Source organism: Perca fluviatilis, chromosome 1 (genome assembly GCF_010015445.1).
Source record: "Perca fluviatilis chromosome 1, GENO_Pfluv_1.0, whole genome shotgun sequence".
NCBI lineage: Eukaryota > Metazoa > Chordata > Actinopteri > Perciformes > Percidae > Perca > Perca fluviatilis.
The window spans coordinates 15,281,650-15,422,904 of NC_053112.1; the positions used below are offsets into that span (position 1 = coordinate 15,281,650).

The following is a 141,255-nucleotide window of genomic DNA, read 5'->3' on the forward strand; positions in this document are numbered from 1 at the left end:
TACCAACACTATTGTGTTACATGTCATGCTGGCATTCTATCTTACAGAAATTCACAATTGTGGCAGCATCATGCCGGCTTTGTTTGGTTCAGTGTAAAAAAGCAAAGCCAGTATAATGAGGGATCTTCTTAACAGCAATATTGTGGTATCTCTGTAGAAAAGGGGCTTAAGACTCGAGTCAAACTCTACAAAATAAGTGATTTATTCCTTACTTGGGCTTGAGCTCATTTGACCCAACAGGCTAATGTAGGTTATCAGTTACATATGTTAATATATATATATATATATATATATATATATATATATATATATATATATATATATATATATATATATATATACATATGTTATCTTATGTTTAGATTTTTTTGTGCCAAGTATGAAGTCAACTCATTATACGCCATAATTAGCATGGACCCTCATGAGTTCACATGTCATGCATTTATTCATACATTAATTCATGCTGAGTCTTGCACTTATTAATGCATGAATTACAGATAAGTCACGTACACTTATATTAAAGTGTTACATTACTTTATGGATCGGTTTCAACAGAGCATGAATGTCAAGGAGTTCTTTTTCAGTGAGGCCTGACTTTGAAGTCAGCTATAAATAAGGAGGTCATCACTTTAATACCACATTGGGATATTCACTTATGTATTCTAAATTCATAATTCAAGCAGCAGTGCAGCACAAAAGTCTTTGTTTAACCATTAGAAACGGACCCCGCTGAGTAATTAAAGGTGGACTCACACTAAGCACGAGTTCAGATATTGTCTTAACGCTGATCTGAAGGCTTTCCATGCAAGCATTTTATAAGTCTGACTTAGCTGAGGAGATGGCTGATAGATAATTGAGAAAACATCATTATGTGGCTGTAAAATAAATTACCATGCATCCACTTTATTCTGGTCAAAGCTGGCTACATGATTTCCTCCCAGCAAATTCCCCTGGAAACTTCCTTCAACTTCTTCCAGATGCCCCGGTGGGATTCCTGGGTTTAGGGTTGACTTAACGACAGGAGAGTGAACACAGTTTTCTCTCTCTGAGGGTAAAAGGACTGGAGGCTCATATCAGTGACCATGGCACCTCACACTTTCTGACAGGAAACCTCAGGGAAAACAGGGATAAGCCGTTTCTAAATCCACAAAACACATTTACACAGGATTATCAAATTCCCTGGTCTTCTCTGTTATCTGTGTGAGAAAAAAACTGTTGGCCCACTGCACTGTGGACAGAACAGATTTAATGTAGTTTCTCCTGAGTCTGAAGATCAAGTCTTCTTTGCAGACTTTCCTAGGGAGGCTGAAGGCTCAAATGTACTGCAGAAAAGTGCTCGGGCAGTCTGAAAGAGGTGCAAAGGTCTTTTCAGATGTTCGGACAGGAGGGTCTGCATCACCCAATTATTGTAACTTTCCAAAACTAACACCACAATCTCACAGTCATTGCTGCTTTTTGCAGTGATTATCCAGGTGTGCACACAGGTGTAAAGATAGGCAGAGCTCTAAAGTGTTTCACAAACTCACACTTCCTGTTCATGTTCACTGCACCAATTTCCTCCAAAAAAGTACTTCTTTAGTAGTGATGGAGAGGTGGGATAGGCCTACTTCCAGAAAAAGATGATGTGTCATGGAATCTTACAGATGGACAGACTTTTCCTACACATTCATTCACATTCAGTTCCCACGCTTCATGCAGGAACTGCCTTTTCAATGAGTTGGTGGTTCTCATATTGGCCGGAGAAAGATTTATCAAGGACGGTTGCTGATCTGCAAAAAATAAAAGAAGTCGTGTACAACTTAGCTTTTCCCATGTGGTGGATGATTTGACTTGTTGTACACCCTTGTTATTTTTGCCAATATTCTGTATCAGCCTTCAGCCGTGTGAAACCTCAATAGTTGGACTCCACTACCCTTTTTGAAAATTAGGACCACCATCCATGTCTGCCAGACCAAAGGAAATGTTCCCAAAATCCACTCAACATTGAGGAAACATTGTGAAACAAAGATTTTAAACACATGACTATATATATTGAAATAGTTATTGGTCACTGTTATCATCCCCTCCAGTCCATACTCGCCATTGCAACCAAGTGTGACTCTAATATTAGAAATGGGGTACAAAATCCCCAGTTCTAATTCTTTGTAAAAATGCATTGTAAACTTTAGCCATCTTGGATATCATCTACCGTATTTTCCGGACTATAAGTCGCACTTTTTTTCCTACTTTGGCTGGTACTGCGACTTATAGTCAGGTGTGACTTACATATCAAAATATATATAATTTAACATGTTTTTAAATGTTAATTCATACTGAAAACATTACCATCTACAGCCGCGAGAGGGCGCTCTAGGCTTGTGACAACTAGAACGCTCCTCCTAAAGACAACTGAGAAAGAAAAGAGATAACAAACTGCAGGTAGTAAAATATGCAGCTGAAAACGGTAATCGAGCAGCAGAAAGAAAGTTTGAAATGAGGGAGAAACTTGTGAAGGACTGGCGAAAAGGTGACTCTTACTGCAATGAAGAAAACAAAGAAAGCTAATTGGCTAATTGCGGGCTGAAAGCAAGATGGCCAGAGCTGGAGGAACGAGTCGGGAGGGGCTTGTCAACGGTGCAGTTACGTCTCCACACCTTTTAATACATCCATGCTCCACGCCCTGGTAGCTAGTTGTTCTGTGTGCTATTGTATAGTTGAATAATGGTGCGTTCTTTTTGTCCACCAAAGTCGATCTACGAGTTGTTTTCTGGAGTTACGAACCGGAAGTTGCAAAAAGAACGCCCCCGAGGTCATATATACGACTCGTCAAGTCGTCTGAACTCAGAGGACCCCGAGTTCACTTTCAAAGATGGCTACGTCGTACATCACACGTAGTAAACATTGTGGTTTTCTACAATTTTAAGCACTTTTGTCTTTGTTGTAACCAAATGAAGAAGTCGTACACATAGCACTGTATACTGCTACCTATAGGCATGTTGCTACAGTCTTATTAGGAGTTAAATACCGCCTAATTAGTTATTGCTTGTGGTTCTGTGCGCTGTAATTGTGCTTGATATATGGCGGCAATATGAGGTAAATGGACGTAAGCCGGGCAGCGTTATAGCTCTTTTTCCACTTCTTTAGCATTTTTTGACTCAAACGATTACATCGAAAAAAACGCTACAATTATTTTTATGTTTAAAATACGGACACCTACCGTATTCCGCTTGTTGTTCTGTGTGCTATTGTGTAGTTGACAGATGGAAAAAAATATAAATAAATGCGACTTATAGTCCGGTGCGACTTATATATGTTTTTTTCCTCTTCATGACGCATTTTTTGACTGATGCGACTTATAGTCCGGAAAATACGGTAAATTATTTTTTGTCCAAAATGACCACCCCTCCATAACAGCTCAGCAAGAAAGCAATGTCTTAGAAAATGCAAAGATTGAATGTTGAACAAAAAGACTGTAACTTTAATAAATCCCCATCAACTCAAACTGCCAAAGCCTTGTTTCAAAATAAGAATTTTACATGTAGATCTCTTCTCTTACATTGGAGTCACGGTCTCTTCACAGCCTCTCTTCACAACAGATTACAGCGACCAATAACTCAATATACATAAAGGCATATTGTATTAAGATAGGCTTGAACAATTCAGATCTCATCCTTTAAGCACAACAGGATGTCAGGATAAATCTCATCCTCCCCCGCACCTTCCACTTACCACAGGTGTAATTTCATGAGGTGACTTGTCATCACTAATATTTCATATAAATCATGTATTGCCCTCAATTAAGTCTATAGAGTGTCCATGGCAATCTCAACTCTCCTCAAACATATGAGAGAAAGAGAAACAGACAGAGACTCTGCAGCCGGTGGTTCATACATCATGGTTGCTGAAACAGCAGAGCAGTAAGATCATTAGAGAGAAAGTTTCACTTTGACATTTAGTTATCACAGTTAAGTAGTAGATATAACTGGATACCTATCACAGTTGATACAATGTTCTAGCTGCAGCTACTTGCAGCTGATGTCTATGATGGCGTATTAGGGCCGTGGTAGGCTAAAAAATAAATAAATTACAGGAGAGTGGACAGGGAGGGAGGGAAGTTAATATTCAGAGAAAAAAACTCAGAATTTCCAAAAATTAAAGGTGCAAATTAACAAATCTTGTAAATGTCTTTAATTGTTTTTGTATATTTCTATATTTTCTTGTATAGTTTATATATATTCACATTTATTTATTTCAGGGGACTTGTATTTCATTACTCCACATTTATTTATTTTACTCTTTTTATTTCCATTTCTTATATTCAAATGAAGGGGGCGTGGTTATCTCACCGATTCAGACGAATCAGGGTGTATTTCATAGGCATATTTATTTATGTATTTAGTTATCTATTTAATATGAAATCAAATGACATTCCATAATTGCAAAAAACGAATTTCCTCCCTGGAAATCAATCCAATAAAGGCTTATCTTTATCTTAAATGTGAATACAGCGCCCTCTATCGATGACTTTATCTCCAGGACGTTTTTCCTTACTATCTCTCTGAACTCTGCCTCACTTTGGACCCAAATTCGACCTCTTTCTCCTGAAGCAGTCCGAAGCTCACCACTCATCAGGTAGATAGATTTATACTTCTTTTTTTTACTTCTTGCTTCCCTAACTGCTCCGACTGTCATTTGGTGTGTCTATTGTAAGTGAGTTGTTGTACTCGCTGGCTTGCTAACCATTAGCTTTGGTGTGTATTTCTCTGTGTGTATCTTACATAAAAGTGCATAAGAATTAGCATCAATACATTTAAAGTAACAATAGTAAAAGTACTCATTATGCAGAATGGTCAATTTGGATTATAATCCAAAGTAACTAATAACTAATGTTGGCAAATACATATAGAAGAGTAAAAAGTACAATTTTGGATTCCAAAATGTAATGGAGTAGAAGTATACAGTAGCATTAAAGAATTTAAATCCTCAAGTAAACTACAAGTGCCTCATATTTTCATTGTACTTAAGTACTACGCCATTGGGATAACCGTAATCGAATCGTGAGACCAGTGAAAATTCACACCCTTATAATGTATATGAGTGTGAAATGGGCCATTCTGAATCATGAGTAGGCTACTTTGACTTTTTGTACTTTAACATTTTGAATGCAGGAATTTTAGTTGTAACAGTATGTTACACTTTAGTATTGCTATGTTTACTTAACTGAAAGATCTGAATACTGATTACCTGCAGTGGGTAACTATAAGTAATTCCAGCATAGAAGCTACACCTTGGTCTCAGTTAAAATGATCTTCTCTTGCTCAGTTCACTGTTCAGGTCAGTATATCACATTAAATGCCAGACATAGATTGTGCAGTATTACACACATGAATAGTATTCCATTAAGAGCATCGTGGTCTCGTCGTTGAAGAATATAATTTCAATGGCTTGAGCAGTTCCCAGTAGATGTCTCTCTTAGAGCTGAAATGGAAAATTATGCCCATTCGACTAACAAGCTCTCTAACTGGCCTCCACTGAGGAAATGGACTCAGACCTGTTTGAATCTTCAAGCATTACCTCCCAAATTAAATGTCTAGCAGATTTAGGAGTTCCTGGAAATGATCCTCCCACCTTCAGGCAGTAATCTCACTCAAGATCAGTGTGTCGCCGTACCTGCTGAGCACAGGCAGGTCAATGATCTGCCTCCTCATCCTGAGTCACTTCCTGACGCACGTTTATAAACTCCTCCTGCACTGGACCTTTTCAGCTATCACCTTGCTTTTGAATTCTCTTCATCAACAGGCTTAAAGGTGCTGTAGGTAGGATTGTGAAGATCCAGGACTTAGCCAAAGAATTTCAACATCGACAACTTCTCAGTCCCTCCCCCCCTTTCTGCTAAAGCCCAAATGGTCTCCTAAGCCCCTCCCCCCACAAGGGAGAATGAATGTGTGTGCATGAGGAGTGATTGACACGCAGTTAGACACCCCCCCTGGCCCTGATTGGTGCATCTGAAGCAAATATTACAGAAAGTTAGTTTTATAAGTCTTACCTACTGTGTCTACTACAGGGGTGGCTGTGGCTAAGTGGTAGCGAGGTCGCCTGCCAATCGGAAGGTTGGTGGTTCGATCCCTGGCCCTGCAGTTCCATGCCGAAGTACAAGACACCCTGAGTTACCCCCGATGCTGCGCCATCGGAGTGTGAATGTTTATCTGATGAGCAGGTGGCTCCTTGTACGGCCTCGGCCACAGTGTATGAATGCGTGTGAATGGTGAAACAACTATGTTAAAGCGCTTTGAGTAGTCATTAAGACTAGAAAAGCGCTATATAAAAACAGTCCATTTACATCTTTAAAAATTCTTTCTCTTTCTGTCCACCAGCAGGTTCTTGGGTTGCTGAAGTGGGTTCTTGGGTTGCTGAAGTATTAAAAAATAAATTAAAAATGACCCAACAGTGACAAATTTACACCTTATAAAGTTGTGGGGGAACCAAGTGAACAAACACAGCCATATCCTGGTATTTAAACGGTTGTCACGCCCTTCTCACGATTTTACCGACACCTTTAACTTGTAGTCATGTTTTTGGCCAGCTGATTATTTTTAATGTCCAACATTCTGTCCAATATTTCATCTAGCTCTGTATTTGTCTCCACCAACTCCTGAGGGAAATTTGGCTCTTTAGCTGCTAAATGCTCTACTGTGTTCACCAGCTAGTCCCTAATTCTGTCTGTCTGCAGGTTGGTGCTGAGCACATTGGGTTTTTAGAGCTTTTTTGCTGAAAAAAATAGCTGCATGTTTCTGCTGCTGTAAATGAGGTTGATGAGAGCAGTGCAACTGGATAAAAACACTAAAGTTGCGAGCTGTGAAACCAGGGTTCTAAAAAGCTCCATAGAGCTTAGGGGAACTGCAGAGTTGGGTGAGCATTCTTTGTAGTTTTGCCACTACGAGTGACCCCTTTTACATTGCACATAGCAGCATTAAAGATGTATTTAATGATTTTATCTATAAAATGGAAAACAGAAAAATGGCCATCACTAGTTTTCAGAGCCCAAAGCGATGTCTTCAAACAGCATGTCCTGTTAAACCAACAGTCAAAACCCCAAATCGTCTCTCTACTGTTGGCTATCCAATATAGGCCCCTGCCAACATAATTAAAAGAAGACAGCGAATCCCCACATTTGACAAGGCAAAAAAGGCAAATTGACAACACCACAGACTAAACAATAAAAACAAGGCTCAGTGGTTGTTAAATTACATTATTAAAAAACAAGCACTTACCAACAACTGGCCTCATCTACACATCCTTGACCTCTAAGAGAAGAGCACAACAATGTGATGTTTAAAACTATTGGGCCCTTTTTCAAGTTAATGGTGAAGGCCTGAATTTGAGCGATCGACCCACAGAGGTACAGTACAGGTCGGGCACTGTGGAAGGCTAATGGCACACAAAGTCGCAACAGGTAAAGCCTGCTAAAAAATTTTAAATATACCAAAATGAAATACCACTTTGAACACAGAATATTGGAAAAACTGAGCAGTGCTGAAGAGAGGGCAAGTGGGACTGTGAGTGTGTGTGTGAGGGCAAATCTGTAGGTGTGTATGAGTGATGGAACACGTAGCAGAGCTGATCCTATCAGACTCTTGTCAGGTCCTGTTGGGTTTTTCTATATAAACCTCTGAGCAAGGAGACTTGTGTTGCACTTACACTTTTTTGAAGCCCCTTTCCGGTCTATATGTCTTTAACTCATATACACACACACTGTCAGTCTCTTCCTGTTTTCCTCTGTCTTTCTACATTTCCCCTTTTCTCACATCATTAGTCTCTCCATGTCTGTACTTGCTCTCTCCCTCGAGCTCAGTGAGGATTTAGGCCTCCTCTCCTCCTAGACTCACCTACATCCTTTCATCCTGTTCCCTCCTCTCACCCTCCTCCTTTTCTTCTCCCCCCCGCTTGCTTAACCTGCTTCCTGAGCCCAAAAAATAAACCCACACACACACATACACAAACTGACACATTACACACTGTGCACACTCGCATACAGAATCAAGCCCAAACCCATCTGCAGCCAGCAGCACAACATCTAATCCTTATGCTTGGGGAGGAGGGGGACCTTGCAATCATCCCTGCTCTCTTTCTAGACCACCATTCATTTTCTTTTCTCTTCTCTTCTTCAATCATTTTCTCCATCCTTTAATGCGTGCCCAGCATCCCACTGGTGTTGCTTTTGAGGACGGCAATGGAACTGCTACCTACCTACTTTTTGGATCTGTCTTGTCTAGTCCAGTGGTTGTCACTCATGTACCGCGAAGATGCACGCAGACTGACATTAAAACCACAAAAGACAATTTCACTAATGGGCACACCTTCTAATGAAAAAGGGAAATAAGCCGCTGTACTATCTGGTTGGGATGAAAACCTGAAGCCTGTCAACTGTGTGTGACACATGACTGAATGCCACTGGTCTTAAAGTGATGAATGCTGGCGATGCTGCTGTCCTGCTGCGCTGGACGCTGCTGCCGCCCTGTGGCCACCCGCCTGAACCGCAACCCCTCTTCTATAACGACCATTAGATATTTTTTTGTTTGTTGAGGAGTTGCATCACGACCCTCCCTCACACACCATCACCACCTCTACCTCCCCTTTCCATCCACCCCCACCACCACCATCACCACCACAACCCCTCCTCTCTGGGTTGGATAAATATTGCTGGAAGATATATAACGTGTTGCTATGGTGATCAGCTCGTGGTTTTTTTTTTCATGGCATTTGTGGAAGACAGGGACATGCTGGTGCGCAGGGAGCTCTGAAGATCTCCTGTGTGTGTGTTTGTGTGTGTGTGTGTGTGTGTGTGTGTGTGTGTGCGCGCGCGCACGCGCGTGCAAGCATGTTTATGTTTGAGAGAAAAGGATAGAGGGTGAGAGAGAGGGGAGGGGGTCTCCATTTGAAGAGGAGGAACATTCACAAAAACATAGCAGACCCAAAAATAGGAGACAATCTCTCAGACCTTGTGTTTTCATGCACACCACGCACCGCTCACCTACCGTAGCCTATGTGCACAAAACTAAGAGCCCTGACTAGCAGCCGTCTCTGGGGAGGGTTTAACCTCTCTTCCTCCTCCTCTCCCCCTTCCCTGTCTCCTCCACCACCTCTCCATCTCCCACCCCTGCTCTCCGGCTGCTCTATCTCTCTGGGGACACATTCTCAGTCTGCCTGATTGGCTTCTGTTTATGTGCATGTGCTAATGTGTTTGTGTGTATGTGAGTGTATAAGCATGCTGTCCTCTATCAATTAGCGCAAGCTGGTGCAGCAATTAACATTCCCCATTGTGTTTATGCTGTGTACGGCATCACACACCCGCACATGCACACAAGGGATAACTAGTGCATCATTGATCGCCAGCTGTCTGCCATTGAAGACTCCCTAATGGTCAAGCCCACACACACAATTGCTATGATGGAACGGACGTTTATGTATGTGTGTGTTAGTAATGGTTCACAAGACACACCACCAACTCTCTTTCAGACCAGACGGCATCCTAGGAGACACCTATATGTATGTGTTTATGAGTACATGTGTGAGCTGATACCAGCGCAGCCCAGATGGCCATCTTCGAGGGGTTTTCTGGAACATTCAGACACTTGTTGCCTCTCGTCATGTCTCTTTCTCTCCCTCTCTCTCTCCCTCACACACACAAACACACATGCACAGTGCTTCTTTTGAAGTGTGAAACAGCTTGCGGTCAGCTCTGCTCCTCTTCCATGGTTCCATCAAATAGCAGCCTTTAGAGCCTTCAAACACATGATGAAACAAAAACAACCGTGCAGTGTAAGCTGAGAAAAGTAAGAACAGATATTCTCTCTGGATGTTGGGCATAGACAGCGCAGGTCTTTATCCTCCTCTGCGGTTATTGAGTGGTAGAGTCAGGAGATCAAATAGTGGCGTATACTTACCTTTAAATTCCCATTGTAATATAGGCCATCGACGAAGCTCTTCCATCCTCTCCGGTCTTGGGCCCTCTGCTCCAGATGTTGCAACATCAGCCCTGTGGGTTCCACGTCAGCGCCTGTTTAGTAATTGATTTCTTTCTTCCTTGACGTATACTTGGGCGAGCCTAAAACATTGACCCAAAAGTGCTGTTGACCTGGTAGCTTTCCTCCAGCAAATCAAAGGCTGTGTCACATCATTTGTTACTGTCTTTAGGTGTGGTGGTTCTTTGGCAGTGATTTAATGGAGATAGACAGCTGTGCTTAGTTTCCTAGAGCTGCTGTGTGTGGGCTGGGACTGAGGTCAAACTGACTGTCAGATTCAAGACAGACATGGAACCAAATACCTGCAAAGACTTCTGCTATGAAAGGGAAAACACCATTTTTGGCTTATTTAAGCAGTCCATAAGGGTTTTGCTTCCTTTTTTTAGATTGTTGAGGCCCAAAATGCCTGATTTTGGGGCAGCGTTTGTAAAAGATTGCATTAAAAGTTGCGATGTCTCTTGTATTTTTGTTGCAATGAAGTTGCGAAAGACAATAACAATTGCAAAAAAGAGAAACTTGTTTCGGGGAGAATAAAAGTACTCTGGGCTGAGTTTTCCTAGTAACCTTACCAAAAAGGCTCAGGATGCTGCAAATGTTGGTATAATATGAAAAAGGCTGGTGGATTTAAAACAAAAAATTATAATTTATTGAATGATCAAATTTGTCAGTTGTAAGCTAACATTGTAAGCTAATTTCCAATCCTGGCCTGGGCTGGGAGACACATACATATGGTTTAATAAAGGACTTATTGGACTTTAACTTATCATTGCACTTACAATAACAAGCGTAGCTGTCCTCAATTTAGGTCATCCTGTACGTCTCATCTCCGTCGCGGGGGGAACTGAGCAGTAGCTCCGCCCGCTGCAGATAGCCTACTTGATTGAAACAGCAGCAGCTTTCAGTGACTTTAGAATGAAAAATCATTACAGCATACATTGATGTTAAAATGTATACAGGTTGGCCTGAAATGTTGTCTTTCGCTGTACGTTTTGTTGGTCAATGTGTGATGTTCGAGTCAGACACGTTTCGTCTTCGCGTTATTATGGATCCCACGTAATTTCTAGGCAAGTCCCGCCCTAAAAAGCAGCCCGATTGGTTGGGGTTAGGCATTGACCTTGAGTGGTTAAGGTTAGAATAGCCAATTGGTTAGGGGATAGGACCTGAACAAATCGGGTTACGTTACCTTGCGTAAGCATGGACGCCTGGCCAGTAGTAGTGTGTGAATGCTATTGAAGGGCGGGTCTGGCCTAGAAGTTGCGTAGGTTCCATAATAACGCCTCGTCTTCACATCAGAAACAAGAAAATGAATTTGGCGGCGTATGTGTGTTACACCAACCCGTTCTCACTCCTGCTTGGTCAGTGGCTCTCAGCGTCACATACTGATGCAAAGTCTGGCACGTGGTACTGCTGTGATTGGTTGAAGTCGCAGGAAACTCCGGTTATTGATCAAATTTGTGGATGGTTTTGTTGCTAACCTTACCCAAAAGTCCCTCCTGGGCTGTGTTAGGAACTTTTTGACAGTCTATGGTTCTATTTCATCCTCTGATATTTTATGTCATTGCTTCCATATTTTATATAAAAGGTTTACAGACAATTGTTTTATTTGGAACAGTATTGATCAAAATCTTGTTTGCATGTTCAATATTTTATTATCGCGTAATTGTAGGGCCCCTGTCAATGTGTTTAGCAGAACAAGCTTTTTTTGAGAAGGAAAAGCGAAAGCAAACAAAGTAGTCTGCGTCGCCCCCATGTGTTTGCAAGGTTGAACTGCACACTAGTCTCAAAATTTGTTAATGAGAGACTAGGCGTTTGTTGACAACCTGTTTACACAAAACTGTGCTATACAGCAGTTAGGATAACTAAGATATGTTGGCCTTTCAGTGGATGTTTTATTCTTCTCCCCTCAGCAACTGATTAATTAATAACTGATGAGGAATAACTGAATATCAAGTTCTTTCAAGAAAAGAAAGGGATGATTAAGGAACTGAGAATGAACAACGCATTTGTTATCTGAGCAGGCACAGGAATAGATAATAGCTAAAACTCAGGTTTTTCCACTTAATTGCACCTTTTTATCCTTTAATTTTTTAGACTGGCCTGGGGTAATTCATAGAAATGTGGGAGTAAAGATTATCCTGCACTGAAATAAGACCTTGCCAAGCAGATGGTGTAAAGTAAAACACCAAATCCAACTTGTAGTAAACTCGGACAACTTAGACAAACGCTTGTATTTTCTTTAATGTCAGAATTGTTATTGTACATGGACATCCCAATGGATTTGCACTTCTTTTTACAATATGTACCACATATAACAGCACCTACATGGTATTTACACACATTACACAAGATTGTATCACAAAGCAGTGTGCGAAATAAGCAAAACAAGTGCCCAAAGCCTTGCTGAACCATCACACCCAACAGTCCATAAGTTGGCTAAGCAAAGTAGAATACCACAGGCAACTGCCCCCTGTAATTTTCTAGGTTTAAAGCTGAAATCACAAGTGTTATAACTCTTAAATACAAGAGCCAAAATGACAATGCACCAGTTTGTTCTCATCAAAGGGCCAAATGTAAACAAAGTAGGTACAACACAGGCTTCGACAGCTTTGTCAAATATATTTTGATGCAGACAGGAAAACGGTGTATATTTGGATTATTTGTAAACATGACAATACCTATGACAACAACAGTGTGATTTGAAACTTGCAAATAAGAATGCAGGATATGGGTACTTAAGCAACCCTTTTTTTGGAAAGCATCTTGTTTATCTTGTTACCTCACTACTCAAATTGTCAGCTACATCTGACCGTAATGATAGTCACCATTATCGTGTTGTAGTAGTATGGTAAAGTGGACTGACCTGCTTTGTGATAAAACCCTGGTTTGGGCTGCAAAGAGCAACTAAAGAAAAAAAAAAATATATAGGATGAAAGTAAAAACGGGAAATAATTCGGTCAAGTGGGTGCTGGATTTGCCATAATCCTGCATCCACAAGCACACGTACAAACACTCACACACACCCCCACAGTTGCGCAACAACCAGAGATACTGTAGCAGCTTTCTCAAAGGCAAAGACAAGTACAACACAGTAAGTGGCAGTTCTGCTGTCAGATACGCAAACACACAGAGCAGCAGCAGAATGAAATACACACGCTTACAAGAATTTTGAGTCGGGCCACACAGCGAGGTGGTGGTTCAGCCTCCCGGGGAGCCCGGGTTTCAGTCCAGTCTGGTTCGGCCAGCACTCCACAGATGAGGAGAAAGTTTGCACGAGGAATGAAGGGAACAGAACTGCAAACAGTAGGCAACAGCCCAGTTCATCTGATTATCGGATATGAAGAACAAAAGGAGCCTGGCCAAATAAACATGTCTAACTCAACAATCTGCAATTTAAGGATTTCAAGTGTGATGTGTGCTTGCTTCTCTGTCCAATCTACTGGGGGCAATCAAACAAACAGGAAAGAACATTTTCTGAAAAAACAACAACACTGCTATAGAAAGGATGTGTGAGACAACACGGGGTTGAAAGAAAAATAAAGGGAATAAATGTGTGGATTGGTAATAGTTAAGTTTATTTGTAGCATTGCAACTAAGATGAAAAGGAGGAAGATTTCAATGGTTGGCCAAGGCATCAGTCCTCATCAGCTGTCCAGTCGGCCACCAAGGAGAGGACAACGGAGGGATTAGTGGTGTAGGAAAAGTTCAGAGCATCCTGTTACGTTTATGAGTAGGTGAGTCTGTGATGACATCACTACAGGGGGCAGGGCCTCGTTTACGATTGGCTGTTGAATCCAAATGGAGCGCCATCTCCTCAGCGATGAAGGTGTTGAGGTCCACATCATGAAGACCATTCCTACGACGACTGAGGGACTGGGCAGGGTGAGTTGGTGAACCAGGTGGACCCGAACGCACAGAAATGCTTGCCATGGCACCGCTAAGGCCTGGAATGAAAAGAACAAAAAAATGAAATCACAGCAAACAGCATTAAACTCTTACATCTCATTCTTATATTGCAACAGCTTTCTCCTGAACATGGCATTTTGACCTACCATGCAGTGCTATGGCCTCTCTGAAAGGCTGCAGGTCGGTCTCCACAGAGCTACCTGTCTCTGGGGGTGATGGTCGGCTTGCAGACACCATGGCAACCCTTGGAGGGGCGCGAGCTGTCCGTGGAGGTGGAACTTTTCCACATAGGAAGCTGATAAGGTCCTCGCGCCTGATAGTTCTCCTGCGTTTCGTAACCCATGCAATCACATCCTTATTCCTGCGCTGGTGACCTAAGTGGATGCCCAGATCATAGCTCCGCTGGCGGGCCTCCATACTCTCTGATGACACACAAGGACAAATGTTTTTTAGTAAACCTGGACACCATCAACAAATACCATCTACACATCTCATTTACGCGTTCTTATGAATCCCATCACTTGTCTTGGTAAGATATGCCCTGCATAGCAGCTGAGGGGTTAGGCATTGACCTCAAGTGCTTAGGATAGCCCATTGGTCAGGGGAGAGGCACTGAACATGCGAGCATGGACGCCTGCAGAATACTAGCGCTTGAATGCTACGAGGGCGTGTCTTGCCAAGAAAAGAAGTTGGATTCATAATAATGCCTCTTTCACATACAGTACTTCCTGGACATCATATAAAATGCAACTAAAACAGACAGTAAACCACAAGATGGGTAATAGTCAAAGTTACTTGCCTTTATACAGGTTAGTGACAGCTGTGGCTGCATTCTGGAAGGGCACCCAGAGAGAGAGGCCTTGCTGCTGACACACTCTATCTGTTAATTAAATTCAAAACGTTAGTCAGATTGTCGTGATAACTTTCCAATGATGTTGTCATTGTTATAACATAAACCCCACCCTCCAAGCTTAAATTTCTTCTTTACAGAAGTTCAAGCCTAAACAGTCATAAATTGGCTCTTAAAATACAACTGCACTTGTGTAGACCCAAAGAGGAAACTGACAGGGGATGGTGTTTTTAGAGGCGAGCATTTTCAAACTCAGATTTAATCTTATGACTCCTTTAAAGGAATACACCACTGTTCGTTGAAATAGGGCTCATCACCCTCTACCCTGGCTGTAGATAGGTGGGCCAACGCATTTTTCGTCTCACTGCAAGTAATTAGGTTGTTTTTTTGTCTTTTGTTGGCTCACTTTTACTCACAACATGCTAACCGGCAACATAGGATTCCATTCACTACGCTAAGCTAACTAGCGGCGGCGCTGTCGGTGTTGCACAGGACTAAAACGATGCATGCACAAAAAATGCGTTGGCCCACCCATCTACAGCTAGGGGAGACCGTGATAAGCCCTATTTCAACAAACGGTGGCGTGTCCCTTTAACACATCCAAGGTCTCATTATACCTACCTATAACTCAAAATGAATTACAATGGTCGTATGAAGAGTATTGATACAGAACAGAGGTGTTAACAAAAAAACAGCTATACAAAGTACTGCTAACTTCAGCTAAGGATTTGGTTTACCACAAAACACACACATCCCAAAGCTCAGGGCCTATGCAGTTCTCCACTAATCATCCTTTCATAATATTGACTGCATATCCTTGAATCTAATCTGCAGGAGCTGTGCATGAGGTTTCCTCTACAAGTGACTCACTGGTGTTACATTTTATGAAGATACAGCCATGTTACAGTCTGAACATAGGCTTACATTAAGGGGAGCATGGAAGCAGAAGCATTTTGCCAAGCAGGATTTCTATGAGAGCATGTTTGGCAATTGGGGAACAAAGCCATTGAACAGTCATTTTACTCCCAGAAAAAATAACTTAAGGGTCAAATCTAACCAACCATGATGTCACCATTTTAACTATAGACGATTTAAATGGAGGCCCACGTTAATTTCCCGTTTCAGTATGAGCTAATAGCAGAAGCTGACAGGAAACGAAGTTATTTCCAAACAACACAATGTCAGCGTTATGTTTAAAACACTCAGCAGGGCAGAACGAGCCTTGAACAAGAAAACGTTTACTTTAACCCTATCGCCATTTTGTTCTGGATTGTAACAACAATGCAGTCCTCTGCAAAAGTCCACAGGATTGTGTTGGAATAAAATGTCTTTGTGTCGTTACTTATCAAAATCCAGCACACCACTGCGACAATGAACTATCGCTGCGTTTTAGATCGTCAACAAACGAGTTGTTTTCAGTCAGCAAACTCCTCCCTGTGTATCGCCATTTTGACGAGATAGGTAACTATTAACGGGTGGACAAAAAACATTTTAGTGTGCCATGTCAGGTCCAAACACGATGAATGTATGTGCAGTGATAACGCACACCGGTGATTCAGCCGGTAGTTTGAGATCAATTTATTACTGCGTCTAGCTCTGGAAGACCTGACAGCTCAGGCCACTGTGAGCCAGATTCAGCCCCGTTGTCCCACACTCTGACACGGTGACCGGCTGCTCGAGTTAGCACCGGGCTAACGTTAGCTTCCATCGGCAAACAACGAAACATGGTCACGATATCGACAAGTGAACCGCAGAACCATCTATTGTATACACAATTTAAGAGAATACACATTATGGTATCACCTAACAACCATGGAAACAAATACCGCTAGTTATGCTGTGGAGAAACAGCTGTGAGTAGCTAACACTGTTAGCCTCGCCAGTGCCCTTTGTGTCTCTCTCCGCTAGCATGATTAGCTTTCAATGGCTCTGACAGTTAACGTTAGCTGGCTTGACATGAACTTCTGTATCTTTGGTACGGACCTTTGTAGAGCTGTGCTACCGCAGTGGCCGAGTTCTGAAAGAGGTGCCACAGTTTCTGTTGGCTTTGTTCCGTCTCCTCTTCGTTTGGATCATCCCGTTCGGCCTCTGCTAAGCACTGCCGTTCCCATTTGGAGAACCAGTGTTCGGGGCCGTGCTCTTGGATCTCCGCTTCTCTCTCCTCCTTCTTCTCCTCCATAGCTAACGTTAGGCGTTAGCTAGTAGCTTATAAACTAAAGTTAGCCTTCGTGTGAAATGTAGGATTGATGGTTTCCTGGAGATACCTAACGGTCTTTCTTCTGTATACTATAGGATAAATACGTTACACAACTCTTACAATCTATAGAAAAGAAAAAAACTATTGCTATTAAAGTAGCATTGTAACGTCTTAAACTGCGCCCGTACGCCCAATGTAAAACACACCAAACTAAAGGAACACGATGACAACACCTAAGAATTTCTGGTGCTAGCCACGCCCATTTTCTCGCTGTGCTGAAAAGCGATTGGCTGCAGGGAGTTTCTAGGCCGTACTTGGTGCTAAACACGAAGCCTGATTGGACAACGCCAAAAAAAAAAAAGCGAAAAGGTCAGAGAAAAAGCCTGCCATACAGCATTCTGTACAGCAGGGGCCAGCCTGTTCATAAACATGTAGGCCATGGTCAAAACAAAGTATATAAGGACACCAAGGCAACAACAACATTACTGTTGACAGGTTTACCATCTTCGACAAAAAAAACACCTTCATCAAAAACCTAATTTATTCTAACAACAATAATGCATATTAAATATAAATGGACAGACATGATGGTAGAACATGGAACGCTGTATTCTCCCATACAAATCTGTTGCCCAACAAAATCTGAGAATTGTTATTTAAAAGCATACATAGATATTACCCAATACATTCCATTATTTGAAAATAAGCATGTATTTTTAAACACTATCAAATCATTTATTTTTTTAATAACAAATCAAATAAAACTATTAGGCTACTTCAATATTATACCTGATTAAGTAACACTGTCTCCTGTTTTGGTGCATAACATTAAATACAGTACACAAGTCAAGAGTCATAAAATAGAGACATTTACAATAGTAAAATATGAAAAGATATACGAAATACTTAAACATATATCTGTTTTTAAGGAAGAGCTGTACAGTACAGAGCTACTACAGTATCTCAAGTGGCAAAGAGTCATCAAGTTAGAAATCTGATTCAGTAATGTCCATAATGCTGCAATATTTAACAAAAGTTACCCAAAATTAGCCATCATAAGCTGCATAGCAGACCAATTGAGGAGGTAGAAGCCAAACCCCTGAACAGAGAGCACAAGCCATTGCTTATTAATTCAACGTTTAATTTGTAAGAGTAGTGTTAACTTCTTTTCAAAAGGTACATTGCTTTATGCATTCTTAATGATACAAGACATGCTTTCAACTTTGTTGCAACAGTTTATTAAAGGCCCTTTCCTGTTTCAACGTGACAAAACTAGGCCCATAAATAACTTGACTGGCCTGCAGAAAGCCTTGACCTTGACCCCACCTTCCCCCAACCCCATCATCTCACCTTTGAAATGAATTGTTATGTGAGCCAGTCCTTATCGTCAAACAATAATGCCCCTCATGCTCCCTCATGACCCTGAATACAGATAAAAAGGTATTGACAATGGATGGAAGGATAAAACTTGCACTGCGTAAGCAGCACTGCACACCGTATAAACATGGTCATCTTTTATCATCAACTATTATCACATAGCTTGGGGTGCTTCTTGGGTGCAGTTTTTGAGGGGAAAGTTCAATGCCAGAGTATCTTTTTGTGAACAGTCACAAGTCTATGGGCTAAGGATTCAGGGAGTCCAAAGACCAGATGAGTTTATAACAGAAACTTACTGATTACATGCTCTCTCACCTGTCTCTCTGTCCGACTACACAGGACTCTGTGTAAGACTACCTCTCTCTCTCTCTCTCTCTCTCTTCGAACCCAAATTTCTGACTCATTTTCCTCTCTGCTGGTAACACTGCTGTTTTTGAAGATGTCTAAGGGGGAGCAGATTGTTCCCGGTGTTGATGAGTATTTCCAGGAACGAGGGCCAACTGTCACGTTCAGCAACTTGCACTACTGTGTTCATGAGACGAGGTTCTGCCGCAAGAGAGGTCCTGAAAAAAACATCCTCAACGATGTATGGTAGGACATGATACTTTCCTGTGAGTGTGTATGTGTACACACATACCTGTGTGTACACATACACACATTCAGCATAATATGTAATTGGCTGCATTATAACTCGGTGGTGACTGTATGTTAGCGTGCCATGGTTACCTGTATGACGTGACACTCCAGGTGCTTCTTTTAAAGCTTGAATGACATTCAAAAGGCACCACATTTTACAACATTAGAGATTACAGTTTCAGTGCTACTTTTTCAATGCTACTGTATTTCGTGTTGTGCAGTTATTGTCAAAATATACTGTAACAATGAAGATATTTTTTATGAACTACACTGACATTCACTTAAGCACATTTCTGGATTACCCGATGGTAATGCTGAAGTAGAAATAATAACAAAATATTAAAAACAATAATCTCGCCATGGTTTCATGAATTAAATACTCTTAGACAGTTTTATATAATAATTTTTAATGATATTATTTTACTATTACTACTATTACATTGCATCTTATACCTCATACCATACACTGTACTATATCATACTATACTATGTTATACTGTCTAACCACATCATATACTATGTTATATTTCTATTTTGCTATATTACTACAGACAACACAAAGTATCATTACTTAATCACAGTATATATTATGTTGGTGTACACTGTTTACATTAGAGATCTTCAACAGGGGTCCTTAGAATTACTGCGGGGGGGGGGGTGTTATTTTTTTCAAAAATTAAAATATGTCTGAAAATAAACATTAACATAAATCTAACATATTATTAGCAAAGATAAATCTGCGTATTTGTGAAAAAATTCTTTTTTTCATTTACACAACATTGATAATAGGTTTAGTGGCCTACAGGTATAGGGCAGCCATTAAGGTAGCCTTCCACAGATACAGTTCAGTTTAAGGATTCACTGTGCCTACCACATGTTTAACATTAAACATGATGTATAAATATATGAATCTGTCGATAATTATTATTTTAATAGCTTAGTATTGTATGCACCTTAAAAAGGCATGTGTATACTAGGCCTTAGGCCACCCTACACGTTATTGTAGGTACTCAATTAAAAAAAAAATGTAGTAAAGGGTCCCTGCTCCATCTCTTTTTCAGCTAAGGGGTCATTGACCTAAAAAAGTTAAAGACCCCTGGTTTACATATATACTAGACTTGCTGCTATTAACTGCTAACCTTTTACAATAAAGGCTTATCTTATCTTATCTTATATGTAACCGGTGATTTCTTGACTTGTGAATGTAAATCTTTAAAACATAAACATGAGAATGTTGCCATTTAAAGGTTTATATTTGGCTTTTAACGCTGCTGTATATCATGGTAATTGGACAGAATTTATTCTAGATTTTAAAGTGTTGTCTGTAAATAAATGACTTGATTTTATGTTTGGTTGTTGTAGTGGCATCATGAGACCTGGGATGAATGCCATCATGGGCGCCACCGGAAGTGGGAAAACATCGTAAGAAACATGTTCATGTACATGCAAACACACAGGCACTGTCTCACACGCATAAACAACCCCAACCACATGAATATAAGTTTCTTTTTATTTTTTTGTCAGACTCCTGGATGTAATTGCAGGAAGAAAAGACCCAGCTGGACTGAAGCAAGGAAAAGTGTTGGTGGATGGCGAAGCCGTCACGTCTGAACTCAGGCTCAGCTCTGCCTATGTGGTCCAGGTACACAAATACAAACATACACACACATTCTTTGACATTATTATGCTTTGGATTCCTCCGAATACTTTGTGCCTAAACAATTCATGTGCTTCCAGGATGATATCCTGATGGGCACTCTCTCTGTGAGGGAGAATCTTCTGTTCAGTGCCAATCTGCGTCTCAACCCTCGGCATCACTCCTCCTCAGATAAAAAAAGCAGAGTAGATGCCATTATACAAGACCTGGGCCTGACAGACTGTGCAGACACTAAGGTACAGTGATACACACACAAGCTAATAGCTGTACATAGACTGTACACAGTCACTGTACAGCAGTGTTGGAAAGAGTGCTGCGATGTCTTACTCAATCTTAACTACTACTATTACTTAACTAACTTATCTTACTTACTCAGGTATAAGCAGAAGCACCTATTTAAAAGTCTACTTGAGCAAATGTATACAGTAGTTCATTTAAAAGTATTTTATAAAATAAAATTCATCTTTATTACTTCACTAACCTACCCATATGAGACAACCTATAAAGTAAAGTGCAGAAAAAAAAAAACGAAAACATTTTATTCCTTCCTCTATATTAGGGGTCTTCAACGTTTTTTAAGCCAAGAACCCCTTAACTGAAAGAGAGACGGAGCAGGGACCCCCTATTACATATTGTATAAAATTAAGTTGCATATTAAATTTATACATACGTTTTTTTGCATAGAATACTAAGCTATTAAAATAATAATTGTTGATTTTATAAATCATGTTTTAATGTTAAACATGCATGTGGCACAGTGAATCCTTAGGATTAACTGTATCTGTGGATAGTAAGCCTATCATCAGTGAGCTTTTTTCACAAATAGGTTGATTCATATTTGCTAATAATATGTTGGATTCATGTGAAGACATTTAAATTCTTTGAATAAAAAACAATTATCAATAATTTGGCGGCCCCCGTGCAGTAACTCTGAGGACCCCCTAGGGGTCCCAGACCCCCTGTTGAAGACCTCTGCTCTATATTGACAAACTGTGAACGGCTCTTTGGCTGTCCAATGTCACACATTTATGGGTGGCAGACATTTATTTTTACTCTGTAATGATGTACTGTATTTCAACTGTAGCAAAGTCCAAAATACTGACATTAAAATAGACTAAAAACTACATGCTCAAAAACAAGTTACTCAGTTACATTAATGGGAGTATTTAGTACTTTCACCCTTGCTGTTCAGTTTAGCACCCAAGTGTTTGTTTTGTTTTGTTTTGTGTGTGTGTGTGTGTGTGTGTGTGTGTGTGTGTGTGTGTGTGTGTGTGTGTGTGTGTGTGTGTGTGTGTGTGTGTGTGTGTGTGTGTGTGTGTGTGTGTGTGTGCAGATAGGGACAGAGTTTCTGCGTGGCGTATCTGGAGGTGAAAGGAAGAGGTGCAGCATCGGGATGGAGCTCATCACCTCTCCCTCTCTGCTGTTTCTGGATGAACCGACCACCGGGTTGGATTCTAACACTGCAAACTGTATCATCAATCTACTGCACAGGTACAACACAATTACTAATTTAATCTCACATTAGGCAACACATACTACATATATACACAAGAAACAAATGACAACTGAAGCATACAATGCTGTTGAAGATGGCGGGGTCAAACAGTTACTAACGTACTGTTAACTTTGAGCTTTTTTGCTGATGCCTCGCGTATCAGTAACATCTTTACCCTCTATTGCTGCCTTTGTGTTTTCTGTAACTATGGATGTAAACACATCTGTTATGTGTGTCCAGACTGTCCAGAAAAGGTAAGACTGTGATCTTCTCCATCCACCAGCCACGCTACTCCATCTTTAGACAGTTTGACCATCTGACTCTGATGCATAAAGGGGAGGTGGTGTACGCAGGAGCAGCAGCCCATGCACTGGAATACTTTACAAACCTTGGTATGTGTGTGTGTGTGTGTGTGTGTGTGTGTGTGTGTGTGTGTGTGTGTGTGTGTGTGTGTGTGTGTGTGTGTGTGTGTGTGTGTGTGTGTGTGGTGTAATATATTGTGATTATATTGTATTACCATATGAAGTCCTGATGCTTGACATTTAACTAATTTCTTTTATAATATTCTACTAATTTTATATAAAATGAAAAATAAACTGATTGTCTACATGGTGAGCTACTGTTCTATTCAAATTCTTTATTTACACTGTTAGGATATTCTTTCCTTTGAGGCACTTATTACAGTGTTGCATGTATATTGGATTTGTGTGTGTGTGTGTGTGTGTGTGTGTGTGTGTGTGTGTGTGTGTGTGTGTGTGTGTGTGTGTGTGTGTGTGTGTGTGTGTGTGTGTGTGTGTGTGTGTGTGTGTGGTTTTGTACAGGCTACCAAATTCAGTCCTTCGACAACCCTGCTGATTTCTTCATGGACATCACAAATGGAGAGGCAAAATCAACATTAGAATCACTTACTGCAGGTACACCTACACAAAACACACACACAGTTTAGGTATGTGGAACCATCAGAGGCTTGATGCATGGTTTTTGGTAATTTGTGGGTAAGAATACATCTAGGTGTCCAAGTCGAATTGGGGTAAAAGTGGTTGTAATGTTAAAAGTTTGAAATATAGAATGAAACACTAGATGACTAAAATAAATTGACTTGTTTTCTCTCTGACTAAATCTCATGTCTGTGGAGTTAGTAGGAAGTTAGAGTTGGAAGGCGTTTAGTTTAACTTAGCATAACACCTAGAAGGATGGTTGTAACAATTCCTTGAGGAACATCAGCTGGCCGTATTGACTTTCTGGAGTCTGCTTGTTGCCTGGCTCCTCACGGTAATGACAATACTGGCAGGAAGTAACTGTTCTCCAAGAAATAGTTACAGCATTTAAAATCTTTCTTAAAATGTCAAACTACTCCTTTAACCAGATTTAGATTTAAGCCTAGACGCCCAGGTTTTTCACTTGCAAATCACCAAACCCTGAGAAGAGTAAATGACAAATGAAAAAAGGCAGTGTTTATTATGCTGTCCTTCTCTACAACATGGCGATGTATAATGGACTCTCTGTCTTTCCACAGTAGAGTGTAAAAACTCACTGGCAACCAAGTACAGACAGTCCCAACTGTGCCTAAATGTGCTTGAGGAGTTGGGCCATGTGGACCGGCGCATTGCTGAAGGGGCCAAAGGTCATGACAAGGCAGCAGAATATGCTACCTCTTTCTTCTATCAGGTCAGCCAACTCCACAATTCAGAAACACATTAAAATGTTAGAGAAAACATGTTTCTTACATTAAAAAACAATATGAAATAATCCATTTGAGACAATCAAAACCTCATTTGTAATTCATTTTGTGAGTAACCGAAATTGAAGTGAGTTTATGATGTTACGTCGCAGAATTTAATGACTGTGCCAGGCAGCTGTGCTGGGCTGCCCGCTATTTGAACCCTGTTTATAACTGTCATCATGCTCATAAAATTTTCTGTGTGTGTGTGTGTGTGTGTGTGTTTGTGTGTGTGTGAGAGACAGATGCGTGTGGTGTGTGGCAGGACAGTACAGAACTCTTTGAGGAACCCTCAGACCTCTTATGCCCAGTTGGCTCTCAACATCTTCTTTGCAATTCTCGTGGGACTCATTTATTACCAAATGCCCTTAACACTGCCCGAGGCTTTACAGAACAGGTACTGTATGCATAACCTGCAACGTAACAGCCAGCCAAATTTAAAATAAGTGTATTTCCTCTAAATTCCCCTCTGCACACTCTTCCTGCTGTAAATGTGTTCCCTTTCCTTAGTCATCTTACAACAGATCAACTTAATTAGAAGATAATATCAAAGGTTTTTTGAAGATTTTCATTGTACATTATTGCATGTCGTAGACAGGAAAATGTGGTGATGTGGTATCTCCATTTCAGAAAAGGTTGCATAAATAATTGCTTGGGCTGTCATTGCAAGAATGACAGAAAGTCGAAAAAGAATATGTAAGCGCTAGAGTGTGTTGGCTGAATTCAATTTGAAATATAATAAATTATATAAGAAGCCATGATGTCAAGATGAGGAAACAACTTTTTTGATGCCGTTATACTTGCAAGTTTATGGCGATAAAACCAAGGTCTGGGTGACCTTTGCTGCCTATGAATTGATAATCAGATCTCTCTCTCTCTCTCTCTCTCTCTCTCTCTCTCTCTCCCTTTCTCTCTCTCTCCGGACTACAGGAGTGGAGCGTTCTTCTTCCTTATCATCAACATGGTGTTTGGGAATCTCTCTGCTGTTGAACTCTTTATCAATGAAAGGGCGATCTTCATGTGAGTGAAAGATAAAACTTTTGTGTGCTGAAGTGCACAAGGTGCATGGCTACGAATATGTTTTATGCCTAGATACATTTATGTAAATCACATTTCTCTTTTTAATGCTATTTGAAGGATAAGATATTCTATATTTTTCTTATTATAAACAAATCCAATGAAAAGACCAAAACTAACAATGTTTGTCTGTCTCAGTTTTACTTTAAAGGGTAACTACCGTTTTTTTCAACCTGGACCCTATTTTCCTATGTTTTTGTGTCTAAATGACTGATGGGAACAACAATCTTTGACATTGGTCCAGTATTAAGCGAGGTTGCTGCAGTCAGCAGCGGCGAAACAAGCTACAATGTGAGTTAATAGGGCAATTGTCCAGCTTGTATTTACCTTCACAAAAGTGCTCCTTTTGCCACTGACAGGCTCAGATTAATATTCTAAGTGTCTGACAACATTATGGAAAGCATCCCTTCAGAGATAGACCTTTAAAACCTCTTTGAGACCTTTCTGTTTAACCAGAAACAGCTCTGAAGTCGCTAGCTCTAAACCCACCAGACTCCATTTAAAAAAGCAATACTTTTAGTGTGTATAGAGCCAACATATTTTCACATGTAAATCGATAAACTATGTGTTTATTTCAACCAAAACCAGAGTTGTGATGGTTGGAAAAGTGGAACGACCCAAAATGGCTTTTCAGAATTTATTTTGTTTCTGTCGACCTAGAATGAAGTGTATTTTACGATCATAATCTTGTCTTTACATGGAGTACGGTGGGTTTAGCGAACGCAATATTGCGGATGTTTTTATGTTTAAAAAAAGGATCTTACTCTTTAACAGAAAGGTCGACCTACTTAGAAACCATTTCCATAATGTTGTCAGACACTTATATATAATAACAATATTAATCTGAGCCTGTCAGTGGCAAAACAAGCACTTTTGTGAAGGTAAATAACTGGACAATTGCCCTATTAACTTAGATTGTAGCTTGTTTCATCGCTGCAGTGATCTTGCTTAATACTTGACTAATTTCAAAGATTGTTGTTCCCATCAGTCACTTAGACACAAAAACATGATTTTAAGTGAAAGTGAATTAGCTGGGAACTTTTGTCAGCTCCGGATTAATACACATTCAGACGGTGTATGTGGGATTGAGTCAAAATAAACTACAGTGTGTGTGTTCATTGTACTGAAGGAACATGTCAGCCCATGCGACAGTGTGACTGTGTGTGTGTTTTCAACAGTTTATGGAAAACAATAATGCTCTACCTCTCCACAGAGGTACAAGATATACCAGATCTTGGCTACATAGCCAACACTTTTTAGAATGATCACTTCATTGTTGACAAGTTGAAAATATTGAATATCACAAACCTTTTACTTTAACATACAGTGTTGTATATATCTGTTTGTCAGTGAATACTGTAAATCCTTTACAATCCCATGTTTTTAACTCTGTCACTATGTGTTAGTTGAGATTCTTTGTTAATATTTGTTGCAGTCACGAGAACTCCAGTGGCTATTACCGTACTTCGGTCTACTTCTTGTCCAAGATCTTTGCTGATCTCATCCCCAACCGTATCATCCCCATCTTTGTGTTTTCAGCCATAGCCTACTATATGATGGGTAATTCTCACACATACAAGCACATACATACTAATAATACACACCATATTGTATCATGCAGATGAGGAGACTGCCCTGATGCAGGGAAGAACAGGTGCTGTTTCATTTGAGTCCTTGAGGTGACTATAGTACCTGATCAGCTGACTTTAGAACTGCATAGATCTCCAAATTCAAGAAGTGCCTTTTACATTTTCCCCAGTTGACTTAGAGCGTGAAATAAGCAAAATATATAGTGAATAAGGAGGAAACAGTCCATAATTCTTTCAGCACAGGCTTGGCTTTACCCCAAGGGGCTTCAAGTTTGGAGAAAGAAAATCTAGATGACAGAGAGCTGCCTGATTCCAGTTTTGTATGTCTTCCTGAATTTATGCTCCTACTGTTGATCTCTTTTTGTCAGGAACCTCTCATTTGACCTTACTGCCATCATCTGAACCCACCACAAAGCAAATGTCCATTCTCATACTCATTGCTGTCTTCCTGTTCGAATGTATTTATCACTCCTTCAGGATTGAAGCCTGCCTTCGAGGCCTTCATGTGTTTCGCCCTGACCATGTCTCTGGTCAGTCTGGCAGGAGTCAGTTTGGCCTTCCTCGTCTCAGCGAGTGTATCTTCCTTTGCCATGGCTAACATCCTCATTGCTCTACCCTTTGTCTTCATGATGGTGAAGACACACAAAATATGCATGATTGAGATCATAATGTGTACTATTGAAGATATATAGTTGAATTTTCTTTAACATGTGTATTATTCCCTCTTTTACTTCTTCATCCTCCCATTTTAGGTCTTTGGCGGTTTTCTTGTCAATCTCAATGCTATGCTGAGCTGGCTCTCCTGGCTGAAATGGATCAGTATCTTCAGATATGGACTGAATGTAAGATATGGAAAATAGGCAGCGCATGAGCAGAAGGGTGTGGTTGTGTGAAAGAGGTCTGTGGGGATGAATTTAATCTTGTCTTTATCTGTAGCGAGTAGGGCTGGGTACCGAATTCAATACCTTTTAGGCACCGACCGAATGGCCTCTAAATTGCCTCATCGTTCAATACCCAATTTCAATACCTAAGGTGTAAATCATCAGCATCAGTGAGCCAATAAGCACGCAGCATGCTTCTACCTATCTAATAATGCTTTTGATTGGCTGTCTAACGTTACACGTCGCAGAGGCAGGCAGGAAAAACTCTGTTAAGCACAGAGACCGGGCTCGCGTAGTAGTACAAAATTGGAATCAAAAAAGTATTGTTTAGGAACCGGTATCGTTTAAGAATCTGTATCGAAGTCACGGTATTGGTATCGGTACCAGTATTGAAGATTTTTTAACGATACCCAGCCCTAGAAGCGAGGAAGTTGTAAAGTTGTTCCACCCAATCTCTTTGTCTCTCTCAGGCTGCATTCATCAACGAGATGTCAGGACAGTTGTTCTACAGCAACACGACCATGTGAGTGCTGAGCAATAACATATCCACTCCTTAAAACACAATAATCTGCACACACACATACACACACACAAACACTGAGCCTTTATCATCTGTGCTGCAGTATCCCAGGGGAGCTGTTCCTTAAAAGCCAGGGCATTGACTACTCTGTGTGGGGCTTCTGGCAGAACCAGGTGGCTCTGCTGGGAATCATATTGATCTGCATGTTCCTGGCCTACATACAGCTGCGACGAATCAACCGCTGGAAATGATGCTCATCTCTTTATGTATCCATCAACCATGCACTGTGTCTTTATCTTGTTTATTTAACAGGCCTCAAATGAAACACATATAGAAATATTTTTGGGGGGAAAAGATCATAATACTGGAAAGTTATTGTTTTATATGTGATGAAATAAGATTTCTAATGTGATTAATTAAATTATTTCAAATTATTTGTTAAACATTACACATGGAATCTGTCTCTCTCTTTCTCTCGCTCTCTCTCTCTCTCATAAACAAACACACGTGTTGTAACACTTGACTCCCAGGTGGATAAGCTGCCACTAAGCACACTTGTGAGCACGAGGGATTGTACAGCAACCACCAAGCCAACCAAGCCACTAAGCTAAGTCCTTACAAAGCTTCTTACAGCGAGTGAGACATTAGCCACCTAAAGGAAAGATGTACAGAATGTATATATTATGGGCAATCTTTTAGTTTAAAAAAGAAAAAACTCAGATTTCTCAGTTCTCCAGGTAAAATATAATAGTCAATGCATAAAGCTATTCCCTTTGTATTAATGCCTGGCAGAAACAAGTGTAATATAAATTATTAACATAAAGTATCGATGTAAACTCATCAGATGCATGCTGTAAAACGTAACAGGGCATAGACAAAGATATATTTTTTTTAAATAAACCCTCAATTTCCCTAGCTTTAAGGTTGAAAAATTATCTTATTCCACTCTACTAAGTAAAATATTCAGTCCCAAAACTGCATGATTTTTATGGCTGCACCATTGCATTAAAAGGAAATAGTCGTCTTGTGCATCATTTCTGTGCAAATTTGAATGTCTTAAGTTTTACTTCCCCTCCAACTCTAAGAAAGGGGATGAATGAAACAAAGCAGCAGGAACAGAACATCTCATGAAAATCCATTTAATAAAAACTGTTGAAATGGATGAATATATTAGCGCGACTAGGCCCAGTAAAAGAGAAACATTATATTTTATACAATTACAAGCAGGGATCAGGGAATACAGAACACAAGCACATCTTCAAATAGCAACTAGCCAACACAAACCAAAACTGCAGTTCATTCTCAGGTTGGAAAATGACACCTCATTTAAGCAACACTTCTCATTTTATCTTTAGAAACTTTTCACACCAATTGCACTCTTAGTCAGGCTGTGTCCCACTGTTACCGGTGTGTTTTCCAACCCACGGAGCCACTCTGTACATTTCAGCACCACGCACTCATCCACACCATGGTCCTCTTCCTCATACTCCACATCATCATACTTATGTTGCTCATTCAGAAGTGAGATTTTCACAATTGAGCTTATGTCTCCCAGTTCAGCATCACTGTTTGTTTTAGCAGTGACTCTGCTGTTTGGAGTGCTGTGTCTCTGTGTTGCTGGTTGATGCCTTTTAGAGACGTTTTCCCTCCTGCTTCTGGAATCTGAGGCGCTTCCAGAAAGGCCTCCTCCACTTCCGGCATTTCTGGACGCTGAATGTCGATTTCTCTCATTGTTCCTCCGCTGCAGCAGCAGGACAGCCTCAGGTGTGAGAGTCAGTGTGAAACGGCCCTCCTTGTGATGCCTGGCCCTCGTCTTCATCTCTGGCTCAGTCTTCACAGAGCTCTGGCTCACATGTTTGTTCTGCTGCGTCTTAGACAGGGACGCACCCGTGTTGGATGCTAAGAAGCTGACTGTTTGTGATGAAGGCAGCAATCTCTCCCTTCTCTTTGCAAGCAGCTCTGTCCCTGACACTCCTTTGGCAGTTGGCAGATGACTCCTGGGTTGGCTCTTCTTCCCCAGCTGCTTGAGGTTCGAAGCCAGTCGCTCCTTCACTGAGCTACTGGCTTTGTCTTCTTTTGGGACCTTGGTCAAAGTAGTTGTAGATGAAGTGTTGTGGATAGGTCTCTCCTTCCCGGTCAGTCCTGACACAGAGCGTGAAATGGACACAGCAGATGGAATGAATGGCATTTTGGCAACACACAAGATCAAATAGGAGAGGAGTTCAGTTTTGCTGTTAAAGTGCTGAAAGAAAAAAGAAGAGGCCACTAAGGAGGAAACTGATTGACTGGGGGAGGCGAGATCCTCTGATGCATCCTCAGCCATGCAGGAATCAGCAGTCAGCGTGTTGCTGCTGGGATCCACCAGTGCTCATCTACCCTGGGGTTTGCTGCATCTCAAATGCTCATTACTCTGAGGCTCAAAGGTTTAAAAATAAACCCACACTTCTAATCCTCTGGTGTCAAGTCAGTGAGGGCACGTTTACTACACTCAGTGCAAGTACACATGCAGGCTTAATCCACACAGGATGCATTGATGACTAGAGTAGAAGTGGGAATCTGTGTACTGAGCACTGCAGTGGCGACTGTAAAATCTGTGAAAACAAAGTCCAACTTAAGCATGAAAGTATAGTATTTTGACGAATGAAAAATAATTCCAAGTCCACTTACTAGCGTTTCCCACAGCATTGACCTGCATCTCCTGGCCTTTATCAGCATATGGAAAAAGCTAAGAAGTGAATCTTAAAGTTTTCTTTCTTTTCTTCTTCTTTTTTTTTTGTTAATTTAATTTGCAAGTATTTTTTATTTGGAGAAAAAGTTTAGCATTTTCATCTGTTGTGCGCTTTCTGTTATACAGATATAGAAAACATGAAAAAAAAGACTTCCAGAGAAAACATTTATTTGATAGAATTTTGTTACAAAACATGATTAAAATAGCTACAAATCTCTAGAGTCATAACATAACAGGAACCAACATGAATTATCCTTATATTTTAAACATTTAAACTTATAAATCTATATATTTTAAGTTATCCTGAATGCCTTTCAGACAGGTATACATACATTTTACTGCAATTGAACTCCTGTTAAGATGAAAAAACTTATTAGCCATCACATTAGCCTGCTGGTAGTTAATCTTGTGCGTGTTCATTCACAGCATGTCCTCCTTTGTATATGGAGGACCCGTCGACAGCGGGGACATGTGTGATAGGCATCCTTAAAATAGTTCACAAAAAATTGAATCAGGCAGCATCCAAGCACCAACCTGTGAGACAGAAATTAAACATCGGTCTATGTCTTTTAAATGTGTGTGATTGATGTTGGGTAAAAAGATAACCAAATGTAGGTATTTTAATGAGTCCATCCTCACCCGCATAACACAAACACAAGACAAATGAGCCACGCCTGCCTCCCGACTTTGTAGGTGACCTGCGTGGTGACCCGAGTCTGACAAGAGGGGCATGTTGTCCGAGCTGGACAGCGATACAGCTCCGTTTCATAGCTTACACAATTCAGCTTTGGAGTAACTTGAGGGAGAGCAGACACTAAAGAGAAGACAAGGGGAGGGGGGACAAAAAGGAATGCTTATTTTCTAAATGTATAATTACATGTTTTCTCACAACTGAACTTAAAGACACAAGTCCTTAAAATTATCTGATCAGTGCTGTTTGAGAGGTTGGATTATCCCAAAACAAAAATGTGTAAATTACACTTGGGCCTTAAATTGTAAAAGAAAAATGTTCCTGAATAATTGTTGCATGTCATCCTATTCCATGTAAAAAACAAAATACCAGTGGAATTAAATAAGTGAATTTACACTCATGATTCACACCCTTGTCATAGTTTTGGACAATACAATTATTTATTTATCAATTAATAGACGGACAACTCTACAATCAACACTTTCCAACTTAACGGAGTCTAAAAGGGAACAACATCACTACTCATTCAAAATGGACGCAGATGTTAGGTGAGCATGTACCTGTTAGAGGCGAGTGTGTTTGGGCGGAGCCAACTCCAGGAGAAAAGGAGAATTGAAGGGGTGGTGGAGGGCTGAAAGGTGGGTAAATATGGTAGATCCTCCCATCTTGCCCAGTTTGACTTTCATCTGAACAAACAAATACACACAAGTTGTTTTTCAACCGTAAACTGATCATTTCAGGTCCTTTAAATTGAGAGGGTATTTTACCTTGTAAGAAGTATGGTGGAGGTGAAGGTAACTGCTCATCTACTTTTAATGATTCCATTTAGTAATTTGATGATGTGCCACAGAAAAAGAAAGAGAGAATCTGAATCTGCATGTGTTTTGGTGTTTGCAGCCAGCAGCAGTTAATCTGGAGGTCTACCAGGTGCGATGGAGAGGTACTAATTGATATCTCCTCTGATTGGTTCAAGAACCTTTTACCCACAAGGCAATGGCAGGATGACTTTAAAATGAATCTGAAGTGATTTGGAGGTTGTTGTTTTTTTAAAGGTTGCACAATACAGCCACCATCCTTCTGTTTGCTGCAGAAATAATAGACATTGATTGCATGTAATTTTGAGGCCTCAGAATTTTCTTCACTTCTTTGGATTGTAAAAAGTTTAGATGTCTACTGTTTTCAAGTAAATGCTATAAAATGATAGAATAAAGTTAACACTACTTGTAAAATGTTAATTCTGTAAAAAATCCTTACCACTTCCAGTATGATTATTAATGGCTGACTACACTACATAGCACCTACGAAAAACTGGCTACACTTAATGTAGTAAATAATGATCTGATTTCTGTGGGAGATGATATAACACAATTACTCTATTTCTCTTTGGACCACCATGCCATCAACTTACTTTGTGAAAAACTGATCATGATAAACTCTCAAGCAGAAATAAGTTACATTATTGTCAAGACACACTAATGTGGACATAAAAAGTGTATTGTAGAAAGAGCAGGCCGGAGCACAGGATGTGGGCCTACAGGTTAAGAACAGAATACCTTCTTAAGGGCCCTGGGGCAAAAATGAGCTTCTGGGCCCCCCTTCATTGGTGCTTTATACAGTATGTATACCTATTTCTTCACACACTTAAATGTTACATAAATCAATTTTAATTGATTTAGACTTACTGCACAAGTGATGCACTAGATGGTGGTGTTTTCTAACCGGTTAGGCCACTTTTGATGTTTCTATGTGAACCACTAGAGGAGCTCTTTCGCAATCGTCTCAGTTTGTGTGTGAGACGTCGATGTGAACCAGTTTTTTCAGTTGAATGTAACACAGCTAACGTGATGAGGCTAAGCTAGCTGTCAGCCAGGCATCCACGGGTTTTGCTGCAGAGTTAGCTAGCTACCGGATGCTCCCGGTGTCGTATCCTACTGGCCGTCTTGACATTCCCTCAACATTCCTGGACGAATTCGTGTCGACTGACCAGAGTCCGCGAATTCAGGTCCATTCCCAATCTAACCTTTCCCCGCTGGCGTAATTTAGCTGGCTTGCCGGCTAACTGAGAGTTCACACCCGGAGAACCGGATTTACGAGGTAACGTTAAGTTAGCAGGCGGACTAACCTACGGCTAATAGCGTATCTATCATCGGGAGGAAAGGCATCTCCTCCAAGGAAAAACCGGGGTCTGACATAGAAAAGGGAGGCCGTCTGTTAAACGTGTAGATACACGTTTATATATTTCTCAAAATCACCAATCTGGCTGCTAACATTAGGCCGATTTAACACCGGTGAACAGTAAGCTAACAGTTAGCAATTGTATTAACTTGCTAGTAATGTTTTGCTGTTAACGATTTACCGAGTGAGGCAACTAGCTAGCTAACGTTAACGATAGCTAGTCATAGCAATTTTAAAGTACCTAGCTAAGCAACTTCAGTTCATAAAAGTGTTAAACTTGGCATGCCATTGTCAATAAAATTGAGACTATGGTGAAAGTTAGCTGGCTACCTTTTAGCTTGGTATTATTGTTATTTTAGCTAATATTGGCCAATTGAAGTCTTTCAATGTTTTGACTGATTGGGCTTAACATTAGCTAGCTACCCAAGCTAACGAATGGAAAGTAACGTTGTAGCTAATAAAGTTAAGTTGTTCCATTTGAGAAGTCATCAAACAGACTTTATATACACGCTGTCATATGTGAGCTTTAAAGCCGGTAGAAGTGAAGTTTAGCTGTTTGCTCAGGATTTGTTTAGTGGCTAACGTTAGTTGTTAAACTAAGTTTTGCTGTGTGACTTCGCAGAGTTCCACTTAAGGACCACACCCAGACAAGATGTCACTTCATCAGTTTCTGTTGGAACCCATCACCTGCCACGCGTGGAACCGCGACAGGACACGTAAGGCTCAAATGTGTCCTCCTTTATTTCAAGAAAACCATTTCCATTGCTTAATTCGAGTGTATCACTCACATTACCAACTTGTACACTGCATACCTGTTATAAGTAATGCCTTTGAAAACAAATGATAATAGCATATTTTATTTGAACAGGAGTGCAACTCCAGGCAAACAAAATATTATTGTTCCACTGTTTGTTTTCAGGATTTGTTAACTTTTTACATTGAGTAGTTTAGCGTGGCATATGGCACATACCAGAAACTGGCTTAGCTTGTTTGTTTTCTGTAATTCCATTATGTTAACCTGCTGTTTTTCCCCTGCAGAAATAGCAATCAGTCCAAATAACCATGAAGTCCATATCTACAAGAAGAGTGGCAACCAGTGGGTTAAGACCCATGAGCTGAAGGAGCACAATGGACACATAACAGGTATTTAATCAGACTGCATTAGACTTGTATTCCTGTGAGTAACCCACAAACAAGTGTTTCTAGAACTATCATTAACATGAGCTGACACACGTCTGATTCTGAATAATATATGTATAAGAGTGTGCTGTCATAATTTACTTCACTATTTGTGGCAAAAATCAGTCTGTAATTACGTAATCTGTCTTTGTTGTGTTTTAGGTATTGACTGGGCTCCCAAAAGTGACCGTATAGTGACATGTGGAGCAGACCGTAATGCCTATGTGTGGTCCCAGAAGGAAGGGGTATGGAAGCCAACACTGGTCATCCTCAGGATCAACCGAGCTGCCACCTTCGTCAAGTGGTCTCCACTGGAGAACAAGTTTGCAGTTGGAAGTGGTGCTCGACTCATTTCTGTCTGCTACTTTGAGTCTGAGAATGATTGGTGAGACTATTTGTACAATCGTGACATTTTGCTGAAATTAAATACAACCATAGACACAAGATTATGGCCAAATTGATATTTCTTGATATTATTTTGCTTAATGTTGTGATTGGGAATATTAACCAGTTATTTTTGCACTTTAATATATAGTGTGTTGTCACTTCCAGCCACATGAACTACAAATGTATTACTTTGGGACACAGCAACAACCCTAAGGCAGATGTGGCACTGAATCTATACCTCACTGGTTTGAAACCAAACTACTGTATTTCCAAATGACTGATTTAAGATCCACTCCAAGGCTTGAAAGGTTCTCCTTTCCAGCACTGCGTCAGTCAGTTCTGATTCAGTTTTTCCAAGTGTAATAAGTCTCATCGTCAGTCTAACCAGGGCTGCCTGTTTCTTCATCTTCATTTTTAGTTTTTGTCACAAGGATGTTTGTATTAATTTGACAGTAGACAATAACAGTCAATAACAGTTTTGCTGAACTACATTCACAATTTGTTGCGGTATAACAGTTCAATTGATCATTGAACTTAGACAATAAATATTGGTTAGAAGAAGTGCTGAAGTTTTTTCACGTTCCATATTAAAGATATCCGCTTTTTCAAATTCTTCAGGTGGGTGAGCAAGCACATCAAGAAGCCAGTACGCTCCACCATCCTCAGTCTGGACTGGCATCCCAACAACATCCTGCTGGCTGCTGGATCCTGTGACTTCAAATGCAGGTGAATGTCGTAAATAGTGAAAAATCTTATGGGACAAGAGATAAAGATGAAATTATTGAAAACCTGCCATCGTCCTCACTCGCTCTTCTGCATTCTGTGTTTTTTTTGTTTTTTTTGCTTCTATTCTCCCCACCCCTCCCTCTCTGGCCTCTAGGGTGTTCTCAGCCTACATTAAGGAGGTGGAAGAGAAACCAGGCCCCACACCCTGGGGCAGCAAGATGCCATTTGGCGCTGTGCTAGCAGAATTTGGAGGAGCGGGTCTGTATCTGTTTTTATGTGATCATAAAAGTCCTCTTATGACTTGCAGTAACGCTTTGAACTAAACCAGAGCTGCTTTTTTTACCCACATTGTCAGGTGGAGGGGGTTGGGTCCACTCTGTCTCTTTCTCAGCTTCTGGTAATCGCCTGGCCTGGGTCAGCCATGATAGCACTGTCACTGTGGTGGACAGCTCCAAGACTGCCAGGTATATTAATTTCTACCCATAGAGAGATCTTGTTTATGTTTGTAACCAGCAGGTTTCTCAGATTAAACATGCCCTGTGGAGTTTTTTAGTAAACAAACAAATGTTATGTTTACATTCAGTGATACTCAACAAAACGCATTGTGTGTATCCTTGAGGCCTAGCAAATGTGTTGAGTGCATTTCCTTCCACATAAAACATTTTCAAAGTCCATTTTAAATCATGCATTGTTTACATCAATGTTTACTAGCTTGCAGTCTTCTTTCACACTGCCTATGATGGTGCATTGCTGCATTCCCCTTTTGTGCATTACCGCCACCTCTTGATCAGTGCAAAATTGTAAAACCATCTGCAGCACTGTGCTTTGTCAAGTCTACAATTAAGTAGAATTTGCCCTGTTTTTGTTAAATATTTCAGTGGGTGAAAATGCCCCTACACTCACTGTAACTGGAGTTCCAGTGAAGGAAATAATGCTGGAAATTCAGACAGTATAGTCCAAAATGATTGACATGAGTGAGGACTGAGTGAGAAGTTTCAGCTACTAATGCAAAAGCAGGTACATGATTTAGAACTGGACCTGTTACCTTTTTGTTTTGTTTTTACAACTACTAAAAACAGAAGAGCAGATCAAGTGTTCATCCTCTAAACCAAAAAGTGAGATGGGATGGAGAGATTTCTCTTTCCAAGCAACAGATGTGTATAGATGGGGAGATGTATGCAGCTAAGCAGTTTCATGATCCCCAAAAAAAATGACTAAACCCTTTCATGAAATTAAAATCTCCCACACATTCATCATGTTGAAAAAGCAATCAGTCACATAAAAAACATTTACACAATCAATGTGGTGTTATTTTTTTCACTACACACACACATATACATATATATATATATATATATATATATATATATATATATATATATATATATATATATATATATATATATATATATATACTTTTTTTAATTTTTTTATTGGCCATAGTACACATGCCATGACTTGTAATCTGATAATCTTCTCACAGTGCCAATAAGGTGAGAAATACAGTATAAACAACCACTTACATAATGACATGTCAATAAATTGCAGGTGACATGCAAAACAGTTTCAACACCCTCTGTCTGGAAACCCACACACTGCAGCCATCAAAGCCCAGTTTTTTGTTTTTGATCACAAAATCGTAATTTCTGTGACAGCATACCGAAATTGTTTTGTATAAGTACAATAAACCCATTCAACTCTCAAGATGATAATTATTTGGGTGTGTTTAGTCCCTCACAGCTGAAGACGGAGTTCCTTCCTCTCCTCAGTGTCATTTTTGTTTCAGAGAACAGTCTAGTAGCTGCGGTAAGAATAAATATACACACAACATACTGTATTTCCATGCTATGTTCCAGTATACACTAAGTAAGCAATGCCATTTTAAATCTGTTGCCTGCTCTCTTTAGGGCCACGACTGTTGCCCCATGCTGTTCCGTTGCGACGATGGTGGAGCGCTGACATTTGTGTCAAAGCTTGACCTCCCCAAGCAGAGCATCCAAAGGAACATCTCTGCCATGGAGCGCTTCAGGAACATGGACAAAAGAGCCACCACCGAGGACCGCAACACTGCCCTGGACACACTGCACCAGAACAGCATCACGTAAGTCAAGCTCACTGGGATCAATGACGGGCAGGCCGTAGAATTTATCTTAAGACACTTTCACAACGACAGTTATCATTTTTAGGTTTAGATACTCTCAGATGTTAAAAATGTTCGGTAAAAGTAATTCAAAATTAGAGGAGTTTTAGTCTTCTGAGTTTTCACAATTTAATCGATGTGTGTGTGTGTATGATTCCAATTTTCAGTTGTTGGCATAACAACAGTTTGCCCATGTGCGTTACACTTTGTTTATATATAGTAGGTGTAAATAGAAGGGATTTTAAGTGTTTATAATTTCCAGTAACAAAGAAGAAAAACTTTGAGGTCCCTTTGGAGGCTGCACTGAGAGGTGTTTTTAATAGTTTGTTCTCAGTGAGTGGCTACTACTTATTAGAAACACCTCGGTTGACACTTCTAAGAAAATTTGAGCAAAAACTGAACAATTTAACTATCACGATTGTAGGATTTATTGCAGAACTGCTATATTGGACTGCACAACTTTTAGCTTGGTGCGTCTAATAAACTGGCAACTGATGGTATTTTAACCCCTTAAATAGATGAAAAATCGGTGTAAAAACAACACGTTTCATGTTGGTTCATGCCGTTTTGTTCCGCTAATAAGGGTATTTCCTTTTCCATCAAGGATCAGAACTTGGTCCACACATCACACTCTGTCTTGGCAATACAGTGAAATACATCATTATGCTTTGCCATCTTATAACTTCTTTACCCCTTTTAAAAATTGTCTTTATGTATCTACACGTCTGGTCCTCAGCCAAGTGTCGATCTATGAAGGAGATAAAAGGGATTGTCGCAAGTTCTGCACCACAGGCATCGATGGAGCAATGACCATTTGGGACTTCAAGGTACAACACACACACACACACACACACACACACACACACACACACACACACACACATCCTTCAGAGATTCATTTTGTCATATCTCCCAGCTCTAACTCTCTCGTGTGTTTCTGTGTTTACCTCCTCAGAGTCTAGAAGCTTCTATCCAGGGTCTCCGCATCATGTGAAGAAATCTTATAAATGAATGAAGAAACGCAGCAGGCCTCACTTCTCCCCTCGACCCCCCCCTCCCCCTCTCCTCTTTCCACCTCACCCCCTCTCTGCTCCTGCGACGCAGCCAGTAACACATAACTGACCGCCTAATCGAGTGTCTGCTGAAGCACTGATCAGACCATAACGCACTCTTGTGGGTGTGTGCAAACACTCTCTCACACACACACACACGCACACGCACACTAAAGTACACTCATACACTACACGCACACACTGAGCTGACGTGTGACATCACTGTTGATTTTTTTTGTTTGTTTTTAAATGAAGGTTAACCAGGTGTCAAAGTGGGAAGCTCCTCTGACACGTATAAAAACGTGGCGTGAAATGTGTGTTTTTATGTTCTCTAACCTCCTGTACCAAAAGTTGAACACAAAAAAGGTGCGTTTTATCCAAAAGTCAGACTGTATGTCACCTCAGATCAACCTTAACATGATCTCTGAATATCAATGTTTAGTAGAACGGAGGACGTGATGCTTTACTTCCTTGGGTCTAGTAAATATTCTCCCGCAGGTGAAGTGATTGTGAGGTTATGACCCGGGTTATTGATATTCTGAGGTCATGTTGCTGGTTGGCTGTAGAGAGCTGTATAGGATCTGATGGTGGAGAGAGAAAGCAGTTGTCTGAACTCTGTGTGGAGTCACGGCTGGCCAGCACTAAGCTCTGTAGCTACTACACTAAAACCACACAAGATGGAGGATTTCTATGTAACTGATCATGAGGTAGGCATGAAATAAAGATGTACATTTACAGTACACAACTCACTCGACTGTTCTCTTCCTTTGTCTTTGTATCTCACAGACCAGATACCTGTAGTGGATCTGCAGTACTAGTTTTGTTTTCATTTTTTTATCTGCATTCCATATTTGTGCTTGTGGGCTTAAAAACTTTCTTAGGCAGAGAGTAGTTGGAGTATCAGTTTGATTGATTAACTCCTAGATTAAAAGTCAAATAATCAGGTAAGATGAAAAGGACCATATTTACTGTGCTCTACGCAGTTAAAGTAACAATCATGTGTTTCCTCATTGACCTAATTGTGCATTTATTAATGGCTTAAATGACACAAGTAGGAACCTTGAGAAGAAACCCTTGAAACTTGAGTAGTGCATCAGGTGCTTATCATTACTCTTCTAAGTAGCCATGGATTGTTTTTGTTACTGTATTTGTAATGCATTTTGAACAAGTCTTAAGTGTTTACAGACCTGCTGGTGGGAGGCTCTGTGAGGCTGTGCATCAAACTAAATGCTAAAGTCAGCATGCTTACACTTTGCAGGTAATTTGGTCCATAAACCAAAGAATTGGAGATATTTCAATTTTAACCTTATGGTAGTGCTAGATGGATTTGTGTGTCATGAATGTGACAAAAGTTCATGGTAATCCATCTGATCTTGGTTGAGATATTTCAGTTTGGACCAAATTGGTTGATCAACATTGCCATCCCTAATAAAGCCATTTCACTAGCATGGCTAGAAACACAAAAATAATTGGAGTAACAGAGCAGACTGCACCGGTACCATACAAACAAAATCCAAAAATGTACATTAATTAATACACATTGCCAGAGTCACACGGGGGGAACGTAGGGTGCACGGTGGAGCATCGCTTACTGTCGCCTCACAGCAGAAGGGTTCTGGGTCTGGCTCCATCCCTTCTGTGTGGAATTTGCATGTTGGGTTTCTCTGGGTCATCCAGCTTCCTCAAACAGTCTAAAGACTTGCAGGTGTTAGGTGAATTAGTGATTCTAATGTAATGTATCTGTAATGTATCTGTGAATGGTCTTTGGTCTCTATGTGTCAGCCCTGTGATTGGCTGGTGTCCTGTGCAGGGTGTACCCCGCCTTTCACCCAATGTCCGCTGGGATCGAGCGACCCAGCAAAGGATAAGCGGTTACAGATGATGGATGGGTGGATGAACATTTAAATAGAATTGAGGCATATTAAGGGGTGTTGAATTAAGGTCCCATTGTAGGTCCTTGTATACATAATATAATTCCACTGTGGCAAACACTATAGAATTTAGTTTTAAACGATTGTAGGTTTTTAACCCCCAAATGGAAATGATGTAATAAGTAAGGGAAATTCTACACCAGCACAGACAGGAAAAGTCGGTAACACTTTACTTGAAGGTATCTACATAAGAGGGACATGACACTGTCATGAACACAGTCATGACATATGAACCCTAACCCTAACCATAAGTTGTCAAAAACCGAATGACATTTACTAAAAGAAGCGTTCTGTCATAAACGTTGTTTATGACTTGTTTATAAACGTGTATGACACGTTCGTGACAGTGTCATGTCACTCTTATGTAGATACCTTCAAGTAAAGTGTAACCTAAAAGTCTGATCTATAAGAACATCCATGGCTGATCTTAAATTTCCAGAGTAAAAGTGAGGGGATCTTTCGGGTAAAGCTTGAAAAGTCAAACTACATGAAACAACAGGAGCAAATACTGTATATTCTATATTCTAAGTCAACAACTGTTCTTCTCCTGACGCCACCCTTTCCTCCACCCTTTTGCAGTTTACTTTTCGTCCCTCCCCTTCTCCTTGTTCCTCTTTCTTTATGCAGAATTGACCATATGTCCCTCCCTCTTTTTTTTTTTTCTTTTTTTCTTTCTGAATATACTTCTGATTCTGTGATTGCTAAAATGAAGTTTGCTCGCATTGTTGAATCTGTAAATCCTGTACGCATTCTCCCTTTCACTTCCTTCCCTCTCTTCCTCTTGACCTTTCCTTTCCCTCTGTTTACTCTTCGCGTCGTTGACTGGCCAGAGTCCGCGAGCTTGAACACCCTCATCTTTATTTGATCCACCACCTTCCTCTGCATCTCTCTTCTTTTCTCTCTCTCTCTCCATCTCTGCAGCTATTCACCCATTCAGTCCGGCCCTCAGGGTAAGTAACCTAGAAAATATTTAACAGTTGACTGAGTATGTTTAGACATGTCAGTAACGCAACACACACATCCACCCCCACACACACACGCACACTTTGTAAGTGTAATGCATTTCAGGAAAAAGCTAAAAGCATGCAACAATCTCTCCAACCTACACACACATTCACTTGACGTGGAAGTTATGTTAAATTCGTTTTCTGAAGTTGGTGCTTGTAAAATAACAGTGTGATGGAAAGGTTTGTCTTGATTTCCTGGGTGTGTGCTCTCGCTGTGAAGTGTAATGTGTGTTTGGGGATGTGTTACCCTTGACCTGCATCATTCCTCTCATGCGTCAGAGTCTGGATTTCATTAACACAACCTGAGTGAGATAAGTTCAGTGTGTTTTTCTGTGCACACAGGGTTAAATCAGCTGATAGTGGAAATTTTTACTCCTCAAAGTACCTGAAATAGTCTGGACCAACTCTTCTCAGTGTGTCTTGATAAATAGTTCTGTAAATTGAGTTATAGTTTATAGTGTAACTTTGTTGTGTGTTTTTATTTCCCTTTCAGCTTCTTCCTCGTAAAAAATGTTTAACTTCTGTTTTTCTAGACTTGACTGTTATCTCCCAGCTAACCAGCCGCTGGTTCCACACACCACTTCCTGTTTTGTTTCTGACATCTGATTGGTCATGGCGTACCATAGTTTCCTGCTGGAACCAATTAGCTGCCATGCCTGGAACAAAGATCGAACCCGTAAGTCTGCTTGCCTCCTCTGATTGGTCACTTGGGGTTAGTATTTCAGAGGTTCTGAGTCGCCTCCTCTCTGAACTACACACAGTTTTAATCAGACATCATGGAACATCTTGCTTCAACTAGAGTCTGCGCCAAAGAACAAATAGTGTAAAAGTCGGTGGTTTGTGATTGGCTCCCAGGTGGGAGAAGGTATTTCCTGTTTCCTGTAACAGTAAGGGCGGCGTCTGGAGGCCTTTCTGAGAGGCTCTTGTGCTCTGTTAGCTGCAGGAAACTAATGCCATATTTGGCTGTTTCGATCAGAGCTTTGGTTTCTGGGCAAAGCAGATGTAACAGCAACTGTGGTCGAGTTGTTGAGTCATACATTTGTAGTTTCACTCAACTTGTAAGCGTAACACTTCAGTTTGCTAAACTTGCAGGCTGAACACTCAAAAAACAAAAATGCACACTAAAGCACGGATACTGCTGCTCTCAGACAAACACTGCTTCTGACTCATCTGCTGACTTAAACATGTGCAGGGTTTGCTACAACATTATGGGAAGGAAGGTTGCAGTTCTCGCACTTTGTCTATTTAAAGATACCATGTGCTGCCTGCAGGCAGATACATACTGTATTTTTCTAGTTTTCTCTGTTCTCATGCACCCAGTCAGCTGTTCGGTGTTCCGCTTCACTGATCAGCCCCACAAACTTCTCCCGTCAGTCACTCTGTACTTTGTCCTCACACTGGTGAATTTCCTGTTTATATGTTTCAATGATTTGCAGTGCTTTTTCTGTGGATGCACAGTGCACTTAAATGTGTTTTTATGCTTCAGAGATCGCCCTGTGCCCCAACAACCACGAGGTCCACATCTTCAAGAAGGATGGGACCAAGTGGACCAAGATCCACGAGCTGAAGGAGCACAACGGGCAGGTGACAGGTGAGACACAGTCACACACACACAGACACAGTTATTTACTTTAACAACTTTTGTATGTTTCCCACAAAGTTTAGAGACAATCAGGTGAATATACAAAATTAAGTAAAGTTCTTGGGGGTCTGTGTGATATTATAATGAACTTTGTCAAGTAGCAAATAGTTTAATAGCTCAATACACTATTTCATTTTCAGTGACTGGTAATACATTGCCTTGCTGCAAATTTAGCTAAAAACGGTCCTCTCCAGTGGTACCTAATAAACAAAAGTGGAGAATTTTAAGTAACAGTTCGACATTGGGAAATACACTTATTTGTCTTCTAATTGAGAGTTAGACGAGAAGATCTATACCACTTTGCAAAGTGCAATAAATACAACACCACTTTTTGCACTTGGCACTTTAATTATTACAGTTACTGTTTAAGATGTCGTATTGTCTGTACAGTCATACGTGTCCTTCTTTTATGTCCTAAGATGTTTCGTTGATTCTCTGTTCATGTTTTTATGTTGATTTTAAAATGATTTTTCTGTTACATGTTTGTGTTGTGAAGCAACAGATTGTAGCACTATGCCTAAGACATATTCCCCCTCTGGGACAATAAAGTGTATTCTATTCTATTCTGTTCCTGTCTGTAAAGTGTTGCCAATCTTCTCAAGTAACTTGTAGTAAAAAAGCAAATTTTCAAACTTTTCCTTCAAATAAATATGATGAATGGACAGAGATAAGATAACAGTCAGAGTTTCTTTCTCCTGCAGGTATCGACTGGGCTACAGACAGTAACCGTATAGTTACTTGCGGAGCGGACCGTAACGCCTACGTGTGGACCCTAAAAGAGGGCACATGGAAGCCCACCCTGGTCATCCTCAGGATCAACCGTGCTGCTCGTTGTGTGAAGTGGTCGCCACGAGAGAACAAGTTTGCCGTAGGCAGCGGCTCACGCCTCATCTCCATCTGCTACTTTGAGCAGGAAAACGACTGGTAAGGTTTTACAGGACTGCTTCCTGATAGCTTCCAGCCCCTAATTTACATGAAAGGCTGAATTTTATTATTATAAACCATACGTTTCTAGCATGCTGTGCTGTTACCTACAGGTGGGTGTGTAAGCACATCAAGAAGCCGATCCGCTCCACCATCCTCAGTCTGGACTGGCATCCCAACAACGTCCTGCTGGCTGCTGGATCCTGTGACTTCAAATGCAGGTATCAGTGAATCAAAAGAGGAACACAATTGTGTTACTAAACTTGTGAGGAGATTTTGATGACTACATTTAAAGGTCCCATGGCATGAACATTTTTTTAACAATAATATGAGTTGCCCCAGCCTGCCTATGGTCTCCCAGTGGCTAGAAATGGCGATAGGTGTAAACCGAGCCCTGGGTATCCTGCTCTGCCTTTGAGAAAATGAAAGCTCAGATGGGCCGATCTGGAATCTTGCTCCTTATGAGGTCATAAGGAGCAAGGTTACCTCCCCTTTCTCTGCTTTGCCCGCCCAGAGAATTTGGCCCACCCATGAGAGAGAGAGAGACATCATGGCTTTCAAACGAGCAAAGTGGCAGTTGGTCCAGGCCACACACCCCCCTCTCTCCTCCTCAATAGCTACAGACACAGAAAGTAAGGAAAGCTCATTGTGGGACTGGCTCTAGTAGCTGTGATTCTGCACCAAGGCTGAATTGCGGGAAAGAGACTTCAGATACAGTATTAGGGGACCACTGAGGCCTATATAAAAGCATCCAAAGAGCACCATGTCATGGGACCTTTAATACCTACTACTTCTGTCTACTCTGTCCGTCATGAAAGAGGGATCCCTCATTTTTCATTCTTTCTCCCATTTTTTGTGGAGATTTTCGTTATTCAAATCGAGGCTCTTAAGTATAAATTGTATCATGTGCCGCACAGTTTGTAAAACCCCCTGAGAAAAAGGTTGAGTTTTTCGCTGAAAACATAAATGAAAACGACTTAGACCCCTATTGTAACTTTAGAAATCAAAGTCTTAAAGCAACACCAAAGCATTTTTCCTCTTCGGTCCCCCTACAGGTTGGAAGCGGAATTGTCCATTACAGTTTCTTATGTCTCATTCGAACTACAGATCTGCTACCCGATCTGGCAGACTTGCATAGTGCGGTTATAGCCGATAGAGGGCCGCAAAGCGAATGCAGGAGTGCCGTTCACGCTGTTACGAGCTGATGAACCACTGAAACGATTTTGGAAACATTATTTTAAGGTACAAAAGAAATGTTTGGTGTTGCTTTAAATATAAACTAGGCTAGCCTAATCTAAAGTCCAATCCTGTTCTTGATCATTCCACAAAAAAAGACAGAACAGAATAAATAATACATCAAATTGTCTGGACCTCCCAGTATTGATCAGCCATTGTTTTCATCCTCTTTGCCTCCTTCTCTCTTCCTTGTATCTTGTTAACATCCTGAACCATCTCGCCCTCGCCCACAGGGTGTTTTCAGCCTACATTAAGGAGGTGGAGGAGAAGCCCGGCCCCACTCCCTGGGGCAGCAAGATGCCGTTCGGGGAGATGTTGTTTGAGTCTGGCGGGTGTGAAGCAGCGGGTCAGACCTTAGCTGGAGGCGGTGGTTGGGTGCACAGCGTTTGCTTCTCACACTCCGGCAACCGCCTGGCCTGGACCTCCCATGACTCCACTGTGTCTGTCGCAGAGGGAGGCAAGACCGGCACGTAAGAGAGGGCGGGGCAGCATGCCAGAGTCTCTGTGTGTTTGAGTGTGTGTTGTGGGTGTGCACTCTGACCTTTGTTATTACTCCACAGGGTGAACAGTCTGAGCTCTGAGACACTTCCACTGCTGTGTGTCACCTTCATCACTGAGAACAGCTTAGTAGCAGCTGTGAGTGTTCAATACATAATCCAACATTTATTATGTTGTTAATTAATCAGTTTATTCTATCCACATTTACTGATTTAGATTTTTTACGAATGTATTCTGCAAGAGAACCAAATGTGAAACACAAATGCAATACTAACTGATTTATTACAATCTGTTACAACCAAAATCACCAGCGCTATTTGGTATTTTATTACCATACTGATGTTATATCCTGATGTTATCTTCCAGCTTCACCTGCATTGCATCCTCATGTGTTTCTGTTGCTCCAGGGCCACGACTGTTACCCTGTGCTGTTTGTGTATGACAGTGCCAAAGCCAGCTTGACATTTGGTGGCAAGCTGGACGTTCCTAAGCAGACGGCCCAGAAGGGCATCAGTGCCAGGGAACGTTTCCAGAACCTGGACCGTCGGGCCTCAGAGACCCAGAGCACTGACAATGACCTGAACACCCTGCACAAGAACAGCATCAAGTGAGGAGAGAAAATAGACATAACTTCTTTTTTGAAGGCGTGCATCATCATCATCATTATCATTATCTCTGTTAAACAAGCGTTTTTTGCTTTTTTTTTTGCAACATTTTATGTTTGTGCACAGAGTTTAAATTGTCTCAAACAATATTTCAGTCAAATCTCAGTGCTGGAAGGAGGACGAAACCAGTGCACCAAGTTTTGCACCACTGGCATGGATGGTGGGATGAGCATCTGGGATGTCAAGGTAACAAACACACACACACACACACATACACATTGCACAGTTTACACAAGAATACATTGATGTGGTCAAATCTTAATTTGTGTGATAGCCTGTTGACATGTTTTCCCAGATATAATATGAACATTGTTTTCAAATATTTCTTTTTTTCAGACTCTGGAGTCTGCAATGAAGAACTTAAAGATAGTATGAACTGAAGTTTACATCACTCCACCTAAAGTATATTAGCTTCTGGAGATATGAAGAAAATCTGCTGCCTTACACAAAGCTTCTTGGCCTTATTTTAATCAGTTTTTTTTTATATGCAAGTTAAACGATCAGACTCGGGTCTAACAGTGTTTGCAATCCCTCTGAAGCTCACTGCTGAGCTTGTTAAACTCAACACTGTATACAGAGGGACTGACCACAGGTCTGCAAACGATACTTAATGAGTTAGATTAGTTATATCAGAGAGAGCTCAGTCTGAGCTAAATGCTTAAAGCAGGCATTTTATATGAATCACTATGAAAGCTTATGCTGGTCATAATATGCATTTAATAAATGATTGCTGTTACAGTGCTCAACAATGTTTGGTTCATTACAGTTGTGTCACATACGTAGCTTATTGTTTTTGGAAGTCTGGGGGTTTCAACAGCATGAGGATGTTGAGCTCGACAGTTCTTGATCTTAGAACCTCTGCTCCTTGAAGGGATTTAGTAAAACACTTCCATACATTTGGGATATATTCTTACCTTCAATCTCTTGTATGGATTCTACATTTCCCATAATGCAACTTGCCAGTATCTTGCAATAGAGTCTAACTGACTAGTAGCCTATACAACTCCACTGCACATCTCAAAATGTGTAGCCTCTCCATCAAACCATCGATAACCCAGATGACATCACTATGACATCATATGGGGTTATTTCTTTCCAGACTTGACAAAGCTCCTGCCCGGCCACAGAATATAGGCCTAGCAGCTGTTTTAGTAAACTGACTAGAAACTGTTTCTTGCTAGCTGAACACAATAAAACACTTAACATTCATCATCATATTATATCATCCAGCCTCAAACTCCGTGCCTGCATCGCCACCTAGAGGTAGAACCAGGAAACGTAGCTACTTACAATAACAAAAAGGCACAATTTCCCCAGCCAGGAATCAGTCCGACAGAAAATGATGTGGCAGCCTTCAGTGATGAAAAACAACCCTCCTCACCGAGTCGTGATGAGGTGAACCGGCGGAGCTCCACCAGACAGAGAGAGAGACACACACAGAGAGAGAGAGAGAGAGAGAGAGAGAGAGAGAGAGAGAGAGAGAGAGAGAGAGAGAGAGAGAGAGAGAGAGAGAGAGAGAGAGACCACCAACATCAACACCACCACCGTGCAGGAAAAACGTCTGTCCCCTCAGAGACCAACCCCGACGCCCACACTTCCGGACTGGAGGCAGCTGGGTCGGGATCAGTGAATGTAAAAAGAAGGTTGGGATGCATCCATCCATCTCCCGGTGCTGTTTGAGATGAGGATAAGACGACGACGTATTCTCCGGTGAAACGGCGATGCTCGTTACGTTCCATTTAGACCGGCCCGTTACAATCTGAGCACAACTGATCCAAATCGCGGCGGCTATTCGCCCAACACTCAGAGGGGATTCTGGCTTTAGCCATACTGTCTGTCTGCTGTCAACTGTTGCTTATTTCCACTGTAAATGAATCTTATAAGGTAGGTGAAATCATTGTATGAACCGCTGATGAATTAGGAATCCTTATCATAATGCTGCCTGATAGAGATTTTAATGATGATGAGGAGGATGCTAAGGATGATGGATGGGTTTGGGAACGAGCTGGTTTAGCCGACATTTACATTTCAACATATCGTATAACTGATTATGACAAGCATCATTATTAACACACACACACACACAGACAGACCTAGCCACTTCCCTCCTCCTCATCGTTGTCTTGCTGTCTCTTGTGTCTTTTTCCCTTTCTGTGTGCACAGTATTTCTTGAAACACACAGTAGGCCACACAAACACACATCCTCTCTTATATTTGGTCCTACACATTAGGGCTGCACGATATGAGGAAAATTTGCGATATGCGATAATGTTGTTGAATATCGCAATAACGATTACTCGCGATACAGAAACAGATATCAAAATATGCTCAGTTCTGCATTTCTGCTGCTTTCAGTATTCTTCAACAATACTACAAATTGCTTGTTGAATTTGAAACAAATAAAAGTAAAATCATTTTCAATGTTGTTTTATAGACAAATTGAACATTACATTGAATATAAAAGCACCACGAAAAAAAGTGACAGTTAGGCTACATTTTAAAGTGCAGTTTTCTTCTGATATTTTCTTTCAACTAACACAAAAAAATCAGTTTTGTGTCGGGATATGTCGCAGCCTTTCGCGATGTGTATATTGCACCGGTTGATATTGCGATGACGATTAAAAAAAACCAAAAAACGATATATTGTGCTGCTATATGTGCCTAGTACACATGACAGCCCACAGGGTCTGGGTCCAGGCTGTCATGGGGTTTTTGGATGGATTTCACAGAAGGAAAAGATCAAACAAAGCAGACCATGGCTGCAACTGACGATTTATTTTCATTACCAGTTAATGTGCCAATGCTGATTGCTTTTTGGATTAATCGATTGTTTTGTGTATAAAAAATCTGAAATAGTGCAAGTTCCCGGAGCTCAGGGTGACTTCAAATGTCTTGGTTTTTCCGATCAACAGTCCAAACGCCAAAGAAGTTCCAGTTTACACTGATATTAAAAGAGAGAAAAGCAGCAGATCCTCATATCAGAAAGGCTGGAATAAGCAGGTATTTTTGCTTGATTGATGACTGAAACATTAATTGATTAACAAAATTGTTTCAACTCTAGAGCAGACCACACTGATAAGACATTTAAAACTCAAATGTTTTCTGCTTCTCCTTAGCTTCTACATAAAATCAGATATGGAAAACTGTTTCATGTCTGAGTTCAATGTGTTGTTATGCTATAGATGGCAAATGATCATTATTAAATATAATATCACTTGTCATGCATGAGTGCGCAGTTGCCATATTTTAATAATTTAAGAACACAAGATACGGCAAATTGTGATTATTTATTTTTCTTCATTCAGACCTTTACACAACAACTTAAACAATGAATGTATTAGTAAATGGTCAGAAAAGCAATCAACTATTTTGATAATTGATTAATTGTTAAAGTTGTTAATTCAAGAACAAATGGCAAATATTCTCTGGTTTGAGTTTTTCAAATCTGAATATTTGCTGCTTTTCTGTGTTTTATGGGATTTTAAACTGAATATTTTGGTCACACCAAACAGGCCATTTGAAAACTTGTGAGGGGCGTTTTTCATTAGCCTATTTATTTTGACATTATCCAAAACAATCCAAAGAATAATTCACAGATGAATCAATAATGAAAAGAATTGTGTTACATAGCCTATTTCCTCTAAACTTAAGTATCATATCACAATCAAACTAGCGATGATGTTCACTAGAATATACGGCTACTAATGGATCATTTCACTATTGATCAATTCATTGTCTTTAAAACATGATGCTCAATGATAATTCCCTTTCACAATCTCACAGAGCACAAGGTGACATCTTCAGATTGCTTGTTTTGTCAGACCAACTGTCTAAAACCCAAATATAAAAAAATATATATATATATATATATATATTTATAGTGATGTAAGAAAGAGAAAACAGCAAATCAGGAAGCTGGAACCAGATAGTATTTGACATTTTTGCTTGTCCCTTTTCAATAATAATCGTTTAGATTATTATTAAAATTTGTTTGTGAACTTATCATTTATTTAACTAATTGTTTCAGCTCTACTAGAAGGTTTTTTTCTCCACCATTTTTGTATGGTATGTCCTGTATGTAGTCTACTTGATATACACTGATACACAAAGAGCAGTACTAGCTTGACCATAAAACTGTAAGATTAATTCACGTTCACCATTAACTGGACTGAGGTTTTGGTCTTCACGGTTCAATAAGACAATAAAAGCGTTCCTTCTGTCTGTCCTGCTGTCGTATTACAAGAGTGATGATGTTTCCGCAACTCTGCGCCTCTGTCCACTTAGTGTGTCTCTCTGTCTGGCCTCTGGCCTCTGGCCGGGTAATTATCAGCCAGCTTGATGAAGTCATTAATGACCCGGCCAAGCCTGCTGGGCTTGGCACACGCACACGCACACGTACACACACACACACACACACACACACACACACACACACACACACACACACACACACACACACACACACAGACCACGCCTATTTATTTGGGACAGGACAGTGTTTTTTTGGCCTCGGTCAGTTAGTATTAATAACTCTGAATTAGTGTCACTCTAAAAACAGATGCTTAAGAAACAGGAGTACAATATAGGAAAAAGGGAAAATTAGGCATGTTTGCTAAGATATGTTTCCATCACTGTAATTATATGTGAGTTGGATTTTTTTATCCTTCTATCGCCACTCCTTCGGTTTTACCTCCTGTTCATCTACAGAAGGATCAGGAGTTGACGAGCTGACGTGTAGGAGGAGAACATCATGTTCTACCATTTCACACTGTTGCACAACAACACAGAAATATAAAGTGGACAGATTTAAGGCTATTATCACTCCACTTGGACTGAAACGTTTGTGAAATTCTGTAAGCAGAGTTTTATCTTTTTCCCTGAGGAGATGGCATATATATATATATATATATATATATATATATATATATATATATATATATATATATATATATATGTATATATATATATTGTGTATATATATATATATATATATTGTATATATATATATATATATATATATATATATATATATATATAAGCTTTGCATTTTGTGCCATATACTGTATGTATATATGGACAATGATGCTGTTTGATGTTCTATGTTTGGCTATCCTCCAAAATTCATATATACATGTGATTTCTTAATTTGAGTGGTATTCCCTTTGATGGCTGCCTGTTTCTCCTTTTGAGTCCCACCAATCTTAGAACAGTGTGTGTGTGTGTGTGTGTGTGTGTGTGTGTGTGTGTGTGTGTGTGTGTGTGTGTGTGTGTGTGTGTGTGTGTGTGTGTGTGTGTGTGTGTGTGTGTGTGTGTGTGTGTGTGTTTGTGTGTGCGTTAGAAAGAGATGCTAAATCTAGGTCTCTTATGAAATCTGGCCCTGCAAGATGCAGCATAAAAATAGGGTGTGTGTGTGTGTGTGTGTGTGTGTGTGTGTGTGTACATTTTTGCATGGACGTCTTTGTCCATTTGCCTTCCTGCATGTTAATTTAATCATCGGGAAGCAGACAGAAGACATGGTCGGGGAGAGGGAGATAGGAGACATGAGCAAAGGAAGATGAAAGAAACAAGGAGTTTTCTAGCGTGGAGCGAGGAACAGAAAGACAATCCCTGCTCGGTGGTTTCCTTGACAACAATGACATCACTGATGGAGTGCTATCTATGCTACCTCCTCATACCTCCTGAGCAGTTGTGTGTTAGTTTGAGTTCATATATATATATATATGCATATGCATGTTTGTGTGTGTGTGTGTGTGTGTGTGTGTGTGTGTGTGTGTGTGTGTGTGTGTGTGTGTGTGTGTGTGTGTGTGTGTGTGTGTGTGTGTGTGTGGTTGAATATGCAGGCATATCTGTAGATGTGAATTGTTTATGAAAGAGATCATCAGGACTAACCCTTTATCGGTTCAGTCGGTCCATGGTTACCCACTGTTGCCAGGCAACAGCAGTCATGGCAACAAGTTGAAGCACGATCTACCGTTGCTAAGCAAAAGGACAGGATGGGGTGAAATTTTATGAGCACCATTGAGATACAAATGGACACAAATATTAAAGATGTTCCACGTGGTTTAGGACATCAAGAAGAAAAACATTAAAACTCATATGCAGCCCTTTAATACCCAAAAATTCTGCTTTTAAGGGTAGAAATAAGTAGTAATATATATATATATTGTATTTTATTTTTTGTTTAAAAAATATATATATATATATTATTTTGAGCTCTGTGAGTGTGTAAAGAAAGATTAATTGTTGCATGTTGCCAAAACTGATGTCTCATTGCAGAATTTAGTTCAGATATTAGATTTTTTTCAAAATATATCAACTTAAATCTGTTCATTTTCTGACGATTCCAGGTTTATGAACAACCGTGTTCCTCCTAACAAGAGATACCAGCCCACAGAATATGAGCATGCTGCCAACTGTGCCACGCATGCGGTGAATACACACACACATCAACAGAAAAATCCAGCATGATTACATAACAGACAAATGAGAAACGCCTCCTTTTTTTTTTTTTAACTAATCTACACCTACATCATGTGCTGGATTTCAGTTTATTCTTCATGTTTGTTTGCTTGTCTATCTGTATCTCATGTTTCATTTATGTTATGAATTAATTTAGCTATGGATAATTCCCAGCTTGCTGGGCAGCTCAGTGTTGCACTTCCAGTCGGAGGACCAATGGGAGCGGCTGTCGGCCTGGGTGTACGGGGCGGGGCTCAGCTCGCTCTTCATCATCTCCACCCTGTTCCACACTGTGGCCTGGAAGAAGAGCCACCTACGGTACAAGCACACAAAAACACACACATTTCAACACTTGAACTGGATTGTAATATTACAGATGATGAATATGGTTAACGGATAGAAGAGGACACTGAAATAAAGCAACCTGCATGACCCCTTCTTTTACTGCAGAGACACACTAGCACAAATGTGTATATCCCCACACCCCAGATTTGTTTCTGAGAGCTGAAACACACTGATGCTACATGTATAAACAGTGTCACTCAGTTGTCATGAGGCTTTTTGGTCTCTCTCTTCAGGTCTGTGGAGCACTGTTTCCACATGTGTGACAGGATGGTGATCTATTTCTTCATTGCAGCCTCCTACGCCCCTTGGTAAACAAACTAGCCTGCTAAATGTACATATGTATTTGTATATACAGTACATGTAGTTATGTATTCCTGTTCATGCCTCAACAGGCTGAACCTGCGGGAGCTGGGTCCCTGGGGGTGTCACATGCGCTGGCTGGTGTGGGTCATGGCCTCTTTTGGAACCACCTACGTCTTCTTCTTCCATGAGAGGTCAGTTCATGCAATCATTCATATACTTTAATCAATGTTGGACTGTCTATTTATTAAAGTGCTCATATTGTGCTTTTTGACTTTTTCCCTTTCCTTTATTGTGTTATATATCTTTTTTGTGCATGATATAGGTTTACATAACGAAAAAGCCCAAAGTCCACAACAAAGGGACATACCATCTCCAACAGAAAACACTGTTCACAAACTGCTCCAAACAGCTCTATTGTAGTCCAGCCTTTACTTCCGTGAGTCACTTTGTAACACACGTTATAATGCTCGCCTAGCTGCTAGCGTGGCACTCCCTCATACTCTGCTTCTGACTGGCTAGTAGTCCTTACCTAGCTACTGCGCATGTGCGACTCCCAACAAAGATGGAACAGAAGTGAGATGCCTTACTCAGTAGCTAAAACAGAGAGCTCAACACACAGGGTGAAAAGAGGAGCTGCAGCAATGTGCAGTACAACAAAAATATGATGATTTTTGAAAATTAAACCATGTAAACATATATTCTGGTACAACCTCTAAATCCAATTATGAACCTAAAAATGAGCATAATATGAGCACTTTAAAGTAATCAATGTTCCTCCCGTCTGACAACACAGTCTCAACTCAAAGTTAGCTAGCTTTTTCAGGGCTTATACAGCTGCATTCTGTGATCCTCATCAGCAAAGCTCAGCTCAGACATTATCATTCCCCCCAAATTTTAAATCTTTAAGCACCTATATGTGGAAATGGTTGAGATGTGTGTAAGGTAACTTAAGGCTGTAACTACGCGTCACTTTTAAATTGTAAGTGAACATGTTCATACATCAACATGCTTTTTAGATTCAAGACTTTAGTTGTTAATGAGATGTAACATCAGTCCTTGTTTCCTGAGCTACTCTGATCAAGCTTTATGTAATCAAATGCATTTCATTTATAAAAAATTGAAAATCACCCCAGGATAAAAAGTACAGAAAATTTTTAAATCTATTGTTTGAAAACTCCAATATAAAGAGTACATTTTTGGTAACGTTAAAGGAGAATTCTGGTCGATTTCAACACGTAGCTCTGTCGTTTGTAAATTTGGAGTGCTGTCAGTAGCGAGAAAAACGAAAACAATTGGTGCTGCCTACACCGTGTTATCCTCCTGCTAATAAGCATATGCCTATTTCTGAAAATATTTTTGTATCTCCTTTCGGTGTTGTAGTTAGTAGATGGTCCCGAAGCACTCGTCTTGCAGAACTAAACAGAGCTGAATTAGCACGACTTTTATGCATTTCTTTCACATCTACTGCAGTCAGATTCACTGTGTTCACTCAGAAGGAATCACTTCACATGGGTAGGCACTTGTAATGACATTTGGAACATGTTAAGAGCCTGAAAGCACGTTTAAAACTTGCCCGGTTTCATTCTCCTGGGTGCTACCGCTAGCAGGAGGATAACACGGTGTAGGCAGCACCGATTGTTTTCGTTTTTCTCACTACTGACAGCGCTCCAAATTTACAAACAACAGAGCTACGTGTTGAAATTGACCGGAATTCTCCTTTAACTGACTGTTAAAGTCATTGTTAACACTTCTGGTTTCACATTACAGGTTCAGTAGGTAACATTTATAAAAATAACTTTCATACGTTGTATTTGCTCATCAGTATATCCTGACAGTGGTACATGAGACAGATCATCTGTGAAAAAACTACGTTTCTCTGCCTCCCCCTAGTGCTACTAATGGCATTTGCAAGATTCCACCATGCCTGAAGGAAAACAACCAATCAGAGCCAAGAAGTTTCTAATGCATTGTCAATCACTGCTTGTGAACTGGGGTCAAACTGTCAAACGAGGCAGGGTTGAATAGCAAACAAACAATTTTAGAAACTTCCAACATAAGTGTACTGTTTAGCTGTAAAATGAAAAAATGGTTTGCTCCGGCCGGTGAGCGGTGCTTGGTTTTGGCTTGACTGTTTTCAACATGGTTGCCGGGTCACAAACTTTCTCATTTTACAGCTAAACAGTACGCTAAAATTAGTTTCTGAAATCATTTGAGGCAAGAAATAGGCAATGCAGTAACACCATTTTGATTCATATTTGATCAGCGTGGCCTAGTTTGACAGTTTGATCAGAGGAGGGTGATTGACCTGGAGTGTGACAGTTGAAAACTCAGATAAATCTAGTAGGTGGACCATTGAGTTGACATTAATGTGTCGCAAGGTTTAGTCTTCCATGCTGAAATATTCCTCTCTGTGTCAGGTATAAGATCACGGAGTTGATCTGCTATATGGTGATGGGAGTTTTTCCTGCCCTGGTCATCCTCTCAATGGTGAGCACACTTATTGAGTTGTCTGTAGTCTTTGATGTTTTGTAATTTCCTCATTGTAATGTCTTTAAAAACTTAAACGTAATGAAATGTCTGCTTCTTTGCAGCCGGAGCAGTCGGGGTTATATGAGCTGCTGGTGGGCGGAGCCTGCTACTGTTTGGGGATGGTCTTTTTTAAAAGTGATGGCATCGTCCCATTCGCTCATGCCATTTGGCACTTGTTTGTAGCTATGGGAGCAGCCATACACTACTACGCCATCTGGAAGTACCTTTATGCCCAGCCATCCAGTCAGGTCCAGACCTCCAGATGACATCAGCGCTGACCTCACAAGTAGCTCTTGTGTTTGAGCAACTTCAAGGGGTTAATGCGAGCTGTGTCCCAATTCAGGAGTTGCCTCCTTTGGAGAGCAAGTGAACCTCCTCCACAAATAAGACGGTGTAGCCTCACAGTCACAAAAACTAATGGTGCATTTAGGTGATCCTCGTCAACTTGTGAAGCAAAAAAAGATTCAAGTTCATCACATGGTTCATCACCAGAAAGTTGCACAACACTAGCTGCTCTGTGAGGCTGTAGGCTACTTAGGCACAGCGGTGCTTTGAGCTAAATGCTAACATGCACACAATGACAATGTAACATGTTGATGTTTAGAAGGTATAATGTTTCTTAATAATTATATAATCATCAAATTTGTATTTTATCCTGAGAGCGGAATCAGTTTCTAAACTGCACCTACTTTTATGGAGATCTAGCCAGTGAAAACAGTTCATTTGAAGCCACAAATACAAAAGCATGATGATGCTAGAGGCTTGTGGATCACCAAAGTCATTAAGATACAACTTCTGGGGACCATGAATGTCTGTACAAAATTTTATGAAAAAACTTTGGAGGCACAAGAGGAAAAGTCAAAAGTGGTGAACCGTCTGACCGACCGACATTGCCATCTCTAGGCTGGCCAGCATTGTTAAAGAACCAGTAGTCAAACACAGGCAGGTTTAACAATAACTGAGTTTACAGTACCAGATGTTTCACTTTAACATATGATGGACAACTGCAAACAGTGTACTATAGTAATGGTAAATGAATCAATATTACTTTAATTTACCTTAGTTTTACACCTGGCTGCTATTATTTACCTAATTTATGAGTTCATGAGGACACCTGAACGCATCATTAACCAATTGCCCCGCATGCAATGGATTGTAGGATACTGTGGTGGATACTGGAAATAATTCACCGGTTGTTTTGGAGGACACTGCATTGAGGCATTGTTGTTAAAACTCTGGACTTCAAAGGAGGCAACCCATCAATCAGGACACAGCTTCTTTTTTTTTTTATCGATCCAGTTTAGTTCAATCTTAAAATATTTTTGCAGGTACTTTGGTTTCATTCCAATGATCAGGGGTTTAATTACTATTCTTGGAGATTTCTCTCTATGTGGTGCATGTCCTGATTCAGTGTTCAGAAGCTGAATTGAAGGCATTGTCTTATTGTCAAGTGGAGGACAATGTTTACAATTAGCTAACTTGACTATCATAATTAGTTTCAGGACATTATTTAAAGTATTATTATCATCAATAACAGAAGGTTATGGTTTGATTATATTTAGGAGGTTGCAACATCAGTAATTTACTATTCCAATTCAGAGCGCTAGATGGTATTATTACTGTTTGTTAGTTGTGCTATCTACACTGTAGTATACTATATGGTTTAACAGCAGTTGCTTCAGTCAGTGATTAACTGTGATTTCTAAATCAAGCATGACTGTAGAATAATATTTTCTTTAATGTTGAACATACAGATGTTATGGTTTTGGTCTCGGAGACTTTATTTGTGAGCTTCCACCTTTACCTGGCTCTACACAGTAGATTGCCAAACATAATTCCTGAATTCTAATAGTTTACTGTTGTTGATTAGGCTTAGTAAGTGGAGATGTCATCAGTACAATTTATACAGTATATATTTATTAATGACGTACAGTATATGTTGACTTTATCTATATTTTCTTCTAATGTACTTAAAGTATCAGCTGATTATCTTCGTCATCTTCAACTTAATGAATGGGACCCATTCGATAGAGTCTTTCAAAGTTACATGGTTGAACCTCAGAAGGGAAAACCACTGTCTGATTCAGCACTGCCAGAAGACTGACATACTGCCGTACCTGATAGCACACTACTACCATAAACGTTTCACACTTGAAAGGAAACTGAAGCTATAGTATTGTTGAACAATCTGGCCCAATATCAAGGCATCTCAGGTGTGTGTGTGTGTGTGTGTGTGTGTGTGTGTGTGTGTGTGTGTGTGTGTGTGTGTGTGTGTGTGTGTGTGTGTGTGTGTGTGTGTGTGTGTGTGTGTGTGTGTGTCCTATACTGTCTGACTCCCATGAATCCAAAGCCTGTAATCGGCTGAGTCTATGTTTACATGTGAACGCATGTACCTTGAACACATAAAAAGTATATCTGAAATATGTATGTACTCTCAGTGTTAAAGTGATGGTTCGGAGTAATTTCACCCTAGGGTCCTTTGCACCATGACCTCGAGCCAAACACTCCACCAGAAGCTTTTTTCACCTGGGTCGAACATTGGGAGAGTTAGCGTAGAGTAGCGTTATCAGCTGAATAGCTTAGCGCAGGGGCTAATGGATCCGAAGTGTCTCTTAACATTACCCCACTAATAATGCCCGAAATGATACCAAACGTCTACAGTAGTACAAATAGTACAAGCCAGCAGGGAAGTGTTCATAAACTTCTGGTGTACTTACAAACTTTCCAATCCATCGTGTTATGAGTGCATAACCTATTTGTACTACTGTAGACGTTTGGTATCATTTCGGGCATTATTAGTGGGGTAATGTTAAGAGACACTTCGGATCCATTAGCCCCGCGCTAAGCTATTCAGCTGATAATGCTACTTTACGCTAACTCTCCCAATGTTCGACCTAGGTGAAAAAAGCTTCTGGGGGGGTGTTTGGCTCGAGGTCATGGTGCAAAGGACCCTAGGGTGAAATTACTCCGAACCATCACTTTAAGCTGTATGTGGTAGCACACGGTAGATTGGACGAGCTTGAAAAATGTGGCTAGAGGACCAAAAGGTCATACCGTCTAGTATTCACAGGAGTAAAAGAAATGTATCTTGTTTAACATAATTTAGCTGCTGTCTGTCTCTCAGGATTTGGATCATTTGGGCTTTAAAGCCTGTGAAGCCACATTCAAGGACCACTGAAGCTGCTCCTGTTGTTTGGGCACTGTCTGGAGCAACGGAATGATCAAAAGCTGTAAAGCTGCTTTCTTTAATGCTGGCACCACTCCATACAGCTTTTCTTGCTTACTCACATCCCCAAGTAGGGCAGAAGCCCCAAAGGTTTTCTGCAAGTTTTACATATGGGTAATATTTATAAAGTAACCAAACAGGAGAAAAACTTTAAGGCAGATAGAAATTGAAATAGAACCACTACAGATATTAGAGCAGCAGATGTGTTTTTAGATTATTATAAAGAACTAGAAAACATACATTCACCCAAGCTGCACAACCCCCTAAATGTGCTGTAAAATCCACAAAATATGCATTAAGAGTTGCATCAAACTACACTGTGACACTTATGAGATGCATTTTCATCCGAATAAGTGCAGTAGTTCTATAGAAAGTGAGGAAGGTAAAAAAAAAAAAAAAAAAAGGTCTTATCTGCAATGTTAATAGGTCATTAAAAAAAAAGTACTGGATGCACACCAGAAATAAATCATTTATTTCTTATATGGCCAAACTTTACACGTTTTAACATATCCTGCTAATTAGATACAAACAATATGAGAAACAAGCAAAGAGAAGGGAATGCCAGCATAATCTTTTTGGCAGAAGTAACAAATAATATTATCTAAGTATTATAGAATAAATCTGCACATTTCTAACAAAGGAGCAGCTGTGCAGCTCTCATTTGCTGCATAACTACCCCTAATCAGGTCCTGGGTTATACCTTTAAAATGTAATAATGTTCATTCTTCAATATAACTATAACTTTTTGCAGATCTAATTGATCAACCAGCATATGAATGCATCATTAAACTCAAATCAAAGAGAGAAAATCCTTTAGTGGAAAAAAACCCCCACCAAAAGTCAATCAAATGTATCCATTACTTTTTGAGACATCTGACCAACAAACACACCCGGGTTGAAAATAATCTTAAAGTAACACAAATATTTATTGTTGTCATTCTACCATTTAGGTCATTAGGGAGTGGTAATTTATTGTCACAGTGGACTGGGAATTACATTTGTCACACTGTGGATATCTCAGTTTGGAATTAAACTCTTCAGATATATTCTCAAATTTAAGAGTACCTTTTAGTATTTGTACTCCAAGTGTTTACTTGAGCCTCTGAGAAACACCAAATAATTGAGCGTTTACTGTTTTGGAGTACTTGGGAGTATTAGAGCCTATTTTGACTTGCTCTACAGGCAGGTTTAGTGACTTGATATGAAGTATTTGAGGGTTTAACATGTGTGTCTGTCTGTCTTGTCTTGGTTATAATATCTGTCTCATTCAGGCATGCAGTGCCCACCTACTCTGTATAGAGTTTTTTTAAACTCTCCATGAAGCCTTCATGGACCTTCTGTACATGGTTTATACACACTCTGTGATTGTGGAGCTGCTGTTCTCAGTGCTGCTGGTGTTTTCTTTCTGGTCGTACAAGACTGATTATATTATCTCATATTATTTCTCTCTAGTTTTCATATTGGTTTTTCTTGTGTCTGTGGTGCTTCTGTGCTGTGATGAGCCTATATGACGCCAACAATGCTTTTATCTTTTCTATTTCTCTTGTAATAAAAAGCTTTTTCATGGAGTATATTCCTGGACTCATCATTTTATAATGTTTCACCTCTTTGGAAAACAACTTTTTGTCTAGAAGTGTTGAAGGTAAGATAGCAGCAATTTATTACATGTTATCATACAATGAAATATAAAGATGTGGAAAAAAATGAAGTATAGCTATTTGGATATATGCGCTTTGGAAAGTATAGGCTAATCTTTGGATCATTTTATGATAATGTCTTAACCCACATCACATACCTCACTTTTCAGAAGATGTTAGTGTTTGTTAAAACATAATACTGTTATTATTATAAAACCATAAGATTGTGGAGAGAATGAAATCTATAATTTAAGGTAGTTATTCTTCTATATTATTATATATATATTTTATTATTTATTCAATTGCAATTAATTGTTTAAAAATGACTGTTGAAACAAATACATTGTGGTCCAGACAAATTAGGGCTCCTTTCTCTTTTTTTCTCCTTTATTTAAAATAAAATGAGTAAGAGTAGCAAAGCTAAACACACACAATTCTGACACCCCCTCTCAGCAACTGGATATGGTTTATACATACATTCTAATACGGGACCCCAAAGTCTTCCCGGAAATCCAAAGTGTTTAACATTGAATGTATAAATGAGATATTATATAAACAATTATGAATAAATACAGACAAAACATAGGCATACAACCATGAAATTGTGAAATCATGCAATACGTTTTTAAAAAAGCTCAATCAGATGAGGTGGCAGTAGCTCAGGCCATAGGGAGTTGGGCTGGGTACCGAAGGGTCGGCAGTTTAAGTCCCCGTACGGACCAAAGTATGGAATGTGGACTGGTAGCTTGAGTGGTGGCAGTTCACCTCCTGGGCACTGCCAATGTGCTCTTGAGCAAGGCACCAAACCCCCCCTAACCGCTCAGGGCGCCTGTCCACCTGTCGCAGTCGTAGTGTGTTCTAACAAAACAGAGAGTAAATTGTAATTCAATAAAAAATAGCAATTATTTTTACAAAATGTTTTAGATTTTGAAGAACTGCTTAAAATAAATTGAAATTAAGCTGTAATAAATTCAGTTATTAAAATAAGTAAATTATAAATATAATAAATGAATCACCTTTAATAAAGAAATGTATAATTAAATACATTTTCCCATTGAGGAATTAATTGCATGCTTATTTTTCTTTAAGAACTTTTTATAATAATGAACTCATTGAATTACCACACAATTTCATGGTTATACTTCATATTTTGTCTATTTATTTCATTATTATTTATTTCCCGAATGTATTTCATTATTATTAAACGATTTGGATCCCCATTTTACCACAGCCTCCATGTCGTGCTTGTGCCGCCGATGTCCGCCAGGCGGCGGTGTCTCCGTACACTCTGATGCCAGAGCAGGTGCGCCGAGGTGAGGCATCGCGGAGAGCTCGGGTGTTTCCGTCGTGGCTCGGCAGTGAACCGCTGTGGATGTGGGAATGCGGTTGCCGGAGACAGCGGGCATTGCTGGACACTCGGCTGAGATGTGCGTACAGAAACAGGAGCCCTCAACGGGTGGCTGTCGTCCAAGTTAACGGGCTGTTTTGGGGGATGTGTGTGGCAGCCCCGGACGGCTGGGTGTTGCTCGCCACGGTTCCCACCCCCCTCCCCTATTTTTACCGGGGATCTTCAGGGAGAAGGAATGAGAGAGAAGCCAAGGAGGATTCCCCAGCACTATGGAGCCACGCATTGCAGGCAGCGTGAGTACCAACGCAACAGACACCCAGGAGAGTCCTCATGGGACTGGGTTTGTCACTGCTGGAATCACACAACTTTTCCAGGATCTATTTTATTTACGGGCAGACGCGCCACAGCTTTTACCATCCTCATAGTTTAAAAACAGCAATTTTATTGTCATTGTTGTTGAGTGCTGTTCACGTGTCGAAACAATGTTCACGCTAATTGATTATTCATTGTGTATGATGAGCTCGCCTACAATCATTAGACACACCTGCTGACCGCGAGGGGCCGGGGCTGTATAGCTTTTAGTGCCGCGCCTGGCGACTCATCAGCGGATTAATTTCTGAGGATTTTCTCCTGCCTTTTGTTGCTACGGCGGTTGCTACTGACGACCGCTGAGGCCAAAGTCGTAAACAGACGGACGGACATCAAAGAAAGGGCAGACCCATTAGTAGTCACAAGTTCTGTTCTATATTATGTAGCCGGTTTAAAGGTGTTAAATTGTTCTCAACGCAGTCTTTATTTCTGACCTTCTAGCTGTCTAGACAAGGACAGACAGCAAGTAAAATAAAAAAATGTGGCGGAGAAGTTGTAGTCTGTGTGTGACATGATTACCAAATGTAACACTACCTCCTGGGTCACAAAACACAACCGACCAATGCAAAATTTAGGCCTCTCTCTGTTTCTTGTGTGGACGCAGGAGGGGCTTGTTGGTCCCAGGATTGAGTTAACTGCGGCCAAGTAGCCAGATTACTGTGGATTAGCAGGCATTTAAAATAGTCACGTTATCCCACCAGTGCCTGCAGAGTCAACTACAACAACACATTTTAGGCTGCCTGCCAAATATTTGCTGAAAAAAGAAATAATATAGCCTACATAGTATAGGTGGATAACTCAACTGCACAAGTTGCAATCAAAACAGACGTGCATGAGATGCTTTCATCTGCTGACAAATCTGCTGCTGTCAAATGTTGAGTTGCTTCCTAGTGTAACCTGCATGAAAGGTCTTCATTGGTCAAAAGAGTTCATGCAAAGCCTGGAGTGAAGCTTGACTTACCTTCTGCAGGGACATGGACATGGACATGGAAACACACCTGTTTATTAAGATGAAATGCATGACCTAGATACAGGCAGACAGTGTTATTTTCTTTCACATTATTTATTCAATCAGTTGCAATGATAATATTTTCACAAGACAGCTAATGGATAAACAGTCAGTGCACTTGTAAGGGAAACAATGCAACACAGTCAGAAACTGGAAAATGCAAAAATATAAAATCTTAGAGCTTGAACACAGGTAGATGGACAAAAGATAATTGGCAAAAATGGCAATTTGTTGGTTGATAATTTCTGGATTTTCTCTCTCTCTGTGTCTATCTATCTATCTATCTTTATAAAATATAATATAAAATATAATTTTTATATATATATATATATATATAAAAAAGAAATTGGTCGTTTTGGATTGTTGGTCGGACAAGACAAGCAATCTGAAGGAGTCGCCGTGGGCTCTGGTACTTTGTTGAGCATTTTCTACTACTTTCTGTCATTTTATAAAGAAAATAATACATGGTTAAAAATAATAGGTATAAGGTTGGTAAAGAAATAAGTCATTAGTTTGTCGAAAAACAAATTTGTGCATTTTAGAAGTGCAAAGTAGCTTTCCATTTTCTAAAAAATTTAATGAACCAATCCTGTTATGTAGAATATTAAATGCTGGATTTGAATGTCATATTTTCCATTGTTGGTAAAGATCAGCCAATGTTTTAAATTAAAATTTAGTGGTCCTAAAAGATAAGATGAGACGCTGTGGTTAAATGCATCCTCTGAAGGCAAAGGTCAGTATGTGAATGTATAATGTGTTAGTAATCTACTGCAGTAAAAAACTTTTTATCTGCAGGTGATCAAAGCTGTACTCTGCCCTGAACTCAGTAAAAAAAATGTCTTTGGCAAGCAATACGTAATATGATGTTGATTTGCAATTTTGACTCTGGTGTTAAAACTGTTGAGTTCTGTCAAGAAATCATTAAAAAGCAAAAAGCCACAGCAATATTATCTGAATCCCTGTGGGAAAAAAAGTTAACCTCAACGATCAGGAAGTCAGCAGGAACTCTTCAGTTTTGCTGTAAACTGACATTAATATCGTTCTTTGTTTTCTTCTCCAGTGTGAAAGGTGACCCTGAAATGAAAAGCATCTGACCCTCAACTTTAAACCTTTACCTGGTGCTGCTGCACATCGGAGTGACAATACGTAACAGTATCAAGGTACTGTACTCACCAGGTGCACACAGTTTGGGTTATTTATCATTTTCTGTTTATGGGGATTTTACATAATAGATTTAGGGGAGATTTCCTTTACCTTACAGATCTACAAATGTTCCACAAGTAAGTGTAAAGATGTAGCCGTGAGTCCATCATTACCTTTTTATGCATGGACTTTCTGCATTTGAGTGGGTGTAAATATTTGAATCATTTAAGATGGATTCAAATCCTTTTAAAATGGATTCAAATAAAGCATTTAAAATGTTAATAAATATTTCCTTGCTCACTAGTTGTGGAGTTTGCGAAGCCAACAGCAGCATCATGTTCTACGGTTCTTCCTCTGGGGCCAGTATGTCCCTACCGTCCAAGAGCCGCCTGAAACGCCAGAGCAGGACCTTCACACAGGTATACACACACACACACACACACACACACACACACACACACACACACACACACACACACACACACACACACACACACACACACACACACACACACACACACACACACACTGCCATTTTGGCCTTAATCAAGTTAAATAAAAGTCAAATTAAATGATGAAAACAAACAATCTAGCGAATATTAATACTGTTTTTGCTGAAATGCTCTGGTGGTATACAGCCAATGTAGAAAGTTTGACTTTATTTGGTTTTGCGATACCTAAAATTGATTACTCAGTATGTGATGCTGTGTTTGGAAAGACATGTTGTTGTTCAATTTTCAGCCCCTAGCTAGGATCATGACTCTAGGGATAGCGGTGTTGGTCAGTCGGTCGGTCCAACACTTTGGTCCTGACTGAAATATCTCATTCGTGGTCTCCAGAAAATGAAGCATACTGACTTTTGTGATCCTCTTATTTTTATCAGCCCCCCCAAAAAATTTAAATTTTTTTTTTTTTGGCCATTAAATCTAGTACACACATACATGTCCACTAATTGTAAAAACAAAAAAAAAAAAACCCCTTTCGTAAAAAAGGGTTTTTTTTTTTTGGGGAAAGGATTTCAGGATGAACTGTAACAACTTTGGTGATCCACACTAGCACCATCATCATCATGTCACTTTTGTTTTTATGACCAAATACCTGCAGGTCTGACATTTCCACCAGCCTCAGCTTTACTTTGTGTTAGCCCTTAAGTGCTGATTAGCAAACGTTAACACGCCAAACTAAGATGGCGAACTTGGTAAACACTGTTCCTGCAAAACATCAGCATGTTAACATTGTCACTGTGAGCATGCTGATTTTAGCATTTATCACATTTAGTTCAAAGTTTCTCTGTGATTGAGTACACATTGCTGCTAGCGTGGCTGAAGACAATTCGTCTTATTTAAATGTTATTTTCCAATGGCGTGAGCACCGCAAACAAAATTCAGCTCATTTTGGTGAACTGACCCTTCAACAAACAATGCAAGAAACATATACTGTAAATAATGTCTGTGATAGAGTGGTCCTACAGTGCATTTAGTATTGTTTGTCTGTTCACCAGGTCCTGTACCGTACTCTAAGTTACAGAGACCGTGTCCCAGTAGAAACTGGGACAAACACTCGTGTGGATCGACGCTCGACGACTGAACCCCCAGAGCGACCGGCGGACGACCCTGCTGAACTCTCCACGCAGAGCTCAGCCCCTGGGGTGCTAAAGATTTTTGGAGATGAAATTTGTGCCGGTGCCAACTACAAGAGCGTCCTGGCCACGCCGCGCTCCAGTGCGCAGGAGCTGGTGAAAGAGGCACTCGAGCGTTACTCTCTCAACAAGAACGCTGCCCACTCTTACGTCCTGTGCGACGTGATTGGGCGTTTGGAGGGGGGAGGCGGGATAGGAGGAGGGGGTTGGCGAACTGAATGTTTGCGTGCGATGGGGGACAATGAAAAGCCACTGTTGCTCCAAGAGCTTTGGAAACCCAGAGAAGGGCACGCTCGCAGATTTGAGCTGCGCAGGAGAGCAGAGGTGGAGGAATTCAACGCCAAGGAGAAGGACACCATCACTGCTGGTAAGGACACACACACACACACACACACACACACACACACACACACACACACACACAATCCAGCTGGTCTAATTCCTTTCCTTTCTTGACATGTCAAACTCAGCAGAAAAGCACAGTTCGTTACCTCCTCTGCAGAGTGTGTGTGTGTGTGTGTGTGTGTGTGTGTGTGTGTGTGTGTGTGCGTGTGCGTGTGCGTGCAGAATAAGAGCATTTTTTATCACAGTTATTATCCTGTAGAGAAGATATTGTTCCTGGCAGATAACAAGTGTTTCTTCATGTGGAAGTGCTGTTGTGGAAAGGCAGGGTTTTATTAGAAACACACACACTTGCAAGTTCAAATGAGCACTTAAAGAAAAACGCACACAAATGCACACACACACAAAACCGTGCACAGCTGGTCGATTGATTGAAAACTGAATCCTTTGCGACCGGAGGTGTGGATGGGTGTGGGCATTCTAGTGTTTTTATGAATGACACATTTCTACTACAGATACAATATCAAGTACCTGCACAAAACTATACTGAGTCACACTTGAACTGTGTACACTGAAGTGATATTACTGTTTCTGGGAGAGATTCACTCTATTCTGTTGATAGATGTCAAAGGATAACGTGTAAAAAAATTGCACAGACTCATTCAAATTACTGTTATGACTTTACATATGCAATGCAGTAATATGAATCTATGTCTGTGTGAATGTGTGTGTCTGTTGGAACCATGAAGTGACCTTTTACACAGATTGGTTTACTGATGGATGAAAGGTTTGCCAGACACACACACACTCACACACACATACACACACTCACACCCCTGTGCATCATGTTGAAGCCATTTATAAACACACAGTTAGTGTACAACAGTGTTCAGAGAGATAGAACAAGTATTTCCAGCCTCACAGTCACACATTGCACTTTGCAGCCACACTAACATTTCTCATGAAACATGCCACGGTTTGCTGGTTGCTATGGCAACTTGTATGGTAGCTATAGAGTCAGTCAAAAATCTTTCTTTCTTATATATATATATATATATATATATATAAACTTAGCACAAACAGTAAGGAAATTTGTGTTTGGTTTGTTTGATTATTACTCTGTGATAACATTGCTTTTTGGCAATAAACTTATACCCTTGTAAAGCCTGTTTAGTTCCCTTTCAAATGGTGCCCCATTTGTAAGGAACATGCGTTTGTGGGATGAGCAGCAGTGCTGAGTATGTGGGTTGTGCCCATGAAAAATTTCCCAAATCTTCTCTGCCATTGCCAAACATATGCAATACTGGAACCTGAACATGTGGAAGAACGTTACGTTCAGTGATGAGTCCAGATTCTGCCTATGGGAGTTGGATCGTAGGGTCAAACTGTGGAGAAGACGCGGAGAACACTATGCTGATTGCTGCACCGATAGAGTAACACCTTTTGGTGGAGGCAATGTTATGGTGTGGGGCGGCATCTCCCTCACTGGAAAAACGAGGCTTGTCATCATTGGAGGCAATCTCAATTAGGGCTGTGCAATTAATCGAAATTTAATCGTGATTATGATTTTGGCTCCCAATGATCACAAAAACAGAATAATCAAGAAAAACAATTATTTAGCTCATTACGTTTTGCAAGTAAACTCTTATTTTCTCTTGTGTTCTGAATGAAAAAATAAAGTTTAAATAGGAAAAGTATTAAGGCAAATTTCACAGTTGTGTTTTTTTACTGTTGATTTATTTAACTTTTTCCACTGTTTTTTTAAGTTCAATAATTGCAACATCTTTCCAGAACTCAACAAGTAATCGTGTTAAATTATCGTGATTTCAATATTGACCAAAATAATTATTTATTATATATTATTATATTTTTTTCCATAATCGAGAGAGATATAGAGATGAGATTCTGCAACCAGTGGCAATCCAATATCTCCACAGTCTGGGACCGAACTCTATCCTCCAAGATGACAACGCTCGCCCCCACATAAACTGATAAACCCCGCCGGTTTATCAGAGACTACCTCCACAATGTGGGAGTGGAGAGGATATGTAGGTATATTTTTAAAGAAAAAGAAAAAAACTTTTGGACCTCCAAACTGGTCCTCTGAAAGATTCTATATTATGATCTCAGGTCAGGTAGGGCTTGGTGTTGGGAGTTTTCTACATACAGTACAAAACCTGCCCGCAGTCCTGACCTCTACCCCACTGAACACTTGTGGGATCAGCTTGGGCGTGCTGTTCGTGCCAGAGTGACCAACACAACCACGTTGGCTGACTTGCGACAAATGCTGGTTGAAGAATGGGATGCCATCCCACAGCAATGTGTGACCAGGCTGGTGACCAGCATGAGGATGAGGTGCCAGGCTGTTGTGTCTGTGTGTGTATGGTTCTTCCACACGCTACTGAGGCTCCTGTTTGTGAAATGAATAAATTGTTAAATTGACAATATGTTTTGTTTCTTCAATCATCCAATCCACAGAAACACCAAACGAGTTAATGGCAGAGAAGATTTGGCAAATGTTTCATGGGTGCAACCCACAAACTCAGTGGTGCTGCTCATCCCACAAACGCATGTTCCTTACAAATGGGGCACCATTTTTAAGGGAACTAAACAGGCTTTACAACGATATAAGTTTATTGCCAAAAAGCAATGTTACCACAGAGAAATAATCTACCAAACACAAATAAAGTTTATATATATATATATATATATATATATATATATATATATATATAAGAAAGAAAGATTTTTGACTGACTCTATAGCTACCATACAAGTTGCCATAGCAACCAGCAACATACTTTTTGTGCTAAGTTTATATATTTTTATTATTGTTGCACAATACAGTTATCGCACACGTTTCTGACAAGACACTGGACAATATTAACCAACCATGTAAAAGCCGTGAAAAAGGAAAAGGTTGGTTGTTATAATTTTTTTTTCTTATGGTCAACTATTCCCATGAAAAGACCAAAACCTTTGACCTTTTCTCGAAGCTGTCTGACTTCCTTACACTGTCTGTGTCTGTCACAAATAAAATAGTTTTGTTTTTTTAAAAGAGCCATTCAGTGTCTGTCTTGATCTCATGAAGTGACGTATGTATGACACGCCAATTCGTATGCCATTATTGGCGTGTAATCAAGACGCATACTCTGTTTTTAGCGTGTTTATCAACGCCGTTTGGCCTCCATTGACTTACATTACCTTGCAATTGCGTGTGAATTGGCGCCGTAGCGAGTTGTATGAAAGGGCGAAAATCTGCATAGGGAGGCTGGTCAGGGTGGAGGATGGGTCAAACACAGGACTTTCACCCAGGAGAGTGGGGATCGCGTCCCGCATGTGATGTTATTTTCTAATCCAACCCCGTTCTTCTTTTCCTAAACCCATAACGCGTAGCCTCGCGATAACACGCCATGTGGCTACGCTGTGACGTTGCAGATTGCCGTCCACTGTATACAGCGTAGACATACACGCAGATAGCTCAAAATGCGTACAGATAACACGCCACTTGGCTTTAGAAAAGTGGCATGTATGTTTATGCGAAGTCATGATGTCATGTTGTAGTGCATATAATTATTAAAGGCAGGGTTGATAAGGTTGAGAAGTTTGCAAGATTTGAAAGTAGCATCTCCTCTAGGCTTCGTCTAACCCTCTCCCTGCCCCCAACCCCAACGAAACGTTGCGAGCACCACTTCAAAGCGAGGCGCCGCTCTGCGTCTGCTTCAGAGCAGAGGAAGGACTGGGATTCAACTCATATAAACTACTTCATTTTACATACAACTACACAATTTACATAGTTTCCCTTTTTATTTATTATCAACCCGACCGTTTCTGATTGTTCAGTTTTTACAGGATTACAGCAGCTACAGATGATGGATCGTTTTCGCTCCTTTTTCAGAGCCCATAAGTTATTTATAGCTCTTGGGGTGTAAAGACCATTTGAAAGAATATATTAAAAAGTGTATATTGGAAAATGTTACCAACCCTTCCTTTAATTGGTGGGGACCACTATACGTTTTGTGTGCTAGTGAGTATTTACAGCAGGACTATGTATGTTGGATTGACTCAAAAAATAAACGAAGTAGTGCATTGTTACTAATGAAAAAACAATATGGTACTTACAGTGCAACACTCTATGGCACGGTTTTAACACTTTGTAGGACAGCTCGTATGGCCAAAGTATTAAAATATAATATAAAGTTTGTACAGTTTATAGCTTGGTTTTTGTCCTTTGTGAAAAAAAAAAATAAATAAAAGCTTATCACCAGCTTTCTCCTTTAAAGGTCCAGTGTGTAACATGTTTAGTTGTTCATTATCAAAATCTGTGTTGCCAGTTCACAAACTTGTCCTTTTTCATGAAGATTTACCACCACCATCAATTCCAAGTATTCCTTTTGGCTTGAAATTCCTACACATTGGACCTTTTAAAAGCATTTCTCAGTGCTTAGAGACACAGTCAGTTACAGTTACACAATGTGTCTAAAATATAAACAAAAATATAAATAATGCTTCCTGAAAATAAACTGGTTTATTAACTAATACATATTAGTACACATATTTTCATTTCACACTAACCTTTTCTCTTTTGTGTTATCATGTTTAGAAAACTCACACACCCTGAAGTCACTTTCTCTTTACTTCTCTCTCTCTCACTTGTTGTCTTTTTTTTCTCCCCTGGTGTATGTGTGAGCGTGCATGCACATGTGTGAATTGTGTGTATTGTTACACACACTTTTTTTACAATGAGATAGCACTTTAAAGGTACGGTAGGATTCTCATTAAATACATGAACACATTACAGACAAATGAATTGTATTATCAACCTCCTATGATACAATGTACATCACCAATGTTGCTGGTTTCAATTCTGATCAAATCAAAAACACCCAAATTGACCCAAATGAAAGCACTAAGCAGAGTATAGGCTATAGTTTGTAATTTAAAAAAGGCAGTTTTGGTCTGACTGTGAATACTATATCTTACTAATTTGACAGTGATATGTTCAAGGTGAAAATCCTGTACTTCATACCTTTAACTGTATCTCTCCTTACTAACTGCTGATGTGACTCACTAGAAGCACCACAGACTCTATTTTGCTCCAAAGTGCATGCGTCTCTTGTGGTGTGCGGCTCATGGTTGTGTATATGGGGGTTATTCTGTGCGTGGTGTTTTGGTGAGGGGGTGTCTTCTCAGCCTCCCCCCCCTCCCTGCCCCTTGCCTCCCTAACCCCTCCCACCCTGCTGTAGGGCCCAAAACCTCCCAATTCCTGGCGGCTCTAATGGGTCGGTCTGGGCTGGGCAAACACAGGAGCTCTCCCCTGCGGTCTGGTCGAGCGGTACAGTCCAGCTCTAAAGGTGGGGACTGGCCTCAGGTAGGGTGGCTGTCAGTCATTGCCATGGAGACCACCTCTACCTGCGTTGTCACCAGCGCCACCCCCATTCAACCTGTGTGTGTGTGTGTGTGTGTGTGTGTGTGTGTGTGTGTGGAGCCATTGCATGGCCTCAAATTCCTCTGAAAGTCACGAGGAGTGCTCGACTCACCTTTCATCAGGTTCAATGTTGTCCGCCACATGTGCTGCTCCATTCAGCACCATTTACTTCATCTGACTGTTTTGTTTTACTTAGTTTCCAGTTACTTCACACATGACTGTTATGCACTTATGTACTGTACTTTACCCAGACTTCACTCATGAGTCAAACATACATGCTTACAATGCACATGTCATGTTTCAGTACACTTTCTTCTTATTTTCCACTTTCCTTCTGTGTCCTCAACCTCTCTCTCTCTCTCTCTCTCTCTCTCTCTCTCTTGCTCTCTCTCTCTTTCTCTCTCTCGCTCTCTCTCTCTCTACTCTGCCTCTTCCTTTTGCTCCTTTTTATTATTCTCCTACTACTCCCTCTTGCCCTTCACTTTCCCTCCATGTTTCACTCTCTTACTCCTCCTATCTGTCTTCCTGTAGATATTAATGCTCAGGCTCGTAAGCTCCAGAGGAACAGGGCGAAGGGGACACTGACCCTGCCCCGGTCCAGCAACTCATCCTTCTGCCGCAGCCTCAGCGAGACCAGCCTCAACCAGGTGTGGCCTCACACTCAAGCCTAGTCAGGACAACTGATTATTATTCATGGAACTGTTGCCAACCTGCCTGAAATCCTGTGTGTTTCTGTGCGTGTGCCTGCAGCTGGGAGTCGGAGATGAGCCCAAGCGTTATTACTCCACCCTGCCAGGGCCCTTAAGGGGTCGAGAACGTGAGGCGGCTTCCAGCGGCCGGAGGAAAGAGGAGGGGAGTCAGGGAGGAGGAGGGGTGAGGCACTCGCTTTACCAGTCCCCACACCTCCTGCTGCTACAGGGATACAATCGGCAGGTGAGGGTAGGCAAGAAGCGTTGTGTTGGAGATGTCCAATACGTCTGATGGTGTGATATTTATCGTGCTGTGTGTTGCAGGACTGTTTGGTGTACCTGCTGAACAGAGAGCAGCACACAGTCGGCCAGGAGACTCCATCAGCTCGCCCCAACATCTGCCTCTTCTCTCCTGACATCCTGCCCCTCCACTGCCGCCTGCGCCGAGTCCCTGCACCCCGTCGTAATGCCAACAGCAACAACAAGGGAGAGGAGCTGGGGGAGAGCCAGCGGTCCTGTGTTGCAGTTGAGCCGGTGCTCCACGCCACAGTTCTGGTGAACTTTTCACGCTGCGAGCGCTCCACCACGCTGCGACACGGTGACCTCCTCTCCTTCGGAGCACATTACATCTTCCTGTACAAGGACCCCACAGGCGCTAAGCCTTTGCCTGCTCAGACCTTGGCCCGCCTTCGCTCCCTGGGGCAGCTCTACGATGTAGGGGTGGAGGAGGGAGAGGGCAGCGCTCAGACTTGTAAGATGTGTGGTTCTGTGCTGAAGGACAGAGCAGCGGTGTCAAGTGTTCCTGCAGTCAGACGCAGCTTCAAACCTCACCTGGTAAAACCCCACAGCGGGGAGCCGGCAGCGGTAGGGCCCCTTAGTTTGTCAGGAGGGCAAGGAGGAGGAAGAGGAGGAGGATTAGGAGGAGGAGGAGGTCAGAAAAGAAGGCTACAGTTGGACTTTGACCAGGCTCATGAAGACCAGCTGTTGAACAGGATTGTGTCTCTCATAGAACCTGGAGGTCTGTGCGCTGATAAACAATATGAGAATATAAAATGGCCGTTTCACTTATACAAAGCAATGTTTTTATCTCAGTTACCTCTAGTGGTATCTAGCCATGCAGATAGTTTTGGTTTTTAGAAATCCGTCTCTGACAACATTCTGCTGTCCCCCCAATGCAGTGGAGGTGAATGGAATTGAATCTGTGGTGCCCAAAGCATTCAAAAATTATACCTTTTTTATATAGTTTTATATCTGGTAACATTTTAATGTATCAGGGGAAATGAGATGCAGAACAACAACAGGAAGACTAGAATGAAGTTGTCACTAAACAGACAAATACACAGGTACAGTACAGTTTATTACACAGGGATTTGGGCACAGTCGCCGGTTAGTATTGAAACATGGTTAAACACTGTCAGTAAAACAGTCCCATTTCATTCATCAGTATTTTTTACTATTGTTTTATTTTGTAGACAAAGGGTATTTATAAGGGTATTTTAGGAAGAATTGTCCATGAATTACAACATCTCCCAAAATCAGTGTCCTTGTTACTGCAAATAATCCACAGACCTCAATGTCAGCTGTTTTCATAGGGACTTTTTCCTTGAGAGAAAATAGTTACAGTGATTTTTTTTTCTTCTCCTGTGAGCTGCATTTTTAGATAGATACCACTAGAGGTAAATGTTCTCATTTATATCACTTTATGAAAAAGAAAACATTTTAATAACTTGGGTGAACTGACCCTTTAAACTCTCTCTCAGGAGATGACCATAAGCTGACACCTGCCTACCTGCTGTGTCTGTGCATACAACACTCCGCTTCGACCTTTCCACCTGGGAGTTTTGGAAAACTGCTGCTCAAGATAGTCCGACGAATCCAGACCATTGCATGGGTCAGTGTCTGCCTGACCCTGTCTGTCTCTCTGTGTCTGTCTGTCTCTCTGTGTCTTTGGTACTTTGGTCTCTGCTTAAGATAACCTCGTGGAGATAAACGGGTCAGCCATGTCGGGTCAGGTGAATAGTTAAAAAGGGTTGCATATCGCATGGTTTGTACTGATTATACACACACACACACACACACACTGTATTCTTATTTGAATATTAAAGTGCTCATATTATGCCCATTTTCAGGTTCATAATTGTATTTAGAGGTTGTACCAGAATAGGTTTATATGGTTTAATTTTCAAAAAACACCATATTTTTGTTGTACTGCACATTGCTGCAGCTCCTCTTTTCACCCTGTGTGTTGAGCTCTCTGTTTTAGGTACAGAGTGAGACATCTCACTTCTGTTCCATCTTTGTTGGGAATCGCACATGTGCAGTAAGTACTGCTAGCTTGTCACTTGCAGAGTATGAGGGAGTGCCATGCTAGCAGCTAGGCGAGCATTATAACGTGTGTTACAAAGTGACGAATGTTCGTCACGGAAGTAAAGGCTGGACTACAACAGAGCTGTTTGGAACAGTTTGTGAACAGTGTTTTCTGTTGGAGATGGTAAGTCCCTTTGGGGGGGACTTTGGGCTTTTTCACTTTGTAAACCTATAATGTGCACAAAAAAGATATATAACCCAATAAAGGAAAGGAGAAAAACCAAAAAGCACAATATGAGCACTTTAAAATAAATGCATTTAGAAGATTGTAAATTTAAAGGGTCTGCCCCAGGAAACCCAGATCCTGATGCACCAATTTAGTCAGGAGATGAAACAGGAGCCACACTCTTTAGATAGAATTTGCTGTGTGCAGTAGCATCTCTTCTCTTTTGTGTTGTATTGTTTTATAAAAGTATACGTTTTCTATATAAGCAATGGTGGTTTCAGATTAGGTGGTCTGCCTCTGCTATAAAACACTGCGGGAGACCCAGAATATGGTATGGCCTGCTGGGTTTTATTGAAAGGGTTTATATCTTTTATCCAAAATGGGTGTTGCAAAAAGATAAGGGAGACGGGAATCATCTTATAAATAGAGTAAGCTTTTCTTTTATTCAGTCCAGTGGAGCACAAAGTATTTATCAGCATGCGTCAGTGTGTTAAATGTGATAGTGGTATTTTATTTCTGCAGGTTAGTGATAGCGTCATGAAGTATGGTTCTCCTACGCAACATCTAAAAGTTTAATGAGCATTTAATTGCTGTGTGTGTGTGTGTGTGTGTGTGTGTGTGTGTGTGTGTGTGTGTGTGTGTGCGTGCGTGCGTGCCCCGTGTGTGTGCCTTGCAGGAGAGGACAAAGGAGCTGGCTCAGAAGCAAGCTCAGCAGTGAGTATCGCTTTCGAACAGAAAGAGTGCATGTGTGCTCATTTACCGTTTTTGAGTGTATGTTGTGTGTTTAGTGTGTCTACCTAACTGTGTTTAACCCTCCACTCTGTGTGTGTGTGTGTGTGTGTGTGTGTGTGTGTGTGTGTGTGTGTGTGTGTGTGTGTGTGTGTGTGTGTGTGTGTGTGTGTGTGTGTGTGTGTGTGTGTGTGTGTGTGTGTGTGTGTCCATGTAGCCAGGACCCGGCCTCCTTGTCTCTGCTCAGTATCTCAGACTTGATCCCAGACCTGCAGACTATCTTCTTCTGGATGTCTAACTCCATCGAGATCCTCTACTTCATACAGCAAAGAGCACCAGCGTACACACACAGCATAGAGACACTGCAAGGTACACACACAGAGTCTGAATGATGAGTGTGAAAACAACTTGGCTGAAAAGTCATTACTCACACTGACATACAGTAGACACTGATGCAGCTACATCTCTCCCTCCCTCTCAGCATATATCTCTTAAGTATGTCTCTATCTCTGTCATCTGTGTCTAGGCTCAAAGGAGTCGTTGCTATCAGCTACCATATCAGCCAACGAGGAGGCAATGACTATCTTGGAAGAAGTGATCATGTACACTTTCCAGCAATGTGTCTACTATATCACCAAGGTAATCTGTCACCGCGGCAACGGTGTCATCTTCTTAATGAGCAAGACTTTTTTTAAATCTTGTTTTTTAAAAACCGGGCGAGATGAATAATAACAGACCCTTATTCAAACAGAAGACCTGATTGAGTTGTTACACACACACACACACACACACACACACACACACACAAGCAATCACTGGAGGAGGTCAGAATATGGATAAATTAAAGGTTATTTTGCAATTTCGGATCACTTCCATCATAACTGTGTGTGTGTGTGTGTGTGTGTGTGTGTGTGTGTGTGTGTGTGTGTGTGTGTGTGTGTGTGTGTGTGTGTGTGTGTGTGTGTGTGTGTGTGTCTGTCTGTGTGTGTGTGTGTGTGTGTGTAGGCTCTTTATGTAGTGTTACCAGGTTTGTTGGACTGTAATCCATTCCCAGTCGACAGCTCTGAGCCCTGCTGGAAAGGAGGTGTAGGGTTTCCTGAACCTGTGCGCAGGGTCCTGCAGGTAAGCACATGTATTTGCACATTGTATTGTAGTATTGTCAGGATCATGAAAATTGTATTGATTATTAATCGTCATAAAGTGCCAAAAATGTAGATAATTGATTGTGTATTTTTGTATATTTAAAAAAATCCTTGTTTAAAGATCCCCAACAGACATGTTTTAAGATACAATACAAACTACTCATAATAACCTGAAGAAGGCCTCTGTGCCACAATGCATTGGTGCGTTATTTTTCTTCTCTTTGCTATGGATTAGCCGTATCAATAAAGGCTTTTTACCTTTTTCTTTAACAAGAGTGCCTTGGTTTTCATGATGTTCTGACTGTGCCAAATGTGATTTTTCCACAAAAAGTTCAAATAACTGGTTAAAAATTCTTACAATACTACTACTTCTCCTTCCTTGAAAAATATAACATCTATATATCTATCTATCTATATATATATATATATACTGTTCAAACATTCAAGTGAAGTAACAATAAGCAAAACACATTTTTGAGCAGATTGGGACTTTAATGTAAATTGGCAATACACTTAATCAATCATCAGTTAATATGCAGTGGAGAAACAAAACGCCTTATCTTATTAAAGTAGTGTAGAAGAGGATTAGAGACATGACAGAATGTGTGTGGATGTATTTCAAAATAAGTCAGAAATATTCAGGAAAAATAATTATTTTAGAAATAACATAATTTTTCAGTCTCTAAACTCAGAATTTTAACAAGTAACTAAGAAACTTAGACTTTACTGTAATTCTGACATCAGTTTCAAAACATAATATTTTCACACACACACACACACACAAACTAGTAGTATTGCAAACATGATCTTGCTTTGGTGAAGGGTGATCCATAGAAATGGCAAAAAGACAAAGACTTTATGTGACAGACAGGAAATAGAAACGTATATGTAATTTTTTTTAATTTAATAAATAATGATAGAGAAAACAGATCTTATGTTTTTAAACTGGGTTGTAACTTATTGAAATGAATCAGCAAATTATCAGCAGTGTGTGTACAACATATCCTAACTGTCAAACACCGATGCACCTGAAGGGGAGATGTTCTGCTAAGAATGAGACACACTGGTCCACAGGTCAGAGTGGACTGTTGACACCTTTCTTTATTTTGCTTCACGCAGCAAGAAATATCATCTCATATGAGCTGACAAGGTCAAGGGTGAGACAGCCAAAACGCTGGCTTCCTTTTTCCACTTTTGATTTTTAACCATTTTTAATCTTGAGAAGATAATGTATACATCTGGCTGGAACTTGGGGAATGTATATAAAATGATGAACAAGACACAACCAGATTACTCTAAAGTCTTTTCTTTCTTGATGTAAACATAAAATGGCTTCACTGAAGAGATATAAGCAACAATAGAGCAACATCATTTCTATGCTCACCTGTGTGTGTTTGTGTGTGCAGGTGTTTCAGAATGGCCAGGAGCTTTTGCAGGGCTTCCAGGTTCACCCGGAGATTCAGGCTCAGATGTTCGCTTACCTCTTCTTCTTTTCCAACGTGTCGCTGTTTAACCAGCTAATGGACAAAGGTAGGGCAAAAAGCTTGCACACTCACACTCCATTAGACCTCCCTCAGGATTTGTATAGTTGTTAATGTGTGTGTGTGTGTGTGTGTGTGTGTGTGTGTGTGTGTGTGTGTGTGTGTGTGTGTGTGTGTGTGTGTGTGTGTGTGTGTGTGTGTGTGTGTGTGTGTGTGTGTGTGTGTGTGTGTGTCCCTGTGTCCTTCTGTCCTTGTCAGCATTTTGACAGAGACTAACCCATATTTGTCCTCAATGCCCTTCTCCTATCTGCATTCTGTTTCTCCCCCCTTCTCCTCCTCCTTCTTGCCTTCCTTCCTTCCATCTGGCCATCAGGGGCTGAGAGAGACAAAGAAGAGTAGAGGTGGGACTGGATGGAGGCAAGAAAGAGGGGAGAGAGAATGGGGGAGGGGGGAGGGGAGGGGAAAAGGTCAGAGTGAAGGGTAAAAGGCTGGAAGGCCGCCCAGTTGTTGTGACGACCTCGCTAATAGTCTATTACTTTGTCTAAATAAAGAAAATAGTAATTTACCGCTGGCTATATCCACATGTCAGACCACCTATCACTTGCAACCTCTCCACACCCTCCCCGTATCTTTAGCCACACATACACACACTCACGCACACACCATATGTCTTCATTAGCGGTGGAGACAGGAGAGATCACATGTCTGGCAAAGGGAGAAGGAGAAATACCTTTATATTCATGCAGAGGCTACCCTGTCCCCCTCCTCATCTCCACCTCCCTCTCTCCGTCTGTCTGGCTTTCTCTTTCTCTCCACCGCTCCCCTTCTTTGTCGCTCATGGATATTTCTCCACTGGTGGTGTCCATGGTAACGGTGAAGTGAGTTTGTGGCAGGTAGCGCTGACGTTTGCACTGGGCGCTTTGCACCACTCACTCTGTTAGCCTGATAATATGGCAACACAGGAAGCGGTGCAATATGGTGCAGACCCTGGATTTGTATGATCGTGTGTTTTGACACCTTTCGGATTGTTTGTTTGAGAGTGTACGATAACGTTTCTGTGTTTAAAGGTGAGTGTGTGTTTGTAAACCAGCTGCTATGAAGCATTATGACACATTTGCTAAGACGTTAAGTGATGTCTCGTCCAGTTGCCCCACACAGATTAGTGTATGCCTAGACATAAGCCTATTACAGAGGGGAGTGTATGCATATGTGTGTGTGCACCCAAAACATATGGCAGAATATTTGTGTGTGTGTGTGTGTGTGTGTGTGTGTGATCCTGCCAGTTTATTGTCTGCCTGAAGCTTTCTGTCATGTCTAAGTTGCAGAGGGAGAACTTCTGTGGTACAGACCAAAATGTTTCACAAAGTATTGTAAACTGTCGAGTGCTAAATAACTTTGACGTTGATTGTCTGATCAGATTCATAATCCTATTTACTTATTCTGTGATTAGACTGCTCCTGACTTAATTAGGACTGTAGATTTTGGCTACACGCACCTGTCTTGAATATTACTTGAAGAGTCGAAACCCTTTCATAATTCTTTGACTTAAAAAAATATCATGCCAGTTTTAGACTATTTAATTCAGGCAAAGTTCTAGTACTGCTGATTGTATTTCAACATTTAACATTTGAAAACTGTGGCTTCTTTTGTTAAATGAAAATGAAGTTTTATATTATGAAAATTCTCAAAGTAATGGATTTTAAGAAACAAGTTGTGTCAGGATTAATTTGAAAATTAAAGTATCTGTATTTAGGTTTTTATACACTTCTATGTTTTGTCCTTTGTCTATGATGACTAGTGTGTGATAGTAAACTTGAATATCTTTGGTTTTTCGACTGTTGGTTAAACAAAGCAAGTAATGAAGATGTCACCGTGGGCTCTTTTCACTATGAGAACCAACCAATTGATCAATTAATTGAGAAAATAATTGGAAGATTAATTATAAAGTAATCATTAGTTGCAGCCCTACATTAAGTAGATGAAAGTTATTGTGTGGGTACGGACGTTGAATTGGAAGAGTGTTGGGGGCTCATTGTACATTGCAGTTTGTATTTAGTGTACTAGGAGTGTGTGCTTTTATTAATTGTATTTCGTAGTGTTTGTGCCTACTTGCTGAGTGCAGATGGAAAGTAGCTAGTAGCTAAATCTTGTAAATCTCTTCACTTTGTATGAGATTCATTCTTTTGTACATAGTCCCTGATTATAAAAAAATGAGATATCGAAAAAGATATTGCTTTAGCATTTGTACAGAAAATCAGGTATCGTTGGCATTAGTCCAGTTGTTTGTCATTGTTTGTATCAAACCCCAGCAGAGGCCTGAGCTCACATTGGGGGGGTATTTCAGAAAGCTTAAATAGGAATTATAGCTGCAGTGAGGTAATGGAACGACAGATTGACAAACTATGGGATGCCATCTTGACAAATGCCAGATTTCAACTTATCGCCTGCTTAACTTGCCACAAAACTTGCTTTCAGTCCTTTTGATGTGATCCAGAGAAAGAAAGGATTACACAGAGTGAGGAATGCCGGCTGTGTGCTGCTTTTTTTGTCAGCTGAGCCCCTCTGCAGCACTCAATTTGTATTCTGCGAGGAACAGGCAGCTGGTGGCTGTTGCTATTGTTTCCTTGACTTCAACTTATTTAATATATGATCAACTTATTTAAAAAAAAAAATAATCATCTGTATTGTCGGATAACACACACTGTCTCTCTTTTAGTCTGCCTTTCTGTCAGACATACACACACCCAAGAATAGAAAATCTAATGCAGTGTCTCTGATTAAATATCCAAACACTCACTTTTGTGTGTGTGTGTGTGTGTGTGTGTGTGTGTGTGTGTGTGTGTGTGTGTGTGTGTGTGTGTTTGTGTGTGTGTGTGTGTGTGTGTGTGTGTGTGTGTGTGTGTGTGTGTGTGTGTGTGTGTGTGTGTGTGTGTGTGTGTGCATAGGTCCATCTCGGGGTTGGTTCCAGCGCTCGAAGGTGTTGCAGATTCAGGCTTGTTTGCGGATGGTCATGGAGTGGGCGAGCAAGTCCGGTCTGGGACATCTGGCTGACAAATTCTTTACCAAACTCAACAGCACTGTGTCCATACTGGCCACACCCCCACAACAGCTCACACAGGTACCACACACACACAACACACACACACACACACACACACACACACACACACACACACACACACACACACACACACACACACACACACACACACACACACACACCTACATATCCATATCCACCCACAATCGTATACAGGATTGCTAGCTACCACTAACTTGTTTCTAAGGAGGCCATCAGTTACAAAGTATTGCTGTTGAGATAATGAATCCTGTAGTCCTCAAAAAAGGTAACCGAGAACAGGAAAGCTTTGATTGACTTTTATCAATTGTCTCTACTGTTTGAAAACACATATGACAGAACAGTTGTTCATAGAGCAAGTCACTTTGATCAGCTATTGAGTGATGATGTCTTCGAAAAGGACAGGAGCACATCGTCTCGCCTCCTGTGAAAAAAAAAAAAACTCCCAGGACTTTTGATTATTTTCTCTTCTCTGTGTGCAGTTGAGTTGGCGAGCTTTGTCCAGTGAACACCCGGCTCTGAAACCTGTCCAGCTGCACAGGATTCTCACCCAGTACCAGCTCACAGGAGAGATAGGTCCCGTCCCAACATGGCAACCCAGCAGCGAGGATGAGGCATATATATACAGAACAGGTACGAGTTCATTTTTGTGGCCAGTAGAATTGACAATCTCATGGCAACATAAAGCCTTTATGTTATAAGGGCTTCATATCACTGTATACTGTAAATTATCTGTTGCTGAGTTTCCTCAACAGTTGAGGATGAAGCTACTCTGGTTTCTGACTGGCTGAACTTTGCTTTGTTTGTAATTGACTTCTCCATCCAATCATAAGTAATGGAGGACAAAACAATCCTGTCAGACGTTCACTTTCATTGTTGCATATCATATCATTACATCCTTTCATACATTTTTATTTTCACATGTTGAGGGTGCACCTGCACACATGGCAGAGAGTGGATGAGGTGTTTAATTGTCACCATGTCCTGGTTTCTATCTCCAGCTAGCATATTCAGGTTTCCTTAAAAACTGGGATAAGAGCTTACAGATTTCTAAAACCAGGATACAATGTGTACATGTGCAAACACATAACTGTACTCAAAAACCTGATCATAACCAGAATACTAGTGTGCATGGAAACCCACACACTGCCAATACACAAATGTGTCATAACATTTAATGTAACTAGCAGCTTGCAGCCCTAGAAAGTTTTAAATTACTATCACATAGAAGGGAGTTTTGGGTGTAAAGCAGGAAAACAAAAAGAGTGACTGGTGACGGCTGATGAGGGAGCTGTACAGCAATCCTGGATCAGGCCTTTAATGATGTATATGTGTGTATAGGTGAGTTAACATCAGTTTATGTGCATTTAGTGGACCTCCTGGAGAGCTTTGAGAACCACCCTCCCATAGTGCTGCCCAGCTCCGGCTTTAGAGTGGACCTAGACAGCGAGTGTGTGGAAGACAGCGTCTACAGACAGCTGCTCTACATCCGCCACTACCTGTGGGGGCTACGCACCAAGACGCAAACACACACCAACACTCCCAGTGTGCACACACACTCCAACGGAACCAACACAGCTGACTGGCCCGACGTTCAGGTCAGAAAACACAAACTGCACACTGTCAAATACACACACACCTAGCAGTAATCCAGGCCGTGCCTCAGCAGCTGTGGCTGTTGAGGAGTTCCTCATAATCCCATAAATGAAAGACAAAAACCCTCTACTCCAGCCAACCCGCACACATACACATACTCATGAGAAACGTAGACATGGTTAAATCATGGTTAATCTGATTAGTCTTTAGGCTGTCTAATTAGTGGGAACGGCTGACTAGACCATAATCCCTAGTGTTACTGCACCCTCGAATGTACACATATATATATATATATATATATATATATATATATATATATATATATATATATATATATATATACACAGAAACAGATATACATTAACAAATATGTCAAATGGTAGATTTTTCTATAAAATAATTATGCATCTCTTAAGTCAACTTAAACTGGACTGTTATCTAGGAACAGAGTGTTTTTTTTGCACTGCAACAATAAAACTTTTTATAAGAGAAAGATAACAGAATTATTTATTTAAGTTCCATTTTCTAATCATTGCACCCTCGTTTTAGACCTCCTACTGTCCCCTTAAGTCTTTCTGTCCAATCTGACACAGAGGGAGCTGTTACCTCCGGCCCACAGCAGTCCTCGCTCTGGGGGTCCTGGGGACGAGGTGGCAGCAGAGACGGGAGAGGAGAGACGACGGGACAGACCCCCAGGCCAATCACACACACACAGCCTCAGAAGGAACGGCACCATCCACCACACTCGGGCAGCAAATCCAGACCCATCCTGCCTGTTGATGCCTCCCAACACCCCGTTGTACCCGGATGGAGGAGGAGGAGGAGGAGGAGGAGGAACAGGAGGAGGAGGAGGAGGAGGAGGGCATGTCATAGGCCCCAACACCCAGACTAACGGCTGCACCAGCAGAACTGTGGCAGAGTGTAAGACCAATGGACTCATCACCAACGGACTGGAGGGTAGGCTGAATATTACAGCAGGTGGACAAAATAACTGGAACACATGAGCAGTATATTGGAATCCAGAACAGAAACATCACAATCTATGGCCTTAAAATTACCACTGTGTAATCAACATCTTTTAAAAAAAAGTCTTATTTTTTTTTTAGACTTACTTTTGCAGGGCTATTATTATGTCACATATTTTAAGGTGTTTTGTTATTTTGTCCACCCCAAATGTGCAGTTTAAGTTGTAAACAGTTCATTATATACAATATTAGGAATTCACCTATCCAACTCTTTCCGATTCGGATACCTCGGGTCAGGGTAAATGTCAATACTGAGTGCCAATATGGTACCAGTGCTATCTTTTTCCAAGCTTTAAAATTTGTATGTCTCACTGTGAGGACCATATTATAACATGAGGTCAGAGTTTGCTGTGGCACCAAAAACTGAGCCAGTCATTACTGAATGAATTTATTTCATAGTGGAAACACTGAATTTTATAAAAACATTTATTTATTTAATGTTGATGGACCACGTCATGGCCAACACCCGATCCGCTTAATAATTAATTTCGTCAGTGTTTTGTGTATCTCTACACAATACATTACTGTGTGAATGCTGATTCACAATATGTCCAATATGTCCTATGACATATGTTGAAGTAGATCTGCTGGTGATTTGGGTTCTTGGAACAGTGGAAAATGTTGTCCCAAACTGTCTCCTACTTAATTGCGTTCCCCTCAGGGCTCAGCTCTCGTTCCCATTTCTTTACTATTGGGAGTTCTCCTATGGATACTTGCATCAGTTTACCATAAATCCTGGACACTAATCATTTCACAGGAAAATCAACAAACCATTTAATGACTGGGTGCGCCTCAAGACTGTTTCCCCATGGCACTCCATAACATTTTAGGGCTGATCTTAAGCGAAGATAAAAGAAGGATGTCCTGGGGACCTCAAAATTAGCTCTTAAGTCTTCAAAACTCAACATACCTTTCTCATTGAATAGATGGTCTAAAGTATAGATACCTCTGTCACTCCACTTGTTACTAGCAAATGATTTGTTACCAGGCATTAAGTGTGCATTGTGCCATATTTGGGTATTCAAATGCCACTTATTGGTGTAGCGTAGTTGCTCCTCCACCTGTTTAAAGTTAGTCAATGTGTTGTTGTGTTGTTGATAATAGGGCCATAGGCTAGCATACACTTTTTTGGACACACACCTGCAAAGGCCAGGTCTTGCAGTCTTAAACTTCCAGTGAGGTTTTGCTCTATTTCTCTCCATGGAACTGTAGATGAGGGGTCCATCCACACTCTGAGGGCCCGTAGCTGAAAGGCTCTGTGATACACTTTAAGGTTGGGGAGGGCCAAACCTCCCGTGTTTGTGGTGCATTGCAGGGTAGAGTATTTTAGCCTAGGTTGTTTATTATTCCAAATATATTGCAGAATTAAGGTATCGAGTTTCTTCCAGAAATTTATTGGTGGGGGTAAGGGGATCATTGTACTTAAGAAATTCACACGAGGAACTATATTCATTTTAACAACAGCAAACCTGGAGCGTAGTGATGCCGGCAGCGCGGACCAATTGGCCAGATCCATTTGAACACTACTTAATGTAGTTTCATAGTTGTCTATCGCTGAAAGGATTTGTGTATGGTGATGCCCAAATATGTAATTTTGCTTTGGGTTGGTATTGTCACACTAATGGTTGATGCCACATGCCTGTTGTTCAATAAAAGAAGATTTGATTTATTCCAAGTTTATAGCCGGAGATTGAGACAAATTCGTTTAAGATCTTAAGAATCTATGGAATAGAGTCCTCAAGATCAGAAATGTACAACAAAATATCATCTGCAAATAATGATATTGAGCTGCTATTGGATTTAATCTGGACATTACAGATTTTATTTTGCCTTATGGCTTGGACTTTGAGTTCAAGAGAGATTGCAAACAGCATGGGGGAGAGCGGTTATCCCTGTCGCGAGTCCCGCTCGATGGGAAATGGCTGAGAGTGCAAGCCATTGGTTAAGACTATGGCCGTGGGATTAGGGCTGGACCCAAATATTCAAACATTTGTTCGGTGGGTTGGTATTCGATGTGAAAATTTGACATTTGAATATTTTTTTTTTTTTTTTTGCACAACCTGGCATCCCCCTCCAAACGGTACTCATTCGCGCTTGAATATGTTCGAAATATAATACTCTCTTTTACAATTTTCTTATATAGCCTAGCCATTTTAATAGGATGGACAACCCAACCTCATTATACTTAATAAATATATTTGCTTCTTCTTGGACTACTAAAGTGTTCCTGCAACGGGAGTATTCTCTGTTTGCATGGACAGAAGTGCAGTCCCGATGAGGCTGATGGGCCTGAAATTTGAGCAATCCATAGGATCTTTGCCCTTTTTTGGCATGACGGAAATTAATGCAGTGTTGGCCTGTTGGTGGAAAGTACCCTCTCTCTATGGCTGAAGTTAAAGCTTGTAAAATGGTAGGTCCTAATATGTCAAAATACTGTAGAAGATTCTGATGGAATTCCATCCAACCCTGGTGTTTTCCCTTTTTTAACAGTTTTTAATGCTGATTTAAGTTCCTCTAACGTTATCGGTTGACCCAGTTCTTCTGCTTTTTCTGGGTCAAGAAGAGGCAAGTTTAGTTCTTTTAGGAACTTCTGGCATCGGTTTCGGATCTGGGTTGCAGGAGGAATTTAGAAAAACAAGTCTTAAGAGACTGAACGATTTACAGCATTCTTCCAACTCCGCAACCCTTGCCTCTCTTTTCCTCTTCAAGTTGACCGCTTTGGTTCTAAATTCTGCATCAAAAGCTGTGTTCTGGAGAAGGGAATTATTAAATTGCCATCTCCTAGATCTTTCTCCTAACATATCACAACAGAATGTGGTTATCAGTGCATTGTGATCAGACAGAATTGCTGGTTCTATTATTATCGTGTGGAACATTGCCTTAAGCTCACTGGAGCACAAAGTATAATCAATGCAGTAGTGGGTGAGGTGAATCCTTGCTAGTAGGGTTGTGCATCCTCCATATATCTGTAAGCTGGTGGGATTCCACAACTGCTCTAAACATGTCTGATATATGTTTCTGGGCTTTTGTGTGATTGACCCCTGATCTATCCTGATTTAAATCTAGTACTGCATTCATGTCTCCCCCTATAATTAGTGAATATTCATTGAGAGAGAGCAATTCATTGGTTAGGTGCGGGAAAAAACTTTCATCATATGTAGAGGGTGCATATACCGAAACAAAAGCTATTTTCCTACTCCTTATTGTGGTACATATATATGATATCCTGCCTGATAAGTCTTTACTGCTTCTGTCTACGGTGAGTGCGAATTTCCGCAACAGCAACACAATGGAGCCCTTGGTTTTGGTGTCATCACAAGATGAGGCAGCAACCTTGAAGTATTTATTTTGTAGACGATTTACATCTCTTTTACGTAAATGTGACTCCTGTATAAGCGCCACGTCTGTGTTTTTCCTTCTTAAATAGTCCAGGAATTTAGCTTGTTTGATCGGCCCATTTAGCTCCCTGATGTTGACTGAAAAGATTGAAAGCTCAGCCATCTTCAAAATTTACACACATACGTCTTGAGTACCCTACCGGAATTCGCTGACAAATCTGTAGCAAAGGGTGAACGGTTAGCTCTGAGCAAGGTGTGACGAAAACATAAAAAATAAAATAAATCCACTAACCCTCTGAGACTGCAGACCCCCTCCCCTATCTGTAAGATGCGTGACCACATCAAACGCAGTTCGTGCAAAACTCCAGCTCAAAACTGCACCTCCTGTCTTAAATCACAGGTTAATTGAAACAGGTCTAGTGAATTCTTATGTTAAACATGAACAATGTTAAAAAAAACATTAGAACTAGTCTATTAAGCGCTGGAATAGGCTATGTGAAAATCAATTTCTGGAATAAGCTATGTGAAAAACACACCAATCTAGTTGGAATAACAAACAGACTATGGGCTGAACAGACCGCATCCCTCATGTTCTTTCAGTCCAGCTAAATGTTAACAAACATAGACTGTAAACTGAACAGCCAGTATTTATCATGTATTTTCAGTCTGGTTAAGTGTCCCTTTAAAGCTTGGCTCCGAAACTTACATACCTAGTCCTCAGCATTTACCATGTTCTTTTCAGCCCAGTAAATCATAGACTGTAGACGGAGTAGCCAGCATTAATCATTTCTTACAGTCTGGGTAAATGTTCCTTCAAAGCTTGGCTCCAAAACCTACACACAGCGTCTTCCAGTCAAACTTGGTTAAATAGCCCAGATACCGTTAGTCCACAGGTGCTGAGTCCGCCAGTCTCGGCCCTGGCACCGAACGCAAAGTCCTACCACCCCCCTCCGGTTCCTCTGTCGGCAACCGTCCGCGGCGTGGGGCGGCCTGTCCTCCACATCCAATTCCAGACAGAAAACGCCCGGCTCTGTGGCTGCAGCGAAGGCGAACTCTCTCCCTCCGTGGATCGCTCCCAGGGCGGCCGGACGGACGAACAAGTCTGAGTTGCATTCAGCGTGTAGCTCGTGTTGTGTCCCTTCAAGCTCCCGAAGCCACTGGATCGTGGATGTGACACAGTCAGGTTGCTCCGGCTCACATACCATCATTTCCTGCATCTCAGGTTCTGCCCCGATGTGTTGCTGCGAGGCATTCATTTCCACTAACACTCCCTTCACTGCGTTGCAGTTCACTGATTCAAGCATACTTAGTTGCTTTTCCAAGACCTGAGTGATTAAGTCCTCCATGTTAGGGATCGCGTTAACATCAGTTGCTACGTTAACTACCGCTCCATTAGCCGCCGCCATGCTAGCAGATTTCTCTGAACGAGTAGATAGTTTAGGCGACAACGAGACCTGCTTTTTCGTGCCTGCAGGCGTTTCACTGAGTCACCGTGATAACAGACAAAACGTTTTGGCGTCGAAGTAAAAGACCTGGCTATTTAATAAAATGCAGAGGTGGGTGCAGGAGCTCTAGCTTCTTGTGACCATTCACGTGATCCCCCTGAAGGTGTGTTGTTTTTGATTCTCGGCATATGGCTGTTGCCACAGACAGACAACACATTTAGTTTCAAAAGAAGCTGGAGGCAGCAAAAAAAAACACCGCTGGCTAAACTATTTAAAAATGGCGGGTTTGTTCAGGACACCCGTCTGTCGCTAGCAATGATGACGCAGTGATTAGTGACAATTCTCTCCGACCAATCAGTAGTCTTCTCGTCACCTTTTGGATTCGGCTCAGCTCGCTTGGAACCTCGACGGAGGTGATACTATAAAAAGTACCTGTTAGCTAGGTCCAGGGAGTTTTTTTCATAATGGAAAAACAAAAAAGGCGAGTAGAGTCAAGGCGAGTCGAGCAGGTACTATGTAATGGAAAAAACGGCATATAACTTTTTGTCACTTTTTCAACATGCTATAAGAATTTCGTCATAATAAATTATGACTTTTTATAATTTTTATCAACATACTACTACTATTTGCATCCTTCATCCCTTTCCCACTTTGTTTTTGCTATTTATACTGCTTCAGCTGCTTTCCATGCTTAATCATAATGCATCTTATTTACAGATTCATACTTAATTCAAGCCTAAAAATGTTCCACAATTTAATTTCACTTTATTAACACTTACATATTCTTTTTGTACTTTTTGAAAATATTGAACACAGCTGAGTGAGATTTCCTAATTTGACCCAACCATTTCCCATTTTACCTACTCATTCATTACTCTTTCAGTTACTTCTTCATTCAAATTAAAGCCGGCAATTCAGTTTAGCATCATCTTTTACAAAAACTGTCATACAATATTGGTATTATTCAGCTTTTTCTTATTAGTTATTAGAACCATTTCCACTTTTCCCAGCAACTTCCCCTTCTTACACATTTTAACCAGCAATTCAGTGAAGTAATGATTTTCAAAAAACCTTTAAATATTCCACTTTTGTTTGATACATTATTGGTATTATTCAACATTTCAATACAATTCATACTAATTAAAACCATTCCCACTTTTCCAACTACTTTACCTTCTTCTTCTTCTATTATGCCAGCAATCTAGTTTAGCTTTGGCAATTTAGTTTTTCAGCATTCACAAGCATTTTCTGCAGGAAATGCATTTTCTAGTTAGTACACAATATACACACTGCGTAAAAACTGTGTTGGACATTATGATGAAGATTAAGGTGCTGGTATTGCAATCAAATTCTCACTGGAACTGACCAATGTGAGAAATGTTTACACTTCACTAGAAGACACATTATATTGAGCATGTTCTGTTAGGTGGCTCAGTCTCTCGATTGTGCTTCTTTACTCAGTCATTTTCAAAGACAACAGGACATATGTTAATAACACCTGTACAACGTTAGTGGCATTCTAAATTCACTAATATCTGCACTTATTTATTTATTAAAATGATTTATATTAATGGTATGAATGACTTAAATGTTAAAGGGGTCACTTGTAGCAATGAACCCACAAAAAATTATCATCAACTCTGCACCAAATTTGGTTTAACAACTGTTAAACCAAAATAACTGTTTGATTCAGTCTCAGATGTTCTCATTTTCAGCTGCAGCAAGCAGCTCCTAAAACACTCTGATAAACAGACTGTACGTTATCTGCCGAGCCCCAAATGAAAGAAAAGCTAATTTGAAAGAATGTGTAACAGTTGGAAGTCAGAGCCAAAATGAGAGCAAATATACATTCATCACCATGTCCTGGAACATGATTCCAATTGGAGATAATGTTGCTCTCTGTCCGCAGGATATGTAAGTAGGCAAATGTTTGCTAACAAGTTAACAACTTAATAAGCTGATCATACTGTATCAGAATTGTGTGTCCCTCTGGTTGTTTTGGAGTTGTTCTATTCCCCAGTGGCCAAAAATCAGCTTTAAATGTGCACGTCTTTTGTGCAGTTCTGTAGAAATGCTAAAGCTCATAGGTCAGCTCTGTGCCTCACATGACAGCACTGTCTCTGCTGTGCAGTCTTTACAGTGTAGTGAGTGTGACATCTGCAGGCTTTTGTCAGAAGCACGTTTGTGTGTCAGATTAGCTCTGCAGCATGTTGCATGTCTCTCAGTATCTTTGTGTGTCTTCTGCACAGCAAGACCTCTTATGTCTGTCCAACCCCATAGCGAGACCCTGTCTGGTGTGTGTGTGTGTGTCTGTGTGTTTGTGCATTTGGGTGTCCGTGTCCTCTGCAGGGTGTATTAGTGGGTGTGAGTTTCCTTTCCCTGTATCCTCCCTTGGCGCCCCTCCCCTTCCTGATGACTTGTGTGTGGTGTTTGTAGTGGAACTGGACAAGGGACCCTACGGACTGGGCATGGGACTCATAGACGGCCTGGTGAGTTGACGGACGTTTGTGACAGTTGGTTTGCTATTTATTTTTTTCTAGTAGAATAAGTTAAAAACACAAAAACATGTTTAAGCTACTTAGACTGAATAGTTAGTAATGTGGCTGTGATGACCAAACACTTTTTTTTGTTGCAATTATATCTTCATTCAATTTTCTATGAATGTGTTCACATGTAGCTCCACTAGAGTATAAGCTGTATTTATATTGGTATCTGTTTTCTAAAAGCTTTTTTTTTTTTTATCAGCTTATCAAGCAAAAATGCTAGACAGTTTCTTATTGCTGCTTCTCAAATTTGAGGATTTGGCTCTTTACTGTTTTTTATCATTGTAAATTGAATACTCTTTTACCAGCGAGAGTTAAGTGGTAACACAGCATGAAACAACTTTTGCTATGGTTACCTGCAGTTTATTATACCTTTATAGACTTGATTTAGAGCCAAAGTCAAACTGTTGATCACAATATTTCAAGGGTCCTGTAGAAGTTGTAACAGACACCTGCCAGATAATAACAAACAAACATAGCGGCCAAGTATTTTCATTGGCCGCAGTATAAATTAATTTGTCAGTCAGCTCTACCAGATGCTCACCTAAATAATGGACATACTCATAACACTTGTCCCTCCTGCAGCACACTCCCCTCAACGCTCCAGGCATTTACATCCGGACTCTGATCCCTGACGGACCTGCTGCCTCCGACGGCAGACTGAGAATCGGAGATCGCATCCTGGCTGTGAACGGGACAAGTCTGATAGGAGCAGACTACCAGAGGTACAGAGGATGTTCCAGTGGTGCCGTTTGTGACCCTTACAATGGGCTGGTGGAGATTAATGATACTGCTGGGTGATATTGACTTTGATGACAGAGTGAGCAGTCATCCCACAATGTTAACCATACCCATGGCTGTCAGCCTCTTAAGTCAATTGATTACTTTGATTGATTGGTACGAGCCCAGACAGTCATCCTTACTCTGTCTCTGCTGAGCTTCACGTAACTGGACTCTTTCTTTCCCTCTTTACTTCCTCCCATATGCTCCTTGCAGCGCGGTGGATCTGATTCGTCTGGGAGGAGGTCGCCTACGTTTCCTGGTGGCCAAGTCCGACCCCGACGTCTCCGAGAAGATCAGTGCCTCCTCCTGCTGACCACCTCCGAGCAACCGCTGCGCCGCACAACACACTACACGGGACTGGAGTGTTAGGACAGCAAGACAACGAGGGATAGAGATAGTGTGCACTGCTGAACAGCATACACACAAAACACACACCCATGCGTACATACGTGGCATGAAATATGAATGTGAAACCTAGCAACAGCACAAAGCCAAGCAATCAAAGTGGAGATAACGCTCCATGACTCCACCCTACAGCTGCCAGACCTGCTTCCCTCGCGCTGACTCCTACTGGGTTTGTGTAACAGACAGAATCCGTAACCCACCGCGACATCAAAGGAATATGCTGCGAGGAAAATTTGCCTAATTAATCAGCGTTTGAGGCGGGCGAGGTCTAACCAGCCCCTATGCAGTGTGATGTTGTTTAAAGCACAGTAGATTTTAGGGTTTTAATTTCTCTTCACTCAGCACTCGGAGCATGTGCGCACATTGGCCTTTTTCCACCTGTATTTTAGAATCATTTGTATTAGTAATTCAGACATTAAGTAGCGTGGTAAAATAGCTACCCAGCTCTCAGACAAAAGGGACTCAAACTGAAAATGTACTAAACAAGACGAGAGCCTCAGTAAACAGCGGATGTTTTACACAGTGCTTTTAGAGTGGAATGTTTTTATAATCATGTTTGTTAGCAACTCCCAAAGCACGATCACTGTCTGCTCAACAGACTAAACGATTGTGTATGAATGTTGACTTTTGTACTGGAGAGTGGGTGGAAGAGGAAGAGGAGGCTAACTCAAGACATACAGCCCAGCCCCCCCGATTTAACCTCCTCACTGGACTTATACCTCCACTAGTAAACCGATGAGCTATTGAGGCTCAGCATGCACAGGGGATGTGCAGCTGTTGTGGGACATTGTTTATTAATTACTGGGTCATCAAGACCACATGCTTCAGTCCAGAGTTTCTGATGCACAATCTTGTTGTGTTATAACCAGACTTTTGTTGTGAATATACGGTATGCTATATGTATCTGGAGTTGTAAATAGTAGTTTGTAAATATTTAACATTTGGTCTTATATTGTTTGGACATTTAAGAGAAACTGCATTTGGGGGAACTACTCAATACTTTTTTTCTGAAATATATTCATCAATTAACACTGCAACCTACTGATGGAAAAAAAGAAACAATACTTTCAGGAATACAACTTGTGCACTGCAGAACTGCTCACACAGGTAGTTAGCTGCACTTTAGCTTCAAGGGTAACTACACCCAAATTATAGAAAATGTTTATTTAACTTCCAGTGATATGTAGCTTTTTCTTTTTTTTTTGTTACTTTTCTAGGTTTTGAGATACTTGTGTCTCTGAGATGTTTGCCGCCAATTTCTCCTGGTTGTTCACAGCATTGTCAAATTACATTTAAAACATTCAACAGCAGTTATTGAGACCTAGCGTCCCAGTTGATAATCTACTGACCTCACTATGGCCTTATTTCTTTGATATAAAGTAGTCCCAATGAAAAACTGTTCACTGTGGGAGCAGTGGATTATGCTGAGTAACTGCGAAATTTTTTTTTAAAGCATCTTCTGTGAGCACAAACATTCACCTCAATTGTATTGGGGTGGAGGCAAAAATCTCAGACATATAATCTAGGCAAGCAAAACCAAACCAAACCTATCAGCAAGTCTAGCTACCAGACAGACCGTGTTTCCATGTACTTTGGCTGTACTGTCCCCTTAAAAAGAGGTCCAGCTAGAACAATAACAGGTCAACTTTTAAAAAGTCCTTAATGCAAAGCGTAGGTCACTACAGAAAAACAAGCCATGCTTAGTCAGTTCTATGCTGCCTGGCCTTCTGTTCTGACCTCAGCTCAGTAGAGCTCCCCTGAGACACCCCTGGATTCATTTATGACACAATGGTTACAATTTTAGTCCGAATATGGTTTCTTTTTTCCATCAGCTTTGTTATACTCTCCACTTTTGATTCTGTTCATTTCTTTGCAGTACATTTTATTTTTGTGGGTCTTAAGGTTTGTATTACATTGATCTCATGCATGTATATTATTCTCTTAATTATTTATACTGTTAAAAAATAATGGTACTTAAGAATAAAGATTGTTGGATACTTGCATTTTTCTGCTTGGAAACCCAATGTTACTAAATGTAACAACAAGTGTGACAGAGACCCAAACATGGCTGACACCTGGTCACAGAGAAGACAATGTAATATTTAAGTCAATGAGGAATTTTAATTTGTGCTACACATTTTAACAAATCACAAAAACAGGAACATTTAAAAATACATGTACTTCTCTATTTCCAGAATGTTTACGTATTGACGACAGCCGTTTTTACATCGAGCAACAATTTTTTTTTTTTCCAAAATCAGAAAAAATACCTTCTAAATAGCTTTGTCATTTAGCAGAAAGAGCAGCATACAATCATTACGCATCTTTTTTTGTTTTTCTAATAATGTGCAACAACAATCACTGAAATCTTGCGCAAATTGTGCCTGATTGCCAGCTAAAAATGATGCCTGTGCAAGGACATTCGGAAAAGCTAAAGGCAGAGTGAGAAAGAGATCAGAGAGGGGGGGAAAGTGCTGAATATCTAATTAAGGCAGTGTCTGTGACAGGAATTGCCAACTGTAGAGACTGCACAGATAAAAACTGCTAACTGAGGAGAGGGAGAGAGGTAGATTGGGAGAAAGGTTAAAGCATTTAGGGGAAATTGAAAGCAAAAGTGTAGGGAGCCAAGAGTAGAAAATGTGTCACAAGTACCATACAGAAAGAAAGGAAGAAAAAAAAAAGACGAGAGCAGTTGAAATGTGTGGTCATGTGTTGGTCCCGCCCTTCCCCTGATAAAACTGATACAAGTCTACTGATGCAACATAACTGTCACCATTGTAGTGTTGCGGATCATGTACTGTTAAAGAAGCTGCTGTGTTAACAACAATCTAAAAAGGTAAAGCTGTCTAAAGGTTAAAATAAAATGACAAAAAAAATTGTTAAGGCTTTAAGGATTATTACAATAATGCTTTTCTGTGCTAAGACAAACAAAACTGTATGCACAGGCAGTTCCATTTCACCACTACTGAAATAAGAGGGAAAAAAAAATAAAACAATCAGTTTGTCTACATTAGGTTAGCTCCACTTCAATCAACTCCAAATAGTTGCCTCTTTTTTTGCCCTTCCCTGCTCACCCCAGATAATCTTGAATCTGAGGCGCTTCACACTGATAAACCAAACTGAGCTAAAGTGAAGCGAAAACTGGTTTGTTATTCCTGGATTTTCTTCAATATCTTCTTTCAAAATAATACCCCTTTCTTTTTGTGCTTTACGTAGAAGGCAAGAAGGGATAGACACCTTCTGGTCTAGGCCTTAATATTAACATGTTTCTTTTCTTTTAAGAGAGACAACCTGTTTTACAGTAAGGATTGCCTTAGGAAGAGTACAATCATATTCTTAACAGTCTGCCAAGCCCCAATGGTCTGGGTATACACAGCTAAGTCCTCTCTATCTTTCTTTCCACGACTGTGTGAAACTACACAACATATCAACTCTTATCATCACAGTTTCTTCTGTAAATGCCAGCCATTTCAAATCTCTGAACACACATTCCCTGGTTTTAAAATCAGGTATTGACTCCAATCGGAAGTGCAGGAGAGGTGAGTTCTTTGGCCTGAGAGTGACAGTAACTGGTGCATCTCTATTATCCAACATTCACAAAGTAAAAGTAGTGCTGAAATGATTTTAATATGCATAATGCTTTCATAACCTTTATATCCTTACTTGTGTTGTCAGTGAATGACGGATTACAATACAAAGACTGTAAAGCTGAAAAAGTCCTGAAAGAAATACTTGCTTTTTACATTCAGAATGTATTTTAAAGTTTGCATCTATTTTTGACCAAAATATATGTTCCTTACAATTTAATTCCCTTCTGTTGAGAGAGGCTGCCTGTACATTGTTTTTGGCCTTGTCGGCTGCAGTCATATCAAATGAGTATAAAAGGCGAAGCAGTTAGGGGACCATAAGGAGGCTGTCCATTGGGTACCTGCTAAGAGGCCCTGGGTTTTACTTCCTAGGGTCATGGGTTTGTGATGTCATGGCAACAATGACAGGCTGCTGAGCAGGTGTGACTTGTTGCTGAGCAGATTCAGTCCCACCCTCGTCCTCCACCTTTGGCCGCTTGGCCTGGGGCTCACCTGGCTGCTCAGCTAAAGTTTCTGCACTGGGCTGTCTGCTCACCAGCACTGGAGGGGAGCTGGAGGCCTGGGCAGCCAAGATCTGGAGAGGACTACTCAGGCCTGGAAAGAAAATGAAGAGAAAAAGAAAAGTTAGGTGGAGTAAGTATCTGGATGCATTAATCCCCATCTTTTTTTAAACAAAAACTTCAGTCTATATTCATCAGCATGACTGCAGGGATTTCCCTGCCATTACACAGCTTAGGCACAGGGCCTAAGTGTTTTGCGCACCGCCGTATGAAGCGTACGAACATTAAAACAATGTGGAGGGCATCTGAACAAGCCGACGCACACGACGGGCGTCCGCTTGTTGTCTGCCACATGATGGTTCACGTGCATGTTGCACACACAGTGGCAGCTGAAGCCCAAACGTTAGTGAGTGTGCAGAGAAGAGAGAGAGAAAAAGAGAGGGAGGTGCGTTTGTCAGGGAGTATGAAGTTAGCAGTAACGTTATAGCTGTGAATGCAGCAGTGCAGTGTGTGTACAGTTTATCTGTCGGTGAATAAATGCTACAACCCATGCATGTATTAGGGCTACAACTCCTCAAGACCCAAGCCATGTTCCTGTGTCCTGCTTGCTACCTGCTGGTTAAGTTAAATTGATTTATCGCCCAGCCCTAATGACGTCACCAATATGAAAATAAGCATATAACATTTGCACCTAAGCGCTCTAAAAACCCAGGGAAAACCCTGGACTGGTCAATGTGTAAGGCAGTGATTGCTAAAATCTCTTACCAGATGCATTAGCAAGGCTGGTTGCTGGGGCAACAGTAGCAGTGGTGTGTTTGCCATTCTGGGTAACAGGACGAACAGGAAGTTGATGTAAACCTAGGGCCAGGTTTCGTCCATCCCCACCCTGCACCGCACTGTCCACAGTCTGGATCACTCGCTCTCTGTTAAGCTGGGCTTCTGATGGAAAACACACAATTCAAACATGTAAGAGCAAAACTAAATAGTTTATAGAAGTGCACCTGTATGTATCCCTCTGCCAAAACTCAAAGCTCAGAAATATGTATCAGAAAATCTGGTTAGATTATGTTAGTTATGTTTTTTATTGTGTTATGGACATCCAAATGCTCAGCCCACATGGAAAAAGTTTAAAGTGGGGAAACATTTGTCAGACATGAACATAATTTCATATAACATCACATTGTAAACGTAGAAGCTCTACAAATAAATCTGCCACAAAAGGTTCCCTTCCTAAAACACAGCTTGTTTATTATAATCATACATTCATCCAGATTAGTGTAGCCGTTAAATCATCATATAATGACCAATAAAACAGGAAATGGACTTCATCTTAAATCTTAATTAGATCTGAGTGGAGAGGACGCTGGCGCGTTTCTGGCTGCCGCGTTTCTGGCTGCCGCGTTTCTGGCTGCCGCTTCTCCCTCCGGGAAATCAAATTATAACTTCTTATTGAATCAAACTACCTCAGCACTTACCTGGAGTTTTTCACCTGCATATCTCTGCTACCGAGGGACCCGACCTAGTTTGGCTTGGCTGCGTTTTTGGGATTACGGGCTGTATAGCTGGCAACGCCGCTGGATTGAACAGGTTAACACCCGCGGCCGCGCTACGCTAACTTTTCCTGCCCAAGACGACTCAATCTTCCCTCCCGGACAATGCAGTACCTGGTCCTAGTTCCTTTTCTGCTCTCCATCCTGCTTCCTTGGCTGCAAAACTCTAACTTCATGGCTTTCCGGTACTCCGCTAAACAGCTACTCCAGCTAAACCACTATCCATCGGCTACACCGGAGCTCACCGCTGAAATAAAAACCTTCGGATTACTTCAACGCCACCGTTACATCCACAGAGGCTCCCGTCGAAATGTAATACACATATCCAACGGGAATGACACCTCCTCATTGCTTCTCTCCCGTGTCCCGGCATCAAAACAGAAATGCGCAACGTCATCGGAACCAACGTCACGTAAATCATTTCAACCTCCGGTCAGTACCCACTTCCGCTTCATCCCCTTCAAAACAAGAGTCTCTCAAGTTTGGACTACTGAACATTAGATCTCTTAACAATAAAAGCACCATTCTCAATGAATTCATCCTGGACTCAGGATTGGACTTAATCTGTTTAACTGAAACCTGGCAAAAACCTAATGAATATTTCTCTCTTAACCAAGCCACCCCCCCTGGATTTACATACACGGACCAACCTCGTCCTCAAGGCAGGGGCGGTGGCATTGCTGCCATCCATAGACAAAATCTCAAGCTTCGCCCTCTCCCCTTCCCATCTGTCACCTCATTTGAACACTTGTCATTTAAACTTCTAGGCCCCACTCCGCTGACTATTTCAACAATTTATTGCCCTCCAAAACCCAATCCTTCCTTTCTGTCAGATTACTCAGAATTTATAACTCAACTCTGCACAACTTCATCAACCATATTACTCGTAGGGGACTTCAAAATCCACATTGACTTATCCACCTCCAAACCCACCATGGATTTCTTGGACATTATACACAGTTTTCATTTCACACATGTCAATTTCCCCACCCACACCCATGGACACACTTTGGACCTGGTCTGCTCTACTGGACTCAATATTGGCACTCTCGTACACACAGACCTGGCTATATCTGATCATTTTGCCATAACATTTCACATCAACCTCCCCTATACCCATCCCAAACAGATACGCGCTATATCTTACCGAAATCTAAAGTCCCTCTGTCTCACTTCACTTTCCTACCATATCGCAAATACAATTTCCATACCCAGCATTCCTGAAAACTCAACTACTGACGATCTAGTAGTTCACTACAATCGCTCACTCACATCCAGCCTCAATACTCTCGCACCAGTGAAAACTGCAACAGTTACATTCTCCCGTTCTGCTCCCTGGTTCAACCCAAAACTGCACAAACTTAAAAAAGAACACAGACAACTAGAACGCTTACATAAGAAAACTGGACTCACTGTACACCTACAAGCCTACAAGGATCACAGCCAACACTATAGATCAGCGCTCACATCAGCCCGCACAGCCTATTACTCTGGTATCATTCACTCTGGATCCTCCAACCCCCGGACACTGTTTGCCACAGTCAATAAACTACTGAAACCCATTGACAATATCACCCGCTTATTCACCATGGACAAATGCAATAATTTCATTGATTTCTTTAAATACAAAATTGACAGCATTCACCAAGAACTCTCTGCGAATATCTCTCCTAGTACAGACCCTCAACCGGACTTATCCCTTCCATTTCACATCACTCTCCCCTCCCTAACAGTCATCACAGAAACCGATCTCATAGATCATCTCAACAAAATCCACCTCACAACCTGCCCACTGGACCCCATTCCATCTGCATTGGTCAAGCACTGCCTCCCCTGCCTCAGCCCACTTATTATGGTTATCATAAACTCCTCTCTCACATCTGGAACAGTTCCCTCCTCCTTCAAAGTTGCCGCCATTATACCTATACTTAAAAAACCTGGCCTGGAGCCTGACAACCCCAACAATTTCCGGCCCATCTCTAACCTACCTTTCCTATCAAAAATCCTGGAACGCTCTGTTGCCTCTCAACTAAAACATCACCTTCTTTCCAATCAGCTCTACGAAACCTTTCAGTCTGGATTCCGCTCTCATCACTCTACTGAAACTGCACTCTCAAAGTAACAAATGACCTCCTGCTTGCTTCTGACTCTGGTTCCCTCTCTATTCTACTCCTACTTGACCTCTCTGCCGCTTTCGACACCATTGACCACTCCATCCTTCTACAACGTCTAAAAAATCTGGGCATCTCTGGTTCAGCGCTCTCCTGGTTCACCTCCTACCTCACCAACAGATCTCAATTCATATCCATCAACAACTGTACGTCTCATACCATACCGGTCAATCACGGAGTCCCTCAAGGTTCAGTGCTAGGTCCCCTTCTGTTTATCCTGTATATGCTTCCCCTTGGACTTATCATTCAAAATCACGGACTCAAATTCCACAGTTGCGCAGACGACACACAACTATAGGGCAGCATGGTGGCACAGTGGTTAGCACTGTGGCCTCACAGCAAGAAGGTTCTGTGTTCGAATCCAGGTCGTTCCGGGGCCTTTCTGTGTGGAGTTTGCATGTTCTCCCCATGTTTGCGTGGGTTTCCTCCGGGTGCTCCGGTTTCCCCCACCATCAAAAAAAAAAAAAAACATGCACTAGGTTATCCAGTCAGTGCCCTTGATCAAGGCACTGGCTCAGATCTGGAGTTGGTCCCCGGGCGCTGTCATTGGCTGCCCACTGCTCCCTTGAGGGATGGGTTAAATGCAGAGAATGAATTTCGCTATATGTACGTGTATGTATTTTATTATTTATTTTTATACCTCAGCACTCCTGCCACAGTATCAACCATCACAAAATGCCTCTCTGCAATAAAAACCTGGATGCCAACTTCCTTAAACTCAACTACAACAAATCTGAAATCATCATCATTGGTCCAAAATCACTACTCGCCTCCTCCCAAGATTTCGCTCTCTCCATCGCTGGACATACAGTCAACACCTCACTCCAGATCCGAAATCTTGGTTTCATTTTTTACCCCACACTCACTTTTAAGCCCCATATCCGTCATATCACCAAAACTGCCTTTTTCCACTTACGTAACATTGCTCGTCTTCGCCCCACCCTCTCGACATCTGCTGCTGAAACTCTCATCCATGCATTCATTACATCAAGACTTGACTACTGCAACAGCTTCCTATATGGTCTCCCTTCATCTGTCTTACAAAAACTGCAATACGTTCAAAACTCTGCTGCTCGCCTCCTCACCCACACCGGTTCAAGACAACACATCACCCCTGTCCTTCAACAGCTTCACTGGCTCCCTGTACAACAGCGCATCCATTACAAAGTTCTACTCATCACCTACAAAGCTCTCAATAATCTGGCCCCTCCATACCTCACAGACCTCTTACAGCACCATCGCACCTCCAGATGCCTTCGCTCAGCTGACTTAAACCTCCTCAAACCCATCACCAAATCAACCCACCGAACTTTGGGGGACCGAGCCTTTGCAATAGCTGCCCCCACCCTCTGGAACTCACTCCCCATCCACATCAGAAACTCTGACTCACTGAACACCTATAAAAAACTGCTCAAAACTCATTTGTTTCAATTGGCCTATCCATAATTTACAATAATCACTCATCTTGTTTGTTTGGTTGCTTCTTTCTTTCTTTTGTTTGTAAAGCATCTTTGAGTTCCATGTAAAGCGCTATATAAAACTTATGTATTATTATTATTATTTATCTGATAACACAATATTGGCTTTTCAAGGAGACGATAAACATGCTTGTTTTTATAGCCAATAGTCATGTATCTGACTGTAACTGTGCACACAGAGATGACTTTTACATCTATAATTGATAGAATACAAAGTGTCAGTCAGTTTGCTATCCAGAGTTTAGACGTTCATTTCAAAGACAAAAAAAACATTATCCTAAAACCTTTGAAAAGTTGACAATGAACATGTGAATGCTTGAATGTAGCCAAATGTCCAACACAATGCAAATAAAATGTGTGGGAGCTAAATGCAACAGAAACCGTTTTAAATATCATAACAATACTGAAAAAAAAATCCAAAACAATTATGGACAGATTTAAATAGTTAAAACTGGAGATGAGCAGACCAACATACATAATAAAAAGGTACTAATGTATAACATAATACAGACAAATCACTTCTTAAAGAGATTGCCATGGCTATACCTCTGAATTCACTGTTGCCTTCTGCTCCTCTAACAGAGGGAGTGCTGTAGCCATTCAGAGGGTTGGAAGTTAGAGGGACGCTGGTAACCACCCGCACCATGGTGACAGAGGACTGAGTGGGATTCTGAAGCACGTGGATGGGCTGGACATGGCCGCCACCACCTGGAACGAAAGCAAGGGTTTTCCCCGGGCCAGAGGGCAGGACTGTTGGGTGAGGGGGTGCAGCCATGATGACATGCTGAGCACTGACTGGAGATCCTACATAGAGACAGACACAAACAACAATTGTATCTCTCTTATAGTGTATCTTAAAAAGCCTTCATGTGTGTGTCTTTGAACGTATTTGTATGAGACTACATGCAGGCTCACCTGGGGCACTCTGAGAGTACCTATACTCAGGGACAGATGCCAGTTTATTAGCCAGCTGTTCGTGGTGGTCGTGGGAGATAGGAGAGCCCTCCCTGCTCAAACATTCAGGAGTCTGCAGCCCGCTGGATGAAGGAGAAAGAAGTCCCTGGTGGGTTGGGGATGCAGGAGCACTCCTGAAAAAGAAGGAATGAAGGGAAAAGAGACAGAAGCAAAGGAGAGGGACCAAAGAAATCAATTAATACATCAAGAGACCAGTAACTTACAGAGATCCTTCACTGCCAGTGCCTTCTGCTGAATATATTAACCTACAAATTAGACTTACTTTGTTCTATCCAATCAAATGATAGCCAGGAGCAGAAGCAGAGAGAAAGGAAGAAGGGTTAACAGAGTAAAATCAGAAGCGACAGAGCATGTGTCTGACAGTTTTGTGTGTGTGTGTGTGTGTGTGTGTGTGTGTGTGTGTGTGTGTGTGTGTGTGTGTGTGTGTGTGCACAAACCATGCAGCTGAAGGCCACAGGTGACCAACTTACCTAGAAGAGAGAGGTCCGAATGGTGTCCTAAAGCAAGCAACACCTCTTTGCCGTCTTTTCCTGAAGGCTTGCTCCACCAATTTGCTCTCAGAAGCAGAATCCACACGCCAAAAACTCCCTTTCCCAGGCTCATCCTGAGAGCGGGCCACTTTCAGAAAATAGCGGTTGAGAGACAGGTTGTGTCTGATTGAGTTCTGGAGGGGGGCAAAATAAATTATTTTGTTACTGAACACAGATCTTGAATGTTATGGCCAATGACCCTAAACAGGACAAATCTTTATTTCTTTTATTCTGAAATTACTGAAAGTAGCTGTAGTTAGTAAGTCTTCCGATTTCATCATACAACTATCTTCTACATGTTACTCCGCTAACCTTCCCATACTGTGTGGCTGTAAAGTTTTACCATTTAGTTTAAGACAGAAAGAACCTACCTGCCAGCCCTTGTCTGCAGTGCGATAGTAGGGGTAGTGTTTGGTGATGTGGGAATAGATGCCACTAAGAGTCAGCTGTTTGTCCGGGGCAGAAGAGATGGCCTGGACGATCAGCTGTGCATAGGAATAAGGTGGCTTGGACTCATCCTGGACATACAAGAAACAAGTATTAAAATCTGCACATCCTCAAGCACATATTGTATTTAAGCAACCTCTTTCAAAGTTAAAGAAATATGTATTCTAATTCAAAATTAACTCATTTTGATGTTACTGAGTCTTAACCTTGGGGCTGTCTCCACCAGCCGACTCCCCCCGCTGCTCACTTCCCCCTCCTCTCTGCTCAGCAATGCTTCTTCTCTGCTCAGAAACAGCCTTGGCAGCATATTCAGCTGCTAACTGTAGGTCAGAGGTCACGTTGCGTCCATAGCGATACCCGGATGACCCTGCCCCTCGTGGACTAGCCGGACAGGAGTTAGGAACACTGAAGAAAAAGGATAACATGGGAAAAAGTCTGTGTTAATGGCTTAAAGTGATGGTTCATGGCCACTTCTGCAAGTGTAACAATATATAAGCAAGTTGAATTTAATTCCCTCCATAGCTGCTTTGGTCACAACAGTCTCGCACCTTTGGACAAATACAACCTATAATTTGCATAATAAAAGGTTAAGTTATTTAATATTTAACTGATAAGTCAAAATGAAACTATGTTCGATTCCAGGTCATATAGCCTCTAACTGCATAAAAATCACATTCTGTGGGCGCCCAGATAGCTCAGTTGGTAGAGCGGGCACCCATATATAAAGGTTTACTCCTCCACGCAGTGGGCCCTGGTTCAATTCCGACCTGCGGCCCTTTGCTGCATGTCATTCCCCCTCTCTCTCCCTTTTCATGTCTTCAGCCGTCCTGTCAAACATAAAGGCTGAATGCCCAAAAAATAATCTTAACAAAAAAAAAATAATCACATTCTGAAACAGCCCATTGTCACCACATAACAAAGCTCAAATTAGCGCTGAAAACTTCCTAAAACCATTACACACACATACAGAAAGCTGTCATGTTTTTGTGAAGTGAGTCTAATGTAGCATTTATGTAAAAGAAAGGAAAAAATACATTACATGATTGAGAATGTCGACTGGTGACTAATATACAACATGATGGCCAGATAATGGCACTCGAAAACAAGGAGGGAGTAAAGCTTTGCTTTTTACCAAATACTGTACATAACCCTTACGTCTTTCTGATAATTGTCTTATACTTTTATAATCTGTTCATTGTATTTTAATTTGAAAATATCTTATTTTTATTATATATATATATATATATATATATAGATAGATAGATAGATAGACCAAGGGTGTTCTAAACACACAAAGTGATCATAAAAACACACAACAATAAGCAAAAACAATCAAAAAGTATGTTAATTATTAACTAGGTTTTATCTGGTGCTGTTGAGAGACAAAACACAAGGAAACCCAGTAAATTATACAACACACACCTGCTTCTGTTAGTAAAGTAAACACTGGTTTCTGGGAGAGTCCGTGTGTTTTGATTTGCCTTTGGCAACAGAGAGCCACAGATACAGAGATAGTTACCCACAGATACATAGATAGTTACCCACAGATACATAGATAGTTACCCACAAATACAGATAGTTACCCACACACAGAGACACAGACATAGACAGAGACAGAGACACAGACACAGAGAGAGACACACAGACACACACTTTGTATTTTTTGGCTGGGGAAACTAAGCTGCAACCATTTCACCCCTTTGCATGTGTACATGGACCAGCAGTACACGTGTGAATGCAGGTAGGGGCAGAAGTATGTTATTGTACACAGGTCATTTAAGTTACCAAACAGGAAAAGTGACTCTTACCACCCTGATAAGAGACATCGTTGGCGTTTAAGTGGGAGCATGTGCTTTACACAATAATCTTTTGTTGTATGTCATGTATGGGGATACTCAAGAAAGGTGGCACAACAAAACAGGCCACAGCTGAAGTTTTTGAAAGATGTATGAGCAAGCATCTTTACTTTACGTGTGTGTGTGTGTGTGTGTGTGTGTGTGTGTGTGTGTGTGTGTGTGTGTGTGTGTGTGTGTGTGTGTGTGTGTGTCCACGTGTGAGAGAACAGGAGCTGAGGGCTGAGTAGGGAGGTTAGGGGGCTCTGAAAAGGAAACCACGAATGGACGGAAAAACGGCCTACAGGCAAAACAATCTGCCCGATAGCCAATCACACGCCTCGAAGCTGCAGTCATTCCATATAAGGCAGGCACACACAAGCTGACATTGGTGGGGATGTCTGCTGTAGAAACCAACACAGACCACCAGAGGGCACAATCAGCACCACCATGCTTGCCAGTAGCACATGCTGTATACATTTATAGAGCAGTGATTTTTAAACATGTGCTATCACAGCTCATTAGAGGGCAGCTTTCCATCTCAACAGAAACACTGCAGCAGCTAATCAGTACACTTTCAACCAGAAATGAGATTATCAGTGAATATGAGCTGATATAGTATATGTTTTGTAAAAAAATTGCAGGCCTTTGGGTCAAATGAGTAAAAAAACAAAGGAAACAAAGCCTTACATGTTTGCAATTGCATACACATGAATAAACATGGACAGACACAAGACAAGGTGAGAAAGTAAATCGCTCATACTCTGTTAGATCTAAACACTTACTGTATAATCCATCATATGACACACAACTGAGTTATAAAGTGATGTTTTGTTTTCAGTTTAAGTAAATGTCCCTCCATCCCTGATACCCATTTTGAAAAACAAGCAACCTCCTACCTTGCAAAAACAGATACATCCTTACAAAACATTGTAAAATGGAATATCCTGATGTTTAAGTGATAGTACATAATCTTTTTAAACAGCAGGATTGACTAATATAAAGGCTGCAAAAAACAAATCATTTTTATTACTGCGTAATTATTTTGCAAATTAATTGCTTGGTCCATGTATAAAAAAAGAAAAATCAGCAAATCCTCAAATTAAAGATGCTGGTGTGTTTGGCGTTTTTATTTATAAAAATACACTTCATCAATTATCAAAACAGTTGCTAATTAATCTTCTGTCAGTAGACTAATCAAATTATTGACATATAACAACTAATATTTATTTAATCTCAAAACTGGAGACTGTAAACACACAAAGATCAGCGGAGTGGAGAACTGAGCTTAAACACAATTTCACAACAATTAACTAAAACGTTGTCTACAAGAAGTTGCCAACAGCTTCCAAATACTTTGACTTATAATCTGGTCTCTTACTGACAAATCTGGACAATCTGCTTTGCATTTATGAAGTGTTTGTATATTGCATGCTATGTTTGCATTTATCAATGTGCACCTGTTGGGGTTCTTATCATTGTGTGTCTGTGGGTCTCCCCTTACCTGAGGGTGCCTGTGGGCGAGGGCAGCGGCGAGCCAAATGCCCTGATGTTCTCTTCATGCTGCTGCATTGTGGGAATGCTGATTTTGAGAGGGGATATGTGGGGCAAGAGCGGGCGAGGGGGGAGAGAGAGCTGCTCCCGCTCTCTGTGCTCCTCAGGCTGCAGGAGTGACATAAACTGGATCTTGATTACTGTACTGGGAAAACGAAACACACACCTAGAGAGCAGGAAGGCAGGAGGGAGAGATAGTGGAAGCAACCGGACAGAAGAAAAGGGAAACAGAGAAAGTTAGATTAGTGCATTCTCTCCTATACATTATAACAAGCATTATAACATATTCTAAAGTAAGTGTTTTGGAACGTTTGATCGAATGACATGACCTTCCTAGGCAGATGGCGTTTGCCCAGTTGACATAGAAATGTATAAGTTTAAATTTGACTTTACAGACTTCTTGTTTTAAGACTCAAACTTATTGTCCTTAAGTTTGAAAAAGAGATTTTTAATCTCAAGTAGTCTCTTCCTGGTTAAATAAAGGTAAAATAAAAAAATAGTGCTCAGGAAAATGGAAATTTGAACATTTACAACAATGTTCAATATACAATGTTATTGTATGTTTGAAGTTACACATAGTGGGTAGAAGAGAAAAAGACTTCCTCAAGTGACTGCACTTTCCCCTTAACTGGGTTTGTTTCTATATAAACAATATCTTTAGTCAACACCGACAAGAAACTAGTCTGGTTTAGACTTAACACACCACCTGCTAACCTGCATTTCCTCTTTTTTTAGGCAGGTCTGGACAACTGCCTCAATAAATGCAGGGATCAGCCCAGGCCCAAGTCATTTCAAGGTGAAACAAAACCCATGAAAATAATTATGTGTGTGAGGGATTGAGTAAATGTTTTACTATGGAACCTCAATAACACATGTAAATAGTGTAATGTATCATAGCAGGTTCAGGCAGCAACATTGTATATTCAGTGTTGTTACGTCTTTGTGATTGCAACCATCTTATCTGCCATATGATAATTGGATCTTCTTTAAGCAAAAAACTGAATCCCTACTAATTCTAGGGGTGCTGAACTCAGGCTCAGACCTCCCTGAGACGAACCAATACAGAAATCATCCCCAAACAGGACCACAGATGCGTTGTAAGCAGTTTCAGACAGTTAAACCAATCTTTGTGTTCCATCGTTTCTCTGTAATTTGTCACTGAAAAACTGCAGCTGTCAATGAAAATACTGAACCCATGTAAAGTCTGCTCACAGCTGTCTCTGCCTAAAGCAGGCCATCCTCAACAACTGTCCACGCAAGAAAAGCACTAGTGAGAAAGGACATAGACTGCTGGCAACTCTGAAGGAGCTTCAGAGTTCCACAGCTGAGATGAAAGAGACTGTGCATAAAACAACTTTTTCTTATTTCCTTCACCAGTCCCAGCTGTATGCCAGAGAAGCAAAGAGAAAGCCACTGTTCAAAGAACTCACATGACATTTTGAATAGTGTTAGTCCTAGAGAGAGCATGTGAGAGACTAGGGAGGTCATTATACAAGAAATGTAGTAGTTGATACCAGTGAAATTTCACAATTCGATATCATGGTCAAAAACAAAACAATAAATCCCACGTACTTTAACATACACTTCTTTATAACATTTATTTCAGGATACGGATTACAAGGATAACACCTTGGATTTGTTGTTCAGTGTTTCTCACAGAATTAGATACTATTTGTGGTGAAATATGAGCGCTGGGGTCACTCTTTATTTTCCGTTTCAACTTTGTCACTGTTTTGCCGTGTAGTGAAAGGCTTTGAGGTGGTCAAGCTTTCAGGGTGCACGGAGACGAGGAGCTATTCACTGTGCTTCTGTGCTAGTAGGCATTCATCTTTTTTTGGCCTTTTAACAGTAGACTAGAATACTTGCAGGTGTATATGCTGCCCCGGTCTGGTCCGAAAGTATCGCATCCCTTGTACCGGTACAGTACAGGTAGAAAAACAAGTAATGTCACGTTTCCAGAATTTTGTCATCAACTTGGTATCGAAGTATTGGTTCTCGAGACATTCCTATCTGAGACAAGGCAGGAGGCAAGACATGAAAATCGCAGGCCCCAGAGGCTGTAAACATGGCTATGTTTGATATGGCCTTGGTTTGTGAGTTTTATGTTTACTCCATGTGCTCCTGCAATGAGGATGTCTTTTCAGCCTGTACTTCCTGTTGAAAGCCTGACACACCCCCAAACAGTCATGACAGCCAATCAGAGAGGATAAGGGCACAAACCCCCCCCCCACCCACCCCCTCCTCCTGCTCCACCCTGTGATTGACACACACACAAAGTCAATGCTTTCAGTTTTTTAAGATTGCCACCTATTAACCAAACCAGTGAAGGCAGCCTTGACAGTGGTGCAACAATAGTAAAGCCAAAGCCATATTCAAACACCACATGGTTCCTCTTGATACAAACATTTTTTTTTTTAAGTTTCATTACTAAACAAACACACCTCTTCTCACAAGACTCATGGATTGAGCTGTCAGGGGTGCGTTTGTTTACATAAAAAAGGTAACGTGACGGCGACACGTTGGTTAGCTAGCAGCTTCACAACTAGCTAGCTAACATAATCGCCCTGGAACTGACACGACTTTTACCAGCAGCCAAAATATATGAATTTAATTTTTTTTTTTTTTTTTAATTAGCCAGTTCTACCACAACATGATTGTTTCAAAATATCATAGGAACTTTTCTTTTTCTGCATTTGGTAGCTACCTAACGCTACTGTCGGTAACGGTAGGCCAAATTAGGCTACGTTTGCTAACGGCTAAAACTATCTAACGTTAGGTTAATTCACTGATTTACAAAGTGGGGTAAATGTACCCTGAGACAAATGAATAACAGTTATAATTTGACAGTTCACAGTGGAGACATATTGGATTATTATGTTTACAGCTTCACTGTCCAAACAAAGGTTACAGTGCACTTATCCGAAGCTATACCAGATCAGACCAAATCAAACCGCTCAGATTAGGGGTGCCATGACAAACTTTGTATCCCCGTCAGAATACGTTTCCCGTTTTGCCGGTTATATAGCTACATTTGGAAAGCTAGCTAGCTAGCTAGTATATCCACCAAAACTATTAATTTAGTTGTTGTTGTTGTGTACTGACATAGCCCACATACAATGTTATAGATGTTTTAAAGTTTGATTCAATCGTTGGGTGTCTATTAAGGGGGGAAACAGACTTTAAATGGGATAAGAAATATATCATGACACCGGCTCCGAGGTTTTTAGTCCATCAGTAGGTCAATGCCTAAAACTTGAACATTAAAGTTTGCTCTGCAACAGCCAGCCACCGTGTTACCATAATTAGCCTTTCGGTAGCGGCTATGCTAACTGCCTGCACTCACTCTCTGGGAAGCGACAGCGGCGGCGCCCCTCTCCGCTGGAACACCCCGTCAACGAACACGCCATTCTTGCCCAAGCACCGGAGGGAGAAACCGCTCGCCTCGTCGTAGTTGATCTGCAGGTGTCGCCGTGAAATGAAGCTCGAGTGACCCATGTTGACGTCCACGGAGCCGTGAGACGAGTTCCGGCCTATGGTGACCGTCCTCTGGCGCATCACAAACTCAAAGTCCCGGCCTTCGAGTCTGGCCAAGGCCTGCAGAGGAGGACAAGCGAGTCGCACGGGAAACATCCCGGCGTCGGCGCGGGCTTCCATCATCGGAGGACCCAAGAGGGCGAGCGAGGGCTGGTGATAGGAGTGCGAGGTCACCGCGACGCGCACGGGACTGCATGGTGCCGACTGTAAAGCGAGCAGGGCTCGAGCTCCGGTGTCGTCCCGGTAGTCTGCCATCTTCTTTCGGAGGGTCAACACACTCTCACACGCACATACACACACTTTACTTTTCGCACACACAGAGTTGCAACGTGAGAGTTTTCGGCCAGGGCACTTGTTCGCTCCGTGTCTCTCGGAACAACATGGAGTCCGAGTCGGTGTAAGAACGGGAACGGAGTCTCTACAGGAACGGGACTCGTGCTGCGTTCAGGGCATCCTCATAAGCTGCTGCTTCAAAGATAATCACACAAGATAGTCAGTGCAAAACTTTGGTTCAACCGATATTCTCTTCTATGTTACGATTCAACAAAACCACGTTTGAACTTATTCTCCTAGATACCACGTTTACATTTAGTATGGGAGGGGTGTCAGTTTTCCAACACAAACCATTTTCTGGACAGTCAAACGCCACCTATTCTGGTCCAGGGCTACTAGGGTCTTATCAGAAATATTTATTCAGCATGTCATTCTTCAAACTGTTTTTAGAAGGCTATGTGATATAAAATTGCACGTTGATTTGTCTAAACATGTTAACTGAGGTCTGCTTAATCCCAAGTGTACGGATTTTTAGGTTTGGATTTAACTAGATTTAGGGTCAAATTTGATTTGTTAAAATAACATGGGCAACAAGGCAAGGCAAGTTTCTTTGTAATAGCATCTTTTAAACACTGAAACAATTTGAAGTGCTTTACATGAGGCAACATAGCACAGGAACGATATGTAAAGACACAACGAAGAAGAAAATCAATCAACTAAAACAGAATAAAGTGAGATAAAAAAAAAAGTTAGACAGAAAATAAGAGACAATATCAATAGTGCTGTTCCAGTTCAGTCATAAGTTGCCTAAAATCTGATGAATGAAAAATAAAAGTGCATACGAAAATACATGTTACAGTTGCAGAAATATGTAATACTAATAATGTTGACATCAGAAACAGAAACCGACAGTAATGCCGGTCACTGACACGGGATAACAAACGATAACAGCACAAAAAGTAGTCCTCAACATTATTACTATCATGGTTGGCTGCAGGTTCTCTTCCCTGAACGCCACATCTGGGCACCTCGGCCGATAGGCTGCAGTTAATTTCGTCACACCAGGAAACAGAATTTTCGAGATTTATTATTTACTGTGTTATTATCTAATACATCCATGGTTATTATTCAGAACTGCTAATTTATTACAGCTTTTCACTTTCATGGATTGCAGTTTTGAATCATTTTAAATTTGTGCAAATTGCTCTGTGAATTCAACAAAACATTTATAAAAAAAAAAGTAAATTGATAAATCACACAAGTTACTAAAAGACATTAAAAAACATATCCATGGGGATTGCAGTTCATTATGTTATTTATCATAGAGCTTGGGCGCTTAACCAACTTAAATAAAAATGGTGCATTTAATTGACAGGTTTGGTGTAAATCACATATTTCAGCTATTTTCAGCAGATAACCTTTTCTCAATCCCAGCCCCAAGAGCATGTGGTGTCTGCAGTGGAGCTGGTTTGCCAGCCTCAGATTTTTCTTCTCTTTTTTTTTATCTCTACCCTCTGTTTATAAACATGGAAAGAACAAGATGGCTGAAAAACGCGGATAATGGATCTGTGAAGTAGCAGGAGCACATGAGCAATAAATGAACAAAACATATAAATAGACCATCCACACGAGTGCGCTGTTGTGATGTAAAACATTTACAGAGCTAGAGTGAACACGTGCATAATTACAACATAATCACAATGCCAAGGCCAATGCACTTTCTTACTGAAATATCTGGTCAACCATTAACTCACTGCCTGGCTGATATCTGAATGAACCCGCTTTGCCTTTTTATTTTAGTCCCCATTTAACACAGGGTGGTAAGAAAAACATGAACACCTGCAAAATATTATAAAAGCCTGTGTAATGAGCCAGTAGTGAATAAATACCAGTACTTCCTTCAGACAAGCTTTTATTATCAGAAAAACGTTGATTAACTGTATGGTCAAGCGATGAGACAATAGTGGGTGTTGCTGTTGTGTGGTACAGTATTACGGTATGTTTTTTTTATTTTGTCTATGTGACCACATGCAACATGTGACAGTATACTGGGATGGAAATAACCCTTAAAAAATGTCTTTGTAAGCATCAAAATGTTTCTGTCACACTTCTGTTCTGCCACATTTTGATCATTTGTAAACTCTGTAAGTTGCTGTAACAGTGATTAAATCACATATACAAAAAAATTAAAAAATTTAAACTATCCTTTATTGTTAACACTGGCTTTATAAATGATCAATTGGTCACTCAGTTTAAGATGAATATTGATAAAAGCTTTGACAGGAACAGAAAATAGAAGTACTCATACAGATGTAAACATAACTTTAATATTACCATGAACAAATTGACATCTTTTTTATTCACAGTAGGTCTGTATACAACATAGCTAAAATGATTATTCTTTATCTTGTTGTTGATTTAGTTTGAGGGTTCAGAACGTGGCACCAGCTTCAGTTTGATTGGTCGTTTTGGGGCCAGCAGGCCCTGGATGTCCATCTCCAAGGGGATCTGGCAGGAAATTACATGTGAAGAGAAAAGAAGTGTCAACAAAGTCTATGCATGAAACAAAAATAACAATTGGCAGTATCAAATGTTTTGTTGTTCAAAGTGTCAGGTAGGGGCTTTTAACCCTAACCCTTTCAACTTCTTTACCACACTCATGATTGGCTGGATCTGGTGTTATATAACTCTCCATGTCCCAATCAAACAAGCAATAAATCAAATTTGCACACAACAGTATTACTCATACATCATAAAAAAGGATTATTCATTCACCATAAAAAAAAAAAAAAAACCTATAAGAAGCAGTGTGATGAATGATGGAAGATGAATATCTTTGGTCTCACCTCAGTCTCCTTACACACAGAGAAGCTGTATCTCTGGAGGATCTCCACCATTGCTAGTTTCATCATCACCAGAGCAAATCGCATCCCAATGCAGTTCCTTGGTCCTGCCCCGAAAGGCATGTACGTGTATGGATCAATAGTCTCCTTGTTTTCCTTGCTGAACCTGATGGTACGCATGCACGCACGCACACACACACACACACACACACACACACACACACACACACACACACACACACACACATAATAATGTATCAATAACAGAAATGAGGCAATGTCCTTCAGAGCTCAGGGGTCCGTTTCAGAAAGCAGGTTTAGTGAAAACTCTGAGTTTGTTAACCCTGAGATGAGGGTAACTCTGGGTTTTCTGTTTCAGAAAGAGAGGTAACTTAACCTCAGAGTCAGTTACTTTGGTAATTGAGTATTTCCGCTGACCCGTTTGTTTGTGGTTGTTACCATGGTGAATCATAGTATCATGGCTCCATTCCTACTGCCTTTTTATTGTGGTGGTGCACATGCGTGAACCTACTCTGAGTTGACTGAACCAACTCGAATCAGCTGTTCTGGAACCAAAAACTCCTCAGAGTTTCCCATCTCAGGGTAAATCAACTCAGACATCAGGGTTAGATTCAGAGTTTGTTAAACCTCCTTCCTGAAACGGGCCCCAGCTCCTTTCTGTGGCTGTTTTGGTAAACCTAAACGTATAACTCTTTTCCATACCTCTCAGGTTTGAACTTCTCCGGCTCGGACCACAGATCAGGGTCCCGGTGCAGGGGCCATGTGGGTACCATGACAATCATACCTTTTGGTATCACAAGGCCATTTATCTCCACAGTCGCCTTGGCTACACGCTCAATGCGTGGGGCAATGGGGTACAATCTGAGAGACTCGTTAATGACACAGTCTAGATATTCCATCTGCATCAGAGCCTGGTATTCAACAGGACCCTAAACAAACACATAGACACAGTTATACATGACAAGACCACCACTTTGTTATATTAGGCAAAAGTTAGGAGCGCTGAAGAGATACACTGATGGTTGACAGAGGTACTGAGGTTAAAAAAACACTGTTGCTGTCCTTTACAGGTTTAGATCAGAATACTGATACAACTCTCATGGCATCGATCTTCTCATTTAACACTCCGCAAGAAAGCAAAAAAGAATATATTTTCCAAAATCTCAAACTGTTCTTTTAACAATTAAATATACGACTATGTGTGATGTGAAAGGGGCCAGTCCCATTATCACCTAACTCTAAGCTCTACAGGGCTTTTTTTTTTTAGCCTCTTTTAGGTCAAAGCATACAGACAATGTAATGGAATTATGCTTTTCCAAAGGGGAATAGAGTCACTCAAACCTATCCACTTCACTTATGTGCAGCACAAGGAAGCGTAATTTCTAACTTCTAGTTTCCAACTAGCAGATGACCCAGATACTTCTTTCAGGAGTTTGTGTAAATCAAACCACAGCTAAAAGAAAAGTGAATATCTATCTAATAATTCATCAGTTGGGCAGAAACACAACCCCTGATGATTTGTAATGTTGCTCTGTGCATGCTGGTTGTAGAAATAAGCATGTTAGCCGTAACAACTTTAAAAGGGGACAATATATCAGAGTTCTTTGCACTCAAGTGGCCAAAAAAACAATGAAAGCAGCTTTAAATTAATTATTTTGAGACCTTCCTGCTACTTAAACATTATCCTCTCCCCAATGCACCTTATCAGGGAAGGTGGAGTCGACCTCCTCCTGCAGCAGTTTCATGGTATGAGGGTTTGTGGCCAGATTGTAAGCCATGAAAGAGAGAGAGCTGCTGCTTGTTTCATAGCCAGCAAAGAGGAAAATCATTGCTTGAGAGAGGATCTCATGATCAGTTAAACCTGGGGAGATAGCAAGAAGATGTGATTTAGAATAGCTTTTAAGTTGTGGTTGTATGTGTGTCTAAATACTCTATGTGGCAGTGTATGTATGCATGTGTCACCTTTATCCTGTTCCACTTTACTGAGGTCATTGTTTTTCTGGGAGTCAATCATCAGCTGAAGGAAATCCACCCGACTCTAGTAGACATATGAGAATAGCTTTGATTATATTTCCTAATCTGCTGATACAAATATATGTATATAAGCACATGCAGACAGTAATACCTTTTGCTTGCTTTGTTCTCGATTAGACTTGATCTTCTGCAGTGCAGCGTAAAAGAAGTCTGTGACAGCCACAGGGAAAAAGGAAAACTCCATCTTCTCCAAAATAGGACCCATAAAGGGGAAGAAAGCTGGAATTAAGCAGAAAGAAAAACATTTATCAAGGACATAGGGCAGAAAGCGACTGTAATGACTGGAAACATTCACAACACAGATAGTTATTAATTATGATTAGCTGCATTTTACCGACATAAAAGGAATATATGTACCAACAATGAGGAAGATAGGGTTAAACAAGTCAAACTTCAGCATCTTCTTGATGTTAGTGACAAAAGGGTCTGAGGGGTTGTTGAGTGAGTCTATATCGACACTGAAGGCTGTGCTGGTTACTACATCCATACTGTAGGGTCCAAAGAACCTAATCAGCAAAAAAAACCCATTGGAGATGAACTCATCCTTTCATGACTTTATGCATTTTCTGTAGTAATTTTAAATGAATGGAATATGTGTCCTTACTCCTTCAGCTCTAAGGGCTCATCCTTGTCTGCCTTCTTTTTCATGCTGCTGATCAGGTTAGCAGAGTGGTGCTTCATTATGCCAAACATCTGAGGCACAGACAGGGACAGGTAGACAGACAAAAACAGACACTGTTACAGGGAAATACACTGATACAAAGTTCCTGCTGTTTGTGTTTCCTATAGATCAGTGGTTCCATGATAAGTCTGCCACAACGGACCACAAGATAATAAAAGGGATAAAGAAAGAAAAAAAAACAAAAAAACATATAACTTAACTATAACTTTGTTTTTCTGACTTTTTTCTAATGTTTGCTTTTTTTTCTTGTGAAATGCTCAATACTTTCATCTCTTTAGGCCTCTAAAAATTCCTTCAAACGAAACAACCTGGGAAGGAAAAATGATTTTTTGATTGAACTTATTGACAGCTAATGTCCACACTGAGACCATATCTTGTTATGAGATCTCACAAGTAAACATTTGTTTATTTTTAAGGCGTCACAGGCCCCTCAATGCATGTTGGGTCTGCACTGCCCTCAAAAGAAATAATTCATATTACATTACAGACCTTGGTTGAAAAGATGGTTCTGTTCAACATGCAAGAAAGGGCAGAGGAGGTACAGAGCAGGAGAGAACTGTACCTCTTTCAGTCTTCCTGAGGTAAAGGAAGGAGAGAGGACACTTCGGATCCTCCTCCACTGATCATCCTCAGCGATGGACACGGCATCGTACAGTTGTCCGTTCAGCCGGAAGTTCTGCGAGTCAGGAAACATATCGATGATGAGAGAGTTCAAGCAACCACAATGAATGATTGAATGTGTTATATAGTAAGTGAGCATACTCTACGATTAGTGAAGAGAGAGTAACACTCCTTTATCAGAACAGTTTTGATCACGGCAGGATCTGCAATGCACAGCACGGGCTGACGGCCATCAAAAATGCTAAATATGATAAGAACAGAATAGAATATGAATAGAAAAATAATAAAACACCAGGGGAGATTTTTATATATGCAGTCACATATAAATCTACATTGTAAAACAGGTATACAGCACTGTAAACAGAGATACTGCAGCAATAAGGACAACGATTGACAAAATGCATTATACACATGCAGAAACACACACAGTACAACATGCAGACTTACCCCCATGTTTTCCCATATTTCTTGTAGCACATTTCATCAAAGATGGTGAATCCCTAGGAACAACAATAATATACAGATTATGAATTGAAAGCCTTTCTTTAATCTTCAGTCCACTTTAACATGGTGGAAATATTTGTAGCATGAAAAATTATTAAATTTAAATTTAAAAAATAATTAAACAGAAGGCTATATGAACTAAAATTGGCACTTTAAACCTGACACCATTTTGTTGAAATACCAATAAAACAAAATATGTTTTTAAACTGACAGCTTACAAAATGAAAAAAAGGGAAATTAAAACTTTTGTCTCATTGTGAAACTGTATTGACACAACTGAGAAACTCCAAAAAGTCTATAACAGTAGTTCCCCTTTTCCTAGGAATTTGAAACCTGTGAAATTTATTCACTAGGAATTATTTTCCAATAAATATTTCTATTTGATTATCCGGATTAAACAGGACATTGTTTCCACCACTTTCATCCACCTGTCAATTTACATATAGCTAAGGAAGCTTGAAAGTTTTACAACTGTGTGAAACATTATGCACCATCGGTCCATAAATCTAAACTCTATTACTACACCTTCTATGATATAGCCTACAGTATGTACACTGTCAAACCCCATGTGAGATGTTTTTACTTTTTCATAAATAACTCTAACTATTCAATTTGAGCATAGCAATATAGTTTAGATATCATCAGGGCAGTAAAAACAAGATTCGTTATTATTAATATTGTATTATATATAAAAGAAAGATTTTTTTACACAATAATGTAACTAACACACTTTTATAGATATTCAATGCAAATGTTAATTTTCCCACTTTGTTAGGTTTTTCATTACACCAATCTGTCGCTTGCTAAGCCTGTACACTTCGGTATAGATCTATGGTGTATTTGCTTCTGAAAAGTTTACCAACCTTTTTATATGCTAGCATAGTGCCGAAAAAAGGGATTGGTCTGGGACCAGGGATGCCCATCTTCTTAAATGTTCCAAATTGCCAGCAGACATACCTGTAAAACAAAGACAGAGGTAGATGAGAAGAGATTTATATCATACAACTCACAAACACCGCACAATTACCTGGGACAAATATTCTTGAACACTTACACAAAGGTCAGTGTGATGAAAGCCACCAGGAGGGTCCATGTCTCAGTGGAGAAATAGAAGCCCATCTTTGCGTGTTTTTCTCTCTACCTTCAACGACAGCACAAAAACGCAACAAAGCCCCAAATCACGACAGAGGCTTTTATATCCTGCAGCACCGATATGTTGCGTGAGTAGGGAGTGTGTGAGAGTTGAACCCACTGCAGGCGGCAGTGTCATGTGAATCATTGACAGAAAGAGACCAAGCAGCACTCATTATTATCATGTTTTACACTTTGTCATCTGTGATGCTGCAATTTTGTGACCTAAATTATTATATTGCTTGTGTTAAGAAACAACACACACAAGAAAGAAAAAACCCACACAAAGTGCATGAAAACAACTTCAACTACTGTATATAGTGTTTTATTTACTATTAGAATATTATTCTTTTATGTTGCTATCCTGCTATTTGTAATTTAAATGTTCCACGAGTCAAATAAACTAAGTAATTTAAATTTCTTCTTGGCTCACCCTATATTAAGTGGACAAAATTAAAACACAAGCAAGCCATTAAACCTGTTTTTTGTGTGTGATTGTCAAATTGTTTTATTTAGACATATTTACTTCAATCTGTGCTCACACAAAGACATGTCCAGGCATAATCAGATGTGTTGGTGGCAGAAACTCAAACTCTACTGTTTTTTTGTTGGTGCTGCACAGGAAATGGCTAAAGTTCTTATGTAACACAGTGAAAAGAGGCCACACCTCCTGGACATGCAGTCACAAGTCAGTGCAAAACTGAGGTTGCTCCAACTCGCCCGAGCAAGAGAAAGCCATAGGTTATCTTCCTTTCTTCTCTTTAGAAACATTGATTCTACTGATCACATTTATCTGCATATTTGTTATGAAAGGACCAAAGTTAATTCTAATCAAAGTGGATTGTAAATTGAGGGAAACGTTACCTTATGCACCAAATCACCAAAGTTTAGCCTTTTCCTTTTACTCACACTATGTGACTTTAAAGACAATATTTATTTAATGTTTTTCTGTTCTGCACAGGTATGGCAACTGGACTCATGGAATATTTAAGAAATTGGGGATCCCAGGTCCCAAGCCATACATGTACTGGGGCACAATTGGCAGGCACAACTTGGTATGAAGATCTTTATAAATCCCATTTTTAAATTCAAATGACAATATTTATATAATTTTTGTCATTTGAATTTAAAAATGCAGACTGAGTTGGTAAGGATACAGACAATGATTTGTTTTGTAATTAGTGATGAATATGTATTCTCTGTGACCAGGTTTACTACCTGGATGACACCGAGTGTGCTCAGAAGTATGGGAAAGTATTGGGGTGAGTGTAGTGTAAATATAAGAAGCCTAACACCACTACCCATTATTATTCAAAGATCCCCTCCACTCAAAAATGAGTTGTTGTCTTATGTTGTTATGATGTTCCCTTTATGTTTCTGTCTCCTAAATTGTCTGACAATTATTATACAGACTTGTATCTGTACAAAGGTTGTCACTACTATACTAAAGGGGGAGACGACTCTGCACTTCATTAAAATCTGAGATTCAAACATTACCCGGGCAAGCTATAGTTGGTACGTCACAATTTCAAAAGCCAAGCACTAGTCATGTTTCCATCAACGTATTTTTATGCTCATTTTGAAGTATTAGGAAATGTTGATGGAAAAGGCAAAATTCAAAAAAACTTTCTCAAATTCGCAAAAACGTTTTTACGCTCGCTTGAGGTTCATATGTTTGTAGTGTAGCTGTCCTGTGAGAACCATGTATCTCTTCAAACTCAACTTTTCATGAGCTCAGAAAAACAGCCCTGTCCTCAGATTTGTGACAATGCATTTTCCAGCTGATCCAAGAAGGCTTTTAAATAGTGTTTCTAGCCTAAGAAGTAGGAGAATATTCACCAAAATCTCTGCATTTGAAGATACATGTTTTTTTTTTACTGGATAGGAAGGGTAAAAAATTGTGCTTTGAAAAGTAACTAAAGCTGTCGGACAAATGTAGTGGAGTAAAAGTACATTTGCCTCTGAAATGTAAAGGAGTAGAAGTATAAAGTTGCATAAAATTGAAATACCTCGTATTTGTACTTAAATACGGTACTTGAGTAAATATACTTTGTTACATTCCACCACTGGAAACAAATAGTACACCAAAAATAATGCAGTGCCCACCTCATCTAAATGACATTTGAATGTGGGTGGTCCAACAAGCTGCAGTTGCAAATTCTTTGTCCAGGTTACTACTATTAACAGCTGTTCCACAAATACATGTGTACTGACCACTGTCCCCCTATAGAACTTCCATCTGAATGGGGACCTCTATGACGCAGTAAGTATTGCTCAGGATGATCACTGGAGACGGATTTGTAACATCATCACTCCCTGCTTCACCTCTGGCCGTGTAAAAGAGTAAGAGTTGTCCATTTTCCTAACTCATATAGGGTCTATTACAGTTTTTCTCAGTCGCTTTGGTGCGTTTTTCACATCATCCCTAACGTGCAAAATAATAAGTGCATTTCTCAGAACAATTTGTACAAACTGCAATATACAATAGATGTGTTTCTAAAGCTAGTCAGTCACTAAAAATCCTTAGTACATCTCTCAAAAGTAAATATTCATGTCAATGGTCATGTCAGTATCATCAGAATGATAAGTCATTGAGTCATTGTTCACGAACAAGGTCGTCAAAATGTCTAGGCATGTTGTCAATGTAACTGTGTACTTTGACAGTCTTACCTGATGTAAACTTAGGCTACAGTTTGGATGACAGTGATGGAGTTATTGTGTTGAAAATGCACAAGGCTGCACTTCTATGGCATATATCAATTTCAACAGTACTATTTACATATTACTGTATGTGGGTTATTGATTGAAAGATACTGGACAGGATTTTGTTTTTCACAGCTTTTACTAGTGCGACTTTATGAAAGAAATAAACAAAATAATTTACAGTAAGAAAAAGACAAGGGCACAAAGAAAAAAAAAAACTAAATTAGAAAGAAACACAGGAAACACCCCTAAGGCACAACTTTGCCCGCAGCACTGTTCTAGTGCAGTATCTACACATCCAAACGTTCCTGTCTGTCGGCCCACATGTTCTCATCCGCATGACACCGGATATTTTCCCTTGCAATGCAACGTGGAAAGAATCTTTTGGAATGCCTTATCCATCCTCTGCAGGCGTCTACTGTGATGTCCTCACATGCTGCATCCATTGCAGCCAGCAGGGTCATCTGTGTGGGTGGTTGACAATCGTACACCTTCCACCTCCAAGCTGAAAAGAACTCCTCAATTGGGTTAAGGAATGGTGAATAAGGTGGGAGGAATTCTATAAGCATCCTCGGGTGGGTCACAAACCATTGCCTAATGATGTCTGATCGATGGAAACTCACATTATCACAAATGACCACATACTTTGGCAAATCCACTCTAAACAGACCCCTCTCATCATCAGGGATGAGAGCCCTGTAGAGAGTCTCTAAAAAGTTGACTAGATGCTGGGTGTTGTATGGCCCTATTAGGGGGATATGGGTTAGGACACCATGCTCCGAAATAGCAGCACACATGGTGATATTTCCTCCCCGTTGGCCTGGCAAATCCACAGTAGCTCTGTGACCGATGATATTCTGACCCCGCCTTCTGCATTTGGTCAGGTTGAAGCCAGCCTCATCCACGTATACAAAGTTGTGAGAGGGTTCACTTGATTCCAACTCCATTATACGCGCCAATACCCACCCTCAGTTGAATTTGTTTTCGTAAGGAAGAGTGACATAAAATGTACATATATTGCATGTTCCTTCTACAGCAATGGACATGTGTGCAGTTTATGACAAATAGTTCAACAATTTTGCATGTAATGGCTTAAGCAAGGAACTAATGCCTAGATGTTTTGAGGGGTAAGACTATTCAACAGAGAACCATCTACTATATTTTGATCAACATGACATGAGCAATTGAAAATGTGGAAAAAAGCTGACACTTGTACATTATCAATTGCAATATGTACAAAAGCAATTGCAATTTGTTCAAAGGAATAAGAAAGTGCTTTAATCATGTGCACAAGTGACTAGATGATTTGGAATTTGTACAAGTAGTATCAAGAATTGCACTTTTGATCTAAGAAATGCACCAAAGCGACTGAGAAAAACTGTAATATATTAACCTTCAGCCTTCATGTACTTGTGTTCATTTTGCACTTTTTCCTTTGTCCAAGATGTTTAGCATCATGAAACATCACTCCCGCAAACAGCCAGCCTGCGGTCCAAGGCGCACAATACTGACATTTTTGCTATAAAAGAGTAAGTAATACCATGCTATCAATGGTTTCTAAATGTCACATGAAATGTAGTCTCGCTTTGCCAGACCTTCCTCCACAGCGCTGCGAAGGAGGGTCTGGCTAGTTCACACAGCATTCCGAGATGGGAGAAAAAAGTGCTCTGGCATTTCTTTAAACCAATTACAATCGTCATGGGTGGTGTAAGCACCAGGCAGAGCCACGGCAGCTGCAACAAGTCTAGCTAGTTGTCTGGATTTAACCTGCCGAGATCCGAGGAGCAGTTAACCATAGTCCTCATAAATCCGCAGGAGTTTAAAATTACAACACAAAGAAATAGGCAGGTTACGCACATCCGGCTGAAAAGAGTGAAATCCAGCCCGAATTTCTGTTGGCAATGGAGCAATCCCGGAAGTGGAACATCGTGGATTTACAGTATACTACATGAATCAAATCCAGCATTCGTTTTTTTGCAACCTCACCGAGGACCTTTGCTTTTTAATGGCAGAACACCACACTACAGAAACCAAACATGTTAATTAGTGAGCTTTAGAAGTAGTAAGAATATCTATATTTTAAATTTCAATGTATTTCAATATATATATATACAGGTTTGGACACACCTTCTCATTCAATGTGTTTCATTATTATTTAGCACATTTACATTGTAAGCATCAGTATCATGAATGAACACACATGGAATTATGTACTTAACAAAAAAGTGTGAAATAACTGAAAACATGTCTTATATTTTAGATTCCTCAAAGTAGCCACCCTTTGCTTTTTTTGATAACTCTGCAAACCCTTGGTGTTCTCTCAATGAGCTTCATGAGGTAGTCACCTTAAATGGTTTTCACTTCACAGGTGTGCTTTGTCAGGGTTTATTAGTGGAATTTTTTCCCTTATTAATAAAAAAGCAAAGGGTGGCTACTTTGAAGAATCTAATATATAAGACATGTTTTCAGTTATTTCACACTGTTTTGTTAAGTACATATTTACATATGTGTTCATTCATAGTTTTGATGCCTTCAGTGAGAATCTACAATGTAAATAGTCATGAAAATAAAAAGGAAAAGCATTGAATGAGAAGGTGTGTCCAAACTTTTGGCCTGTACTGTATATAAATATATATATATATATATATATATATATATATATATATATATATATATATATATATATATATATATTTGTCAAGGTATTTTAGTCAAGAATAAAACATCACATTACCACCACCATGCCACTAAGAGTTGTTAAAAAAACAAGGGCTTAGAACCTACCCAGTCATTGAAACAATTTCACAAATAGCACATTTCTAGAACAACCAAAACCCTTTTTCAAGAATGCACATTTGTGAATTTACTCTGATAGGCTCTACCCTCCAGCTGCACGTCTGGATCGAATTGCTAAAGAAACTGTCAAGATCAGTGGAATCACAATCCCAAAGGACATGCTTGTTATGATTCCAGTCTACGCTGTGCACCGTGACCCTGAGCTGTGGCCAGAGCCAGAGGAGTTCAAACCTGACAGGTAGCTGCCACAGTGTACTGCATATGTGTGTGTGTGTGTGTGTGTGTGTGTGTGTGTGTGTGTGTGTGTGTGTGTGTGTGTGTGTGTGTGTGTGTGTGTGTGTGTGTGTGTGTGTGTGTATACACTGTAAATGTGTGTATAAGTATGTGTACTGTAAAACTTACTCAATAATTAAATTGTATGTGTTGTGTTGCATCAATGCAACTTTTAAGAATTTCTGAGTACAAATTATTTTCTTTGGATAACCCAAGCCGTTTTAAATGTTTCATAATGACACAATCACTATCAGTGAGCTACAAGAAATTATTTATAGAGAGTGGTGCATGCATTACTAAAATTAAGTAATTTCATCATTTTGTAAATCTTGAGAAAGTCATTCAGGCTTTAATCATTTGTAGTAAGTCCTGTGAAACATAATACATTTGAAAATTCTTTATTATTTTGTATTAAAATGTGTAAAAGTAATTGTTTATTTTTTTTTTTTGCTGTATTTTTTTTTTTCAAGATTTAGTAAGCAGAACAAGCAGAGTATCCATCCATACTCTTACCTGCCATTTGGTTTCAGGCTAAGGAACTGTTTGGGAATGCTATTTGCTCTGGTGATGGTTAAACTGGCCTTGGTGGAAGTTTTGCAGAACTACAGTTTCTCCATCTGTGGGGAGACAGAGGTTGTCGTTTTTAAATTACATACTTAGGCATCCCAGGCCATGATTGCCTTTACATAATAATACATGGGACAAGATAAATTGAATTTAGAGAGAGCACAACTTTCTGATTTAGTGACTTTGTCCATTTCATCGATATCTTTGACGATGGACCCTGCAGGCCTTGTTGGACCACTTAAACCAATCAAACTAAAGCTGATGACACGTTCAATCACCTCAGGAAATGTTGAAAAGTCCAACTAGGAATTACTCAGAGTCCTCAAGGCTGAATTTCTAAATTTGTAATTTTAGTAAACGCTACTTAAAGTTTACTACTATCAATCTGTATCAGAACTTTGTAATCTGATATGAATAAAAAACAGACTTAGTCAATCATGTTGATTTTTTAACAAAAACAAAACTGGAATTTATATATGCTTCAGGTTTAGGACTTATGGAAATGTATGTCTATAAACACAGCAAAACCGTTTTGGAATATCAAACCTAGTGGCGTCACAACAACCTCTGCTTCCTTCCCGGACGACATGAACATTTTGTATGCTCGTTTTGAATGCGCTGCTGAGACACTGGCGCTGGGACCATCTCCAACTGGGGATGTGCTCAAAGTACCTCCTAATGGGTACACACACACAGACACATCATCTCCAACTGGGAATCCGTTCAGCTGGCAAGCACATCAGGTCTCAGTCGCTGACACACGTAAAGTTTTTAAATCTGTGAAAATAGGAAAGGCTGCTGGGCCTGATGGCATTACTCCACGAGTCTTAAGGAAATGTTATAGCCAACTTGCCTCTGTTTTTGCTGACATTTTTAACTTCTCTCTTTGTGTGGTTCCGAACTGTAGCCTTGACTTCTGTGATTATGAAATGTTTTGAACAGCTCGTGCAAGCATACATCAACAACAGCATACCTGTCTCCACTGATCCACTGCAATTTGCATACAGATCAAATAGAGCTGGGGATGATGCTGTATCCTTGGCTTTACATACTGTGCTCCAATATCTAGAGGGCAGAGATACTTATGTCAGGATGCTATTTGTTGATTATAGCAGTGCCTTCAATACTATCAGACCTTCTATTTTAATACCTAAGCTGTTAGACCTGGGCCTCTGCAATTCCATCTGCAGGTAGATACAGGACTTCCTAACTGGCCGCCCCCAGACAGTTAGAGTTGGCACTACATACTCAGCCTCTATAGTGTTAAACACCGGAGCACCTCAAGGCTGCTGTCTCAGTCCTCTATTATATACTGTAGTCTGTATACTTATGACTGTATTGGAAAACATCCCACTAACAGTATTGTGAAATTTGCAGACGATACTATTGTCATAGGACTCATTGACAATAATAACTAAACTGCCTACAGGGATGAGGTGAGTAACTTGATCATGTGGTACCGCAGAAATAATCTGTTCCTCAATGTGGGGAAAACTAAGGAGGTCATCATAGATTTCAGAAGGAACAAACCCACACATACACCTGTCTATATTAACAACTCTCCAGTTGAAATTGTCAACAGCTTTAAGTTCTTAAGGATCCACATTTCAGCCTCCCTCTCATGGTCCTTCCATATCAGCTCTGCCATTAAGAAGGCACATCAGATGCTTTATTTCCTGAGGTGTCTCAAGAAATATGGTATGTCCCTTAACATTGTACAGAACTTTTACCGCTGTACAATTGAGAGTATACTGACAGGCAACATTGTAGTGTGGTTTGGCAAGGCCACTTCACATGACCTTAATCTTCTGACAAAGGTGGTCAAAACTGCATCTAAAATCATTGCTGTTCCACTCGAACCGCTCCCAAACATTTACTGGAAACGCAGCACTGAGAAGGCACTAGGCATCATGCAGGATTCTAGTCATCCTGCACACCCTCACCTTCCATCAGGGAGACGTTTGCAGAGCATCCCAATGCGCACATCACGTTTCAGGGATAGTTTTGACCCCCAGGTAATTAGGCTACTGAATGATAGTACAACATGAAGGAGGGCTGAGGTCTGAGCTTAGTTACTATGTTTACTGTGCTTGGATGTTTTTAAATGTTATTTATAATTGTTACTTATTGACTGGTGCTGAGAGAGTGCCAAGGCACATTGTATTTCATTGCTGTGGTACTCTGTACTAATATTTCCCTCTTACAATCAATTTGAACTGAACTGAACTGAAAATACTAATTAATAACCTTTTGGGTAATGAAACAAATAGTTTATCTACCAAATGTGGTTACAATAAGATAAACTAAATAAAAATAGTTTTACAAAACAGTCAAATGGTGGAAAATTCCTATTTTTTTCTGTTATATTTAATTTTTTTTTTAAGATTCTTTTTTTGGGGCTTTTCCCTTTATTTGTGGTGTCAGTGGATAGACAGGAAAGGTGGGTGAGAGATGGGGGATGACACGCAGCAAAGGGCCGCAGGTCGGATTCCAATCCGGGCCGCTGCGAAGGACTCAGCCTACATAGGGCGCACGCTCTTATTGGGTGAGCTAGAGGTCGCCCCGTTATATTTAATTGTTGCAATGCTTGTATCGTAGTTACATGTAGCATTATCAATTACCTGTGATTACAAAATACTGTAAACTGGTGGTACTTTTCAAGCTAATGATAAATATCTACTCATGTTTTTAGTCAGATCTCTAAAGTTATGGTGCATCGTGTAAAATATGTTAAGCCTGTTGTTTTATATATTGTCCGTCACGAGTCTAACAAAAACTCTTTCACACATACAATTTTAAAGTGCGTGTCTATGAAATTTATGAGAAAACTGTGCACTTGTAGGACTACCATACAAAACATGTAGAGCATAGAAATGACCAGTAAACAACCCAGCAATTATTTAAGCTGTGAAGGGATGGCGTGAATATGTAATGAGGAATAGAGAGGGTAAAAACATGTTAAAAAGTAACAGGACAACAGATTCCTTTACAAAACACGCCTATGTGCTCAATGACCAGAAAAATCAAAAACACCTGTCTGATGCAATGCAATGCCCTCCTACTAAGTCATCTAGGTGATGACTCAGTTTCATGAGGCTATACTTAAAGGGTTTATTTGAGGAGAGTGCTGTATGCTGTACAGATTGTTAAGCCCCTTAAGGCAAATTGTGATATTGGTCTCTATAAATAAAATAACTTGTGTTGTATTGCACTGCATTGCATGTTTTTTCTAATATTGCATTGTCCATCTAATCTGTGTAGCAGCAAATCAACATCTCTATGTAACAAAATATTGTTTAATACAGACTGTACAGTGTACAGGTTGTTTTGTTTTCCTGGTCAATCAGTGTACAAAACTTGAAGTTGTGACTTAGAAAATGATACGGACTTCGGGGTTTAGCAGTCTTGGAGCTTATGGGTTACAGGGCTTTGAAGTGGCTAGAGCTGTGCTTATTTAAATACAATCCTGAAACATGTCCAACCCTAACAAATAAAAGAATAAAAGGCTTCTGAGATATAAGGCTATATGAGATGTAACAATCTAGATTACTTGGCCAAATGTGACGATAAGGCAGATATGCACATGCATATGACGTGACTCACCCATCACATGGGTGCAGGTGGGTCAAAGTAGGTAAGAAGGTACCTGGAGCTATTCCAGAGGAAGAGTTCACTGTTGCAACATTCTATGTTAAAGAACCATGGACCGTATTAGGAACAGCATTACTGCAGTCACTCATGATAAATTACTGATACAACTTTCAATATCTAAACTATTTTCCTCTTATGCTTTATATTGTATTATTATATTAAACATATCAAAATAGCAGTTTGACATTTAAAACATTTTCCTAGATCATGAACCTCAACAAGTGTATTTTTTAATGTAAAAAAAAAATCCAAGTCTTAGTGGATCAATAGTAAATATGCCATATTTAGTGACACAGTTTAAAACACAACCATGATAAAGATTAAATACATTTGGTCATTGCACATCTGTGGGCAGCGGCACAACTAATTCCATATACGGTGTTTCAGCTTTGAGGTAGAGTCAAGATATTCATATTAATTGGTGAGAAAACACCTTCCAGGAGCTTTACAACAGGTCCAACTTGACTTTGTAATAGATTGTTTGTTTTAGAGATACTTTGAGATGTGTTTGAGAGAAAGGGCTTGTAGAAAAGTTACAGTAAGCAGGAGTCAAAGATAGAAAGAGGCACGGAAATCTCTTTCCCAGTTCTTATCTTTTAGCTCCTTTCTCTTACTTTCTTCCTTTCTCTGTCCTTTTCCTCCTCTCTCCTCTTTCTTCTTGGATGGTGGTTTTACTGCGTCACGATCCCTGGGTTGGAAGTGAGTAACTTTGGCTCTTTTCATCTGTCCATACCCAAGGCCTTTCTGGTCTCTCTTCAGCACAGTTGGCACTGGCTGTTGAGGCCCCTCTCCCTCTGGCCCTAGTCCTGTCCCTGGTTTCCAGCCGCAACGAACCATCATCTTGTAGCTGTTGCTGGAGGGGGGGAGGCAGTAGTAAGGGGTGGGTGGAGCACGCCGCAGACTGAACAGATGTAGAGTGGAGGAGAGATGTGATGACAGGCTACTGCTGTACTCGCTACAACACACACCGCACCACTGAGGCTGGAGGGCACTGGGGACAAACACAAGAAGAGACAACATTAGTGAGAGGAGAAATATAAAAAGGAACAGATTCAGTTTTTAAGTCCGTCGTAAAAAACAATAGTCAGGTGCCCATATGTGCATTAACACAGTTTTTGCTTGCTGTAATAATTCATCCTGTTCATACAGGCCAACGAAAGATCCCTTCTTAGTGCAAACAAAATCCACAGCCCTCAAATGTAATGCTTTCCTCAAAATACAATGTAAAGACTAATACAAAAGTAATCCCTCTCAATCATCACTTATGACCCACTAGTGTCGTGCTGTCTATGTCTGCAGAGACCCTGCCCTCTGCCTGCATTTTCTCTTTTATTTTGGAGAGTCGGGACTAGGTCAGGACACTTCTGGGTGTCTACAAAGAACATCTGGGCCCCACGTGGGTGTGTAACCCTCCAGCCAGTAACATTGTGCTCATTACCAACTGCAGAGACAGGGTGAAGCACTGCATTTACTCTTTATCCGACAATGTGGCACCTTCTTGTGGACGTGTTGATTTGTGCCTAAAAACATAACCGCTGTAAGAAAATGCAAAAAGAGCCTTTTATTGCACCGATTACTGCTTTGTTTGGCACCCCCCTCTCTTCATTCACTCTCTTACCACTGTCACTGTCTCTCTCTTGTATGTACGTTCTTGACTGTAGCAGTACTTTGCTTTATTGTTTATTCGCTTTTTTAATAACGCTTATTATTTAATGTATGCACTTCATGCACCAAGGCTAATTCAATTTCAATTCAATTTTATTTATAGTATCAAATCATAACACGAGTTATCTCGAGACACTTTAAAGATAGAGTAGGTCTAGACCACACTCTATAATTTACAAAGCCCCAACAATTACAGTAATTCCCCCAAGAGCAAGCAGTGCGACAGTGGCGAGGAAAAACTCCCTCTTGGGAAGAAACCTCGGACAGACCCAGGCTCTTGGTAGGCGGTGTCTGACGGTGCCGGTTGGGGCTGTGATGAACATGAATTCCAGTTTTCACTGGAATTCCTTACCAGTGAAAACTTACACTAATAATAAATCTGATTCTGATTCAGTTTAAACTGTGTACAACAGAGTGTTCAAACCTGCTATCAGATTGTGTGTCTCTGTGTGTACTTCTCCCATAGCTCTCCAACTCCTCCAATACCTCATTGTGGCCCGCTGGGGGAAAGACAGATACGGATGAGTTCAACCTTACTGTTCACACAAACAGAAATTTTGAGTTTCTGATAAGAAAGGCGTAGTTATACCTTCCAGCGCCAGGTCTTTGGCATCCCTGCCCTGTGTATCAACCACTCCGACCCAGGCTGCTCCGTGTTGCAGCAGCAGCCTCACCACAGCTCTTTGTCCCGACCAGCTTGCACACATCATCGCAGTCCAGAAGTAAGTATCCTGGAGGGGAAATTATCAGGACTTAAAACAAATACAAATATTTCCAAAAATGAAAACACACAAAGAAGTAAGTATTGTACCTGGAAGTTGATGTCGACCCCCTTTGAGAGCAGGTCTTTAACGCCAGAGATGTCCCCATCATGGGCACAACGCAGCAACCTGAGCCCCAGGAGCTCCATGGTTCTTTCTGAAGAACTGCTTGTCGGTCTTCTTGGGTTGGCTTCACTTTCACCACTCATCACTCTTTGCACCACAGAATCTGTTTGACCCTGCTGCATCTCTGCAGCCCTGGCTCTCCTCCTCGCTCTTCTACTGGACTCTCTGTTCCTCTGTTTATTCTGATGCTCTCTGCCATTATCTTTCTGGCTAATTGCACTCCTCCTGGATACATCTTGCCCTTCGCCATCTCTTATTAAATGTTCGTAAAACTGCCTGACCTCATTCCCATTAAGTACGTTGCTTGTTTCACAGCTGGATTTTTCGGTTGTTTCAATGCTGAAAAGATCTTGCCCGCTGGCAGGAGTAAAGCCTAGTGCAGCCATAATGAGTGACACTTCAGGTGTGGCAGGTTAAACTATTTTTCAATACAAATTGGTCTGAATGAAAGACTCCTTTTTTTTTTTTTAAAGAAAAGCTACAATGCTCTAGATATGACAGCATACGGTTAAGCTAAAGTTCAATGCTGCTTCTCTTTTACTATTTGTTTCACATAGTACTATGTCGTAGCATTCAAGCTAGCGTAGCTAAGTTGCTTATTTTGATATAGCTATAGCTAGGTGGGCGACTGGTTATCTGTCTGGTTAATTCTGAAACATAATTTCACACATTTAACAAAACACAATTTATAGTGCGTCACTTTATCTCTGAATAATACAACGATTGAAAACCAGCGTTTGTAGCCTTAGCAAAGAAGTTAACTTTAGTTAACCTAGCTAGCTAATTGTGAGCTAACAGAGCTATTATGCTTTAGCTTAGATTAGCATCAGCATTAACGTTAGCTTTTATACCCATGAACGCTTGTTAATTTCAAATGACCTAGCTAGCTAAGGCACTAAATTCGGTAACATTACGTCGCTTTAAGACACCCATCCAGATGACGACGTTAACTAGGAACAGAATTTACTAACTGAGTTAGCTAATAATACGATGCTACTTCAAGCTAACGTTACCCTCTCTTCTTTCTCTGTTTGTAAACCGAGCATCGAACGTAACGTCGTTAGCTACATGAGTACTGCCACCTATCGGACTGGATGGACGAATTTTTATTTGAGTAAAAGTTAAAGTAGCCTACATACTGTATCAGCTAAATATGCATAAGTGCAGCTAAAGTTCTTTTAATACATCCATGCTAAATATGCATAAATAGCAAAAAAAACAAACAGAATACCCATATCTTACTATCAAAGCTTTATGCATATATTATAGGCAGTGGTGGAAGTATTGCAAATCTTCACTTATAGCGATGACAGTGTATAATAGCTACTACATTAGACAAAGAAAAAGTTCTGCATTCAAAGTCCTACTTAAGTAAAAGACAGTAAGTAGTATCTGCTAAATGTTCTTTAAGTATGAAAAGTTAAACTACAGAACAGCACCTGCTAGTGTTAAATTATTATATATTTAATGGGTTATTATTACTAATGCATAAACATGAACACTGCATTTTAATGTTCCATCTGGTCATGGTGGAACTAATTTTAACTTCTTTATAAACTGTTGCATAGTTTAAGCTCTAACAATGCATATATGATGGACCTGTGTCTGCAATAAAGTTTATTATTATTATTATTTCAACGATTATCATATGTTTTGTATGTAAAATCTCAATCTCTAGTAGCTGTCAAATAACTATAATGGAGTACAATATTTCCCTCTAAAATGTAGTGAAGTAGAAGACATTTACTTTACCTGTACCAGTTGAGATCAATTATCTCTTTTACAAGGGTGACCAGGCTAAGACAGCAGCATTAAAAGCAGACTTGTCATAGTAGGGAAAGCACACGTTACTAATAACATTAACAATGTTCTATTCAAGTGTGCCAGTAAGCCATGACAACACGCCAGCTTGGACAATAACAGGACCCTGAAACTGAAGCAGCTAAATGGAATTCAGCCATCATTATTTTTTATTATTTTACACTTGAGGTTTTCTCCTCCACGTAGTCAGATATGTAGCCTGTTACACAGACCTGTATCAAATCTGTCCAACGCAATGTTATTATATAATACAGATATTTCACTGATACGTCAGAAAAGTTTTGTATGTGTTTAAGTTTACACATTTTGTATATTTTGCACTGTTTTTTGTTTTGCATAGATATAGTAAGAAAATAATATTGGTATCAAATACTTTATGAACTATTAGTATTGTTCAACAGCAGAAGTGTGTGAAAGCTGTATGTCCCGACAGCACCCTCATGTGGACGGCCTGTTTTACATGACTTTTACTGCCTGTGTTTCTGCTCCTTTATTGATTCATGATCAGATTATCTATCATCTGGTTTAGGGCTGCAACTAAGGATCATTTTCATTGTAGATTAATCTGTCGATTAAGCCCAAAATGACATCCTCAAATATCTTCTTTTGTGCATAACTCAAAGATATTCAGTTTACTGTCACAGTGAAGAACAGAAACAAAAAAATATTAACATTTAAAAAGCTGGAATCAGAGAATTTTGACTTCTTTCTTAAAAAAAAAAATCACTAAATCAAATCAAATCGGCGATTAATTTGAAAGTTGACAACTAATTGATTAATCTTTGCGGCTCTAATCTGGTTCTGTTCATGTTCAGAGACAAAAAAAAAATATCTTATAATAATCTACATTTTTGGTTTGCTTTTTAAGAGTATTATTTTTTGAATTATTTTCCTGTATCTAGTTTTAGATGAATGATATGCCTACTAATTCTTCAATGAGTGTAAAATGTTCTTACACTTTGGGAGAGATCATTTAAAAAGCTCTCATGATTGCAACATATTTATCTGCATGCCAAAACCGAAGGGAAAAGCTGTGAGACCGCTCCTTTGTTCTATTGTTTTCACTGTGTACTTATGTCTACAAGGCTTACATCAACAATATTGATCTCCTAATGAAAATGTTTGCTGTATTCAATAGCATGTAAATTAGCTTGGGCAACAATGCAACCTTAAGGCTGAAACTAATAAAACTTATTGGATTTAGTCCTGCATCATCATAAAACAGCCCCCTGAGTGACATCCATCGATAAAAGACACTTTAGTGTCAATACTCTCAACACAGACATAGCTTTGAGTAACTAACAGCAATAAAACACTTAATATATATAATTTGGGGGTTTAAATGTTGACAGATTCATTTATCCTATTCCATCTACACCTGATTGATTCTCGCTTGACTTACTCACTGACCAAAGGTGAATAAAGCATTCAACAAGTTTGCCTTTTACAGATATTGTTCATAAATCTCCATGTGTGTGCTAGCAGAGTGAATAATAGTTTTATTTTTGTCACTTTTTTTAAAACACAGCTACACTGCTTGTTTACAGAGAAGTCTAAACAAAAATATATATTAAAAAAAAGGTGAAATGATCAAACATAATATCATCAAAACACATAATGTGGTAGAGAGGACAATTAAAGTATTGAAACATGATCTCTGAAATTTGTTTTAGTGTCATTTCAGGGACCATGACTATATTCAGTTTGTAGCCACAGATTTGGGCAAAGCAAAATGTGGAACATAAAAGCTCTGGCAAAGAACTATTTGCATGCCGGTCACTAGTGTTGGTAAGACAGCGTGCTTGAATGAGAAAGTGGTGTATGGAGAGGGTACATCAGGCACAGGGGTGAGAGGGATGAGCTACAAGGAATATACCCTCATGCAGAGCTTTTGTATTAAGTGTGTATGTAGTGATATAGAAGAAAGTCCAGGTATGAAACTTACAGAAAACAGCACAGCAGCTACAAACTGTTTAGATGGCAACAGTGAAGACTTGTACTGCACAGAGAAATCAGTGGCTTTGCATGTTTTAGCCCACTATCCATTAAGTAAAAGTTTGCCAACAAAAAGCACTGCATTCCCGAGCCATGTTTCCAGAAAATCAAACCCAGCAAACATGAAGTAATGAAAATCCTAATCCTAAAGAGAAGGTTGCTGTTAGACAGCAGAGTGTGGAGTCTTAGATATCAGACTGTCCGAATGTAAATGTTACGATGCTGATGTTTTTCTGTCATTTTTTGCAAAAAGCAGTAAAACAAGTTGTTGAGTAAAAGTTGCTTCAGAAACACAAAATGATAATCTCCAATCTAAATATCACTTACATAATTTACACAATGACAAGTAAAATAGAAAGACAAGTACTGTACAATCCAATAACACAGCCCCCCCAATACTTTTTTGGTACCAGCCTAAATGTGTTCGTAGCACCAAGTATTGAAAACTTTACTTAACTTTACTTAGTTTTTGACAGTTTGTCAATTTAAGACATTTAACTTTAGTGTGGCTTGTTAAACAAAGGCTCATATAGGAATACATGTTAATATCCTTTAAAGTAATGTACTGAAGTATCATTTTTGTACTGGTTACTACATGATTCCCAGCCATAGCAATACATAGTCCATGAAACTAGAAAGGTGTACAGTGAATATCTATAGTCTTCTTTATTTTACCAAAAAACAATCACATAACCTGATGATTTGACAATTTAATGTTCTTGGCAACCTAAATCTGCCTATGTATATGTTGAAAGTTAGCTTTCAACATATTTTGGTTTCTTATTCTTGAACAAATAATGTGGATCGTTGTTAACCCTTGTGTTGTCTTCCATTTGACCATGCACTTATCGTCCCCCCGTGTCCAAAAATTTATGAAAAACAACACTTTGACGTTTTTTTGTCTCTTTTTTGACAATGTTTTTGGTGCTTTTTTCAACGTTTAGCGCTTCTTTTTACTACCATGTATATCCACCACTAACACCAACTTACTACTAGTTTTACACTTATTTTTGAAATTCATGGTCAATAAACCTAATTTATAGGAAATCATTGAATCAGTCATTGAGTTAAAAAAAGCAGTATGGAATCATCAATCCATGTTATTTTTGGGTAATTACAATTAGGTAGTTAAAAGAAACCCATATTTCGGATATAGACATTTTGAAAGCGGGTCAAATTTGACCGGAAGACAACACAAGGGTTAAACGGTTCTTACGGCTACCAACTAGAGGTGTTGAATTTAATCAAATAATCGATGCATCGAATCGTGGACATGGACGATGCTGCATCGATAATCGGCAGGCTCATAATCGATTATTTCTGTTTACAATTTAATGTAGGCCTAACAACCTTTCTGTTTACATATTCTGTTATGTTTTGCACATTCAGGAAGTGCCATGTGCTCAGTGCTGTAGTTTTATGTATCCAATTTATTTAGTATTGGAGCACTGCAGAATGTTTTGTTTTTGAAGCTTGAAAAGCTACGAATTAAATATCCTGCATGGCTTTAATAGAAAAATGTATTTGACGCATCGTGATGCATCGAGATATCGAAATCAAATTGCTGACGTGATAATCGTAATCGAATCAAATCGGGAGATCGGTGAAGATTCACACCTCTACTACCAACCCCTGCAAACATGCAAAACCACTGGCACAATCACATCAAAAGCAACACAGCCGAAGCTTCACTGGAGCTCTGTTCCCACGCTATCTAACGAGTGGTATTTACTGATGTGTCTGTTTCTGTCCCCGGTCTGCGTGAATGTCTGTCCACAGTGGGGGCAGGAGTACGGCCTCTCCCCCGTGTGTATCCTCATGTGGACGTTCAGTTTGTCTTTGCTAATAAAGCGTTTGTTGCAGCAGGTGCATGCGTACGGTTTATCCCCCGTGTGATAGCGCTGGTGCATCTTCAGCTCCGTCATGCGGCCGTACGTCCTGCCACACTCGGGACACTCGTAGCTGGGCCTCACCTCCATGTGCTGCCTGCTGTGCAGCCGCAGCCCGCTGGACGACCTGAAGCTCTTGCTGCACTGCGAACACTGGAACGGTTTTTCTCCGGTGTGGATGTGGATGTGTAACTTGAGGCTGGCGGCCGAGGGGAAGCCGTTGCCGCAGATGGAGCAGAGGTGAGGTCTCTCCCCCGTGTGGATGCTCAGGTGCTTCTCCATCTTGTTCTTGTTCAGGAAGGTCCTGCCGCAGATGGGGCAGTTCATCGGCTGCTCCCCATCGTGCACGCTCATGTGGTCGGTCAGCTCAATTAGTCTAGAGAAAGCAGAATCACACCGAGTGCACGAGTACGGCCTCTCCCTCTTGAATTTCCGGTGTTTGAGGCAGTGCTGCTCCAGCTCCTCCTTCTCCTCGAAGGTCTCGATACAACAGGTGCACTGGTACGGCCGTTCTTCTGTATGAGTCCGCAGGTGATACTTCAAAGCCGTTAACTGTAGAAAGACGCTGTCACAGTGTGGACATCTGGATTCCCGTCTTTCGTGGACCATTATGTGCCTCTTGTAGTGAGACAGCTTAATGAAGCGCTTGCGGCACAGAGAACAATAATACTGTTCGTCTTGGTGGCCTTGTTCGTGCTTCTTCAGCGCGTACTCAACCTTAAACTTCTTCTCACAGATGCTGCAGGCATACGACTTCTCATGAACTCCCATGTGCGTCTCCAGTTCTTCTGGACTACTGAAGGTTTCGTCACATTTCGGACAAGTCCCGCTGTTTTCTTTCGCGTGAATCTCCAGGTGTTTGTTGAGGTCTTCTGGGAAGGCAAAATCCTTCTGACAATCAGGGCACGTGTAACACTCTCCGTTTGTTGCTTTGCGATGGGTCACTATGTGCCTTTTCAAATGATACAACCGGCCGAATACTTTGCCGCAATCGCCGCAGGCGAGGCTCCGAGGGCTGGACTGGACCTTCTTGTGTAATTTCAGGTGACTCACAAGTGCAGCCTTCTCCTTGAACTGTTTATCACAGGCAAGACATGTCAGGCCTTCAACCGCATGAGTCTTCTTGTGTGCTTTCAGTTCCAGCCAGCTCCCTAAACTTTTCCCACATGTGGAGCAGATGTACTTGCCCAAGTCGTGCTGCTTCCTCACGTGTCGGGTCATGTGGTAGGACTGGCTGAAGGTCTTAGCGCAGACCGGGCAGCTGAACGGCTTCTCCTTCGTGTGCGTCCTCATGTGCCTGGCGAGTTTGTTTGACCCTCTGAAGCGCCTGTCAATACAGATAGGACAGAAGTGGCCTCTTTTTTTGGTCTTGGAGGCAACTTTTTTCCCCCGACTGCCTCCATCTTGAGATTTACCTTCATCAGTGTCCTTATCCTCAACCTTAACGTTAACTTCAGATTCTTTATCCTGAGAATCACCATCAGACTCTGCACAATTCTCCGAAACATTATCATTGCTATAGTCACTCTCGTGATTATCCTGGTTACACGATTCGACTATTTCTTGGTTTGTCACTCTATCACTCTGCTGAGAACTCTGTCCCTCTATCTGGGTGGACTGGTCTTTTCTGTGGGACATGACATGACTACAAAATGCATCATTGTTAGTGAATTCCTCATGACATTTGGGACACGACAGAACCTTTGGCGCGTGTGTCCTCTTGTGACGTTGCAACTCGGCATAGCTCCCCAAACTGATCCCACATGTGGAGCAGATGTGTTGGCCGGCACCGTGCTGGTTCCTCATGTGTCGGGTCATGTGGTAGGACTGGCTGAAGGTAAACGCGCAGACCGGGCAGCTGAACGGTTTCTCCTTTGTGTGCGTCCTCATGTGTCTGGCGAGCTTGTTTGCGTCTCTGAAGCGCCTGTCCGTACAGATGGGACAGTAGGGGCCTCTTATTTTAGACGGTGGAAGGACAAAGTCTTCATCATCACCGTCATCATCATCATCATCGACACCATCGCTAGCTTTGTCGCAGTCTTCCTCTTTCATCCTCTGCGACGATGATGACTCGGTTCCGTTATCATCATTACCTGCTTTATCGCTGCCTTCATCCCAAGCCCGATCGGTCTTATCAGCACTCTTATACTCCTCTTCTTCATTTCCACTGTAATATAGCTTGTCGTTGCTGTAATAGTAGTTGTCTTTGCATCTAGATGATCTTGTTTGGATTTTAGTCGAACGTGGTTTTGCTTTCATTTTCGGCCTTACCTCCCCACGCCGAGGTCGCCCTCTTTTGCGCTTTGTTTGAACAGGAGGGTCTAGATCGTCTCCGATGTCCACACTGACCTCATGAAAGCCAAACAGTTCAGATTCGTCTAAAGCAGATTCAAGCTCTTTACCGATAGCCAATGCCTTGTCCAAGGTCAGAGTTTCCCTCTCCAACAGCAGCCTCTCTCGGAGTTGTGGGTAGCTGGTGTTCTCAATCAGCTGATCCAGGAGAAGTTTGTCTTGTAGGTTTCCATAGCGGCAAGGCTCCAGCAGTTCCTCTAACGCAGACACGAACAGATCTAGAGTCTCTCCGGGCATCTGGGCCCTCTGATGAAATTTAAGGCGGTACATCTGAGAGGTGGGATCAGAGTTGAAGTAGGCCGTCAGAACTGGGATGGCCGCTGCGTAAGTGGTTTCACTCTGGATCAGCGTTGTGAAGATACGCTGGCCCTCTAGACCAAGGCAGTTCTGTAGGAGCATACACTTAGTGGAGTCGACGAGCTCGTTTTCACCGAGCGCTTCAACGTAGTGTTCAAAAGCTTTTAGCCACTTGTGCCAAAACATGGTGGGTTCACCAGGGACAGGTAAGAACGGTGGAGGTGGGGACATGATTATCAGTAGTGGCTCTGGGAGTGGTTCCAAGTCCTGTTTCGCCATCTCCTCATCTACTTCTACAGTTACTTCAGCCATGGTTAATGTTCAGCGTGCAGTTTTTTTCACGGCGTTTTTCTTCTTCTTCAGAGTCGGTGAATTAAGATGTCACCCTCTTTGGTCTGTGTTCAGGCTCCTGACGTTTCATCCCACTCAGGTCAGTCTACGAAAACTGTAAAAAGCAAAAAAAAAACGCAAGTAAGTTTCAGGTTCAGTTCCTTTGTATGTGCACTGAAATATACAGTCAGTTCCCAGTTTATTAGGTCCATCTAGCTAAAACTAATAAGATAAGATAAGAGAGAATTTATTAATCCCACACTGGGAAAATGTCCTTGTTACAGCAGCTCAACAAAAGAAAAAGCACACACAT

The 141,255-nt window shown here is 40.6% G+C and overlaps 12 protein-coding genes and 1 long non-coding RNA gene across 23 annotated transcripts in view; 6 read left to right on the forward strand and 7 right to left on the reverse strand.

Annotated features, from left to right (window-relative positions):
* Positions 1 to 12,221: 12,221 nt before the first annotated feature.
* zgc:77849 (UPF0472 protein C16orf72 homolog) lies at positions 12,222 to 17,189 on the reverse strand. Its single transcript, XM_039810761.1, has 4 exons — positions 16,738 to 17,189; positions 14,704 to 14,784; positions 14,051 to 14,326; positions 12,222 to 13,942 (listed from the first exon to the last, which is right to left on the reverse strand). Exons 1-4 carry the CDS (start codon positions 16,931 to 16,933, stop codon positions 13,704 to 13,706), a joined length of 792 nt encoding a protein of 263 aa, XP_039666695.1. The 5' UTR covers positions 16,934 to 17,189; the 3' UTR covers positions 12,222 to 13,703.
* A 1,511-nt stretch (positions 17,190 to 18,700) lies between these two features.
* Positions 18,701 to 28,265, forward strand: abcg2b (ATP-binding cassette, sub-family G (WHITE), member 2b). Of its 4 annotated transcripts, none has more exons than XM_039805550.1 (15): positions 18,701 to 18,919; positions 20,327 to 20,386; positions 20,489 to 20,606; positions 20,702 to 20,857; positions 21,955 to 22,112; positions 22,357 to 22,508; positions 22,938 to 23,030; positions 23,633 to 23,784; positions 24,082 to 24,233; positions 24,767 to 24,856; positions 26,349 to 26,473; positions 26,980 to 27,134; positions 27,255 to 27,344; positions 27,854 to 27,906; positions 28,007 to 28,265. In XM_039805550.1, the coding sequence occupies exons 1-15, from the start codon at positions 18,768 to 18,770 to the stop codon at positions 28,152 to 28,154; spliced, it is 1,854 nt and encodes a 617-aa protein (XP_039661484.1). In that variant the 5' UTR covers positions 18,701 to 18,767; the 3' UTR covers positions 28,155 to 28,265. The 4 variants fall into 4 exon arrangements, with proteins under 4 accessions (XP_039661484.1, XP_039661492.1, XP_039661497.1 ...); XM_039805558.1 differs by having other exon boundaries at positions 23,636 to 23,784; XM_039805563.1 differs by having other exon boundaries at positions 18,701 to 18,914.
* Positions 28,266 to 29,048: 783 nt separating this feature from the next.
* LOC120561684 lies at positions 29,049 to 30,310 on the reverse strand. Its single transcript, XM_039804872.1, has one exon. The coding sequence runs from the start codon at positions 30,224 to 30,226 to the stop codon at positions 29,255 to 29,257; it is 972 nt and encodes a 323-aa protein (XP_039660806.1). The 5' UTR covers positions 30,227 to 30,310; the 3' UTR covers positions 29,049 to 29,254.
* A 472-nt stretch (positions 30,311 to 30,782) lies between these two features.
* On the reverse strand, positions 30,783 to 32,256 carry LOC120557175 (cell death-inducing p53-target protein 1-like). Its single transcript, XM_039797266.1, has 4 exons — positions 32,090 to 32,256; positions 31,883 to 32,008; positions 31,271 to 31,445; positions 30,783 to 31,165 (listed from the first exon to the last, which is right to left on the reverse strand). Exons 1-4 carry the CDS (start codon positions 32,145 to 32,147, stop codon positions 31,048 to 31,050), a joined length of 477 nt encoding a protein of 158 aa, XP_039653200.1. The 5' UTR covers positions 32,148 to 32,256; the 3' UTR covers positions 30,783 to 31,047.
* Positions 32,257 to 33,103: 847 nt separating this feature from the next.
* Positions 33,104 to 39,730, forward strand: arpc1a (actin related protein 2/3 complex, subunit 1A). 2 transcript variants are annotated; one of them, XM_039797245.1, is made up of 11 exons: positions 33,104 to 33,416; positions 34,120 to 34,213; positions 34,536 to 34,640; positions 34,839 to 35,061; positions 35,682 to 35,789; positions 35,944 to 36,047; positions 36,145 to 36,253; positions 37,520 to 37,595; positions 37,697 to 37,890; positions 38,666 to 38,756; positions 38,885 to 39,730. In XM_039797245.1, the coding sequence occupies exons 2-11, from the start codon at positions 34,150 to 34,152 to the stop codon at positions 38,921 to 38,923; spliced, it is 1,113 nt and encodes a 370-aa protein (XP_039653179.1). In that variant the 5' UTR covers positions 33,104 to 33,416; positions 34,120 to 34,149; the 3' UTR covers positions 38,924 to 39,730. The 2 variants fall into 2 exon arrangements, with proteins under 2 accessions (XP_039653179.1, XP_039653188.1); XM_039797254.1 differs by lacking the exon at positions 33,104 to 33,416 and adding an exon at positions 33,596 to 33,617.
* A 1,994-nt stretch (positions 39,731 to 41,724) lies between these two features.
* On the forward strand, positions 41,725 to 47,630 carry arpc1b (actin related protein 2/3 complex, subunit 1B). The gene is made up of 10 exons (XM_039797280.1): positions 41,725 to 41,862; positions 42,453 to 42,595; positions 43,406 to 43,510; positions 44,263 to 44,485; positions 44,599 to 44,706; positions 45,955 to 46,191; positions 46,282 to 46,357; positions 46,627 to 46,826; positions 46,980 to 47,070; positions 47,221 to 47,630. Exons 2-10 carry the CDS (start codon positions 42,532 to 42,534, stop codon positions 47,257 to 47,259), a joined length of 1,143 nt encoding a protein of 380 aa, XP_039653214.1. The 5' UTR covers positions 41,725 to 41,862; positions 42,453 to 42,531; the 3' UTR covers positions 47,260 to 47,630.
* Positions 47,631 to 48,361: 731 nt separating this feature from the next.
* On the forward strand, positions 48,362 to 56,981 carry LOC120557188 (monocyte to macrophage differentiation factor 2-like). 3 transcript variants are annotated; one of them, XM_039797313.1, is made up of 7 exons: positions 48,362 to 48,768; positions 53,232 to 53,313; positions 53,501 to 53,661; positions 53,922 to 53,996; positions 54,081 to 54,182; positions 56,409 to 56,478; positions 56,583 to 56,981. In XM_039797313.1, exons 1-7 carry the CDS (start codon positions 48,755 to 48,757, stop codon positions 56,784 to 56,786), a joined length of 708 nt encoding a protein of 235 aa, XP_039653247.1. In that variant the 5' UTR covers positions 48,362 to 48,754; the 3' UTR covers positions 56,787 to 56,981. The 3 variants fall into 3 exon arrangements, with proteins under 3 accessions (XP_039653247.1, XP_039653237.1, XP_039653227.1); XM_039797293.1 differs by lacking the exon at positions 48,362 to 48,768 and adding an exon at positions 49,484 to 49,884; XM_039797303.1 differs by lacking the exons at positions 48,362 to 48,768; positions 53,922 to 53,996 and adding an exon at positions 49,483 to 49,884.
* A 2,114-nt stretch (positions 56,982 to 59,095) lies between these two features.
* On the forward strand, positions 59,096 to 61,319 carry LOC120557206. The gene is made up of 2 exons (XR_005638942.1): positions 59,096 to 59,127; positions 59,468 to 61,319. It is a non-coding gene; the product is annotated as an uncharacterized LOC120557206 (long non-coding RNA).
* Positions 61,320 to 62,907: 1,588 nt separating this feature from the next.
* radil (Ras association and DIL domains) lies at positions 62,908 to 96,101 on the forward strand. Of its 3 annotated transcripts, XM_039809828.1 has the most exons (20): positions 62,908 to 63,024; positions 65,170 to 65,269; positions 65,557 to 65,671; positions 66,754 to 67,258; positions 73,193 to 73,308; positions 73,412 to 73,594; positions 73,675 to 74,368; positions 75,111 to 75,241; positions 76,560 to 76,597; positions 76,830 to 76,981; positions 77,139 to 77,251; positions 77,618 to 77,734; positions 79,161 to 79,284; positions 82,181 to 82,353; positions 82,797 to 82,947; positions 83,686 to 83,912; positions 84,504 to 84,867; positions 92,068 to 92,207; positions 92,847 to 92,986; positions 93,258 to 96,101. In XM_039809828.1, the coding sequence occupies exons 3-20, from the start codon at positions 65,588 to 65,590 to the stop codon at positions 93,355 to 93,357; spliced, it is 3,552 nt and encodes a 1,183-aa protein (XP_039665762.1). In that variant the 5' UTR covers positions 62,908 to 63,024; positions 65,170 to 65,269; positions 65,557 to 65,587; the 3' UTR covers positions 93,358 to 96,101. The 3 variants fall into 3 exon arrangements, with proteins under 3 accessions (XP_039665762.1, XP_039665746.1, XP_039665754.1); XM_039809812.1 differs by lacking the exons at positions 62,908 to 63,024; positions 65,170 to 65,269 and adding an exon at positions 65,364 to 65,389; XM_039809820.1 differs by lacking the exons at positions 62,908 to 63,024; positions 65,170 to 65,269 and adding an exon at positions 65,364 to 65,389 and having other exon boundaries at positions 92,155 to 92,207.
* foxk1 (forkhead box K1) lies at positions 95,551 to 112,024 on the reverse strand. Of its 2 annotated transcripts, XM_039809839.1 has the most exons (10): positions 111,417 to 112,024; positions 108,024 to 108,239; positions 104,894 to 105,092; positions 104,612 to 104,758; positions 104,181 to 104,374; positions 103,973 to 103,978; positions 103,651 to 103,823; positions 103,282 to 103,539; positions 98,302 to 98,475; positions 95,551 to 97,630 (listed from the first exon to the last, which is right to left on the reverse strand). In XM_039809839.1, the coding sequence occupies exons 1-10, from the start codon at positions 111,860 to 111,862 to the stop codon at positions 97,398 to 97,400; spliced, it is 2,046 nt and encodes a 681-aa protein (XP_039665773.1). In that variant the 5' UTR covers positions 111,863 to 112,024; the 3' UTR covers positions 95,551 to 97,397. The 2 variants fall into 2 exon arrangements, with proteins under 2 accessions (XP_039665773.1, XP_039665781.1); XM_039809847.1 differs by lacking the exon at positions 103,973 to 103,978 and having other exon boundaries at positions 111,417 to 112,023.
* A 2,161-nt stretch (positions 112,025 to 114,185) lies between these two features.
* On the reverse strand, positions 114,186 to 119,796 carry LOC120564677 (cytochrome P450 3A40-like). Its single transcript, XM_039809861.1, has 13 exons — positions 119,640 to 119,796; positions 119,449 to 119,542; positions 118,529 to 118,581; positions 118,223 to 118,322; positions 118,023 to 118,136; positions 117,383 to 117,471; positions 117,136 to 117,284; positions 116,870 to 116,997; positions 116,707 to 116,782; positions 116,445 to 116,605; positions 115,447 to 115,673; positions 114,727 to 114,889; positions 114,186 to 114,388 (listed from the first exon to the last, which is right to left on the reverse strand). Exons 1-13 carry the CDS (start codon positions 119,702 to 119,704, stop codon positions 114,299 to 114,301), a joined length of 1,509 nt encoding a protein of 502 aa, XP_039665795.1. The 5' UTR covers positions 119,705 to 119,796; the 3' UTR covers positions 114,186 to 114,298.
* A 9,052-nt stretch (positions 119,797 to 128,848) lies between these two features.
* gpank1 (G patch domain and ankyrin repeats 1) lies at positions 128,849 to 133,314 on the reverse strand. The gene is made up of 4 exons (XM_039811990.1): positions 132,183 to 133,314; positions 131,961 to 132,102; positions 131,796 to 131,871; positions 128,849 to 130,697 (listed from the first exon to the last, which is right to left on the reverse strand). Exons 1-4 carry the CDS (start codon positions 132,642 to 132,644, stop codon positions 130,256 to 130,258), a joined length of 1,122 nt encoding a protein of 373 aa, XP_039667924.1. The 5' UTR covers positions 132,645 to 133,314; the 3' UTR covers positions 128,849 to 130,255.
* Positions 133,315 to 137,602: 4,288 nt separating this feature from the next.
* Positions 137,603 to 141,255, reverse strand: part of LOC120564766 (zinc finger protein 420-like) — a 5,135-nt gene continuing 1,482 nt past the window's right edge. For both annotated transcript variants that reach the window (XM_039810016.1, XM_039810008.1), the window contains exon 2: positions 137,603 to 141,057. In XM_039810016.1, the coding sequence (XP_039665950.1) occupies positions 137,763 to 140,924 (3,162 nt within the window). In that variant the 5' untranslated portion in view covers positions 140,925 to 141,057 and the 3' untranslated portion in view covers positions 137,603 to 137,762. The remainder of the gene's footprint in view (positions 141,058 to 141,255) is intronic.

Coding starts and splice junctions, on each gene's coding strand:
- zgc:77849 (XM_039810761.1), bottom strand. CDS start 16,933: ATGGAGGAGAAGAAGGAGGAGAGAGAAGCGGAGATCCAAGAGCACGGC. Junction 14,327..14,703: donor TGTCACTAACCTGTATAAAG/GCAAGTAACTTT, acceptor GTGTGTCATCAG/AGAGTATGGAGGCCCGCCAG. Junction 13,943..14,050: donor AGAGGCCATAGCACTGCATG/GTAGGTCAAAAT, acceptor TTTTCATTCCAG/GCCTTAGCGGTGCCATGGCA.
- abcg2b (XM_039805550.1), top strand. CDS start 18,768: ATGTCTAAGGGGGAGCAGATTGTTCCCGGTGTTGATGAGTATTTCCAG. Junction 20,858..21,954: donor CAGACTGTGCAGACACTAAG/GTACAGTGATAC, acceptor GTGTGTGTGCAG/ATAGGGACAGAGTTTCTGCG. Junction 24,857..26,348: donor AATGAAAGGGCGATCTTCAT/GTGAGTGAAAGA, acceptor TATTTGTTGCAG/TCACGAGAACTCCAGTGGCT.
- LOC120561684 (XM_039804872.1), bottom strand. CDS start 30,226: ATGGCTGAGGATGCATCAGAGGATCTCGCCTCCCCCAGTCAATCAGTT.
- LOC120557175 (XM_039797266.1), bottom strand. CDS start 32,147: ATGGAATCATTAAAAGTAGATGAGCAGTTACCTTCACCTCCACCATAC. Junction 32,009..32,089: donor TCCACCATACTTCTTACAAG/GTAAAATACCCT, acceptor TTGTTTGTTCAG/ATGAAAGTCAAACTGGGCAA. Junction 31,166..31,270: donor CTTGTGTTTGTGTTATGCGG/GTGAGGATGGAC, acceptor TCTGTCTCACAG/GTTGGTGCTTGGATGCTGCC.
- arpc1a (XM_039797245.1), top strand. CDS start 34,150: ATGTCACTTCATCAGTTTCTGTTGGAACCCATCACCTGCCACGCGTGG. Junction 34,641..34,838: donor GCACAATGGACACATAACAG/GTATTTAATCAG, acceptor GTTGTGTTTTAG/GTATTGACTGGGCTCCCAAA. Junction 35,062..35,681: donor TTTGAGTCTGAGAATGATTG/GTGAGACTATTT, acceptor CAAATTCTTCAG/GTGGGTGAGCAAGCACATCA.
- arpc1b (XM_039797280.1), top strand. CDS start 42,532: ATGGCGTACCATAGTTTCCTGCTGGAACCAATTAGCTGCCATGCCTGG. Junction 42,596..43,405: donor CTGGAACAAAGATCGAACCC/GTAAGTCTGCTT, acceptor TTTATGCTTCAG/AGATCGCCCTGTGCCCCAAC. Junction 46,358..46,626: donor AGAACAGCTTAGTAGCAGCT/GTGAGTGTTCAA, acceptor CTGTTGCTCCAG/GGCCACGACTGTTACCCTGT.
- LOC120557188 (XM_039797293.1), top strand. CDS start 49,772: ATGTCTTGGTTTTTCCGATCAACAGTCCAAACGCCAAAGAAGTTCCAG. Junction 53,997..54,080: donor GCAGCCTCCTACGCCCCTTG/GTAAACAAACTA, acceptor ATGCCTCAACAG/GCTGAACCTGCGGGAGCTGG. Junction 54,183..56,408: donor GTCTTCTTCTTCCATGAGAG/GTCAGTTCATGC, acceptor TCTCTGTGTCAG/GTATAAGATCACGGAGTTGA.
- radil (XM_039809812.1), top strand. Junction 76,982..77,138: donor CAGCATAGAGACACTGCAAG/GTACACACACAG, acceptor ATCTGTGTCTAG/GCTCAAAGGAGTCGTTGCTA. Junction 83,913..84,503: donor CTGACTGGCCCGACGTTCAG/GTCAGAAAACAC, acceptor AATCTGACACAG/AGGGAGCTGTTACCTCCGGC.
- foxk1 (XM_039809839.1), bottom strand. CDS start 111,862: ATGGCAGACTACCGGGACGACACCGGAGCTCGAGCCCTGCTCGCTTTA. Junction 108,240..111,416: donor CCGCTGTCGCTTCCCAGAGA/GTGAGTGCAGGC, acceptor CCTGCTCTCTAG/GTGTGTGTTTCGTTTTCCCA. Junction 97,631..98,301: donor CAGCCTTGCTAATGCATCTG/GTAAGAGATTTT, acceptor TTTTCTTTCCAG/GCCTGAGTAGTCCTCTCCAG.
- LOC120564677 (XM_039809861.1), bottom strand. CDS start 119,704: ATGGGCTTCTATTTCTCCACTGAGACATGGACCCTCCTGGTGGCTTTC. Junction 118,137..118,222: donor CTCTCTTCACTAATCGTAGA/GTATGCTCACTT, acceptor CCTGACTCGCAG/AACTTCCGGCTGAACGGACA. Junction 114,890..115,446: donor GAGAAGTTCAAACCTGAGAG/GTATGGAAAAGA, acceptor GCGTACCATCAG/GTTCAGCAAGGAAAACAAGG.
- gpank1 (XM_039811990.1), bottom strand. CDS start 132,644: ATGGCTGCACTAGGCTTTACTCCTGCCAGCGGGCAAGATCTTTTCAGC. Junction 132,103..132,182: donor GGGTCGACATCAACTTCCAG/GTACAATACTTA, acceptor TTTCCCCTCCAG/GATACTTACTTCTGGACTGC. Junction 131,872..131,960: donor CAAAGACCTGGCGCTGGAAG/GTATAACTACGC, acceptor TCTTTCCCCCAG/CGGGCCACAATGAGGTATTG.